The sequence below is a fragment of the Martes martes genome, assembly GCF_963455335.1.
Source record: "Martes martes genome assembly, chromosome: 17".
Taxonomy (NCBI): Eukaryota; Metazoa; Chordata; class Mammalia; order Carnivora; family Mustelidae; genus Martes; species Martes martes.
In genome coordinates, this window is record NC_137905.1 from 41,034,224 (window position 1) to 41,175,914 (window position 141,691).

At 52.6% G+C, this 141,691-nt stretch overlaps 2 protein-coding genes across 2 annotated transcripts; both read left to right on the forward strand.

Annotated features, from left to right (window-relative positions):
* The first annotated feature begins 6,340 nt into the window (after positions 1–6,340).
* CHST8 (carbohydrate sulfotransferase 8) lies at positions 6,341–74,531 on the forward strand. Its single transcript, XM_080828403.1, has 4 exons — positions 6,341–6,924; positions 10,960–11,175; positions 72,387–72,424; positions 72,989–74,531. The coding sequence occupies exons 2-4, from the start codon at positions 11,046–11,048 to the stop codon at positions 74,093–74,095; spliced, it is 1,275 nt and encodes a 424-aa protein (XP_080684529.1). The 5' UTR covers positions 6,341–6,924; positions 10,960–11,045; the 3' UTR covers positions 74,096–74,531.
* A 26,751-nt stretch (positions 74,532–101,282) lies between these two features.
* Positions 101,283–115,896, forward strand: KCTD15 (potassium channel tetramerization domain containing 15). The gene is made up of 7 exons (XM_080828758.1): positions 101,283–101,445; positions 103,136–103,233; positions 104,855–104,947; positions 105,584–105,759; positions 110,315–110,459; positions 112,872–113,177; positions 114,384–115,896. Exons 3-7 carry the CDS (start codon positions 104,882–104,884, stop codon positions 114,540–114,542), a joined length of 852 nt encoding a protein of 283 aa, XP_080684884.1. The 5' UTR covers positions 101,283–101,445; positions 103,136–103,233; positions 104,855–104,881; the 3' UTR covers positions 114,543–115,896.
* The last annotated feature ends 25,795 nt before the right edge of the window (positions 115,897–141,691 follow it).

The following is a 141,691-nucleotide window of genomic DNA, read 5'->3' on the forward strand; positions in this document are numbered from 1 at the left end:
TTCTTTTTGATACAATTATAAATGGGATTGTTTTCTTAATTTCATTTCTGTGAGTTACTTGTAAGTTACTAGTGTATAGAAATGCAACATTTCTGTATCTTGATTTCAAATCCTATAACTGCACTGAATTCCTTTATTAGATCTAATAGTCTTTTGGTGGAATACTTCTCTATATAGTATTGTCTACATATCATTTGCTAATAGTGACATTTGGCTTCTTCCTCACCAACTTGGAAGCTTTCTATTTCTTTTTCTTGTGCCATTGCTATGGCTTGGACTTCCAATACTATGTTGAATAAAAGTGGCGAGAGGAGTCTCTTTGTCTTATTCCTAGTTTTAGAGGAAAAGCTTTTGGCTTTTCATCATTGAGTATGATGTTAACTGTGGGTTTGTCATATATGACCTTTATTATGTTGAGGTATGTTCTCTCTGTACACACTCTGTTTAGAGTTTATCATGAGCGAATGTTGAATTTTGTCAAATGCTTTTTCTGTGTCTACTGAGATGATCATATGACTTTTTCTTTCATTTTGTGTATGTTGTGTATTTGTGTTGATTGTTTTGTGAGTGCTGAACAACTATCCTGCGTCCTTGGAATAAATCTCACTTGATATGCTGAATGATGCTTTTCATGCATTTTCAAATTCAGTTTGCTAATATTTTGTTGAGGAGTTTTGCATCTGTGTTCATCGGGGATATCAGCTGTTATTTTGTTTTTTTGTCATGTCTGTGTCTGGCTTGGGTATCAGGGTAATGTTGTCCTTATAGAATTAATTTGGAAACATTTCTTCCTCTTCTATTTTTGGGAATAGTTTGAGAAGGATAGGTATTACCTCTTCCTTAATTGTTTGGTAAAATTCACCTGTAAAGCCATCTGGTTCTGGACTTTTGCTTGTTGGGAGTTTTTTGATTACTCATTTAATTTCACTACTAGTAATTAGTTCAAATTTCATATTTCTTCCTGATTCAGTTGTGAAAGATTGTATGTGTCTAACAGTCTATCCATCTGTTCTAAGTTGTCCAATTTGTTGACTTTTTTTTTTTTAGTAGTCCCTTATAATCCTTTGTATTTCTGTGCTCTCGGTTGTAACTTTTCTTTTGTTTCTGATTTTATTTAGGTTAGTCCTCTCTTTTTCTTGATGAAAAAGTTAAACATTTATTAATTCTGTCTTTTCAAAGAACCAGCTAATAGTTTCATTGATCTTCTCTATGGTTTGTTTGTTCATTGGTCCCTATTTCACTTATTACTGCTCTGTCTTTATTATTTCTTTCCTTCTACCAACCTTGTGCTTTGTTTGTTCTTTTTCTAGCTCCTTTAGGTGTAAGGTTAGATTGTTTGAGATTCTTCTTTCTTTTTGAGGTAGGTCCATATCATTATAAGCTTCCCTCTTATTATTATTATTATTATTTTTTAGAGATTTCATTTATTTGACAGACAGAGATCACAAGTAGGCAGAGAAGCAGGCAGAGAGAGAGGAAGGGAAGCAGGCTCCCTGCTGAGCAGAGAGCCCAATGCAGGGCTCGATCCCAGGACACTGGGATCATAATCTGAGCTGAACGCAGAGACTTTAACCCACTGAGCCACCCAGACACCCCATAAACTTCCTTCTTAGAACTGCTTTTGGTGTTGTCCCAGAGATTTTGAATCATTCTGTTTTCATTTTCCTTTGGCTCCATGTATTTTTTTGTTTCCTCTTTGATTTCCTCTTTGATCTACCAGTTATTTAGTAATGTGTTGCTTAGCTTCTACACATCTGTGTTTTTTCCAGTTTTTTCTTATAATTGATTTCTAGTTTTACACCATTGTCGTTGGAAAAGATGCTTGATATGATTTCAATCATAAATTTATTGAGACTTGTTTTGTGGGCTAACATATGATCTATCCTGGAAAATGTTTTATGTGCACTTGAAAAGAATGTATATTCTGCTGTTTTTAGATGAAATGTTCTGTATATATCTGTTAAGCCCATCTGGTGTAATGTGTCATTCAAAACTGCTGTTTCCTTATTGATTTTCTGTCTAGATGATCTATCCATTGATGTAAATGGGGTGTTAAAATCCCCTACTATTATTGGAGTACTCTCAATTCCTCTCTTTATGTCTGTTAATATTTGCTTTATATATTTAGATGCTCCTATGTTACGTGCACAGGTATTTACAATTATATCCTCTTGTTAGAGTGATCCTTTTATCATTATACGCTGTCCTTCTTTTTCCTCTTGCTACAATCTTTGTTTTAAAGTCTATTTGGTGTGATTGCTTGCTACCCTTGCTTTTTTTTTTTTTTTTCTTCCACTTGCATGGATTATCTTTTTTTCATCCCCTCAGTTCCAGCCTGTATGTGTCTTAGATCTGAATGAGTCTCTTGTGGGAAGCATATAGTTGGGTTAGTTTTTCTGTATATTTAGTCACCCTGTGTCTTTTGATTGCAACATTTACCCCAGTTACATTTAAAGTAATTATTGAAAGGCATGTATTTGTTGTCATTTGTTAATTATGTTTGTGATTGTTTTTGTAGTTCTCTGTTCATTTCTTCTTCTCTTCCTCTCTTTTCTTGTGTTTAATGTCTTTTAGTGTTATACTTAGGATCCTTTCTCTTTATTTTTTGTGTATCTATTATTGGTTTTTGTGTATCTATTATTGGTTTTGGGTTACTATGAGGTTCATATGTAACATCCTATGTATATAGTAGTTTATATTAAGTTAATGGTCATTTAAGTTTGAACACATTTTAAAAGCACTAAATTTTTACTCCCCCTCCACATTTTATGTATAAGATGTCATATTTTACATCTTTTTACTTTATGTAAAGTAATTTACATTACTTTTTTGACTACTTTTTGTAGATACAATTGATTTTACTGCTTTTATGTTTTAACCTTCATACTAGCTTTATAAGTGATTGATCTACTACCTTTACTATATGTTTGCTTTTATCAGTTAAAGTTTTTTCTGTCATAATTTTCTTACTTCTTGTTATGGGTCTTTTCTTTTACTGGAAGAATTCCCTTTAACATTTCTTATAGTCTAGTTTAGTGGTGATGCACTCCTTTAACTTTTGTCTGGGAAACACTTCATCTTTCTTTCAATTCTGAACATTGCTGGATAGAGTATTCTTGGTTATAGGTTTCTTCTTTTCAGTACTTTGAATTCCTCAGGCTGTTTTCTCCTGGTATGCAAAGTTTCTGCTGAAAAATCAGCGGACAGCCTTATGGGGTTTCCCTTGTATGTAACTGTTTTTCTCTTGCTGCTTTTAAAATTCTCTCTTTATCTTTAGTTTTTACCATTGTAATTATTATGTGTCTTGATGTGGACCCCCTTGGGTTCATCTTATTTGGAGCTCTCTGGGATTTCTGGATCTGGATATCTGTTTCCTTCCCCAGGTTAGGGAAGTTTTCAGTTATTATTTCTTCAAATAAGATTTCTATCTCCTTTTCTCTCTCTTTTCTCCATCTGAGACTCCTGTAATGTGAATGTTATTTTGCTTGATGTTGTCACAGAAGTCCCTTAACTTATTTTCATTTTTTAAAAAAACTTTTTTCTTATTTCAGTCTAGTTGTTTTTTACTACCCTGACTTCCAGGTCATTGATCTGTTCTTTGCATCCTCTAATCTGTTGATTCTTCTGGTGTATTTTTCATTTCACTTATTGTGTTCTTCAGCTCTGGCTGGTTCTTTTTAAATACTTTCTATCTCTTTGTTAAAGTTCTTACTGAGTTCTCCCAGTCTCCTCTCAAGTCTGGTGAGTATCTATAACCATTAATTTGAATTCTTTATCAGATAGATTCCTTATCTGTGTTTTGTTTAGCTTGTGTTCTAGGGTTTTGTCTTGTTCTTGTGATTGAATCATATACCTCTGCCTCCTCACTTTGTTTGACTCTGTGGTTGTTCTATATGTATATATGTGGTGCTCCTCTATATGGGCTGGAAGCACCCTCAAGTTATGACTGGGCTGAGTGCTGAGGGTGCACTGGTGGGTGGAGCCAGTTTTCAGCCTAACTTGTCTGGTGGGCTGGGCTTGGCTCACATGCTTTTGGATAAAAGGGTCATGTGCTGGTTGGTAGGGCTCATTCCCTCACTCCCTGGGTCAGGATTTGTTCTGGAGATGTGCCAGTTCTGACCAGAGCTGCCTGTGGGAGCTGTGTGGGAGCTGATAGTCACTCTGGCAGGGCATCATCCCAGCTGGGCTGCTCATTGTGGGAGCCACTTTGGAGAGGTGCCTGCTAGTAGGTTGGTTTGGTGGTGGGGGGCAGGGGGCGGGGGCCGCTAGTCTTCAGAGGAATTCTGGGGCAGGGCAAGTTAGATGGAGAGTGTCAGAACTGGCTCCCTCAAGCATCTGGCCAAGACAAAAGGCAGACAAGAGAAATAGCACCGGCCAGGACTTCCCATTCCTGGAGAAAATTCTCACAGATCCCTAACCCTCCAACACATACCCTAGAATTAGTCCATAAATCCCCTTCATGTATACCCCTGACGCGTTTTAAACTGCTGCTTCTGTTGCTGGCTCTCGGGCCCAGTGATAGAATGCACTGGCCCTTTAAGACTGGAGAATCAGTTTCCTATAAATCTCCAACTCTTCCAAAGGTAAACCCTGCTGATTTTCAAAGCCAGACATCATGGGGGCTCATCTTCTCTGTGCAGGTCCTCAGGGCCAGGGATGCCTGATGTGGGGCTAATCCTCTTCACTCCTCCATGCCTGTGATGTCCCTCCTGCTTGTGGATTGCCACGCCAGGGGTTTGGTTCCCGACTTTGTCTCTGACCCTCGTACACTTCTCAATATGGCCTTCTCTTGATGTCTTTAGCTCAGGAAGATCTATTTGGCTAGGCTTTAGGTTGTTTTCAGAGTGAGCTGTCACACATGTAGTTGATGCTTCAGTATGTCCCCAGGTGGAGGTGAACTTAGGATCATCCCTCTCCACTATCTTCCCCCACTCTCCTGATTGACTTCGGATCAACACATTAAAACTTCAGTTTCACGTAGGAGTTTCCTAGCATAATCCATTTTATGGCATCTAAATGACTTATATATTTGTACTTATGTATATATATACATATATATATATATATATGAATATATATATATATATGAATAGAGTCCACATTTACCTCCATGAGTGTATTGGTCTTCAAGCCTCATGATTTGAACTCTGCCTTACCAAAATGAGGATACAAAAGAGGCATCCTTGTGGTGAGTGTGTGTTGGGTACATGGGAGCTGCCTGGTTCCATCAGGATCTCTAATGGACCCCACTTCCTCGCCTCCTCTTTTCTCACAGGACTGGGCTCCTCTTTGGACCTAATTCTAACCCAGACCTGATCAAAACAAACCCACAGCTCCCTGGAACAGCATAACCTTTTAGAAATACCAGGTCCGTGGAGTGCCTCTCTGCAGATGGCCCAGACATGCTCACACCACATGCAACACAGGTTAAGTTGATCACCTGCCTTGTGCCAGACACTGTGCTAAGTGCTGGGAATACAAAGATGTGGAGAGGGTGTGACACTGCTCTCGGGGCTCCAAGAGTTTGAGGCAGGTGTGTGAACATTCTCCGCATGGTGAGAGAAGGGCTGTTATCGAGGTAACACATGCTTATGGGATTGGTGGTGCTGAATCTGCATCCCAGATTCTGCCAGGGTGGGACTCGGTTTCTCTACCTGCAGAATTACTATCCCCTAGCCTGCCTCATAAAATGCCCTAAAAATGAAGTCTTGGGCAGAGATGGTATCCACGGTGTGGTCCTTCTCCTGAAAGGAATCAGGACGTCATAGCTTGTGACTCCTTGGCCAGGCTCTCAGAGACCCCTTGCTGCAGCTGTGTTTGTAGGCTTCCCCTCAGCCTCTTTGTGTAAGCAGTGGTGGAAAGTTGGGCTGTAGCCTAGTAGATTCGTGGGGACAAGGCTTTGGGGCTGTTTGAGCCTGATTTATGCCTTGGCCTCTGCCTTAGGGCTCCCTTTCTCCCACCCAGCAGAAAATATGGGGAATTGGAGGGAATCCCTGCCTTGTAATGGAGAGGAGTAGGGGAGGTGAACTGCCTTCCCCAGGAGTGGGGTGCCACCCATGCGGGCTGGGGTGTGCTGAGGCTGGGCTCTGGGCATTTCAGGACCCAGGTCAGCGCCCTCCCCGCATCTAGCAGGGCAGGAGTCCTCTGTCTGAGGCAGCCTCTGTCGGTCTTGCAGCCATTCATCACCCTTGCCGGGCATTGCAACTTTATGCCTACGCATAAAAACTAGAGGGACTCATCCCAGAGTTTGCTGCTGCCGCCGCTGCTGTTAGATTTTAATTAGCTGCAGGATTTTAATGAGCTGAAATCAAGAAGAACCCCCTCTCAGAAGCAAGCAGGAGCCACACACACGGAAGAACTTGTCTGACAAAACAGATGGAGGTGGCGTTCTCGGGGGACTGGGCTGTGTGCTCCGTTTCAGTGAGGAGCAAATGAGTTCCTGAGGCCAGGAGGCTGAGCAGGGAAGGCGGGAGGTCAGCCCCATCGCAGGAGGCTTGTCAGGGGCGGAGCGGAGGTGCAGCCCCCTCTGCCACCGCGGTGGAATGCTTGGTGCCGGATTCAAGGTGACGGCAGTGCCTGGCTCCATTCTCCTCAAGTTGCCATAGCAGCCTCTCTCCCGATGAGCAGCTCCTCCTGGAGCCCTCAGCTGGGAGGGACGTCATTGTTCGCTCCTGCCCGTGCACGGAGGAGACTGACTGGACAGAGAACTTTCTGGGGCCCAGGGTCCACACACCAAGTGGGTGCTCCCAGGAGCACAGGGCCGGACACCTCTGGCTGCCTCCAGTGGGGCACGGGAGCAGGTCCTCACAGCCCGAGGGGGTCCTCTGGGTGACTGGGGGAAAGCATCCAGGCCTTGGAGCAGCCGCAGCCAAGCGTGTCTTTGGAGCCATCCGTCCATCGCCTGCCGGCCTGTCGCCACTGGAGGTGCGTGCGTTTTGGCTGAATTCCCAAGTCCTTGCTTGTGCCCTAAAGTGAATTTTCCCGAGACAAATTTTTAAATCGGATAAATAAGGAAATGGGAGGAATCCTTCGCCCTGACCTGTGTCCCAGGAGGTGTTTGCAAAATTAATTGCATTTTTTTCCCTTACAGTAAAAATTGGTGATGCCATTCAGGCCTCAGGGAGAGCACGCCACTGGGAAAACTAGGGATTGTGAGGACAGGACCTTCTGGAAACTAAGTGGGCTGTTTATTTTTCTTGCCTTACTCCTCCTCACTCTGCCCTCAGTTACTTGAATTTTCTTATTGTCTGTTGGTCCTGGAAGAGAGGCGAGGAGGTGGGGGGGGGGATCTTGTCAGGGGAGCCGAGTGGGATGCTGTGCACTGTAAGGTTATAACAGTCCCAGGTGGGAGTGGAGGACTGTGAGTATGTCTACGGGGCCCTGGGCAGCCTGGCCCTGGCCTGTGACAGATCACGGAGTCCACTCCCCCTACAGCAGCCCAACTCCCAGGAGACAAGCAGCCTTGGACCAGCATCTCCCCATTGCCTTGAAAATAACATGTGACTTTGAAGACAAGGACCCCCTGGGGAACAATAGAGGATCAGATACACACACTCCCTGGAGTGTTGGGTGATCGCCTATCTACCCTCCACCTTTAAAGGAAGGAGGTTCTTATGGGTTCTATGATGTTGGTCCCCTCCTGGGGCAGTGAAGACCCAGCCAGCCTGCAAGCCAGTTACCCAGGAGGGGAGGCATGTTAACCTTTTGATTCCATTTGCACATAGCAGGGAGTTGGCTGATTAGGTGGTCTGCAGTGAGAACTAAACACTGAGAGGAAGGCGTCTGAGGGGAATGCTGGAGTCTAGGGAGGGGTCAGCGAGAGCCACGCCTGCCTCTAACGCCAGCTTCCCTGGGCGTGGAGAACAGAGAGGGTGCTGTATTCTCTTGGACCTCAACAAAAGGGAGGGTCTCTGAGACCAGACACTTGAATGGGTGATGCTCCCGCTGTGGTGAAGGTGTAGGTCTTAGGGCTGGTTTTCTCCCCCTAACCCCCACCCCCCAGATCAGGGGCCAGAGATGTGGTCCTCATCCTGGCTCCCAGGCACGTGGGCTGCTGGAGGCTGGCTCCGTGTTGGGGGTTGGGTTGGGGGTCGGTTCAGAAACAAGCGAGGACAGGTTGCAGCTGCAGAATGGGGGAAGTCTGTATTGGCTTGGACTGTGACAGTGGGACAGTGACTGGGAGTGGGAGGGGACTGGCCGGTCCTTCCAGAACCACTTCAGCCGCGCCAGCTCCTGCAAACAATGCAGTGATGATAGCATGTTCTTCTGAGCCACCCCTGACAACCTTCTTTTTTTTCCATCCAATAGAGCCTTTGCACCTAGATCTGGTGGCACTTTATTAGCTGTTTTACCGGGCAGCAATGGGCCCCAGCCATAAACTGGCCACTCTCTTTCCCTTCCTTCCTTCCTTCCTTCCTTCCTTCCTTCTCTTTCCCTCACCCTAGGTCAGATGGACCTCCTGGCCTCGTGTCTGACCCAGGAAGCCCGTGAGGCAGCAGACAGCGTGCTACCACCCCAGCCCCGCACACCAGGGCTTTGTGGTACTTTCTTTACAGGTTGTGGCCTTGCTGGGGACTGTCGATGGTGTGTGCGTGCATGCTGTGCGTGCATGCTGTGTGTGCATACGTGTGTGTATGTGTGTTAGAGCCCGTGCATCTGATCTGGAAAGGCCTTGAGCTGCCTCCCCTGCTCCCTATCTGAGGGTCTTGTCCCTGCCGAATCCGTGTGTGTGACACTCTTCCCACTCTTCTGACTCCTTTCCGTGGGGGTTAACCAGTGGGGGGATAAGCCAACTGCTTTGGCCCCTTAGGCCCTCTGCCCCCCACCTTCCCCCAGACCTCGAGGCTGGCCCTGCACATAGGGCCTGTCACTGGGAGACTGAAGGACACAGTGTTGAGAGTGACCTTGTCCTTCCGTGGGGCCTGGGACCTGCACCACTGCGTCTGTGTCTTTGCAGGACGTTGAGCCAGGCACTGCCCCCTCACCCCCCACCCCCCACCCCCACCCCCCACCGCCAGGACAGTCCATCCTGGGCAGCCACAGAGGGAGACGCCACAGAGCCCCACAAGGGACTTCAGGGTTTGAGCCTTTGGGGACATGCGGCTGCCTATTTTTACCCACTGTAAGCCCCCTGCAGTGGTGTCCCTGGTGATGGCGGGCGCAGCTGTCTTTCTTTGGGGCGGGGGCCATTGCCAGGAGGTCAGGGCCAATGGCAAATTGAGCCGGCTCGAGAGACAAAACAGCCCTGCTCGGTGCTGCCTCCCAAACATAAAAGCTGGGAGGTCGTGGGAACCACCTGCTCAGCACAGCCCAGAGAGCCCTGCGCTCAGACGTGTTCCCGTGCATAGAGGCCTGGGGCAGGTTAATTAAAGTTAACTGAGTGAAAACATAATTACAGAGACTGCAGAGGGGAGAAACCCAAACCTACAATTTAACACTCAGCCCCAGAGCTTTGCTGAGAACAGTCTAGACCTTGGGAATTTTTGTCTGGGCTGGGGAGGGAAGGACTCCTCTGACTTCCTGCCTCGTGCTCCCCCAGGAGCACGAGTTCACAGAAGGACAGGAGCTGGGGCTTCCTCTCCCAGCGCCTGGGTGCCTGGTCAGGAATGGGTTCCCCGACCACAGTATGGTGCCCAAGGAGACTCTAGGCAGGGAAGTGTCCTTGTGCCAAGCAGCACATCTGGTCTGGGGACCTAGCCACCCACCTGTGATCTCAGAAACTGCCCACCTCGTCTCAGCCTCCCTTAGAGCTGTCCTGTGTCAGGGCGGGGGGAAGCTCCCACAAGGCCTTTGGGTAGAAAGAGGATGGTTTCTCTGCCCGGACTAGTAGGAATGGGTGAAAGCAAGGGGACAGAGCGGCCCTCCTCTAAAAGGGGTGGGGTGGTTCTGAAATCCCTGCCCGTCCAGCATGACCTCCTGTGCAGCTCCCTCTTCAGCACCTGTCCCACTCCACCCATTTCACACCCCACTGCAGGATCTTACCTCCTTCCTATGAGCAAAAGGCCTCGGGCTGCCCCCATCTTGACCCACAGTCTGGCCCAGTTGGAGTCACTCGTTGGTATACGGGGTGTTTGGCATTTCTGGCTCTGCCCTTCAGGAGGAACCAGGGTGAGGGGCAAGTCACCTGGGCACACTCCTGGTTGGCGGTGACGGGTTCCCTTCGGCAGAAACACAAGGGATGTTGTCACCTGCCTCTGAGCCTGGGATCTGTCAAATGTGGAGTCTGGCTGCCTCAGCTCCAGGCCCGAGGGCCTCAAGAATGGGAGTAGCTTGGTCTGGCCAGAGCTTCAGCTCCCCTGACACAGCTGACTAGCCGGTGGGGTCTCTATTCTGCTAGCCCATCCATCTGTCAGGGAGACACAGCCCTGGCTGGTGAGAGTAGCCACCAGGTGGGGGATTCTCTGTTCCTGGCAGCCTCTGGGCCTGGGAGGCTCCTTCCCAAAGCATCCGGCTCTGTAGGGACACTTGTCCCCAACACCCTGCAGAGAGGAGCCAGGGCAGAGAGATTCAAGAGTTTCTCTGTCCAGCAGGCCACTTGTAAGGGACAAGGACCCAAATTGCTGGGCCTGTACCTAGCCCCCCTATAGGGACCTATAGGGACACCAGTTCTTCTGGAAGCTCGGAGAGCCTGGACAATGCAGGGGCTGATACTGGCTGTGGGTCTCTGGGTCCCCACCCTAGGCTCCCCCAGGTAGAGTCCAGAGAGTATCCCCCTGGTTTTTCTGGGGGTGGAAATACAGGAGCCTCTGCTGGGAAGCTGGTGTCCCAGCCACAGGTGGTGACTAGACTTCCCTCAGCCTCCTTGGGCTTGGAAAAGTGGAAGGGACATGCCTGAGTAAGTTCTAAAGGACGGAGGGGTCGGGGATCATGCTTGGTCGCAGGCAGTGACTGGCGCCTCAGCCCTCACGGGATGTCTTGTGTCTCGGTGATGGACCCTCTTTCTCCCCGTCTGCCCCGTAGATCGTGCCCTGATGGATGCATGGTGTGGACGATGAGGGAAGAACGCACCTCCCACACCCGAGAGGTGACCCCGGAGCAAGCCCCGGATGACCCCGCGAGCCGGAACCATGCGGCTGGCCTGCATGTTCTCATCCATCCTGCTGTTCGGAGCTGCAGGCCTCCTCCTCTTCATCAGCCTGCAGGACCCCACGGAGCTCGCCCCTCGGCAGCTGCCAGGTGAGCCCCTGCGCTGGGCCCTGCTGCCCGTGCGCCCCAGCTTTCCTGTCCGAAATGCAGGCCTCCATGGCTGCCCTGGTGCCAAGTCTGTGCCCAGAGCCCCGGCAGGCAGAGGAGGGGGCCTGACCTTCTCCTGACGGACATCAGCCTCTGGCCTCTAGCCTGTGGTCTCTGGCCCATACCCTCCTCTTGAAATGATAGCCAGGCTCTCATCCGCTTGTTGCCTTTGGTGAAGCTGAGGCTTAAGGAGGATTCTGCCATCTCTGGGGGGCCTCTCCCATGTTTTCTGGGATATCAGAGGGTGAATGACTTCTCCTCGAGCTCATGCCCCTCCATGGGACTCTGCTTCTCTGCCAGCCCTGGGACCCCTTGAATCCAGGCCCTTTGGCCTGGGCAGAGGGGGTCAAGGTACCTCCTGCCTTTGTGAGGCTGAGATTGCTCCTGCTGGCGTCCACCTGCTGCCTGTATCCCACGTGGCCTTCATGAGCCATGGAGGGGAGCGCCCTTCCTGACTTGCAGAGATCTGCTGAGGACAGGTGGAAGAGAAAGTGGAAGGGATGGTTCTGGAGCCTCAGGCAGGCAGGATATGGAGAGGGGGAGCTCAGGCAAGGAGCCTCATGCTGAGACCCAGCCCCCACTCATCTCTCAGTGGCAGGCCTGGGACCTTTAGTGGGGAAGTCTGTGAAGATACCCGTGTGCTCCAGGACATGGACAATATGGAAGACGAGTAGAGGCTGTGGGCTTAGGTAGATAAATTCCTGCACCAGTTTGCAGAAGAGCAGGGCCCTGCATAGGGCACCTGGCCCTCAGGGAGGGGGGGCCCAGGCACTCAGGCCTACAGCCTCCTCCCCAGCTCCCCCCTCAGCTCTGGCTGGCTCAGCCATCCTATGCACAGACTGAAGGCCTGTAGGCATCAGATGGAAAGTCAGAAGGAGCACCAGGAGGCTAGAATGAGGCCTGGCAGCTGCTACTAGAGGCCCCAGGCGGGGAGGCAGAGGAGCTCTCTTTCATCAAGAATCAGCAAGAGACAGCCAAGGTGGTGGGACCCCAGGAGACAGCAGGTGAGTCACTGGGACTGACTCATGCCTGGGCCAGGCCCTCAGGGATAGTGGCTCTCAGAAGTGGGTCTAGGTTATCCCCAGCTTCTGGAGAAGCAAGGATATTGCTTGCTTCTGAGCTGGCTCCTCTGTGGGGACTTTACAGCCCCATGTGAACTTTAGAGTGGCTGGCGGCCCTGTGGCAGCAGAACCTCGCCCTGTAGGGTAGGGCTGTCAGGTGGGCTGAGATCAGACCCCCTAGGCGTAGGGTTATCTGTGCTGAACAGGGGCCCTTAAATATCGCTTGGGGTGAATAGTGTATCCTCGGGGTGACCCCTGGACCTGTGGTGCCCGTTTTGGTGTGTGTTGTGTGGTTGTGGTGCACGCACGGGCAGCGGGCCCTTGTGTCCAGGGTCTGCGTTCTGTGGGATGAGCCGGGGAGAGAAGGCCCGAGCCTGTGAATGGCGTCCGTCTGGGCAGGGGTCATGCACTCAGCTGTGGTACACTGCAGGGACAGATGCTATATCCCTGGGTAGAGGTGGGGCCTGGTGGCTCGGACCCGCACCCCGCCATGCCAGTCAGCCGGCAAAGCAGAGCGCTTGCGCTTTGTGACTTCCGGCCCCTCTTACCAACCGGTTTCCCCTGCGCATGCGCCCGTGGATCTTCTCCATTACCCGTGGGGCCAGACCCCGGAGGACCTCTGGGATTTCCAGGGTGGAGTGGCGAGCTCGGGAAGGAGCTCTGAGCCTCCGCAGGGCGTGGGGAATGCCATGAAGCTTCGGCGCGTATTTCTCCCTGCAGTGGGGACGGCGTGGGCCTGGCAGACTGGTGCGAGGAGCACACCTGAGCCTTGAGCCCGGTGGGTGTAATGGTGTAAATGGAGCCGGACAACCTGCGCCACGTGGCCGGGGATGGGCAACCTTGACGGTCTACGTAAATCACATCAAACACAGTCATAAAACTTTAAGTAATGCTTATGTTACTTTCCCTGAGCAAAGTGTTCCTGACACAGGCTGTTTGTGTTGATTTGTTACTATTCATTTATTCTTTCCCTGTACTTCTCACAGCAGCCTAATTGTGATTCGGTACCAAGAAAGCAATATCAAAGTAATTTTCCACAACATTAGTTACAATTTTCTTCTGATCTTTCAAGTGAAACAATCCCATCCTGTTGGCTTCTCTGAGCATATAAACCTTGATTACATTTATCTGTTGGAAACCAGTGCTTACAAAGTGTATGTATCCAGTTGCATGCGTGGGTGGCCCCAGGGCCTGGACAAGCCTTCTCCCTGTGGATTTCTGCTGGTGGGAGGTACAAGTCAGGAGGCTGCCCTGTCATCCAGATTGGGGAAGGCCGTTGGGGATGCCGCCTGGAGAGGAAATACCGCACCGGCTACTCGGGCTTTCACAGTGTCATCAACTTCCCTGGGAATGAGCGGTCTGGGAGCCACTGTTGGTGGCATTGACCAGGGTGGGCGGGGGAGGGTGGGCAGGTGAAGATCCAGAAACAAGCCTGAGAGTGGGAGAAGGAGCTTTCGGTTGCTTGTGCTGCTCAGTTTTCTCTCGGGCAGTCATTAGGTGTTAATAGCATGTGAACTTCTCAGGGACCAGTCAGCAAACCTCACCTGACTCGTGCATCAGTTGCAATCTTACGGGCTTGCCAACTTTTGTAAATTAAGCCATTTTTAAAAAATGTTTGCTATATTTTAAATCAGTAAAACCTTCTGGAATGTGAATAGCTGCTGGTTAACCTATCTCTCACCTAAAATGAGATTTTGGTGTGTCGTGTGTAGCAGAGAATTCACATGTCCAATTATTTTCCAGTCTCCAATATTGCCAGGCCCTGAGGCCTCGGGAAACTCACTCCTTGACCCAGGAGACTAGGCTTGCTCCTTCTTTATGTACAAGATGCAGAGAACAGGCCAGAACCAGGAGTAACACATCCTAGCCTGCTAGCCCTGGGGACACAGAAGACAGACTCCAGACGTGTGGCTGGGCAGACTGAAATTTTATGAGTGGCCTTTCTTTATGAACTTTTTATTATGGAGGGTTTGGAACACACACAGAGTAGATGAGACTGGCTCCGGGTACCAGCAGGCTCTGTTATGGGGCTGCCCACACCCACAGCCACTGGCACCTTCCTCCTTCTGACTTTTGAAGCATATACCAGATAGCATGTCAGTTCAGCCATAAATATTACAATGTATTGCTTTATTTAAGAGGTAAGAATTCTTTAAAAAAAAAGAGAGAGAGAGAGAGATAAGAATTCTTTTTTTTTAAACATCCAACGATTCTTTAATATCACCCAATATCCAATGTTCAAATTTCTAGTTGCATCACAAATACTATCAATACCCTTATTTCCACTTTGTTTTATCCAGGATCCAGATTAAGCCCACACATTGCAGTTGGTGGTCGAGTCTTCTAAGTCTCTTTCAACGTGTAGGAGTCTCTCCTCACCTTTGTTTTTCTCTTGCTCTTTATTAGAGGAAACTGGGTCCTCGGTCCTGCCGAGTTTCTCCCCGTTGGGTTTTTTGTCGATCGTATGTGTTTGGTGTATTTTAACATTGTTTTGTGCTCTTTGTATTTCCTGTAACTTAAGCAAATCTAGCAGCTTGATCAGATATGGGTTTGGGGGATTTTCTTTTCTTTTTTGGAGATTTTACGTATTAGAGAGAAAACGTGCCTGCGTGCATGCATGAGTGGAGTGGAGGGGAAGGCAGAGGGAGAGGGAGAAGCAGACTCCCCGCTGAGCAGAGAGCCCGATGCTGATGCGGGGCTTGATCCCAGGACTCTGGGATCATGACCTGAGCCCAAGGCAGGCAGTTAACGTCGAGCCACCCAGGTGCCCCTCCTCCTTCATTCTTTTAAGTGGGATAGATTTTGTTTTAATGGAGCAAGGTGAGTCGTTGTTAGTGACCCATGCAGCCAAAGTGATGTGGATTGATTGGTTTATTCATTGGCAAATAAAAAACCATGACCTTATGATACAGATTCTGTTGCTAACACACTATAAATAGGTCTTTTTTTCTTTCCTTCTTTCTTTTTTTTTCCCTAGAGTGAGTTTTCTTAAAGCGGGGCCACCCCATGTTTCAGAGATGTAAGCTCTTGGCTTTCCTGAAGCCGTGGAATTGCGAATGGTGGAGCTGGGTTTGGGGATGATGCTGGGATGTCAAGGACGGAGGCAACCACAGTGACAGCAGGGGTTCAGGGCCCCTAGTGCAGACAAAGGGACTGGACAGCCCCTGGGGACCTTGCCAGCAACAATCTGCCCGGGGCATTCCTTCCACAGCACAACGGCATTCAAGGATGAGCGTAATAATCTGCTTTTTACCATGTGCCAGACCCTAGGCCAAGCACTTTGTATATTTTAATACATATAATTCTTTGTGTTTTTGTTTTGTTTTGTTTTTTAAAGATTTATTTATTTATTTGAGAGCCGGAGAGAGAGAGTTAGAGAAGCAGACTCCCTACTGAGCGTGGACCCCCTATATGGGCCTCGATTTTACAACCCTGAGATTGCGACCTGAGCCAAAATCAAGAAGCAGACACGTGACCAGCTGCACCACCGAGGTGCCCCAGTAAATACAATTCTGTGAACAACTGATTATTCCTGTTTATAGACGAAGTGCTGGGCAGCCGCTGGGTGGGCACACAACGGCACTTTCTTGATGTGTTATTCGCTGCATGCTGGGCACTGTGCCCGGTACTTTACAGGTATTTAGTACTCACTGAATGCTTTTAAACCCATGAGTTAAGCACTATTACGCCATCTGACAGATGAGACTATTGAGATCAGAGAGTTAAGAGCCATGCCCAAGACCACACAGCTTTGGGTTTCGGAACTGGGATTTGCCCTTGGGCAGCAGGCTGTTGACATACACCTGCTTCCCTCCTAACAATGGTGAGGCTCCATGTTGCCTCCCCTGGCCCCAGAGCAGAGCCCAGGCAGAGAGAGCCTGGATCAAGATTTGGATTTGGCATGGGAGGAACTCCCAGTGGATCAGGGGCCGGAGTGTGACCTGGGGGTCTAGACTCATGCTGCAGACACAGTCAGTCCTGGGGCCCACAAGCCCTCCCTTAGAGCATCTCAGAGGAGCGAGCCTTCACTATAGGCCGAGGGGAGCTCCTGAGGTGGGGTGGCTGTTAGGAGGCTCACATCTGGAGCTGTGGTCAGGAGCACGCGAGGGAACCAGAGCACAGGGAACCCAGTGGGGAGGTACAGAGCAATGCAGGAGAGAAGGCAGGACCTGGGGAGGCGGAGCCCGGAGAGCGTGGATTTAGAGGGTCGGGCAGAGTCAGCAACACAGAGTGGGACGGCGGTGATGAGGGTGAGTAGGGCTGCTGGCTCTGACAGATTGGGACGGGTCTACCACTCACTGAGGCAGACACACCAGATGGGGAGCGGTTTGGGGGAGGGGGCTGGAGACCACGTGTTCTATTTTAGACAGGTGGCATCTGAGTTGCTGGGCAGAGCTGCTCTGTCAGTCCTCCACCCTGAACTCCAAACTCACAGACTGCAGGAATAAGCAGGAGACCCAGAAAGCCCCTCCCCTTCCCGCCTCTCTGCTCTCAGACCTCACATTCACTTCTTCCGTGTCTTGAGCCTGAGGGCGGAGTCGTGGCTGGAGGAGCCAGGAGGGCTGCCTGGAGAAGGAGAGCTGTGGGTGGCATGTTTGTCTTCTGTAGCGCCCAAGAGGCCAGTGGGTGTAGGCCTACCATGAAAGCAGTGAAGTAGGTTTGGGTGAGATTCCCTTGGAACTTAGGGTCTCTCTGCAGTGTGCATGCCCTCGTGCCTTTTGCCCAGTCTCTCCCAGCTGCAAATCCGCAGAGCCAGAATTTCACTGCCCAGGGGCCCCACCGACTTGAGGGCTCCTGCTTCGGTCCCCTGGAGGCAGGGATGTGTTGGCCGGAGAAAGCGTGGCCCTCAGTCCTGGTCCCATGGTTACCAGGGACACATAGCCCTGCCTGAGCCAGTATTGAGCCCACACTTGGTTCGTGTGTCTTGTTTCTACAGCAACTCTTGGCCCAGGGATGTCCCCTTGGAGCCCTAAGAGCACGGCCAGGCCAGAGTGGGCCGGGTGGGCCGAGGCAGCAGGCGTGACTGCTGAGCGGCGATCCATAGCTCACTTATGTGAGGTTGATGGCGTGAACAGAAGCGTGGTGGCCGACCCTCCTCTTCCCCCCGCTGGCCCCAGGGCAGGGACAGCCCGCCGGCACCGAGGCATGCATGCTCACACTCTTTCTGGGCTAGGGGAGCCAGACTCCCTGCTCCCCCAGCCCCCATTTCTGTGGAGCCATCTGCTTTCCCCAGGCAGGTGGGTTTTATTGGAGTTCTCCTGAGTCTGTTTCCTGAGACCAGTTCCCACCAGCATTGCAGAGCGCCATATATATTTTCCACAAACTTTGCGAGGCTGACACATCCTTGTTGTGACTGTGAATATCAGAAGTGACATGTAATTGCAGTGATCCATCCTGTTAAGTAGCTGGCAATATATCATTGCAGAATCAGCAGGGCTGGGACTCCCAGAACCCGGTGTTTCTGAACAACACACCTGCAAGCGTGTTCACTCTCTCGCCAAACAGTGCCGAGGGCTCCCGAGGGCTGCCTCACCCGCACCTTGCTTTTCTGTGACCACAGCAAAGGAAATTCTACTGGAGGTAAAAGCACCTGCTGAGTTTCCTCCTAGTCTTTGGAGAGCCCTCTCCTCATCACAGAAGGCACCGGGCTCAAAGTCAGGGCCGTGGGGCAGGATCCTCGTAATGGTCTCCTTACAATCATAGCCCTTGGGGGCTTCTTGGCACCCCCCCTTCATCCTTGTAATCTCCAGAGAGGCTCTGAGGGGTTCCTTCTGGGGTCACAGGGTGAGTAGTGAGCTGGGGCCTCCCAGTCATCACTGTGCCGGTGGAAAGAAGGAAACCCGTGGGCTCAGCCATTGCAAGATTAGAAACCCATGTGGCCAGAAGCCCAAGGGCTTGATGGCCGACCCCTCCTTGATGGGGTGGGTGCACGGTGGCAGAGTCTGCGTATTTCAGGGGGCATCACTCACACCGCGTTCTGTGCTCATTCTGGAGTAGTGGTGACTTAGACTCTGGGGTGAAGGCTGCCCCCTGGAAGTGCTGAGGGCAATAGGGATGAAGACGGATCCCCCACGTGCTAGTCAGGCAAAAGGTGCTGGAAAGGGCAGGGCAGTGTCAGAACACATAGCTCTCAAGTGTGGGCACCTGGAGCCCACTGGTTTGGTGGTGGACTCTGGGGTGCTGGCTGGAGTCTTCTTTTGGGGGTGGGGTTCCTGAAGGACCCTCCTGCTGCCCTCGCTGGGAGGTTCTATGGACCCTGTGTCTACAGCGGGAATTTCCCTGCCCTCTCACTGCAAGAGGGCCATTCTCGTGGCACACCTGGCCCACAGCTCCCCAGCATCTGCTTCTCTGATTTGGGCCTCAAACACTCCCCTCATCCCTGCAGAAGACACCCCAGGGGTCTCCAGCCAGAATCTCACTTTCCTATGGTGCGTTAAAATAGGCTAAATGAAAAGTAATGAACATGGAGGAACTAATAACAGGAATCACCTAATTAAATTAGGAAACAGACATCATATCACTGTAATCTGAAAATTGATATTAATAGAAAATGGTCACAGAATTGTTATGCTGAAGGTTCCTGGGCGTGGGGGAGATGAAAAAGGAGAGCAGAACGGAACATTGGGGCACCGGTTCCGTTCCAGTAAGAGCAAGACTTCGGTTTTAAAGGAACTAAAGGGAAATGGTAAGAATAGGAGACGGGGTCACTGCATGGGTCTAACTGAGTCCCGGACGAACGTGGAGACCCTGTAATTAAGCTTCCATGTGCGTGAAACGTGAGAGTTGCGTTCCTTGGCGTTTGGCACCGACCCCAGCACCTTCCCTTTTTTCTCCGCCCTGGGAGTCAAACACGAATGTCCTCAGCTGGGACTCAGAGAGGGTAAGTGGGTGGCCCAAAGTCCCACAGCCAGAGTGGCCCCAGCCAGGATTCGAACCCAGATGGGCCTGACTGCAAAGCCCCTCCTTGGCTCACCCTGCCCCCTTTGCGTGTTGCTACGGGTTGATGTCACAGTCTACATTTCTTGTACATTCTGATGTTTTTCTGCCATTTCCTCAAAGTGCATTTCTTGCCGACACCCAGCAGCAGCCGGACACCCTGACTCCAGCCCCAAGGCTTTTCTGGCGGCTTAGCTAATAAGGCCCACACAAAGTCTCCTTCTGAAATTACAGTCGTGCTGGAAAACTGGGTCTCCTATTGTGTCTGGGCCTGGGCGGGGGCCAAACGGGGCCGCTGGTTCCGATGCCCGTGCTGGCTCATGGAAACCCCGGTTTCGGGTTGTGTGGCCACAGGGACCTACTGTTCCCCCCGGGCCCCTCACCTGGGAGGTGAATCGGGCTCTGTTCACCCATGTTGTGAGTCACGGCTTGGTGGGCCCAGAGCGGGACTCAGGTGTGGTGTGACCCCTATCTCACTCTGCCCATCCTGGAATGAACTGGAGGGAGACCGGGGTTGGGGGAGGCGGCTTGAGATCTGTGTGTGAGATGCCCCAGAATCACATCCGGTCTGGGATGCTGTGACTGCCCCTGCGCCATCATTGAGCCCCAGGAGCACTTAGACTCAGGGGTTACTACCAGAACTGAGCTTCCTCTCCCTCCATGTGGGCCCTACCCCTCCCCAACCCCTGACCCCATTCACCAACCAGGCGTCTTTAGTTGGGGGGGTCATTGACATCAGAGCCAAGGCCTCCACTCAACTCAGGAGATCTGCCGGCAGGAGCGGAAGGGCAGAGAGAGCTCTGGTCCCAAAGTGGCACAGGGCTCTGAGGGGCAGCCCCTCTGCCTGGCTTGCCTTCCCCTCAGCCACATCTGTGCTGCAGCGGGAGAGGGGGAGCTCAGCGCACAGCGTGAATCAGAATGCCATGTTCATTGCCAGTGTGGGGAAGAGTCCAGTAGGCTCCTACAGTGTGCTTATGGAAGGCCCTCTAACCTTTCTGAAAGCCTAAGTAGCTAATGTGGGCAGCAGAGAAATGGTTCTGTGCCAGAAGGGTCCAAGGACAGGCCTGTTGCTATGGTTGCTGTCCTTCTCCGTGGCCACTGGGTGGTTCTTGGTTTTTTAAACCCGGAAAAGGTCATGGTGGTAGTTATGACAACAGCAGCCCTGGAAAGTTGGTTCTGAAGACCGATGCAGGCCCGCAGTGCGGTGAGCCCATGAGGGGTGCCCTGGGGGTGGGCTGAGGCCCGCGTGCCTTGGGTCAGGCCTCGGGGGGTCTCTCACCCCACCCCACCCACTAGCCCCTTCTGTTTATGGTGACCCTTTCTTGTGACTTGAGGGTCAGCGTGTGTCTTCTCCCTCCTGAAATAATTTGTAGGAAGTTAGGAGCTCAGGCAAATGCCATCTAGGCTAGAAGCTTCCCATTACCTATCTGTTGGTGTTCTCATTGTAAAGCTTTTCTGGGATGGGGGGACTCTGCAGTTTTAACTTGAATCATGGGGAAACTCAGTGGACCATTCTCTCATTGAAAACGTTTTCTTGGGGCGCCTGGGTGGCTCAGTGGATTAAGCCTCTGCCTTCGGCTCAGGTCATGATCCCAGAGTCCAGGGATCGAGCCCTGCATCGGGCTCCCTGCTCAGCAGGGAGCCTGCTTCCTCCTCTCTCTCTCTGCCTGCCTCTCTGCCTACTTGTGATCTGTCTGTCAAATAAATAAATAAAATCTTTAAAAAAAAAAAAAAAAGAAAACTCAATAGTCTTTAAAAAAAAAAAAAAAAAAAAAAGAAAACGTTTTCTCTATATGGGAAAAGTAGCCCAGCTACAATGGGTTCCATTGCCCACCCCACGTAGCTGCTGCTTGGGAGCCCCGCACAGACACTGGCCCCTAATGGAGGGGGTAAGAAGTCTTTGGGGGGTTCTTCCCATTCTCACGGCTTGGGGTCCAGACAGGAAGTTGAGGCTGCTTCTCACCCAGCCTTGAGGCCTGGCCCTGGCATGCCCAGCCCTCCTCAGAGGTTCTGAAGACCACCTATAGAGCAGACTAGCCCCCGTTCAAGTTCTCCTTCCCCTCCCCCGAGCTTGGTTGTGCCCAAAGCAGGTCAAGGGTCCAGTCCCTGGCCAAGTGGTTCTTAGCCAAGGTGGTTCCCGACCTAGGTTGGACTGAGGGTGATGGTTTGTGAACCTTTCTCCCCATTTTGGTTGTGTATCCAGATGTGTTTCCTCCTGGGAAGTTGAAGGCCACAGTCATTTGTGAATACATTCGACCTTTGCCCTCAGGGTCTGGCCTGCCCTGGAGGGAGGGAAATGGGGAGGGACAGGGACAGGAGGGACAGGGATGAGGTGGGATGTCAGTGAAAAGTGTGTGGGGTCGCCAGGTCCATCAGAAAATGCATCCAGGGAGGGGAGACCATAAGGGACCGGGTGGGGGAGGGAGGTGGGGAGCAGACAGGCCTGGGCCACTGCTCAGCTCCAGCCAAGAGTTCTGTGCCATGTGGGCCCAGAGTGCCCAGATCCTCCCTTTGATTTATTTTTTTCCAAAGAAGCTAGGAATCTGTAACATATTTCTGTGACTTCTCCTCGTTTTTAAGTGGCAGTCAAATTTTGGAATTTGAGAAGACAGTTTTAGAGTCGGACCACACTTCACACGGGTACCTCCTACCAGTTGGATGGACAGGAAGGAGGGGATCTGTCCCATATCCCAAAGCTCCCTCAGGCCGAGAACTGTCCCCTCCTGCTTTCTCTGTGCAGCCCCCATGCCCCAGGACAGAGAGGTGGTGGGTCTGCCTGATGGGGAGGGGACTTGTGAACTCTTCCCAGCCCTGGTAGGACTTGCCTCAAGCCAGACCCAAAGTGAGTCAAGGCAGAGCCTCTTGAGAAGCTGACAGACCAACAGTGGCCTCCTGGAGTCCTGAGCGGGCCCTTGTCTGGTTCGGGAGGCCCGAAGCCCCACCAGAGAACTGTCATGATTTCAGCATGGGGCCTGGGGGGAGGGGCAGAAAGTGACTAGTCAGCAGAGGCATGGGGGAGGCAAGGGCCAGGAGTCAGGGTCTGGGGAGGCGCACAACAAAAACCTTCCTTCATTCACACACATGATTACTCATACGCAAATATTTGCACCACTAACAGCAGCAAGCTTTGGTTGCTGTGAATAAAGGGTCATTTCTGGACAAACCTTTCTACAAGGGTGGGCCCCTCGCCAAAAGGCTGGGTGTGGCTGTGGGCTCCCTGTGGGGCAGGCTTGGGTGGAAATGGAGATCCTGTTTCCCATAGTGATGGCAAGTTTGGCTACACTGGCCTTCTTTCTTCCCTACCTGGGATACTGTCTGTGGTAGTCACATCTGTCCGGGGTCTTCTGGGCAAGGGACCAAGAGTGGCCCAGCAAGGGATACTGTGCACCCTTCCTTCCCTGCTGTCTTCTTGTCAGGGACGGTGCCACCAGGGCTGTGAGTGGGACCAGAGAGTTCTAGAGAATCCAGACAGCATCCGGGGAGCTGGTACCAGGGAAAGTGGTCTGAGCAATGATGACAGTATGAGTGCTGAGCGCTTGCTGTTTACCAGGACCTTCTCCCTGAAACCTCCTAGCACCAGGTCTCTATTTTTTTTTTTTTTTAAGATTTTATTTATTTATTTAACAGGCAGAGATCACAAGCAGGCAGAGAGGCGGGCAGAGAGAAAGAGGAAGGGAAGCAGGCTCCCTGCTGAGCAGAGAGCCTGGTGTGGGGCTCCATCTCAGGACCCTGGACCATGACCCGAGCCAAAAGCAGAGGCTTTAACCCACTGAGCCACCCAGGCGCCCCACCAGGTCTCTATTTTAACAGACGGAGAAATTAAGGCACAGAGAGGCAGAGTCATCGGTCCAAGGTTACACAGTTGGCAAGTGGCAGTGTCTAAACGAGATCCCAAAGACACAGGGTCTCATTAGTGACTCTGACAGCCACTCGGAGCTGAGACACCGTGTTGGAGGGCCAGCCTGGGGGCCTGTGCCACATGGTCATGCTGGTGTTGGGGCGTGCTTTCTTCCTGTGTGTTGCAGACACATTCTGGTCTGTGCATATGTCTGCTGGTGCAGGGATGGGACCTCTGTGAATGTGTGCACATGTCTGGCTCCCGCCCACAGTGCGTGCCCAAGTGTGTTTGTGCACAATTCTGAGATCCAAGCATGTGTGCTTGGGGCCCATTGCTCACGTGGGAAACACTTTCATGTGGGACAGTTTGGGGCAGGCTACTTTGAGGGCACACTGATGCTCCCTTCTGCCCTGGGCAGATGGGGGATGCACACAGGCAGGGCTCCAGGCTGGGCAGGCCAGCCACAGAAGTGGGTGAGGCATGGCCATTCTAGCAGGAACTCGGCAAAACCAGTTATTGTAACCCTTTTGCCTGACGCGACTGGAGTAGACCAAATAATGAAATTACGTTCATAATATTTCAAGTCGAGTGATCGCTGCTCGAATTAGTTCCTTCCCAGAACCAAGCCAGAAGGAGCGGCAGTAATTAAAGGATTTGTGGGCTTAAACCGAGTCTGTTCATCAGGCGTGTACAATATACGGGGCTGTCAAGAAGGAGTTAGGCCTTGCCCCGTCCCGGGGAGCATGAACAAGCATTAGAAGCCCACAGGCCAGCGGGAGGGAGGTTCTTAATGGCTGGGAGCACTTTTCCACTTTCACTCAGTTATTTCAGAAATATTTACTGAGCCCCAGCCTGGCTGGGCACTGGGATTCTGCAGGGAGCAGGACCACGAGGTCCCTGGGCAGACAGAACTCACCTTGAGTAGGGCGATGGGGAGCTCCTGGTGTCCACCCCGGTTCCTTTCCAAGCTGGCCCTTCCACAGTGTCCCGGGAGTGCTGGGATGCCTGATCCTTGTTCCACGTCAGGGCTTGCAAATTAAGGGACTGAGCTAGGATTCCTGCTGGTGGGAGAAAGAACAGGAAAGGCATTGATGTGGCTCGACCCCCACTCAATCCATACTGTGTCCTAGAGAGAGGGCCGGGGGAGCCAACAGCAGAATCACACCCAGGGCCAGAACACCCCTCCATCCGGCCAGTTTTTGTTTGTATTTCTTCCATTTGCTTCTCTGAGGGGAGCAAATGCATACAGCCCTCCTCGGGGAGCAGAAAATACCAGAATCCCGTGAAAGCGAATACCGACCGTGTGGTCAGCCTCGGCAGTGTGCCCACCTGCCCTGGAAAAAACAGGACCTAAAACTTCTTTAAAACCCAAGAAGGAAAGAGAAATCCCAGGAGCCAGAGAATGAGAGGGATTCAGGAGAAGCCGTGAGCTCCAGGGGATGCCTACCACGGCGCCTGGAGCTAGGGCTTTTTTAAAAAAAATTGGCTTTATTCGCATATAATTCATGTGCCATAACACTCAATCTGTTCGAGTGTACACTTCAGCCATTTTTAATAAATTTACAGAATGTGCAACTATCCCCAAAATCCAGTTTTAGGGTCTTTCCATTGCCCCCTCCCCCCAAATCTCTTATGCCCATTTACGGTCAGCCCCCCCTCCCCGCTGCCCCCCTGCCACCACAGATCTGCTTTCTGTCTCTCTAGATTTGCCTTTTCTGAACTTTTCACATAAATGTAATCCTCCAGTTCATACTCTTTTGCATCTGCCTTCTTTCACTGAGCGCCATGTTTTCGGGATTCACCCATGTTGTGGCATCTATCAGGAGTGCATTCCTGTTTACCCCTGACTAATGTTTCCAAGTCACACAGCACCGTGGTTTAGCTGTTCAGCAGTGGCTGGGCATTTGGATTGTTTGTACTTTTTTTTGGCGATTATGAATAATGCTGCTATGAAACTCTCGTGTCTCTCTGTGAGCACGTCTTCATTTCTCAGGTGGGTGGATAGGAGTAGAATGGCAAGGCTGTATGGTAAATTGGTGTTGAATTTCTGAAGAAACTGCCAGCCTGTTTCCAAAATGGCGCCATTGCCATTCCCACCAGCCACGCACGAGGGCTCCAATTACTTCACATCCTCATCAGCACCGGGTATGATCTGTCTTTTTAATTATAGCCATTCTAGTGGGTGTGAAGTGATACCTCATTGTGGCTTTAATTTGCACTCACTGAAGACTAATGATATGGAGCATATTTTCATGTGCTTATTAGCCAGTCGAATATTGTCTTTAGAGAAACATCTATTCGAATCTTTGCCCATCTTTTAAATTGAGTTATTTGTCTTTTTGTTGAGTTGCTGTTCTTTATTTTGTAGATCCAAGGACTTATTAAATTTGCAAAAAATTTCTCCTATCTGTGGTTTGCCTTTTTATTTTCTTGATGGTGTCTTTTGAAGTGCAAAAGTTTTTAAATTGGGAGTTCATTCCATCAATTTGTTTTCTTTTGGGGATTATGCTGTTGGTGTTGTGTCTAAGAAATCTTTGCTTAACCCCAAGGTCATAAAGACTTTCTTCTGTGATTTCCTCTAAAAGTTTTATAGTTTTAACTCTTACATCTATGTCCGTGATTCGTTTTGAGTTAATTTTCATGTTTTGTGTGAGATAATGTTCTAAGTTCATCTTTTAGCTGTGGTTTATGGTTTGTGCAATTGTCCCAGCACCACTTATTGAAGATCATCTTTTCCCCATTGTACTACCTTGGTGCTTTGGCCAAAAATAAATTGCCCAAATGTAAGGGTTTGTCTCTAGGGTCTCAGTTCTATTCAGTGGAGCCTTATGGCCATCCTGTGCCAGTAATACAATGTCTTGATTGCTGTAACTTTGTAAGTTTTGAAATCAGGAAATATAAAAATATAAGTCTTCTTGTTTCTACTTCTTTTTCAAGATCATTTTGGTTATCCTGGGTCTTTGCAAAGTTTGCATAAATTTTACAATTCATTCATCTCCGCCAACAAAAAGCCTAGTGGGATTTTGATGGCTGTTGCATTGAATCCAACTATCAAGAATATTGAGTCTTCCAGTCCATGAACATGGAATGCCTCTGTATTTATTTAGGTTTCCTTAGTTCTGATTAGCAATATTTTGTAGTTTTCGGTAGACAAGTCTCATCCTTCTTTTTTTAAATTTATTCCTAAGTATTTTATTCTTTTCATCGCCATAGTGAGTGAAATTGTTTTCTTAATTACATTTCTTTTTTTTTTTTAAAGACTTTATTTATTTATTTATTTGAGAGAGAGAGAGAGAGAGAATGAGAGAGAGCATGAGAGAGGTCAGCTGGAGAAGCAGACTCCCTACCGAGCAGGGAGCCCGATGTGGGACTCGATCCCGGGACTCCCGGACCATGACCCGAGCTGAAGGCAGTCGCCTAACCAACTGAGCCACCCAGGTGCCCCCTTAATTACATTTCTAATATGTTAGATATTATTGCTAATATATAGAAATGTTCATTGCTAATATATAGAAATAGATTAGATTTCACTATATTAATCTTATACTCTGCAACATATTAATTATAGTAGTTTAATTGTGTGTGAATTCCCCAGGATTCTTAAGACACAGGGTCATGTTGTCTGCAAATTTTACTTCATCTTCCCATCTGGGTGCCTTTTTTTTTCTTGCCTGTTTGCACTGGCTACAACCTCTAGTACAATAAGAAACAGAAGTGGTGAGAGTAGACTTGCTTGCCGTGTTTCCAATCTTGGGAGAAAAGCTTTCAATTTTCACCATTAAGTATAATGGGAGCTGTAGGATTTTTGTGGACCTTTACCACTTGGAGAAAGTCTTTTTCTACTGCCAGTTTGTTGGAAAAAAATGTTTTTACCATGAATGTCAAGTTTTGTCAAATGCTTGTTCTATATCTGTTGAGATGCTTATGTGGTTTTATCCTTTATTCTGTAAATATGATGTATTACAGTGATACATCAACCTCGTGTTCTTGAGATAAATCCCACAGGCTCATGGTGTATAATCCGTTTTATGTGTTGCCAGATTCAGTTTACTAGGGTTGTGTTGTGGGGTTTTTGAGAAATAGTAGTTTTCTTGCATTGGCTTTGTCTGGCTTTGGTATCAGATTAATGTAGGTCTCAGCATGAGTTAGGAGGTATTTCCTCCCCCTCTTCTGTTTTTCTGGAAGAGTTTGTGAAGGATTGGCATTCTTTCTTCTTTAAATGTTGGGTAGAATTTGCCATTGAAGCCATCTGGAACTGGACTTTTCTTTGTGGGAAAATTTTTAAACTAATTCAATTCTTTTACTATAGGTCTATTCAGATTTTCTACTTCTTAAGTCAGCTTCGTAATTTATGTCTTTTAAAGGCTCTACTCATTTCTTTTTTTTTTTCTAAAGATTTTATTTATTTGACAGACAGAGATCACACGTAGGCAGAGAGGCAGGCAGAGGAGAGAGGAGGAAGCAGGCTCCCCGCTGAGCAGAGAGCCCGATGGATGCTGGGCTCCATCCCAAGATCCTGGGATCATGACCTGAGCCGAAGGCAGAGGCTTTAACCCACTGAGCCACCCAGGGGCCCTGGCTTTACTCATTTCTTTCAAGTTGTTTCATTCATTGGCAAAAAGATGCTGATAGTATTCTCCTGTATTTGTTCACGATGTTCCTTCTTTCCTTCGCTCCTGATTTTAGTGATTTGTGTGTTCTTGTTTTCATTTGCAAGTCAAGCTATAAGTTTATCCATTTTGTTACTCTTTTCAAAGAACCAGCTCTTCATTTCATTGCTTTTGTCTTTTCTATTTCTCTGATCTCTATTCTAATATTCATGATTTCCTTCTTTTGGCGTGCTTTGGGTTTTTTCTTTTTCTGGTTTCTTAAGTTTCTAGTTTCTCAAGTGACTGATTTGAGATCCTTCTTTTTGAAGACATTGCCACTCTAAATTTCCCTCAAACGCCACTTTATCCATAGTCTACTTTAAGGATCTCCTGTCCCAGAGCTGTCTTTAAATATCTGTCTGGTCTGCTGGTCTGTTGCTGCCCCCAAACTCTATCACAACCTCAGAGAGCTGAGATTTTGGAATTATTATTTTCAACAACATTCCTGGGCATGGGAGTATTTGATCTTCCTGGCTTGCCCTACATTGGTAGAACTTCAGTCAACGGGGGAGCTGGATGGGGGCGAAGGAAGCCGACCCAGGCTTACTCTCCTCTTCCTGAGGTTCAGGAGAACTTCTTGACTAAAAGCTTCTTCTTATATTCTATATCTCTGGTCAATTTCCAGAATTCTTAAGTGGTGGGTTTTTTTTTTAAGATTTTATTTATTTATTTGACAGAGATCACAAGTAGGCAGAGAGGCAGGCAGAAAGAGAGAGGAAGGGAAGCAGGCTCCCCGCTAAGCAGAGAGCCCGATGCGAGGCTCGATCCCAGGACCCTGGGATCATGACCTGAGCCGAAGGCAGAGGCTTTAACCCACTGAGCCACCCAGGCGCCCCAGTGGTGGGTTGTTTTTTTTAAATTTCTATTTTTATTTTTTCCTGTTCTGTTATTTCTTTTTTGGGGAAAGAATTTGCCAACCTTCTCTCTCAGTCATTCCAGAACCCTTATGTCCAGGACCGGAGTCATAATGTCTACCCAGACAGGAGATGAGATCTCTGGTCCGACCAAGGTGCTGAGCTGGACTGCAGCCACTTGTAAATAGCACCCTGGGGAGGCATCAGAATCACTGCCTGCTGGCCCAGTTTGCTTGAGACGGTCCCATTTTCCATCCGTGGTCAGGGGTAATTGTTACCAGGGCCGCTCCCACTCTTAGAGGTGGCTTAGTTTCGATGACAAACTGTAGCATAGATGTAATTCCGTAAGAGGAAAATTCAACCAGAGAGAGTGGGAGGCAAGAAATAATGGTAAGATAATACGTTGGCAGTAGGTAGATAAATACTTGTAAGTCTTTAAAAATAATCAGGAGCCCTTGTTTTTGCGGGGGTTTCAGAACCGAGATGATGTGGAAGTTCAGACGGGGGACGGTAATTGGGGTTAAGAAGTCTAAGGGAGTCAAAGTCTGTCAGGTGGGGCCTGGGCCAGGGGCTTGGGGTTACCTGTGACAGGGAGGGGTGTCGGTGCCGGAAACACCGGAACGCCGGGATTGTAATAAACTTTGGACTTTATTTTAAAATATGGCTGACCCCTGGAAGTATAACGTGTATCCCCTGAGCCTCTGCCCTGACCCCTCTCGTGGTAGGTAGCCCCACTCCCAGGCCTGGGTGCTTGTTTAATCACCTTCTGTTTGCCTCACTGGTGACAGAGGGATTCCCAGCCTGTGGTTGTGGGATGGCCAACAATTCAGCATGGGACAGACATGTGTCCCATGTGTCCCATGGGGAGGAGGATGGCCCATGGCGCACAGGGGGAGTAATCGGCGGGGGCAGTCAGAGGCAGGCTAGTAGTTTGGGGTGGGGGAGGGGTGCTACCCGGTTCTCACGGGAAGATGACATTGGCTTTAATTGAAGAATTCTGTGGGCTGGCAGGGCATTTGGCCCCTGTGCTCAGGTAAGTGGAACCAGGCTTGGTCCCCTTGATGAGGACGCTTGTTTGGCTATGGGACCTCACGTGCAAGAGCAGAGAGAGAACTTACACTGGAACTCTCTGAGGGCCTCCCAACTCTACCAGATATCTCAAGGCAGCATGTGACATTGGGCCTCACTTTCCGACCTTACAGGCACGGCGGCAGTCTTCCCCGCAGCCGCCTGAGTGGACACACATCATCCTCAGCGGGAACCAAAAGCTGGAGAGGGGAGGCTCCTTGCCCCAGTCTCGGGACTCCCCCAGTCGCAGCAGCGGTGCTGGGGCCCTGCCCGGCTATTGTCCTGTTCACCCTCGGCCCCTTCGCTCTGCCTGTGTATCCGTCCCTCTCCCTCCCAGCTGTCTGTCTATCTTTGTTTAGAGGGATGTGCTGTAACCTCGGGGCCTAGTTTGTGCCCCCTTCAAAAACAGCATCAGTGGAGACTGGCCAGCCATGTGACCTGAGCCCATCATCAGTTGCCTGTCACAGGTTAGGTTACCTGTCACCATCCCTGCCCCATGCAGGGGATCTGGAGCCTGGCAGTGCTCCCTGCCGTTTCCAGAACCGCAGTGGAGTTCGGCAGACGGGTGAGATAATGTTTCACTGGCTGCTTGTGGCTTCTTCCAGCCCATGGGGCTCTGCGGACCTGCCCCATCTAGTATCTGCTCGCCATCGTGTAGGAATGACAATTGGGCCCCCTTCCTGGCAGGCCCCGGTGCTTGGGAGCCGCCCCGGAGTACAGGTCAGCAGTTAGGCCCCCACCCCGGCTGTCTCTGAGGCACCGTCTCAAACGCCACCACACGTGGAGGGGCAGACATGCAGGCAAAGCAGCTGCTTCCCCTCCCTCCCTGGGGTCTCCGTTCCTTGGGGCATGCAGCGACCCAGCAAAACCCAGACGGTTCAGGTTATTACTGCTGGAGAGACTGGGACTGGGGTTTTGAACCTGCCAGTTATTTTGAGCTGCAGAATCCCCACGGAGCCTACGTGGGGAGTGCAGAGCCTGATGAGGGCATTCAGCTTCCATCTACCTGGAACCGGGAGAGGCAGCTGCTACATATGTGGTGCTAGTCAATCAGGCCGTCAGAGCCTGATGTCTGAGCTGCTCCCTGAACCAAGCAAATCGGAATCTCTGGGAGAGCCCCTCGGGCCACAAGCAAGCATGAAAGCCATTGGATTTGGAAGAGTGTTTCTCCGGCTTCAGTGTAACTACAGATCACTTGGATCCCCTGTGAAGATCCAGATTCTGATTCTATAGATCTGGGTGGGGCTCAGGATCCCTGCATTCATTCATTCATTCATTCATTCATTTTTCTTTCTTTTCCTTTCCTTTTTTTTTTCTTTTCCCTTTCTTTTCTTTCTTCTGTCTTTCTTTCTTAAGATTTATTTATTTGAGAGAGAGAAGAGAACGCGGAGGAGAGGGGCAGAGGGAGCGAGAGAACATCAAGCAGACTCCCCGCTGAGCATGGAACCTGTTGTGGGGCTCAGTCTCACGACGCCTGAGCTGAAATCAATAGTCGGATGCTGGCACCATCCAGGTGCCCCAGGATCCTGCCTTTCTAACAGCAAGGGTTTATGTTTAGGATCATGCTACTTAATGTCTCTGTAGGCCAGTAGACTCAGTAACATTTGGGAGCTTCCTATTAAGAAGCTTCCTGACCCCAGATCTACTCAATTAGAATCTGCATCTTAACAAGATTCCTGGTGGTTTGAATGCACTTGAAGGCTGAGAAATGCTAGTCGAGGAGACTTTAATGGCCCAGCAAGCCTGAGAGAGAGAGAAGATGCTTTCTGCTTCTTTGGGGATCACAAGCAAACATGTCTTAGTCACTAGGTGACAGAGCCTGGACTCGGGTCCTTTCAGCTACTGGCAGCTCTTTTTTCCTTAAGGAGCAGGACACAGCTGAGTGTGGCTCTCCCTTTGCCTTCCCCAACCCCCTGCTCCTGCCCCCCTCCTTCCCTATCCCAGCCTGGTGTGGGATCCTGACACCGGGCTTGCCCACGCCTCTGGAATTGGCCTCTGAACTTGACTCAGCTTCCCAAAGCAGTCCAGCCCATAGGGAGGACTGTGCAGCCTCCTAACCACACAGCACTCTCTCCAACACAGCTTACCTCCACCCCTGCCTGCCCTGGCAGACACCTGACCCCAACATCAAGGCCACTGTCACCTTTTCCCATACACCCACTTCTCTCTAGATGACTCATTCAGGATGCTTCTCTGTTCTTGTATCTTCCCATCTGCCATCTGAGCTGCACCCCCCCTTATCCAGCCAATAAGGAGCCCCAGCCTTGCCCACTCACCCTGGGGCTGCTGTTTGTTCAAGGCCACGGGTGTGTTGTCAGTGGCCTGAAGCTCCTAATCCACCATCTGGCTGTCATCCCCTGCCTTGTCCCCTTTCAGGTCTGAGCCCCTACAAAAGCTCAGACCCAGGCCCCTGTTCCCAGGGTTGGATAACATGGGGATCTTGGCTGCAGCTTCTTCTGGAACTGGGGTCAGGAAAGGGAAGCATACCCAGAGGGTTGGTTTCTGAACTGATAGGGACAGACCTTAAGGGAGCACTGGTAGGTCTGCGGTTTAGGAAACAGAATACAGTACTTCCTGGGACTGTCAGCTCCGCATCCCAGCATGCTAATGCTTGCCTTGGCAATTCAACAAGTTCAGTGTCAGCATCCGTGCCTGCTCAAGCAGGAGGTGAGGGGATCCCTGGAGGTGTGCTGATCTTCAGAGGGCAGACAACTTGGCACGCAGGATGACTTTTACCTTCTTGCTCTATTAACTGGCCTCAGTTGTCCCCCAGCTACCTGCACGATCACAGGATCATGTCCAGCCAGCCGCCTGTGCATCCAGCCATCCATCCATCTATCCAGCAAGCAGGTGTTGAGTGCCTGCTGTGTGGCTGGCCTCACGCTGGCTTCCCGGCCCTCCAGGTCCAACAGGAATGCCTCTGTGGGTCCAGAAGTAGCCGGGTAAGCATGGAGGTCCGGAGATCCATAGGGATTTTTTTTGCCAGCACCTATGTGAGTCCATTTAGAAGACACTCTCAACCCATGTACCCCGCAGGCCTGCCTACCACCTTCTGCCAGACCCTTCTTATGTACACGCAATCTGCATAAACACAGTCGCACCCCGCGTACTGTGATCCATTTTCCAGCACCTACTGCGACATGGTTGACCGCTTTCCACACTGATCCATGTACGTGGTTTTTACCCCTGCTCAGAGGCAGCGCCATGGAACTAAACCATTGTGAAGATGTAGCATAGGTTTGTTCAACCCGCTCTCTACTGGTCTGTGCTTTACGCTGTGCTGTTTGCAGTTTGGGGCGGGTTCCCGAATCATTTCTATTTCCTCCGGAGTCATCTTTTTCTGGTTGCTTCTCTTTGTCTCTCTGGTGTTGGAGGCTGTCCTCACATGTTTGGTGGCTCACATGCCTGGTGGCCCTCCGTTTACAGGTGAGAGTGGGGCACCCAGCACGTGACTGGTGTGGAGTGGGGGACAGGGCTTTCCTTCGTGGTGTGGGGTGAAGAGTCAGCCCTCTCGCTGGAGAGTTTCAAGGGGGAATGCATTAGTTCACTAGGACTGCTGCAAACTACCCTAGACTTGGGGGTGGGGCACTCAAACAAGGAAACGTTTATTCTGTCGGTCCTGGAAGCCAGAAATCCAAGATGAAGCTATTGACAGGACTGCTTTCTTCCAAGGCCTCTCTCCTTTGCTCATAGATGGCGTCTTCTCCCCATGTCTCTACCTGGCCTGTCCCTCCCTGTGTCTGAACTTCTCTTTCTGGGAGGACACCAGTCCTCTTGGATTAGGACCCACCCCAGTGACTTCATCTTGACCTTCAGCTCTGTGTCCCCTTCCCCGCATGGAATCTGTCACCACCCTCCATCCACTTCCTAATTTCCAAAAATGTGTTGGAATCTGTGCCACCCCCTTTCCAGCTCTTGTTGTTCCCATGGCCTTCTGTTTTATTCTTTCGCTGTCATACACTGGGATCTTAGGAGGAAGATGAGACACATGTACATCTTCCGTCCGCTGTGTCTCCCCGAAGCCTCCTGGCTTCTCCCCCAAGAAGAGGGATGAGCCCCAGCCTGCCAGGGAGGGTTCTGAAGCAGGATCTGGCGGGGAGGGGCTGCAGCAGCCTGGGGCTTGCCCTTTGAATCCTGAATCGCTGTTGCTGCTCAGAGAGGGAAGAAGTTTCCCTGGGAGGCTTGGGTTGCCAGGGCCTGGCACCTGCTTTGCCCGCCAGCCTCCTCTCCCCCTGTGATGTCATAGGTGTGCCACTCTCGATCCAGAGACAAGGTGGGTGTCTGACACCTCCAAAATAATGCATGTTTTCCAAACTTGTTGCTGAAGCTGCTAAAATGTTTTTTTAAAACCATTTACACTTCCCTTGATAAAAGGCAAATACCTTCTGTCAGCCGGGCGTGGGTCGGGTGGGGGCGCCTGAGACTGGAGAAGCCAGATCAGAGCAGCCCTGGGCCTCGGGGCTCCCCAGGACATAAGAGGGTCTCGGGGGAGACCCAGGCCTTGGGGGTGGGGTGGGCCCTGTGTCTGGGGGGGGAGGGGGAGATCCAGGACGCACAGAAGGGCCAAGCAGCTGTCACAAGGTAATTTGCGTTGACAATGATGATTTGTGTTTGGCTTAGTGAAATTGTCCCTTCCAAGGCCTCTCTGTGTCCTTGAAGGGAGTGGCTTTGTATCTGAGGAGATGCCCCCCCCCTTTCTGGCTTCTGTTTTGGAAGGTCTGAGCTCACTGAGGAGTTGTTCTAGGGAAAAGGGACGGAGGGGATATCTTTGAAAGATACGAGATAGATACAAGATAAGATACGAGATAGATCCAGTGACCGAAGTGGAGGGCAATGGGATTCGCCGGAGGCTAGGAAGAGATGGGCGTTTGGGGGGGGGGTCCCCTGGGTCATGAGCGATAGGCCCAGGGAGGTGGCAGGATTGAGGGGCACACCTGGGGAGACTGGACAAGACTGCAGGGTTAAACCATCCTCTTGCTTGCAGTGGCCAAGAACGAGCAAAGCAGAGGGCCTCGCTGGAGGCTCCAGACCCTCTAGGACTGGGAGGGGAGTTTCTGGGGACCCCACAGAGGGGGAAGGGCTGCACATGGCTGAGCCTGACCCTCCCCTTTGCCAGATGGGGCCTGCAGCGATTTCTTTTAAGTTACAAGAAATAAAAGAACTTGTGCAGTGGGATCCAAACCATTCACAACAGGCCTGGGCTTTCCGTGGTGCGCGCCCTTCTCTTTCTACCCAGGGAGGCCTGCGTACACTGTGCCCAGGTCCCTGGTGCGGCTGTGTGCTCGCGTGTGGCAGCTGTCAGGTGACTGTAGGGAGACTTAGGGCCACAAGGGCCACTTCCCGTCGCGAGAGCTTCAGCACTGTCTGCTTTCTCTGGGGGCATCATCTGGGAGCAGGGCGATCCTACTGTCTGCCTCAGTGGCTCACTCCTGCAGAGGCTGGGAACTTAGCCCTCTGAGCCAGGCCTTCCCGACTCAAGAACCCAGTCGGAGGAGTGAGAAGAGCCAGAGGTTCCCGGTACGCTGGGGAGTGGCAGGGACGGACTCTCTGGGCCCTGTGGTGTGCTCACATCACACACACACACACACACACACACACACAACCATCCCACTAGTACCTGTTCACCAACCCAAATCACACCCAGCTAAAGCTCCTCTGTCGAGCCTGGCATGTGCTCCCTGAAGAGGGGGCGCCCTTTCCCCACCTTTACCCTCTGCGGCCCCCACGGCGTTCAAAGCACTCAGGCTGGTCAGAGCTTGGCACCTTCTCCAGCCCAAAGCCGTGAGGAGGCAGGAAGCAGGGAGCAGCAAAGGAGAGTGGTGTAGGAACTTCCCAGGGCAGGACCCTAGTCCTGAATCCCCCGCAGGGTCCAGCCTGGCCTGGGAGCTGGGGCCACCGGTGGGGGAGCCCCCATCAAGGATGACCATACCCATCACTGCTGAAAGCAGAGGCGGCCAGCCCTGGGCTCTGGCCCAGCCCGGACACAGGGAGGAATGGTGCATGGAGGCAAGCAGGCCTAAGCCAGGGCAGCCAAAGCGAGGTCTGACCGGATGCTCTCTGCCCATCCTGGGCCTGTACCTGTGGCCATCCCCAGGCTCAAGGCCATTTGTCCCAGAGATGCCTGGTCTGTGGCAGCAGGAAGCCCAAAGCCCTCATCTCCACAAGTGAAACCCCTGTGGGAAGCAATGGGGCCTGGCAAGCAGGCTGGTGGTCTCTGGGGACCTTCCTTGGGATCTCCACGGCCACTCCTTGGAAACCCAGTTCTAAAGTCCCTGGAGCCAGTGTTGGTGTTAGAGGTGTGCACTTGCCTTGCCACCAGCAGAGGGTGCCCTGAACCAGCTCACGATGTTCTAGTCTGCCCTCAGACCTCGGAGACAGGGCATCCCCAGGACAGGACTGAGGTCCAGTCCTGTCTCTGTCCACCTACGGCCAACTTCCCACCTCCCATCACCATAACGGATGCAGGACCCGCACATGCTCAGTGCTTAATAAATGTCTGTTGGGTGGCTGCGGGGTTCAACAGATGGACGGACAGATAGATGAAAAAGAAAGGAGGAGAGGGAGGAAAGAAATGGATGGATGGATGGATGGCCGGACAGATGGGCAGGTGAGTGGATGGTTGGGGTAGGTAGGTGGATAGATGGTTGCCTGGGTGGTTGGACAGATGGACAGAGTATGGATGGATGGGTGAGTAGATGGACAGGTGGACAGATGGTTGGGTGGATGGACGAACAGGAAGGTGATGGATGGACAGACAGCTGGACAGACAGTTGGATGGGTAAATGCACCATCAGAAGGCACTAAAAGGTCAGTTCCGGCTTATTGATGGACTGAAGCCATAGCCCCAGCTACAGATGAAGGTCTTTTAAGGAACAGAAGAAGTTTAACAACATCTCTAGGACAAGGGCCCAGGTGTTGATTTGTTCTTGCAGGCTCTGTGCCCAGTGGTCCTGTGGTCTTGGCATCAGTATTCCCTCCGTCCCTCCCATGCCCTGGTTACTCCCCTTCCCCTCTCCAGCCCGGACTGGGCAGTCACGGCTGGAGACGCAAACATGGGATGAGGGAGCTGAGATGAGGAAGCACCCTGCCTGAGTGTAACTGCGGGCCCAGCAGGGGCTGTGGGCATGGACCAGCCTGGCAGGCCCCCCCCCCCGCCCCCTGTACAGACTTGGCCCTTCCCTCCCCTGCTTCCTGTGGTCTTTAGCCAGGGTGCTGGTACGAGTACACTAAGTGGATCAATAGCATGTCAGCCCTTTGCCAAGAGCAGGCTGCATCTATCAAGGGCTGAGTGACAGCTAATCATTTTCCACCTGGTGTTCACCCTTGCAGAGACCTGCGGGCTCTGCCACGGGCCTGCTGGAGACCAGGAGGCTGACAGACCCTGCCCTGCTCCCCCTGCAGGCTGCAGGCACCCTCCCGGGCCACATTCCCACTCCCCGCATGCCCCTCCCACCTGCATGAGGGTACGGCTTAGTGGGAATGTGTGCACACCCAGGGCTCAGGAGCACACGTGTGCCTGGGAGTGTGAGCATACCTGGAGGGTGCGTGGCTGGCCTCTGGGGCATGCCTGAGGGCTCATCTAGCAGTGCATGCATATGCCTGTATGGGTTTGACTGTGTGCACATCCGTGCAGATCCCTGAGGGTCCGTGTGAGCACGTGCATGCACAGGCATGTAGGAACTCACGTCTCCGTGAGTGTGTGGCTTTGTCTGCATAAAGGAGTGTGCTCGTTGCCCATGTTTGTCGTCAGGGTGCTGCTGTACATGCCAGAGACCACAAGCCCCTGGGTACTTCCGAGTCCTCTCTCCGGGAGGGGAGTACTAGCATGATGCCCCACGCTGAGCCATCTTGCCGTCACCCCCACCCTAGCTGGTGCCTGGAAGGGAGGAATGGTGGCTGGATCCCCGTGCTCCCTCTCTGTCCCTTTCCTGCTAGAGAAAGCAGGTGCCGGAGGGAGGAGGGGAGCCTGAAGGGAGGAGGGTCCTAGGTTGACAAGAACATTTCTTTCTTTCTTTTTTTTTAAATTTCTAAAGTATCTTTATTCTTTTTTTGAATGACTTAAATTCAGTTAATTAGCATATAGAGTATTATTCGTTTCAGAAGTAGAGTTCAGTGAGTCAACAGTTGTGTATGACACCAGTGCTCATGACATCACGTGCCCTCCTTACTGTCCATCACCCAGTTACCCCATCCCACCACCCACCTCCCCTCCAGCATCCCTCAGTTTGTTCCCTATGATTAAGAGTCTCTTATGGTTTGTGTCCCTCTCTGATTTTGTTTTGCTTTATTTTTCCTTCCCTTCCCTTATGCGTCTCTGTTTTGTTTCTTAAATTCCACATATGAGTGAAATCATAAGGTAATTGTCTTTCTCTGGCTGAGTTATTTTGCTTAGCATAATACCCTCTAGTTCCATCAGTGTCATTGCAAATGGCAAGATTTCTGGCTTTTGATGGCTGAATAATATTCCATTGTGCATACACACACACACACACACACACACACACACACACACACACACACCGCATTTTCTTTATCCATTCATCTGACAGGAGCATTTCAATTGAAAGTGATAGCATCAGGTAGGGCTGTATTCAGGTGTCGTCTTGGTGTCCGAAGAACTCAGCTTCTCCACTCCTCCCCTCTGCTTTGCCCTATGTGCTTCACTGCCAGGCATCCTCGCCCCTAGGGGTGGGGCCATCGCATCTCCACACTTCCACGGCCTCCCTCAGTTTCATCTCCTGATGCTCCTTGAGCCAATTCCTATGGCTGGGGGATGGACTCGACTGCGGGATCACACGCCCCTCCTGGTGTGTACCACAGGGTCTGAGAGCAGGGGAGGGGAAGGTGGGTGCAGTGGGACAGGAATGGGAAATGGGCGGGTGGAAGCTGTGTAGGGGTTCTTTTCTCTCTGCCTGAGGTCTCACGTCTGAGGCGTGAACAGTTGCATCCAAAAGGGCCCTGGTGTGGTCAGCACCCCCTGGGGGCTCACAGCAGCTACTACACAGGCCCCTGGCTGGGGCCAGCTGTTCCCACTTCAGGCTTTCAAAGAACACCCCACCCATCCCCCCTACCCCCACCGCCCCCAGCCTCAGACTACGTGCCCCTGACCAGGCTCCACCCTTGGTTTCCAGCCACGCAGGCCCTGAGCGGGCTCTTGCCTCATGTGCCCCACAACATGGCTAGGCCCCACTTGTCTGTCTACCATTGCCCCACCTTCCCGACAGACCCCAGCCAGCAGGAGCATCTGCCTTGGGTGTGGGGCCTCAACCCCTAGAGGGGAGGGTGCTGGGCCAGGCCTCGAGCCCTGGGGTCTTACAATGGGGGAGGGACTCCCCTTCCCCGGCGGTAGCTGAGGACACCCATGGCTCCTCTGGGTCACTGCCACAGGAGCCACGAGCAGCCGTTCTGCAAAGTGTGGCTGCAGGCTTGCTCTCAGCAGGCAGGCAGCTCTTCCAAGTCTCCATGAATAATTGAAAACACCTTAAGTGTGCACCCGCAGCCTGGAGGACGCCCCCTCCCCCGTTGCGTTTAGGAGCAAGCTCAGACAATAGCAATAGCACTGGACTCGGGGGGACACCAGGCCCAGGCCTGGCCCTCCTGGGCCTGCCGCCTGCCCCAGCCCTCTCTTCTTCCCCACCTCCCCACCCTCAGAGCCCCCAGGGCAGGAGAGGGTCGGCTGGGAGGGCTTGCTGCAGATGGCAGGCATGGTAAGCCCCCCCCCCCCCCACCACCACCAAGGGCTCAGGAGACAGGTGCACCGAGATGGTGGGGGTGGGGGTAGGACCAAGGAGGAAGGGCTCCAAGGGGACTGACTCGGGGCCACCCCCAGATAGCCCCCTCTCTGAACAGCTGCTCCAGGGAGCCCAGAGGGAGGCACCACACCTGGGCAGACCCCAGGTAGGGGCCAGGCTAGAGCATAGCCAGCCTGCTGCTGTCCCAAAGCATATCCCTGGAGGAGGGACTTGCAGGGGATGGGTAGAGGGGGCAGGTAGGTAGTGATTGCCCTGAGCTCCAGGGAGCTGTGTGTGTGTGCATGTGTGTGTGCGTGCACACACTGAGGGGGGCAGATATCATGAGGGCCATGAGTGTGTGTGTGCAAGCGTGTGGCATTGTGTGGGTGCTGCAGGGGCTGTGCGGCTGGGCGTGGGGTTGAAGGAACACACCTGGGCCTCTGTGTCTGTAGCTTTGCACATCTGATGTCTGCTCAGGACAGAGAGGTCCCAGAAGGGCCTCTGCCTTGAGCCCCAGGCTGGACACCTCCCCACCCAGCTCCAGGGCATCCTGTCCCAGAGCCCTCTCTCCACTGCTGCTGTCGGGGTCTCTTCTCAGACCCTCCCTCTGAGAGCTGAGCCTGACGTCCTAATCCCTCCAACCTAGAGTTCCTGGTAATGACATTTCTGAAATGTGAAAATTAGAAACCAGCTGCCGCATTGCTCTGGGCCCTGGGCCAGCCCGGCTTCCTGCTGGGCCCCGCGTGGGGTCTCAGAGGCCACATACGGCCCTTCTTGCGGCTGTTCTGCTCACACAGAGGAACCTCCTTTCTCGTCAGCTCAAAGGGGTGACTCTACTTCCTGTGTTCCCATGCCACGAGAGCAGGAGACAGGATTTCCCCGCAGCTCTGCCCGTCCTCACCTGGGACTCGGGGTCTGCGTGGGGGGTGTGCAGAGGGAAGGGGTGGCAGTGCGAGGGGAGCCAGGAGAACCAGACTCAGCGGTCAGCTGCAGCTCACTCCCCACCTCGGGCCCTGCCATTCCCTGTCCCCTTCTGTCCCATCTTCCAGGAATGGTAGATCCTTTGGAGGGACTCAGGCTAGAGTGGCTGGGGCTCCGGCCTGGTTTTGTCCCCATGAGCCCACAGAGAAGCTGCCACAGTGGGTAGGAGTATCATTGCTTACTGTGGTGGCAGATGTCCTGCACTTTCTCTTCCCCTTCGGACCTGGAGAGGGTGGTCAGCCGGGCATGAGGCCAGCTCTGCCATGAGGCCTTTGTGGACTGGGCAGAGGGCCCTGAGACCACTGATCTCTTGAGATGACTGTGCTGCCCACTGGGAGCAGAAGACGGGGCATTGGGGAGGGCAAGGGATGAAACCAGTTGCTCTCTAGACCGCACAGAACCCGCCACTCTGGGTCGGGACTTTGAGCCCCTTGAATGTGAGGCGTGGGCCTGGAGGTGGGGGTGGGGCGCAGACCGGAAACAGGACATAGCTGGATCCAATTCCCTGAAGCAGAGAGGGCCACCAGCTAGGTGCCTCTCGATGACAGTGCCGAGCGCCTGATCGGGTCTGACTTTGCTTCTTGATCCCGACAGCTGCAAAGGAGGGAGATCCCCTGGTAAGGGCAACGTGGTGGAGGGCTGTGAGCAGAGGCCGGGGGGAGGAAAATGTGACAGAGGGCCTGGCCTTTAGGCTCCCCCAGCTGCCCAGCCTCGGGGCCGCTGCTCCCGCCCTACTCCGGCCCTCCAGCCTGTCCGCGATCCCTGATCGCTCCTGACCTGACGTCCCCCTTCCAGCCCAAGCCGAAATGATGAACATTGTCCAGAATCACCTGGGGACCATGTGTCCGGCTCCCCAGAGGTATCCCGAGATTCCCCCCACCCACCTCCCCGCCGGGGAAAAACCTAGTATCTGGAGCATTGCCCCCCCCGGGAAGCCCCTCCATCTGTAGAGCTTGCAGTGGACAACTTTGTGCTAACCAAGGAGGCAGAACCAGTTCCCCCAGTGGCTCTCAGCGCCATTCAAGGGGTCCCTGCCCTGTGGGAGCTGGGGACTGGTTGGGGGGTACTGCGTTTGTGTATGCATTACATGTGTGTGGGTTTCTACAAGCCTGGGGGCATATGCATCCACGCCCATGTGTGTCTGTGCACGTGTGTGTGCCCCTGAGTCTCAGGGTGGGCCACAGGGGGCCCCAGAGTCTGTGGCCACGCAGGCTCTGGCTCGCAGCCGGAGGAGCAGTACCAGGAGAGCTGGGGCCTGTGCACTTGTCGCGGCTGGCTTCTTTATTAATCCCTTTTATGAGCAGACCCGGGAGTTTGTGTTGTGAATCTGGCCATTTGCTTCTGTCCCCCCTCCCCTGCCCCACGCACCCCGGGAGGAGGAGCACATGTTAAATATTTGTGGTTTTGCTGCGTTAGGTTTTCAAGTTCAGCAGTAATTACCGTGACCAGGTGCCAAGTGAATCTGCTCCCTCGGGAAGCCTCCCGCCATGGCAGGGCTGGTGGCTGGGTTCCAGGCCAGCCTCGTGCCTTTCGCACAAACCTGCGCACCTTCCCTTCGGGACCTCACTGCCTCACTGAGCCCCGAACCCAGCCAGGCGATGCCACCTGTGGGCGCGGTGCAGATGGATGCTCATGGTGGGTGCCTCGCCTGAGCGCCGATGTGGGGATGCTGTGAGCAGAGCCTGGGGGCCGAGTGAGCACCTTTGCCCCACCCCCCGCCGCCCCAGCACGGTTTCCAGCCACACTCATCCTGGCACAGTGAGCAGAACTGCTTTTATTTTCAGAAGGGATTTTAATTGTTCAGCTCCGGAACCCCCCCAGCCCGCCTCTCGCAGGACTACTTAGCCTTTCTTTCAGGGGTAGATTCGGTCCAACCCACGATTTCTTGGACAACTTCAGGGTAATTAAGACAGTGCCTGGCGCAAGCCTGGGTGAGCGGTGGTGGCCACGTCTCCCGCCTGGTTGTCTGGGGCAGAGATGGTGCCCTCAGGTTTTCTGGGTAACAGCTGCTTGGGCCTTGGCTTTTCCTGGGACGACACGTCACACCCCTCAACAGTGGATGTTCTTCAGGGTACTCAGACCCAGAAAGTTGAGGGGGAGGGGTGCCAGGTGAAGGAGAGGGGCAAGTTCAGGCCAAAGCTCCCATCTTCGTACCTCCAGGACCTCATGCAGTCCCAGGAGGGAGCTCCTAGCCCAGCCCTGATACAGCCATTTGAGCGGCCTCCCAGATGCTCTTCTGGCCATCCCTGGGCTGGCTGTAGGCCTCCAGAGGTGCACCTGCCCTCAGTGGGCTCACAGCCTGCTGGGGGAGAGGTGTGGGAGAGCCCAGAGCAGGGAATGGAGGGAGGAAAGGAGGGAGGCAGACCCCATCCTGACAGCTCCCTGAATGGCTGTGAGCTGGGGGCGAGAGGTGTTGGGACCCCCTGGGAGAGAATGTGCCAGGAGGCAGGCTTGCCCCTTTAAGGGAGCCTTGGGACTCTGGGCAGAAGCCCACACACCACAGGGTATTGGGCGCACCAGTTCAACTTCTGGGCTCATCTGCACTGGACCACATCTGTGTCCTTTGGGAGGGGCTGGGAACAGACAAGAAGGCATCTCACCAGATGCCAGCAGAGCATTCTGGCACGGGGTTTGCTGCAGGAGTGGGAGGGAAGGGAGGTGGGCCCGCTGCTGTGCTGTTCCAGGATGCCCTGCCTTTTGGCCATCCCTGGAGTTACAGGGTCCAGGGGCACTTGGAGGGAAAACCAGCGGAAGCCCAAGGAGAAGCAGGCTTCCATTGAGGGTCCGGGGCAGCAGTCCCATCCGAAGCTTCAGCCAAGGGCGGACCCGTTTTTAAGCTCAGCCCCATTGCTGCTGGCAGGTTCCGTCCTATCTGCCTTGGCCTGAGAACTCCCTCAGTTTCTTGCGATGCGAGCCTCTCCCAGGAACAGCTCATAACATGGGAGGTGGCTTCTTTCGGAGTGAGTAAGCAGGAGAGGGCAAACCAAAGAGAAGGCTGGGCGTCTTTGTAACTCGCCCTCCAAAGTGACATGCTGTCCTGTGAGTTGTGGCCGGCCCGCGCTTACAGAGGGTAGGTAACAAGGGCAGCTCACCCGGCAAGGAGCTGGGAGGCGGCCCCCCAGGTGGACTGTGACTGAGGGGCTTTCGTGGGGGAAATTGCGTGTTCTGATTTAGGTTGCAAAAGGACCCCTCCGGCTGCTCTGTGGAGAAAGTTGAAGCCGGGGGACCACTCGGGGGAAAGCCTACTTCACTGGGAGCTTCCCTATGGGCAAGCTGGGTGTAGGGCTCATAGTAGAGCCTTCCTCCGAGAGTTAAATAAGATAATACAGGACCATGCTTGGCATGGGCCTGGTGGCCATGTAGGCTTTTCTCTTTGGACATAGCCATTGCCTCCTCTAGGGTCTGGCGTTGGCCATGGCCCCCTTCAGTTCACTGGGGGTGTCTTTCTGTGTCTACGTGAGTGTGAACAGTGATTGGAGACCAGGTTCGGGTTCCTTCTGGGGAACTCCAGGCCCCGTGAATGAGGGTACAGCCAGGTTCCCCAGTTTGCGACATTTCCACCCGAAGCAGCTCACCCCTCAGGGAGACAGGAGGGCCAGCCCAGCACCTCCACTCGATGGACAGAGACTGGGACACAGGCATAGGGTGTCCCTTATCCACCTGCAGGGACAGCCTCCCCTTTAGCCCGGCCTGGTCTGCCGTCGCACTGAGCACTGAGCACGTTAGCGTGAGTTCAGCTGAGAGCTGAGTGTGTCCTGTTGTGATGCGGCCTCTTTGCTGAGCAGGTCTGAAACACAGCCCCTCAGACTCCCGAGTGCCCTTTAGGGATGAGGTCAAGCACACTTGGGAAGCTCCCGCTTGAGGTGTGCACTTACGATCTGTTTCTCCCCGAGCTGGGCTGTTACTGACTGCATCGCGGTTCTGATGCTGAGGCCCAGCGGCCTCGTCACCCCCCACAGGTGCACACTGCAGACCCCAGCCACCCGTGGGGTCTCCAGGCCACCCGCTCTGCTCACTAGCGGGCCGCAAATTGGGGGGTTCTCATGACCCCTTCTATTTGGGTAATTCACTGGAATGACTCAGACCCAGGGTGCGCTCTATTCACAAGAACAGCCTTATTATAAAGGATACACAGGGCCAGGTCCCAGAGGGTCCTCAACACAGAGTTTCCAGGCCCTTCCCCCACACGGAGCCGAAGCACATCGCTCTCCTAGCACCTCAGCGTGCCCATGTCAGGGGAGCCTCGCTGTCTGGGGTTTCTCTGGAGGTTTCAGTGGGTAGGCATGATTGACGAATTATTGGCCACATAATGGAACTCAGTCTCCAGCCCCTCACCCGTCCTCGGTCAGGTGCTGAAAGTTCCAACCCTCTAATCAAGCGGTTGACCTTTCTGGTAACCAGCCCCCATCCCGAAGCTGTCTGGGGCCCCACCACCAGTCACCTCATTAGCATAACGAAGACACCTGTCACTCAAGAAATGCCAAGGGTTTGGAAGCTCCGGAGCTGGGAGTCTGGAGACCAGGACGGGTTCTACTCCTTGTTAGGCCCCAGCCCGGTCCCGGGTGAACGGGTCGCAGTGAAATGCAACTTTCAGGCCGGCTTCGGATCTAATTCTATCCCCGCCGGGTTTTTCCTTCTTCCGTCAGACCCGCTTTTAATATATGCTCTCGTTTCTTGTCTGCCGAGATGGAGTAGAATAGATAATGATCAGTGGTTCCAGCTTCAGCTTCAAAAGCGCGTGTGACCTAAGAGCAGAGACTTCCGGTGCCTGTCACCTAACGGAACGGAGCACCGTGCAGCGGGGGGGGCCCCCCGCTCCGCCACCGCAGCCCGAGCCAGACCCTTCGGCCGCTGAGCTAGTGCTTCTTCCAGGTCAAGGTTCCTTTCTCTGCGAGCAGATGGTGGCGGGACCCGCTTCGCATGACGCAGGCGTAGAGATGAAGGGCCTGGATGGTGGCTAGCTAGGCCAGACCCCCGGGCTCCCTACTACCAAGAGAATGTCTTTCCGTTGTCATCCCAAGTGCAGGAACTCCATGAGTGGACAGGAAGCAGGAGGAAGAGCGCCAGTCTGGCTCAGAGCCCAGGCGAGGGAGGCACTAGCGGTGGAGTCTGTTGGGGGTGGGGACTCACCTTCCTGCTCCCAGAGCTGCCCCTAGCTGGGCCTCACCTGCCCCTCCTGCCATGCACGGAGCACCACCCTGGGAGCAGGGACTCATCCCCTGTGTGGGGGGTGGGCAGTTGGGGGAAGACCCTGCTGGGTGAGTTGGAGCTGAGGTCCACTTCAGGGTCATGAATATTCTGAATATTCCACAGTGGGTTCCTGAAACATCTCCGCCCCCGCCCCCCAGCATCAAGCCCAGCAGGGGGTGAGCGGGGTCCCTGGGCCCCGGGGTCCTCCATGCAATGTCCCCAGCAAGGCCAGAGACCATAGCAAATGTCAGGCCCGGAAGTGCCCGGCTCCAGGGAGAAGGCGGCATCCTTTAAAAGCATGAGCTTGCTGGCAGGGAGCTGCGCTAGGCCTGGCTTTGGATCAGAAAATGCCAGCTGTTGGCAGAAACCGAGACAATCCCTGGAAACAGGCTGGCTGAGGAAAGATGGAAGAGAGGGTGGAGATAGCTCCAGACCCCCTCCCCTGCTGGCACACAGCCTCCCACGGCAGAGGCTGCCTTGCTTCTCAGCGGGGAGCGTGGGGCACGTCCAGACGAGGCTTAAAACGCCTCAGACACAGGGGAAGCAATTGAGCTGGAGAAGAGAACTCACAGATTGATGGGAAAAGGCATCAGATGTGCCCCCGGCAGCAGGAGAGCTGGAATGTGAGAAGAGGGGACTGTGCCTGCCTCCAGCCAAGCACTTCCCCTTCTGACTCCGCAGCCCATGGGCAGCCAGAGGGCTGGTTCTAGTGCATTCTCTCCCTCCCCACCCATCCTGCGCTGGAGCATGGGGTGCACACATACACACGCAGACACTTGGCTTTCCGCAGCGGCCATCGAAAATCCACCAGAAGGATCACTCACACCTATAAATGGAATCGAGGGTCCTCTGCACCTGTTTCTATGAGGGTAGTGTTTTCTCAGGTCCCATCCCTCCACCTACAAAGAGGATGGCTCTCTACCGAGGGGCCACAGGTGGTCTCAGCCCAACAAAGCCAAGAACTTGTGACCCTGGAAGACACTGGGGGTGTGCTCGGATTGTGGGCCTGGCTCTCTGTGGGCTGGGGGTTCTCTGGCCTCACTCCCCCCATCGGGACCCTTAGCTGGGGACAGCCTCGGAGGCCGTTTCTGGAATCCTTGCGTGAGCTCATTCTCCCTTGAGTTGGGGGGGTCTGGCAGCACCCCAGGCTCTGCCCTCGGGCTACGTGATTTACTTGCTTTGTTCTTGTCCCCATCAGTGAGGGACAGAGAAGGAGGCTGGAGGACCCACTAGAGAGAGCTTCAAAGTCAAGGTGTGTTTTGGAAGTTGGCAATGAAGAATTAGCCGGGAACTAGGTACCGACTGGGGTCCTGTGTGCCTTCCCCAGTGTCCTCTGGGATGCCCCTCCTGGTCTTTCCCACTCTGCCCACCTTTCTTCACAATGTGCTCATGGATGGAGTTGGGGGAGGCCGTGTTAGGATCACAGGGGGCTCTCCCAGACCCTGCCAATCAGAATGGAAGGCTGGGGTGGGGTGGCGATCTCCCTTCCCCCAGCCCTGCCTGTGATTGGCACCTGGCTGCTTCTATGAGCTGGTACCGCCATCTTCAGAGAGCGAGACCTCCCTTTTAGAGAGAAGGCCCCCTGAGGGCCCTTCTGGGGTGCTGTTGGGTGTCTTCTTGAGCTCAGACTGGATGCATAGGCCAGTGCTTCTCAGACCAACTGGGATGACCACTATCCTGGCAGACGAATGTATGGAGGCAACTGTGGGGACATCAGGTGCTGCAGGGGGTCCCATGTCCTTGGGGCTGTGAGAATGTCCTGTCCAGACTCCCTTCCTGTGCTTTTTTTTTTTTTTTTGAGATTTAATTTATTCATTAGGGAGAGACAGAGAGAGCACGAGCAGGGGGAGAGGGAGAGGGAAAAGCAGGCTCCCCACTGAGCTGGGAGCCCACTGACGCAGGGCTCAATCCCAGGACCTGGAGATCATGACCTGAGCGGAAAGCCAACACTCAGCCAATTGGGCCACCCAGGCACCCCTCCCTTCCTATGTTTTAAGAGATGGGCTAGCTCCAGCAGACACACTGGCCACCACCCCGTGCCCCCAACCCCGTTCCATAGAAGTGGTGTGTGGGTCTGTGGCCGTGCAGGATACAGCCCATAGCCCAGTCCCCAACACACATGGAAGAAAGGATATGTGCTGTGTCGTTGTCATTCCACACCCAAAAGCAGGACCGGTGGGTCATGCGTTCAGTGCTGTCCCCAGCAGTAGGGATTGGCAGGGGTAGGATTCGCTGTGGGCATGATTAGAGCCGAGACGAATGGAGGAGACAGTTCGCCTCCCCATGCTGTCAGGCATCACAGTCAGCTTTTCAGAACCCAGGAAGAAGCCTTAGGACAGAACTCTGGAGAGCAAATTGTCCCCAGGCAGTACCTGAGCTGGTCACACTCTCTGAAGTATGACCGCCCTCCCAGGATGGATGCCTCAGCCGACTCTTCCGTTGGGCTCCCCCTGGGCCTTCTCGGGTTTGCTCTCTGCAGACTGTCCCCTCACCTTGATCCTGGGCTTCCCGCTCTCCCTGGGACTGCCTGTTAATGTGGCCTCTGTCTTTGAGAGCCATGCACCTGGCCCTGGATTGTGACTCAGTGCTTATTTCCAAGTCCTGGGGAATTTTCTCATGTCATCTTCAGCAACAAGTGGTTGCAGTTTTCATTATCATAAGACCAAAAAAAAAAAAAAAAGCTGAGAAAATAGATATGTGCCTTCTACCCTACGCTGGGAACATCTTGACATTTAAATCCAATTACCCTTTTCTCATTCTTGATGAGGATATGACATGCAGCTAGAGAACATTCTGCTAGATAAATATATCATATTGTCTGACTGCTCAAAGCTTCCCAGGGCTGATCTGGGGACCCTGTGCCCCCCACCATTGCCAGTCACCATCAGCCTGGAGGAGAGGTTAAGGTCACGGACCTGCCAAGTAAAAGTCCCGGGCCCTAGTAATGGTTGAAAAATTTGGGCAGCATTTGACCTCTACCCTTCCCCAAACCATTAACTGGGAAAACGGGACAACTACAGAAGCAGGAGGACTCTGACCAGCCTTTGCAAAGACCCTGTGGTCATCCTGAGCTCGCCATCCCTGGGCTTTCAGCAGAACGCCACAAACCAGTTAGTTGGTGAGATTAATGAAACACATTCCCATATTCCTTCAGAACTCCAGTGATCTTGGAAGCAAAGAGTAATTGACTCCAGATGAATTAGGAAGCCAGCAAGGAAGCCTGGTACTCCTATTCTGATGTAAATACTGGTTCTCTTTGACATCCAGAGAGATGGAAGGCAAGTTCCTTACCAAGTGCACGGAGCTGTCCTTGGCTGGAGAGACAGCCGGAAGAGAGGAAATTGCCAGGATTAATTAAGGCCACAAGAATCCTGCTTCCTATGCCTTCCAGAAGGGCTCTCTGGTACGGGCTGTGTCTGAGGAGATCAGGCAAAGCTCTCCACCCCAACCCTGCCTGGCTTCAGAAAACCTTAAAGTTACAGGGTTTGCCTTGACACTCCTCGCTCCGTTTTCATCTGTGTGTGTGTGTGAGAGAGAGAATGGAGAGAGAGGGAGCACTAGAGCCCAAGGCAAATGTAAGTTCATGGAGATTTAGAGTCTCATTTCAGCTTAGTTCCAAACACCCGATCTCTTCCCCAGCCTCGACCATTAGCCGCCTGAGCTAACTCTTCTCTCCACGCCCAGAAGGTGGAGGATCATCAAACAGAAAAGTGACCCCACCTGACTTCAGCCATCCCCCAGAAGTCACAGAAGCAGAAAATCTTCCCTCCCTCCTCTTCCATCAGGGCTGGGGGACCAGCTCTTTCTTCCGCAGAGGATCAGATCGTCCTCAGAAACCTCACACAGTGTCTGTAGCTGCTCATCCCAAATTAACACTGTTGTTTTAGCCCGTGTGCTCAGCACTGGTTATTCAATAGAAATTAAGTCATTCATTTACTTTTTGCTGCAGATCACAGTGTGAGACTCGAGTGGTACTTCTGTTTGTGAGTGCACGGGTGTGACACCGTGCACCTGCTTGTGTGCTAAATGGAACTCAAAACTCACTCCATTAGCCCTAAAGCACCATTCCCAGGAGTTTGCGTGTGTTTATGGATTTTTACAAAAGCCTATTTTTGTCTCTTTTCATATTCCCTGAATGCTTAGGGAAGAGTCGAAAATGAGATCGCTCTTCTCTGACATCCACGCTCTGGGCATCTCTCAGAAAGAGAAGGTCAAAGGATCTGATAAGGTCTTGGCTGATGGACAAGGTGCTGTAGAGAGCCAGACGTGTCCTCATCCTGGCAAGTGGCATCTCATGCTCAAGGCTTTGGTCTGGTGCAGTCTGGTTAGAGGAGGCCAACTCTCAGAAGCAGGGGTGCATATGTGGACCCTGTCATTTTCTTAATAAGTCCTTACATGTTGCCTTTAAAAAGCAAGTATGTGTTCTGTGTTTTCTAAATCAATTCGCAATAGATGCTTGTAACTTGTCCCGAATTAGATGCCAATAGGAGGCTGTGCTAGAACCTTCCGGCAAATGGAGAAACTCAAATTGACTCATAGGAGCAAATCCCACACAGCTCCCTCCAAGAGTGCCTCATAGTGGGTGGTGGAGTTCCTTGGTGGATATCCCCAATCCCTGAGGGCGAGGGGACCCCCTCCAGTGACCCCCAGGGACCTTTCTCAAGTCTGTTGGTATAGTTGCAGAACTGTCTCACAGAAACCATGTGCCATATCAAGTTGAAAGTCTGGGTACCTGCCAGGCTGAGAAGACTCAGGTTTCCCTGTGGGCTTTCAGCCTGTGTGGCCATGTGCCTTGGGACATTAAGTCTGGGACAAACATAAGCTGCTAGACCCGGTCAGCTCAGAGAATTAGTGGAACAGCCTTCCCAGGAAGCAGAGAATCACACTGAAACTGATCAAGACTTGTTGTTTAAGACACACTATTAAACTCCTACCCCAGCCAAAGGTCCAGACCAGTGAATCTTGACATTTTGGGGCCTCCCTCTTTCTTCTCCCCACCCTTTCTCTTACTTACACACACACACACACACACACAAACACACACACACAATGTTCACCATTTGAAAAGATTCAAGGACCCTTAAAGGCCATTACATGTTTACCATCTTGGATAGTGGACTTCTCTAGAGATAAATTATTTCCTTTGGTATCAGCTCCCAGACCGATACCTTGTACATGTACAGATCTTGGCTTCTGAGCTTAGATTTGGACCTTTAGGAACTGTCTGTGGTGTTAAAACTTGCTGGTGGCCATGCTGATGGCCAGGACCTCACATAGGTTATCCAGGAGAATAGAGCCTAGGGCTGAATACATGGCAAGTAACATTAGGTGCTGTCCATTGTCCTGAAAGTGGCCTCCCTTCTTCCAGTTGGCTGAGCTGCCACCACAGGGTCCCATTCTTAGAGATGTCTCTGGTGCCGGGTCTCAGTTTCATTTTGATCACCTCTTTGATAATTGCTCTGTTTCTTAGTCCACCTTAGATCCCAGCCCGAATCTGGCCTTTTGCTTCCATCATGCTTCTCAGTCTGACATGATCCTGACAGATCCAAATCCGCTCTGCCTGTCACCTCAGGGCTGCCGGCCCCTGAACAAGGGTTGGCCTCTGACCACAAAGCTATATCTCCGTTTCAGCCTGTTGCCTGTTGGGCTCATTGGGAAAGCAGGCTCTGAGACAGGGATTTGTGTGCAGGAAGTTTATTGGGACGATATTATAATAGAGGAGAGTTAAATTAGCTTTGGAGCAAACTATGGACGTCTACTCTTGTCCATTCCAAGTCACCATGAACTGTTTCTGCCACTCCTTTTTGACAGGGATGGAAAAGAACCTATTTATTGGACCAGTGGTTGTCTACCTGATATCATATAAATCTTCTCTAGCTAAAATACCCCACCTGACACAGTGGTTACAATTAGGACTACAGCTTGATAGAGTTCATGGTCATCTGTCATCCTCCAGAACCCATTCATCTTTTGTAGGGACAAGACTGGTGAATTTCATGGACGTTTGTTGGTATGACTAGTCCTGAGCTCAGTTCTTTAAAGATAACACTAATCTCTGCCATTTTTCCAGTATTATTACCCTTGTTCAATATGTTGGTTCAGGTGATATGGTAACTTTTAAATGTCTCCACTAGGCATTCCTTATTATGATAATTCTTGTCCCAGGGGTCAAGGACATGGCAGTTTTGCCAACTATATACCCAGAGACTGGGGAAAATGGATCCCCTGGGGTGGAGGAGTCTTTGAACCCAACTTGAGCCAGATTTGGGCAACTTATTACCTGGTCTTTGTTTGTCCTCTCCAGGAGGCTACAGTGACTCTAAAGATTGCCAAGGATCAAACCCCCGTGTATAAATGTCAACTCAGACAAAAATCTGACATATTTGGTGTTTCCTTCCACCACAATGTACATTTAACCAAATAAATGACTCCAGGTCACTTGGGGAAGGACCAGGGAAAGTTTACTATACACTTGCCATGATGTGATAGAGTTCTACCTCTTGGGGAACTAACCTGTCCATCAGTCATTGACTTCTGCATCTGAAAGCTGGCCAAGGGATTATGCCCTGTTATTAGGACAGCTGGCCTTAGCCTCCTGATTTTCCATCCCTGATTTCTTTTAGTTTTATGTATCGGTGCATACCTTGTTGGCCGCCCATCTTTCCTGCCCTTAGGGATGTCACATTCCAGTAACCATCCTCATAGCTTGCTCCTGGTCAGCTTCTCTTGGCTGCCGCACTGACAGTACTGCTCACTGAGATTCATTTGTGATGGCTGAGTACTGCCCTATGGCTTCTGTTGTTTCAAGATCCTATGGTTCCCCATTGGTATCTGGAAATCCAGGTCTATAATGGCATCTCCCCCACTCAGCCCTGTCCTACAGAGGAGAACCATGTCTGAGCTTCTCATTGATGCTGGTGCCCTTTCTACCAATGAATTCCCTACTGCTTTAGACAAGGGGGATACCCTCCAGGCCCTCCCACAAAACATAGTCATGTGGTCGGTCCTCCAGTCTTTCATCGATCACTCTGGCATGATCACCTCTGAGAGCACTTTGATCTCTTCCTCCAGTGTCTGCCACAACAACTCTGTCATTTCTGCTTCATTTGGTGTGGGCCATGGCCGCCTTGGTGTTTCTGAGAGCATCCTAGCAGCATGTTAGCATCATCATCTGGGGTCCTTGCCATACTGTTCAATCCTATATCCCAGGAGAATGCTCTCATATAAATTATTCCTCCTTACCCAGCTTTATATTCTGGTGTCTTATGTAAGATCCTCAGAATCAAGTTGGGTGTGTACTTCTGGATCCCATGAGGACCTGGTTCCTGGTTCCTTTATCTCTTTCTGAGTAGGGTCACATTCCTCTTCAAGCGCAACAATCCAGATGTCCCCATCCCATTTCTCAGGGTCCTATTCCTTCTTCATCAGGTGCCTGACACTGCCAGAAATTTACCTTCTCTGCGGCTCTGCTACTTTTACCACTAGGACCTGGAACTGTCCCCCTGGAGCAAAAGACGTGAGTTTCTTGATAGGCTGCAAAGGAGGCGATAGCCATTTGTCCCTAAATTGCTTTTTGCCCCATATTTCTCAACCTTTTGATACATTTTGGTACACCCCAGGGCACTTCCTTCCCTATGCCATCCTAGTTCACCCCCAGTACAAAATTTAACAGTTGCATTACTGCATCTTGCCAAGGGCTTTCTGCACTCCACCTACAGCCAGTTCTGGGGTCCTCATTGGTGGCTGGTTGCCAGGCGATTCGAGTCTAATGTTTCATCTTAGCATCTGCTTTCTCGGACCACTGGCACCAACTGTCACATTCCTGGGGATTAGACTTAGAGGAGGTGCAAGGGAGTGTGTGGTACGGGTGGGAAAAGGTCCTACAGGATTGGCACCCATGGGGAAGGGAAGGAAGCATAATCAGGCAGCCGGGAGAAGTCAGACTGTGACTGAGCCAGCCACTCCTGCCCAGAGGTCTGGAGCTGGGTTGTCCTGAATCGATGTAAGAGGTCTGAGACGGTTTACTCCGCATCAGCCCATTGCGGGTTACGGGCAGTCTCCAGGAAGAAGATGTAGCCTTCACTGAGGGGACCTTCCGTAGCCCAGAGTTGATCTCTGCCCAGAAACTGGGCTGTGAGCCGTGTCACTGTGCTTCCACGGTGGTCACAACACCCCTTCATCCCCCAAATTTCATCTGATTGCAGCCTTCACCTCTGGGTCCCAGCCCCCACTCACCCCATCTCCTCAGCCCCATACGACAAGGATTACCCAGGATTGCCTGAGGCTTAGTTTGGGGGGGGGGGGCAGGGGACAGTTTTTCCAAATTGCTTTGCTTACTCCAGGATCATTGAAAGTTAACCATAGCTGATGCTATTGAATTCAGTCCTTTTTTTCAGTTTGATAAAAGCTTTTTCCTTCCAGGTATTGCCATTTGGTTTTTGAGATATAAGCGTGATCTCTGCAAAACTGAAATAGCATATTTTTTTTCCCACATAGCACTTTAGAGTTCTAAAATATGTTCACACAATTTTTTAGCGATTTAATTGAGGTATAATGTATATACAGGAGAACACATTCATGGTGAGCTTTGACAAATGTATACCATCGCCCCAGTCGAGATCTACAACATTTCCCTCACCCCAGAACATTCTCTCATGCCCCTGCTCTCATCCCCCACCCCTTTGTCCCCGTCCCCCAGGCAACCACGATCTTATTCTGTCCCTAAAGATTAGTTTCGCCTATTGTGGAATTTGATAAGTGAGACCCTACAGTATGTACACTGTGGTTTCTTTTTGTTCAGAGTGTTTGTCAGCCTCAGCCCCATTGTCATGTGTATTGGTGGCTTGTTTCTTTTTTGTGGACAGGAGCATTCCGTTGTATGGAAATGCCATCCTTGGTTTATCTGTTCTCCATGGGTGGGCACGTTCTTAGAGTTTCTTGTCCCAGCACACCTGGACACGGGCAGTGCTGTCCTTAGTGAAGTGCAGGCATAAAGGGGGACCCGTGCACAGCCGTGCAGCCAGGCGAGGCTGAGGCCAACAGCTACCCCACCCACCAGCATCACTTAACAAAAGAACCCTGGGAAACAACGATCCGGCCAGATCACTGGTGCATTTCATAATTTCTTCCAAGCCATGTATTCTTTTCTAGAAGATGCTCGAGGCATTTTCTTTGGATGCTACTTGAGGTAGCATCCTGCCAAACAGTATTAATTCTCCTTTTTTAATTCAGGGTAATCGCAATTGAGGGGCAGAATGGCAGAGCAATCGTTTTTGGCACGTGCATGTCAAACGGACAATATATCATGACATCAGACATTTTGAGAAAATTGCTTTTCCTCCCTGAATGCCAAATCATAAATAATTTCAGGTTGGGAAGAGCTCTGGTAAGTATGTGCTTGACTCCAGGGAGTGGCCTGTAAATTGTGTGAGTCCCAGAATAAAAAAATGAGCGGACAGATTTGTGGGGTCACTTGGAGTGTGGACCTTGGTATGAGTCCTTGTAGGAGCTGCGGCGGGTGCCCCGCCCGGACCTGTTTCAAGGGGTGGCCCCCTTCCGCCCCGCCCCACTCCGCCCCCTTCCGCCCCCTTCCGCCCCGCCCCCTCCGCCCACTTCCGCCCCGCCCCCGCAGCCGTGCCGGCAGCTGCGGGTTCACAGCTGCGACCTTCTTCAGAGGCTTGACCTCCAGTGACGGGCAGGCGCCTCTGAAAGGCGATGCCTTCCTCCTGGAGGTGGTCTACCACCAAACACATGGTGGCACACGTGCTTTGGACGCAAGGGACAAAGTCCTAATTGGTCGCATTCGCTCCTTCCTCTGGTGTAAATACTTCCGCGGTAGCCAATTGTAAGCTATGTTGCAAAGATAGATGATAAATTGCTTAGGGGTATAGGCACGTGCAGATAATAGTATTTCAAAAGACAAGAGAATGATTGGGGGCGCCTGGGTGGCTCAGTTGGTTAAGCGTCTGCCTTCAGCTCAGGTCGTAACCGCGGGGTCTTGGGATCAAGTCTCACATTGGGCTCCCTGCTCAGCGGGGAGCCTTCTCCCTCTCCCTCTGCCCCTCCACCTGCTTGTGCTCACTCGCACATGCTCTCTCTCTGTCTCCCTCAAATAAATAAAATCTTTAAAAAAAAAAAAAAAAGGCAAGAGAGCAATTAACAGAGAATTCTCTCTGGTGGCTATCCCCGGTCGGGGTGGGAGGGGACGTCTGGGAGGAGCACCGAGGGAGCCCGTGACATGGATAAAGGTCTGTTTCTCAAACCGGGTGATGAATACCTGAGCGTTTCTGTTCTTATTCTCTGTCCTTTATGTGTCTCTTTTATGTGTATACTTTGTACTTCTTCATATGGGCATTTTACACATTATGTATCTTCTTTTGCATGAATGAAATGTTTCATGACAAAAACAATTCTAAGGAAAGCTTTGAACTCGATGTCACCTGCGCATACGGGGCACGGCTTTTTGGTGGAGGCTGCAGAAGCAGAGCGAAGACTGTTCACAGTCCTAAGGAGTTCTGGGGTGGGGGAGAAGTGTGGTCGCCGGATGGAGGTTGTCTGCTCAGATGGGCAGCAGGAGGGAGTGAATGCGGGGCGTGGGGAGACTGTCCTGTGTGGCATCCCCGCCCACCAAAAGCACAGGGGAGAGCTGTCCTCAGACCTGACGCCAAGCCTCCCCTCTGCTCCCCCCAAAGCAATTCTTTGCCCCTTCAGCAAAACCTTCCTTCCTCGAGTTTCCGCTTCTGCTTGCAGTCTGGGCGCGGCTGCCAGCTGGGGAGGTGGAGCTAGAGCGTGGGCCGCCCTCCTCCTGCCTGGTCACCCAGAGGCTCTTAACTGCGTGAATACCACCGGAGGGAGGGTTCTGCCTACACCTTCTCCATGCCTGTGGGCCCTGTGGTTCACACTGTCCTGTTGTCTAGGAGACTCAGTGGTCTTTGGGTACAAAGCCCCTGGCTGCTCATTGTAGAGATGGTGAGACCAGGGCTGCAGACAGATCTTGGGGGGGGGGGCTGGTGCCAGGAGGGAGGAGGGACCCCAGCTCAGGCGACAGCACCCCGGACTAAAGGCAGAGAGCAAGGAGAGTCTAAAGAAAGAAGTCGGGCTGGAAAGCTCACATCCCACAGGTACGCACAGATGCCTGAGGGCATCAGAGAAGTTCCAGAAGCCATCTCTGATAAGTCCTGGACTGAGGCTGGAGGGAGAGCGGCTGGGAGAGTCCCACCCCGAGGGGAGCATACGTGGGGGAGGAGGGTTGCTGAGCCCTGAGGAGAGAAGGAGGCAAAGGCAGGCCCTGTCCCGTGCTCGGCGGGTCCCTGTGGGATCCCCACCTTGCCGCCGCCGCCAGCGAAGAAAGCACCATGAGAAAGCGGCAGGTGGAGAAGAGAACAGACCCCGGGGCCAAGGACAACTGGGTTCAAATTCTGGTTTATCCACCGACCAGTGTGTACCCTTGGGTGGCTTAACCTGTGTGTATCTCGGTTTCTTCATGTGCCTAGTTGGGTCAAAATGGCCCTGACCCCATGGGTCTCTGTAAGGGCCCAGGGCTGCAGGCTCTTTGCAGCTCGTAGGGACTTGGAATCCATGTCCTCGCCGAGGAAGACGGCTGGGTCGGTGTGAGGGGCAAGCCAGGCGGGGCTCTGCTCACCCCGTCCCTGGGCAGCCCCTCTGTCGACAAGCCAGCCCACCCACATCTTGCCTTGGAGGCACTGCGGGGGGGGGGGCTGTGGGTGGGTGCATCGCCCCGAAGCCCCAGGCTGCAGGGGCAGGACACCCAGCCTTCTAGTCCAGGTTCAGACTCCCGGAAACGGGAGTGTGGCCCTTTGTAGAGGGTACGGGCCGGTGGCTCACAGAAGGGTCAAGGGCATCGCAGCCATCAGGCGAGGGGCCGCGGCAGGCCCTTTGGGTCTCTGAGAGGCTCTTGACCTCCATCTGTTTACCAGCTGCCTCGCCGAAGTCCTGTGGGGCCTGAGGGCCTCTGTGAAGCCTGGAGCGGGGGCAAGTGGGGGCCCCAGGCCCCAGGTTCCCTGATGGGACTGAGCGACCACAGAGCTGAGAGACAGGCCATGGGGTGAGGCCTGGAAGGACCCAGACTCCGTGTCAGGGTGCACTGCCTCAGGCCTGCCTGAGATGTGGGACTGCTCCCTGAGGAGAGGCAGAGAGGTCTGGAACCTGAGAGAGAAGGGCCCAAGAAGGGAGTGTCTGAGGGGGATGGTGGCACTTAGGAGACCGTCTTGGAGTCGGTGAGTGGGGTTCCAGGGGTTAGGGAAGGTTGGGAGAATGCATTCTTGAACAGGGGCCTGTCAGGTGTGCAGGGAGGGTCACAGCTAAATTCAGTTTTCCCAGCCGTCTGCAAAATTAGACGCCCTCACCAGGGGCACTGGTCCCCAGCAAAGGCATGAATGGGGACAGACCCTTTCTCCTCAGGGTCTCTTGGTCATTCCCTTCTGGGGTTATCTGGGCCTGAGGGCCCGTCCCCGAGGAGAAGCCCTAGTCAGCATCTCCCTGTGTCCTGGGCCATTCCTCTCTCCATGCCCCCTGCCCCCAGCCCCCAGGCCTCCTGCTGGGCCAGCCAGGCCCCAGAGGCTCCCCGAAGAGATCGCCACAGCCCCACTGCACCAGCAGCCAGGCTCCGGAAGGCCCACCTTCTCAGTCTCCCTGTCAGGAATTCGGAACTATTGATTCTCTTAATTGGTTGCTCTTAGGAGACCAAAGGGGGGGAAAAAAACAGCCAAAGCAAAACCAAACATGCTTTGTAGTTTTCCACAAGTCTGGGCACCAAAGCCTCACGGTTCTCCCATGAGACCCCGGACGCCGGGCGCCCACCCACCCAGGGAGAGTAGAGGTGGCAGTGGGCGCCCGCCCAAGCCCCTCGAACCAAGCCTCCTTTCCAGGACAGCACCTGTCCCTGTAGCCTTCTAGCCATGCCAGGGAGAGCCTGAGGATTTCATTATGAGCTCAGATTATTATCAAGTACAAGGGGGAGTGATGGGGACGTTATAAGCTCTCCTTTTAATAATGAATCCCATTTCCTCTTGCATTTGGTTTTCTTGCAACAGATGCTGTTGCAGAAAATGGAACAAAATGGAAAAGATAAAAAGGCGAGTAATTAACTGGGCCCAAAAGCCTTCCCAGCAGATGTCAGGGACGGCGGGGCAGGGTGCCCAAGGCCCACCCACCGCACCCTCGCCTGGCACGGCTGCCCGGCGGCTGCTTTGGGGACCCATATGTTCAGATGATTCTCGGCTTGGCTTGGTGTTGGGGAAGCATGGAGCCACCCCCCTGCTGTTCGGTAACTGATGACCATTTTTCTCCAATTATACTGAAATTGAAGGATCCTCAGACTTAGACACCCAAGTAAAATAATTAGTGCTTAAAATGTTAATTGTGCTCAGATGTGCCTTTGCCGGTGGAAGCTGTCTGCAAGGAAGCACGCAGAATGGAACCCTGTGCAGAGAGAGCTCTGCCTCTGCACCCCTGCTTGCCCCCCACCCCCACCCAACGGGCTGGCTTCCGAGGGAACCCCAAGACCAAGAACCCGGTGCCTGTTCTCACAGGTGATGGCTGTGTGAGGCGTGTTGTGACCGCCTCCCAGGCCAGCCCAGGGGTCCCCAGGCACTAATGGTTAGAACAAGGACACATGGGGTCACACGTCTGGCCCGGGCCCCTGCTCTGCCACCCTCCCAGCCAGCAGTGTGGATGAAGGCAAGACAGCCAACCTCTCTGAGACTCAGTGCCCCCACGTGAATGGGGTAGGCACACCAGCCCCCTCCTCCAGGGCCCGGTGGGTTGGGGGTCAGGACAGAGTCATCCTGTTGTGGGCATTCGGGGTCCCATTCTGGGCAGCCTGCTGTATCCCAAGTGGAAAGGATAATCGGGGTCACCCATGCCCACCACCATCCCACCGCCTTGCTCACTGACTGGGGGAGAAACCTCTCGCTGCCCCGTGGAGAGGAATTCACTCTCCCAGCTGGTGACTTGGCCCACGTGTGCGCCCAGGTCCGTTCTCTGCAGAGATGATATGCCTAAGAGGCTTAGGCTCCTTTATGCCTCGTGTCCCAAGGAAATACACTCAGATAGTCCGCGTTCCGGATCCGCCACATAATAAGATTCCTTTATCTCTTGTTGTCATGGGAAGTATATATTAACTGATTAATATTAATGTGTTGGCCGATTAATATTAATATCAGAACCGATTCCTACTTCACAAGGCAGTGATGTTGATGAGCCCGGCAGAGCCCGACAGCTGTCGGGTGTTGGCAGTTTCCCCGGGGAGACGGCGGAAGTCGATGCTGACCCTCTCCGCCGTGCCTCGTTATGGACACCGTCATTAGCGGTGTCTGTCAGCGCTGGCGTGAAAGTGTGTTTGGACTCCGATTGTGGCAATTAAAATCCTTGCCATCGAAGATAGCATATTTTATCATTTAAATAGCATTTTACATTCTCCTAACATATTTTCCCAGTAACATTGTTAAATTAGGTGATAAAAGGTTATTTCTTGCTTCTGAAGTTGAAATACGTTACCATTATTCCTTATCTGCCTGGTATTAGAAAGGTTTCAGTATTATACGTTCTAAAGGTTTCATTATCAAAATTTGCCAGACTTTAGAGGATAAACAACATTTTTTTTTTTTTTGCCCTTGTTTTAATCAAAGATGGATGGAGCTCTCTTTGTCTTCTGACACTGGAGATCGCTTCCAGTATTTGGTGGAAAGGGAAAGGGTACTCCCAGGGCTCAAGGGGGTCACTAGGGACCCTGGCTTACCTTCAGTTTGCAGCTGTCACCTGTGCCAGATCCAGGAAAACCAAAGACAGTCAGGAAAGCCTGAGTGTCTTGTCCCTCTTGCCTACAGGGAGGGAAGAGCCAGATGCACCTTTAGCTGATGGGGCTGGACTGGAGCCTGTCTGCGGCACATGGCTTCCCCATCCATCTCTCCTCCAGCCACCCACCTCTCCAGCCCTAGTGCTTGCCTGGCCTGAATCTCAAGTCCTTTCCTCTGGACCTCAAACTATCCATCCACCATCCACCTGTCACCCACTCATCATCCATCCATCCATCCATCCACCCACACACCAGCCCAGCTGCCGTCAGTGTGGGTGGCCCCCCCCAGGCCATCTCCCCATCACATCTGACACAGAAGCCCCCCCCATCCCTGATTCCTCCCATATACCTCCTAGTTAAATGTGCCATGAACAGGGGCTGGGGCCATATGCCTGGTAATGGCTCACTTTCGCCCCATGCCCAGCATCCCCAAGTCACCCTATATCATGATTTCTTAGAGGCCAAGTGTCTCCGATGTGGCATTTTCAGCCATGGGCTCTTGTGCAAACATATCTCTGCCTGAGAGGGAGAAGACATGGGAGAGTAGCTGTGTTGTCCTGGGACGAATCGACCTTCCCTGAAACTTGACCCCAGGCCCACCTCCTCCCATCATCTTTCCCAGAGCTTGGATGCCAGGGGCAAGATTAATTTCACCAAGGAGGAAGCTCACACTTTTTTCTTTTCTTTTTTTTTCTTAAGCTCACACTTCTTAACAGACTTCTGGCCAGAACAGAACTGTAGCTGGGTTGGTGGAAATGTTCCTCTTGTACCGTGACAGTCCCCCAAATGTGTCCCCTCCCACCCACCATGCCGTCTCCAGCCTCTGTCCTGCCTCATGGGGTCAGCCGGTCCCAGATGCTGGGGGCATGGGTGGCAGTGTCTTTGACAGAGTACTTGAGCCAAGGGCGGGCGCTGGAGAAACAGAGCTGCCTGTTTCTTCCTGAACCTTGACGTTGGTGGCAGTGTTCCTCTGAGCTCCTCTCGGCAGGGCAAGGTCTCGGTGGAAATCTGATCCTCGGAGTGAGAAATGCCAGCCCAGGGGCATCTGTCTGGAGCCAGGTGGGTCCTCATTCACCTGCAGAGCTCAGCCCCGCAGACCTGGCCCTTCCAGGTCTCTCCCCACCCAGGACAGGGCTGCAGACTGAAAAATGGCCTCAGCGTATTCCAGAAGCTGTCCTGAGCCCAGAGGAAAGGGGTAATCCTCGGGAGGATTCCTTGCCCTGACTTCGTGCTCCTAGTTAGGGGTACAGCCAGGCAGACAGTGGTTGAGAGCTGGAAATAACGTTCCCAGGAAGTCCGCCCCCCATGCGCGGTCCCCAGCATCCAGGACTTCCCAAATCCTTGCCATCTCCAATCACAAATTCTCGCAAAAGCCTCAGGCATTCAAGCCTGCTGCACCGTGTTCACGCTGCCCACCGCCCACACCCCCATGTGTCCTGTGCCCTCCCTGCCCCACACGGGCCATTACACAGCACCCCTCGCTCTGCAGCCACCTCCCCAACAAACAGAAAACAAGCTCGTTGCCGTTGTAAGCATCCCTGGCGTGATTTATGGCCGTCATCACAATATTTTGTTTGGAGCTGTGAACCTCCAGACATAAATCAAGTCATTAGAAGGAATGACGTTTAATCCTGCAGAAGATGCCTCGGTGGGCTGAGCAGCCCTTGCCCGGCAAGCGAATCATTCATTCTAGAGAGGACGGCCCCATACACACCTCCACGGCCAGCTCCTCATCTGCACCTCACACGGGCATGGCAAGCCGGAGGCACACGCCGGGCTGCTTTTGTTTCTTGGAACAGCATATTCACGACCGCAAAGAGATGCCCCAAACACATGCCCGGGAATCCAGACGAGAGTCTTAATTTTGCAGGAGAAGCACGCAGCCGGGTGGGGCCGTCTTTGTGCTTGTGACGGCTCGCGTCATCGTCCTGAGAGCTGCCGCTGGTGGGACTTCAAAGGAAGCAGGGAACAGCTCAGAACTGTCTTAAGCTCTCTGGCGCAGAGACCCCCGCCACCTTGGAGCATCCATTACAGAGGACCATATTTTATATGCGAGACCGGAGGGTCTAATTTCCAGAAGACACCTGCTGAGCTTGAAGGGGGAGGTTCAGGGACCTCAGACAGTGCCTTCCAGGAACGGTGCACCCCACCCCGTCCTGGCAAACAGCATTGGGCTCCCAGCAGGAAGATGGTGCCTCTCATAGTTAAGGAGGCATCCCCAAAATGCTGGGGAGGGGAGGAGACCGAGGGTCTCGTCTGAGGGATCGCCTTAAAGACTTTGGCAAATTCTCAGCGCACATGACAATTGTGAAAATTCTGGATGACATTTCCAGGGTTTAGTTCTACTTAATATTCCTGTGCTCAGAGCTAACAAGGGTGTTGTTACGCGGTGTTATGTCGGCTGTGTGTGTTTCAAGGATGCTGGGAGTCGCAGGGCTGGGATGCACGGCTTGTGTCTGGACAGTGTTGGCCCACGCTATGCTGTCTCCAGCGGAGAGCTCCTCACCGCAAGCCTTACCCAAGTCTTGTGCCTCTGGGTCCACGTGGCCCAATTCAGGGCTGGGTCTTGTCCTCTGTTGGCCTCTCTGTCCCCCCGGACCACCCTCTGACAGCATGTGGGGGCACAGACATTTTCTTGCCCTCCGCCTTCCACCCTGACTCACTGAGCCCCACAGCCCTCCCTCCCTTTCTCCTCTTGTGCTGCCTGAACTCAGGTGCCCTATCCTTCACCTGCAATACGTTGTAAGAACCCTCTCCAGTTTTGCCCTTTCTTTGGGACCTCCCCTTTTCTTGGCCATTCCCCACTTGCCCCCAGAAGGATCTCTGCATACACAAGGCCCCTCTGCCCGGGGGCCTGGATGCACAAATCTGAGAGTATTTGCAAGCATGTGTGATGCTTGGGGGTGCTGTGGTCAGTGTGGCCATCTGCTGTCCAGAACCCAGGGCACCAGGCTGGGCAGAGCCAAGGGCTGGCCAGCCAGAAGGGAGAGGAGGTGGGTGTTGGCTAGATGTCCAGGGACGGTGGTGTCCCCACAGTCGGCAGCCACCAATGCCAAGACGAATGCTGTGCCCCAGGCCTTACCCCTCAGGGAAGCCGGCCAGATGCTTCCTGAAGTGCTGCTGGCCCAGTCCTTGGCAGGACCTAACTTGACGTTCAAGGGGGCGGGGAGTCCCCTCTCCTCTCCGATGCGGACTGCAGCTACCTGGACCCGTGGCAGGGCCCCCCTCCCATTGCACGGTACTCCAAGCACCTCCGGGCTTCCCCTTGCAATCTGCGAGTCGCTAGAGGCTCTGTTCTGCTCAGAGCACGCGGGATGCTCCCTGAAATGCCGTTGCCGTTTAGAGGTCTGTATGGCACAGGAGGAGAGCCTGTGGCTGCAGCTCTGGTGTACGGAGCTTGCATCAGGCTGGGGGTGCGGAGGGCTTGCTGCCCAGTCTCAGGGCCCCTCTGGATACAATCCGTGGACAGTGGTGACCACCCGTACGCAGCCTCTGGGGACTCTTCCGAGAATTGGTGTCTCTATACCTGAGCCCCGGGGCAGCTCCCTTGCAGCCCTACTTCTAGGACCCTGACTCCCCCATGGGGGCTGGAGGGCTCCCTGCGGACGGAGCGGCTCTGGCCGCAGGAACGGAGCTGCTGGGGAGTGGGGTGCTTCAAGGAAGCATCGGCTAGAACAGATTCACTTTTGTGGCTCTCAGAGTATCGAAAGCAGCAGCTGTGACAGGTCTGGCTGCCACAGGGCAGCTCGGTAATTGATGCTGCAGCCGGAAAGACACATCCTGAAGCCAGCTAGAGCCCAACGGATCATTATCTTGGGCCTGGGCCACAGCAGTCAGGAGGCTGCCCCTGTGGGCAGGGAGGGGCTCCCTGTGGGCTCTGGACAAAGGCAGACTCAGGCAGATTCTGCTGGGCCTGCAGCCGAAGCTGTTGGGGATGGGCTGCCGTAGGCCTGCTTCCCTCCGCTGAGAAGGGCCGGTCCTCCCCCCTCAGCAGGCCCTGGACAGCCACGGGCTATGGACCATGCTTCTGCACACACATACATCTGCCCTAGCTCATCCCCTCCTCCCCATCCTCCATCTGACCTCTGAATGTCTACACTCAGAGACCCAATGAACAACATCTCAGACTCAATGAGGATCAGCTCCCCTTTCTAGGAAATGGCACCAGCGTCCCAATGCTCACGCTGGAAACCCAAATCTCCCTTATTCTGCTCCCAGTCAGTCCCCAAGTGGTGTGGACCCAGTGGCGTGCAGGAACTAGCCGTTACCAGCCCACGAGGACCCAACCCCATTTCCCATCAGTAGCTTGAAATCTGCTGGGAGGATGTGTTTACACCGCAGGAATCAGCCAACACTGCAAATGAGCCCCTCCCCACCATCCCGAGAGCCAATGTTAACATCCAGCAGCGCACCACCCCATTTATTCTTTCTGAAATTGTCTTCCCATCTTCCTCCGCATTCCCCCATCAGCCCCTGGGTCTGGGCCTCAGACATCTCCTCCCCGGATGGTGGCAACCACTGCTGACCCACCAGCCTTTCTGTTTCCATCTTCAGCTCTCCGTCTCAGAATGGTCCTTAAATTCAAAATCGCTCCCAGCTCCAAAAAGCCTTTGTAGACTTTCTTCGGGCCTTAGGAGATAAGATCGGGTGTCTTTGCCAGGCCCAGAGGACCCCTAGCTTGCCGTCCCCGCCACCCTCAGTGGTCCCATCATTTCTAGACACCTTCAGCCTCTATGTCCCTTCATCCCCTAAGGCCACCAAGTTCTGCCAGGAATGCCCTCATTACCCTCAGGTGCCAACTAACGGTCCCTACCTTAAGGAGACCTCCCCTGGTGCCCTGGGCTTGCTGACGTCCCTACCCCACGTGGACTGTCGCTCACCCCATTGCTGCCATTTCCCTGCTAGACCGTAAGCTCCATGAGGGCAGAGACCCCGACGGTCCCATTCATTGCCAAGACACTGTCACCAGCGTGTAAGCCACTGCCGGCCACACACACAGGTGCTCCATCTGTGGAGCGAAAGGACAAATGGCGTTGGCCAGTGCCACTGAGTTCTGCCTCCTGGTCTTGCTGCCAACACATTGCAGGGGCGGCAGGGATGGCCGCCAGGGGGCACTGTGCCTTCACTGGCCAGTGTCGCAGACTTGGTTCTTTGTCATCTGCAGCAGTGTTCCTGGGCTCCTGGTAATCCTTCCAGCCTCACGTGTGTTGAAAGAACACATGAAGGAAGGAGAGGCATGACCTGTTCTAAGCCACATGCCATGAGCTCTCAGAAGCTGGATACAGATGTGTACGTACACCTCCCCACCCCGAGCCCACCATGTCCCGTGGCAGGACGCAGGCACAGAGAAGCTGGGTATGCGTGGTGTACCATGTCGGTTCCATGTGACCTGCACACTTGGAGGTACAGTGCAGTGCAGTGCAGGGCAGGACCCCCCCCCCCCCGGCCCAGAACATGGTAGGAATCACGCCCAGGCTCTGACAGGAGAGCTTTGGAGCAGGAGCTGGGGACCCCTCCCTTGTGTCTAGGCAGGCATGCTGCGGAGGTGGGGGGGGTAGCGCAGGGACAGCTCACCCCCCAAGTGATGGACAGATGGGGGGTGTGGAGCAGCAGGACGGCTGCTGGGTTTGCAGACTGGCTCACCGGCTGGCTGGTTGACTGACAGGCAGCTCCAGCGCTCCACACTGACAGCTGCAAGGGAATTCACAGCCAAGGCTGAGCTGACAGGGAACTACCCAGTTGAATCGTGGATCCTAATCACGGAGGCGAGGGAATGGAATCGCTAAACAAAACAAGTGGTGGTCAGAGCAGTCAGGAGCCCATCAGGCCGAGATGGGAAGATTCCCTCTTGCCTCCTCCGTAGACAGGCCCCAGAGTCCCCACACTGGTGCTGGAGCTGGACTTGGAAAAATGGGCTCGGAAAAACTCAGCTGCTACAAAGGTGACCTGGTGATGGGAACACCAGGAGCCCACAGTTTCCCTCCCATGAGCTCTTCTTTGCCAAGCACTGTGCACGTTTATGGACCTGCAAGATGGGCATTTTTATCCCATTTTACGGATGAGGGAACTAAGGTTCACTGAAGTCAAGGGATTTGTCCAAGGTCACACAGCTGTGCTCTTGCTCTCGTTTCTTTTAAAATATGCGATCCCTTGTTAAAAGCTATTACTCGGAGTCTCCAGGTGAAGGGAGGGCAAGCCCTTGCTCCGGTCTGGCCCAAAGGTCAGGGGTTACTGTGTCATCCCACCATGAGTTTGGTTGTGTCCGAGCCTACCCACAGAGGCTGAGGCAGGAGGAGAGGGGCCTGTGGCTTGCCCAGCTACCTCCTGCCTCTGCCCGAGGCCCACACTCTGGCCACAGAGCTGCCGGGAACCCTGTCTCCCTGCCCTGGGCCTGGGACAGCAGAGGTGGGCACCGCTGGGACTGAGGCTGGTCTCCAGGCCATATAAGAGCCCGAGCAGAGAATTTAATGAGTTGGATTTTCCTGTGATCACAAGTGAGAATTTAAGACCCTTCGGTGAGGCTCCTTCCGTCTGAATTATGTGCCTGGAGTCCAGGCTGCCCGCTAATTGCTGAGTGTGTTTAAACTTCAGTTTTGCATCTCATCTGCATAAATTAACAACCTGCCCAGAGGAAGGGAGCAGCTCACAACGAGGCATCAGAGGCCGATGTGGAGGTAGGGGGTGCCCCTCAAAAGGGCAGAGCCTGAGCTGCTGGTGGGAGTAGAGCCAGAGCTGGTGTGGCCACATGGAGGCCACAGGCCCCGTCCTAGTGCCCCACAGATGGCAATGGGAGGCAGCCAGTTGGGTTCGTCGTAGATCTGACCTCACCGCCTGGGTGGGAGTAGACAGACCCCTCAGCCCGGGCAACTCCTTCCACAACTTGCATGAGCTGATTCCTTAAAACAAATTCACCCCTCCCCCTGTACATGGATCCTAGTCGTGGAGAACTAATTGAGCCCCTCCTTCAGAGCCCTTCCATGCTTCCTGTGGAGTGGGGCCTGGCTGTTCCCTCAGGGCTCCCTCCCCTGACTGCAGCGAGCAGTGCACCCTCCTGGCTGCCTTTCTCCTGCCCGCATCCAAGCTTCCCACCTTGCGGCCCCCCAGCATTGTGCGAGGACCCGTATGCCACCCCGCCGTGCGGGCTGCCCCCTGGGACATCTGAGGTTCAGGAGCTGCTGCTTTCTAAGGAGGCAGTGACACAGCAGAGCAGGGCAAGTCTGCTCACCAGACGCACCTGCCAGGGAATCTGGGCCGGGACCCAAGTCGGACTCTGTATCTCACACATGCTGGACACCAAGATGCAGTGGGGGCCTTGTTTCCAGTGTCCTCCCTGGCTCAGGCCAGCCTGAAAGCCCTGGAAGTTTCCTGGCCTGATGGACAGCATAAGAGGACATGTGGTGAGACAGCCCAGACGGTTGGGGACACACGGGCTCAGCCACCAGAAGATCCAAAACGTGGAAAAGGAGCCAAGGAAAGGCGGTTGGGGGTAGCTCTGGAGATCAGGGACCACGGGTTGAAACTCTGCACAGAGCAGGGACTGTGGACTCACACCCATGCCCCGTGGCCCATGCTGGCCCCTTCTGTTCTCTCCCACCTCTTTTTCTTTGCAGGTCCGACTCCTTCAGGACAGCCCTGCCTGCCCCCAGCCTGCGGTGTTCAGAGCAGCAGGACCCTCTCACCACGATCAGGGCCTGGGGCTGGGATTGGAGCAGTTGGAGTAACAGTCACACTCCTCAAACATGGTCAACCAAGGGCTCACGTGGCACCTTCCCGCCCTTTCTGGGAACTTGGGTCCTGTTTCGGCCCATGTCAGTGTCGTTGGTCTACACAGCCTGACCTTCAGTGGGTCCTGGACAGTAGAGATTGGGGTTTTTGGATTAAACCCAGCAGGTCTCTCCTGTGACTTGGGAGAGGAGTAGGCATCATCCCCTCCCCAACAGCCCATGTGCTGCAAAGCCTGCTTGGTAACTCTGCCCCAGACCCAGGCTGCACAGCCTAATTATAAGAAACTGGCCACACAGGGGCGCCTGGGAGGCTGTCGTTTGAACATCCAACTCTTTATTTTGGCTCAGGTCATGATGATCTCAGGGTCCTGGGATGGAGCCCCGAGTTAGGTTCCATGCTTAGTCTGCTTCCTCTTCTCCCTCTGCCCCTCCCCTCTGCTTGTACTCTCACTCTCTCAAATGAATAGATAAAAATCTCAAAAAGAAAAAAAAAGGTGATATGTCAGTTTTCCATCTTTATAAGGAAGGAAGGGAGGGAGGGAAAAGAAAAGAGAAACTGGCCACATACACCATCATCAGCCTTTGCCTCCCCTTGGCGGGTAACCAGTAAGCTTTTCAGCCCAACAGTCTGAAGAAAACCCCGAGCCAGAGAAGAGTTCACAGTGTGGAGCCCACTTGGCAGTCCCAAGAAGTCATGCTTTGTTTATTCTCACCAGCGCTCACTGCTATCATACAGCATGTGTTTCAACCACTCTGCAAATATCATCTGTCCAGAAAGAGAAAGCGGTTGTCTTTTTCTTACCGTGCAGGGGAAGGAGCTCTCTCACAGATTGTTAATGTGATGTTGAAAGGAGAAGACAGTAGCTCAGACCTTGAACGTGGAGCATGGACATGACTGACCTTGGGATTCCCCTGTCGCAGGGTCGGGGTGAGGGAGACAACGGAGGCATGTGGTGGCATGGGTGCCATCGGATGGAAAAGGAGGCTGGGACTTGTGGTTTATGTTGTTAAGCGAGCCCACTGTTTCTGTCTAGATTGCATGTTTATTCGAGGGCTTGGGAGGGGCTGGTGGTGGTTATATTGAAGCCAAGTTCTCCCTGCCCCCATGGTACTTTCGTGGGTGCAGCTGAGGCAGCGTCCTTAACTGCCCTCCACCACCCCCCCGCCCGCCGCTGTCCCCCGCCCGCTCCGCAGCACGCCATGGAGCTGTCCAGAGTACTGAAGTGCAGTCCATTGTAGGACACCCAGACCCGGTCCTCAAGACACCCAAGGCTGCTCACCTTCACTTGCTCAGAACTAGGTGTGGTCTTTGCTTTGGCTTTTATCCAAGCTGTGCATGGAAGATTACCTTCCTCCACAGAAAAAGTACGGACAGGGGCGCCTGGGTGGCTCAGTGGGTTAAGCCGCTGCCTTCGGCTCGGGTCATGATCTCAGGGTCCTGGGATCGAGTCCCGCATCGGGCTCTCTGCTCAGCAGGGAGCTTGCTTCCCTCTCTCTCTGCCTGCCTCTCTGTCTACTTGTGGTCTCTGTCTGTCAAATAAATAAATAAAAAATCTTTAAAAAAAAAAAAAAAGAAAGAAAAAAGAAAAAGTACGGACAGTGGGCCCCTGGCAAGGAGGGGAGCCTGTTACATTTCCTTCATTAACTCCTGTCTTTATTCCAAAATGCCATACGGGATAGGGTCAGTCTTTGCCAAATGAATGATAATAAGTTTAAAGGTGGAGAACGTACAGCTTGTGGCAAATTCGGCCTCTGCCTAAGGCCTGTTGTTGGGTTTTCCACAAGACAATTTTTTTCTTTTCAAAGGGCGCAATTGCAGCCAGCTTGGCTTTATTGGGTAAAAGTGGCCATGAGGTCAGAGATGCCCCCAAGCCCGGGTTCGGTCTAGGAGGGATGTTTTCTCCAGCCTTCAAGTGGGCCAACCTGGAAAACCCCTTGGGGCTCAGCATCCTTCTGCACAGGCTGCACAGGTAAAATGGGACAGGCCCCACGGCCCACCACCCTCCAGGCTGTGAGGACAGTCCCGGCGGGAGGTCACAGCTGTAGGGCCTGACATCTCCATAAATACATCCTCCTCCAGCTCCACCGGCTGGCAGGGTGCCTTCTGTGAGTGGCTCCTGAGTCCCACTCTTGGCCAAATCTGGCATGACTCATTTGCTCCCGAAAAGGAATGTAAATAAGTGCCACCGTACCTTGACAAGTTGACAGGATTGACAAGCAGAGTAAATTCCTGTATCTGAGACTCTGAGGAGGAGAGGTGGTTTAGCAGAGGCAGCTGCCGTCACCAGAAGAAAATAATTAAGGAAACCCAGCAGCGTGGAGGAGACCTGAGTGTGCAGCCCGTTCCTTCTGCTGAAGGGATCACTGGCTGCAGGAGGAAACCCTCATGAGCCAGAAAGAAATGGACTCAAGAAGCCCATGCAGGGGTGAGGCAGGGCAGGGGAGGGGTGGTCAGCAGGAGGGAAGTAGGCTCTGGGCTCAGAGGGGGACCCTGATGAGGTGCTCAATTCTAAGAGACTCTTGTCTTGGAACCAAGTACCCACTGCTTGCACCCAGTATCCAGAGGGGTGCAGCTGGTTCTACATGGAGCTTCCCTTCAGCCTCCGCAGAAGAGTCTGGAAGCCTTGTTTCAGAGTTGCTCCATATGTACACACATATTGCCCGTAAGCTTGGGAATGCCCAGGAAGATATGTACACTCTGTCCTCTGCCACACCCCTGTTCCCAATCTAAAGGGATCCAAGAACACTATTGCAACAGAAGAAAGAGGCAACGGGCCCAAGTTCCACCTTTTTGGAACTTTTGGAACTCGGAGAAGTTCCCAGGAGGCTTAGGGAATGTAGGCTTTCCATCCCAGGGGTGACCTTGCATCACTTTTGGAACTCGGAGAAGTTCCCAGGAGGCTTAGGGAATGTAGGCTTTCCATCCCAGGGGTGACCTTGCATCACCTCGTGGCTGGTGAGTGAAGGAGATGTAGAGGCACATCCTCAGACTGACTAGCATGAGGCCAGGGTCACAGCGATGGCAGAACCTGTAAAACAAGCTTGTGGAGAACTTGGTGGAGCTCCCTGGGTCAGGGACTGGATGTTCTCTCACCAGCTGGGTTCTGGCCACTGGACCTATGCCAAGTACACAGAGACAGGAGACATGCTGGGCCGCCAGAACATCTCACACACATAGCCCAGGAACAGGCAGAACTCGGTCAGGTGTGCTGTGTCATGCCAGCTGGAAGTTCAAGCCTTCTCCTTAAAGGGTAAAGCGGGTGCTAATTGTGACTGTGGCTTTTGACAAAGCCTCAGAGTAGAAGCAGCCACGTACATGGCACAAGAGCAGGGAGAGCCCCTGGTGCCTCAGTGGCCAGGCAGGGATGGGGGAGGGAGGCCAAGACTCCTAAATAGGCTCCCCCAAAGGAAATCGTCTTGTTTTCTTAGGACTTCCCCCAAAACAAAGTATGAAGCAGAATTCTTCCCTCCCAGTGAGGGTTCACGTCCCCAGAGCTTGTTATCCTGGGTGACTTCAGCCCCAACCTAGCTAAAGGGCCCCCTTTGGGGAAGAGGGAACGTTGTGGAGTGTGGTCAGCAATGCACCGATCTGTGTCCTCTCCCCTCCAGTGACAAGTGCTTGCCGGACAGTCACTCTGTGCCTGGGCTCTGCTCAGCCCTTTGCAGGAGACCAGGGTGAGCAGGAGATGGCCAGCTCACGCCAGAGTCCCATGGCCAGCTGAGCTGGCCAAAATCTCAAAGTAGGTGCTTAGGTTAGGGGAATTCCCAGAGCAAGTGGGGAGGCCCCAGTCCAAGGGAAGGCATGTGTTCCACTCCCAGGCCTGTGTGTGCAAAGGCATGGGTGTTATTGTGTCATATTCCGAGTACAGAAAGCTCACATTGACTAGAGCAAGGGCTGGGCCAACGGAGCATAGAGAGAGGAGGGACAGAGCTTTCAGAGGGTCCTTTCCCCGTGACTTAATGACAGTGAGGTTGCGTGGGGGCGAGGGGCAGTGCTGTAGGTTTCCTGGCTATCCATTGAGCAAGTGGCCAGCTTTCGAGACCTTCCCGGTCACATCGGAAGGTGAGACACTGAGAAGCGTCATCAGCTGGGAGCCAGTGGGGATCCATCTCGCTGCACCCCCATTTTCCATATGGGTAGGGGGGGTGGAGGGGCACTCACACTGAGCCATGTCCCCCTGAGCTACTTTGTCATGGAGCCCACGCCAAGCGCCCTCCAGCCTGGGGGCCCAACTGTCAAGGGCCTGTGAGCAGGTCCTTGGGAGCCACGTGTTACTTCTGCTAATACTGTCCTCTCTGCTTTTCAGGAATAAAGTTCAGCATCAGGCCACAGCAGCCCTACAACGTGAGTTCTGAGAGTCGGATAAATCTGAGCATTGACAGCCTGGGGCGAGTTGGGGGGGTGGCGGGTGGGCAGGGAAGAAAATCCAGAGCTCATGTCAAATCCATTCTTGGAAAGAAAAACGTGCCCGGTCCTTCCCAGGAGCCTTGGGAACAAAGCCCAGGGCTTTGGACCCATGAATTTCCCCTTCCTGTTAGCTGGCGGCTTTGGACTTGTGCTAATAGGGGCAGTAAATCTGAGCCAGCCTCCCCCGGCCACCAGCTCCCTGCACTGTTGGCCTCGCCGGGCCCTGAGAGGTTCCTGGGAGGCCTGCGCCATCTCGTGGCTGAAAAGACACTTGCATCTCTGCCTCAAGACGGTGGCCAGCCAGGGGTGGGGCCTTCAGGGACTGGACGTGGGCTCCGCCAGAGGGGTCTCATTCGTCGGACTCAGCTGGTCTCCTCCCTCACCCAGGCCACAGAGGGGGCAGGGACCCCAACCATAGAGAGGGTCTGACCTGTGTGATGCTCAGTGTCCTGCTGATAAATGGCCTGTCCACCCCGATAACCATTTCTCTTCTTGCCCCAGGACGTCCCACCAGGCAGTTCCCAGGATGGTGACTCGAAGGCACCGACGGAGAAGGTCCCCGGAGACTTGTCCAGCCGGGCCCCAAGGGACTTCCACCTGCGGGTGCCAGACCCGCCTCAAGCCCACCTAAACGCGGGGGCCCGGCCCCGGCCCCGGCAGCGCCGCAGGCGGCTGCTTATCAAGAAAATGCCCCCTGCGGCAGCCGTCCCGGCCAACGGCTCAGTGGGCGCGTTCGCGCGGCCGGCACCCTGGGCCCCCGACGGCCACTGGGTCACCCTGCACCGCAGCCAGCAGGAGCGCAAGCGGGTGATGCGGGAGGCGTGTGCTAAGTATCGGGCCAGCAGCAGCCGCCGGGCAGTCACCCCCCGCCACGTGTCCCGCATCTTCGTGGAGGACCGCCACCGCGTGCTGTACTGCGAGGTGCCCAAGGCGGGCTGCTCCAACTGGAAGAGGGTGCTCATGGTGCTGGCGGGGCTGGCCTCGTCCACCGCCGACATCCCGCACAACACTGTCCACTACGGCGGCGCCCTCAAGCGGCTGGACACCTTCGATCGCCAGGGCATCCTTCACCGCCTCAGCACCTACACCAAGATGCTCTTCGTCCGCGAGCCCTTCGAGAGGCTGGTCTCCGCCTTCCGCGACAAGTTCGAGCACCCCAATAGCTACTACCACCCCGTGTTCGGCAAGGCCATCCTGGCCCGGTACCGGGCCAACGCGTCCCGGGAGGCGCTGCGGACGGGCTCTGGCGTGCGCTTCCCTGAGTTCGTCCAGTACCTGCTGGACGTGCACCGGCCCGTGGGCATGGACATCCACTGGGACCATGTCAGCCGGCTGTGCAGCCCCTGTCTCATCGACTATGACTTCGTGGGCAAGTTCGAGAGCATGGAGGACGACGCCAACTTCTTCCTGAGCCTCATCCGGGCGCCGCGGAACCTGACCTTCCCCCGGTTCAAAGACCGGCACTCGCAGGAGGCCCGGACCACGGCGCAGATCGCCCGCCAGTACTTCACCCAGCTCTCGGCCCTGCAGCGGCAGCGCACCTACGACTTCTACTACATGGACTACCTGGTTTTCAACTACTCCAAGCCCTTTGCGGACCTGTACTGACGCGCAGGGCCGGCGGGCCACGGGCAGCCCTGCCCCACGCGCCCGCGCGTGCTCCCGCACCTGTCCGCGCTCCGGAGACCGGAGCAGCCGCGACTGCTCAGTGCCGCTGGCCCTACGTGGGGGACAGAGGCCCGGGCCTTGGAGGGGAGCCTCTGGCCCGTGTCCCATCCCCACTTCCTCACTCCTCCGCTGAGGAAGATGCCCGGGGGTTGAGCAGGACCCCAGGAGTCCCAGCTGCATACACCCAGCTCAGCAAAGAGTCAGGATGGCCGGGGAAGTCTGAGGCCCGGAAGACGAGGGCCCCAGCGGTGAGGGATTTCCTGCGGTCCCTTAGCCATTGCCTTGAACCAAACCACACGGTTTGCAGCTTTTCTATGAGCCAGGGGGGAGGTTCCCTCGGAAAGAGATTCCAAATAAAGCACATGGTTTCCAGAGTAGAGGTGTCTACACTTGATATTGGTATGGGAACACAGGGCCCCTTCCCCAGGCTGTGCGGGCTCTTTCTCCCTCCCCAGGGGCCTGAGCCAGGCCTCTGCAGGTCCTGCTGTGGGAAAGGAGGTGGGAAGAGTAGAGGATCTGAGGCTCCTATTCAGGGCACCTGGGGCCTCTGGTCTCAGTTCGGGCCCATTTATCCTGAAAGGAGACGCTTGACCTGTCCCCAAGGAGGCCCACTGGGGTCTCTTCTTGTTAGTCACTTTGTGGACGCCCTCTGGGGACCTGCCAGGGCTCCCTGGGCAAGCTGCCATGTAGGGATCTGTGGGGTCCAGCACGGGGCTCTCCATGGGTATGGCACTTACGGGCGGGGAGGGATGCTCTCCCTTTCTCTCAGCATGGCTTTATCTTGAAGCTGTTGTCTGCAGACCCCTTGACCCTGGCCTTGACCCCTGGCTCTCTTCACCTGACCAGACCCCCTTAAAGCTTTCAAGACTACCCACCCTTGGGGGAGGAAGAAGAGAAGCCCACAGGGGGAGCTTTTCCAACAGTGTACTTTCCACACACAGTAATGGCTCTGAAATTGCCCAAAGCCAGGGTGATTCTCGAAAGGTCCCAGAGAAAATGTGTTGGAGCTTTGAGGGTGGCTGTGGCCGTGACTATGTCAGGTCCCGTTTGTAATAGAAAATCTGCCTGTTTCTAAAGGTCGGTCTGTCTGCTATCAGGCCTCCTCTCTCTGTCAGCCCGTCTGCTGCACAGCCTTCTGTATCTTTCCAAGGGTGTCTCCGTGGATCTCGCCAGGAGATGGGGGTCAGTCTGTTCCCACATGTTGGGGGAGATGCCGCTGGGGCCTGGGAGGAGACCCTGCTGGTCCCACGGTGGCCGTGCTGCTGGCTCCCAGCCAGCCCCGTGCTGGCCCGTGTGGCTCCGCCCCCTTTCTGCCTCCACCATGGGCTCCGGAAGCTTAACAAAGGTGGGACAAGGAACTGAGGCTGCCTCCCCCTGCTTGGGGTCACGTATGTCCAGGAACCCCGAGCAGGGTCCCCCTTCCCCAGGTTCCAGCTGGTGTGGCCCGGCCATCTGGGAGGAGGAGCTCAGAGGGGCAGGAAGGAGGCTGTAGTCAGGGCCCCAGGGGCTCCCGGGTATGGAGGCAGCAAGACAGGTGCCTGGAGGCTCCAAGGCCGGGTCAGCGTGAGAGGAAGCAGGGAAGGGCCCCGGCACAGCTGCGCCTGGGCTGCAGGGCTCGCAGAGTGCGAGGGAAGTCTCCACACACAACTAGCGTCTCTGGGCAGGTCGGCATCTGGTGAAGCCTGAGGCTGGGTGTCACCATGTCATCCCATCAGCCAGGGGGACACCTGGAAGCCCAGCTAGGCCAGCTGCTGCTTGGAGATAATTCGGATTGCCATGGGACCATCCTCTTGCTGTGCACGTATACGTGTGTGTGTGTGTGTGTGTGTGTGTGTGTGTGTGTTGCATGTGTGAGAGAGAATGAGAGAGAGGAATGTGTGTGTTGAGGTACCGGGAAGAAACATCTTAACTCATGTCACCCCTCAGAGACAGCTCAGCCTGAGCTGGGCAGATGGACACACCTAACACGTCCATCGAAGAGGGGCTTTCCTGGGGCACCTGAGTGGTTCAGAGAGTTAAGCCTGGACCCTTTGGTTTCAGCTCAGGTCATGATCTCAGGGTCACAGGATCGAGCCCTGTCTAGGTCCAGCACTCAGTGGGGAAGTCTGCTGGAGGAGTCTTTCCCTCTGCCCCTCCCCCAAGTGGCATCCCCCTCTCTCCCTTTCTCTCTCTCACAAATAAATTAATCTTAAAAAAATAAATAAATAATAAAAATAAATCAATTAAAAAATAAAATAAAGAATAAAATATAAATAAATAAGTAAATAAATAAATCAATGAAGGGGCTTTCCTTCTGGGAATGGAGAATGGAGACACAGAATCCAGGCAATGATCATGATGGCCGCTTGGTGGTGCCCAGCATGCTGTCCAACTGCCCTCAGGAGGCCCAGCCCTGAGTCCTCACCCTGAATCCACCGAGGGGATGCTGAACCCAGCTCCAGCCCCCAAACCCGACTCCAGCCTCATAGAGCCGTGGACTCAACTGCTGACACAGGAACGTGTGTGGGTGTGAGTGTGTCTGTGTGGGTGTTTGGGTGGGTGGCCTGGGGGGCAGTGTGAGCATGTGTGTGTGTGTGTGTGTGTGTGTGTGGTTGGTGTCTGTCTCCTGGGGGTCGGTGTCCGGGATGATGGTGGTATGGACCGTCTGTGAGCCTGGGTTTGTGTCAGGTGGGGGAGGGTACCATGGATGGTCCTCCCTCTTCTCTGGGATCATCTTGTTCTGTTCCCTGCCTGGCCCATCTCTGCCCCCTTTTCATCTGCTCCCCATTTTGTGGCTATAGTCTGGAGAGGGCCCCAGGCTCCTCCCATGGGTCAAGCAGGCCCAGGAAGTTGGGGAAATAACTCCCTAACCCCCAGCGCCCTTCTCCAGCTGCATCACCTTCCCAGATGTCAGCCTTGCTCTCTGAGTGGTGAAGAGCATAGACATCCCCCAAACCTGGAGTCCCCACGGGGGCCTGTGAGCCCCAGAAGCCCTGGAGTGCCTGGCGGAGGTGAGATGTCAAGTCCAGCCAGGTGGTCTCAGGTGGCCAAACCCTCCTTCTGCCCTCATTCCACCAGCTGCTCACAAAGGGGCCCAGGACAGACGTGGTCAGGCTGTAGGCAGAGAGACAGGCTTCCAGCACCCACTTCCCCTCCCAGGCAAGGCCCATTTGCCAACTTCAGCCTCCAGGTCCAGCCCATTGGTGGGGTTGGGAGCCCCAGGAGAACCCCCGAGACCAGGAGGTGATCTGCCCTCACTCCCTTCCCCATCTCCTCCTCGGCCTTTCCTCTCTGGGGAGCAGCCATGGCTGATGAAGGGGATTGCCTCCTGGTGTCTCCCCACCACCCCACCCAGTGCTGGGCACCAGGGGCTCAGGAAAGGACTAGTTGAACAGGGTGGAAATCATGCTGTCCCCGTCTCTGGGGACCCATGCTGATGGTCCAGTCATGCTGGATGAAGAATGAGCAGGCACCCTGAGATAGCCTCAGCGGCTGGTCCGGGAGAGGATAGCCTGTGTTCCCCTCGCTGCTCTGCTGTGGGCTGGGGGCTTGAAGGGAGAGGCACGGGGAGGGGAGGAGAGCACGGGGGAGCCCTGAGCTCCTATCCATCCTGTCGGCCTGGCCTGCCCTGGAGGTGAGGCTGGTGCTGTGCCCTGACTTCCTGCTGCCCAGAAGGACCTTTCGCCACCAGAGTCTCGGCTATGAGGCGACAGCAGACGGTATCCAGGAATCTGGCTGGGCTGGGACCACTCAGGAACAGATGCTCCTGTCCCCTCTCTCACCTCTGCACCTACCTCCTGAAGGGGAGGGGGAGAGAATAGGCTGAGGGCTGCTCCCCAAAGCACATGAAACCCAGGGCAGGTGGCAAGGGTCAGGAGTCAGAAGTCAGATGCGAGTCATTCCAAACTGTGGGGCCTAGGGTCTACCACGCTGCACTGGCCTCCCCCGCGACTGCCTGATAGACCTCCCAGCAGCCATGACCGTGTGTGTCTAGCCCTACTTTATAAGTGAGGAAACTGAAGCACAGAGAGGTTGTCTGAGCTGCACAGCGACAGCACCTGGAGCTGGGATCCCGCCCCGGCAGTGGGGCTGGGACCCCTCCCTCTGGTGCCGCCTCCACCCCGCCCCCTCCATGTCTGCGTGGTGCTGGGCGGACGCTGGACGGGCGCCGGACTCCGCCGGCAAGGGCGGCACTCGGCCACCAGGGGGCGCCAAGTCCTCGCTCTTGAGCAGCCGGGGTCGTGAGGTTGCAGCGAGACTCCGACGCTGCAGCTCCAAGAGAGTTGAGGGGATCCCCCAGCCCCACCGGAGACTGGGTCCCCAGCCTGCCACCCACCCCCCACAGTCAGCCGGTCTTCCGCCCTTTCTCCCTCCATGGAGTCCTGGGGCTCCTGCCTTTTCAGATACCTCTGGGCAGATGCAGAATTCACTCCCAATATACCAGCTCCAGGGGCCCCACCAGCCATAACCCCAGGCAGGAAAACAGGCCCCGTCCCCACTCCTCCACCTCCTCACATGGGCCTAATGGGACAGGACCGTCCCAGGATTCTCTCCAAAGTGCAAACACAGGGAGGACACAGAGCCGGGAAGGGCCACGTGTCCATCACTCCTGCTGGCTCCAGTCCTGGTTTGGGTGGCAGGCTTAGACCTGGGGGGGTGGATCCTGACCTGCCTGACCTTGAACACTGCTCAGTCTCCTTGTCCTGGCAAACCCCAAGCCAGCCAAACCCCCATTCCCCACCCCCTCCGCGGCAGGAGGAAATGATCACGAACCCCATGGGGCCATAAATGACCTGCTGTGTCACTCCCCATGAGGGTGACCTCAGGCCTCAGGCCTTCTATGACCTCAACACGCCTATACGTGCCACACTCACGCAGACATGCTCTCCTACACAGACCCACACAGACCCATCCTCACGAATACACACGCAGACACGGAGACACAGATGCAAACACACATGTAGATACACACACGTGCTTGTGCATGCGCATCTACAGGCAACTACAGACCCAGCTGCACACGGACACAGACACACACAGAAAGGCGCACAGCTAATGGTGGGCCGCTCGCTGGAACGAGATCCACAGGAAGGACCAGAAAGGTCTTGGCTGTCTTCCGACATATTTATTTCCGTTCTTTTTTTAAGATTTTATTCATCTGTTTGAGAGAGAGCACGTGCACACAAACAGGGGGAGCTGCGGGGGAGAGGGAAAAGCAGACTCCCCGCTGAGCAGGGAGCCTGACAGGGGACTCGATCTGAGGACCCTGAGTTTATGACTTGAGCTGAAGATGGACACTTAAATGACTGAGCCACCCAGGCGCCCCTCTGCCCCTTCTGTCCATCTCTCCTCCCTGCCCTTTCAGAGCCAGCCCTCCATGCACTCTGGGAACCCCAAGCTCTTTGTCTCCCCCACAGAGACCGCTCACACGCCCACCCCTCCTTCCCTGGGTCACTGGGCTTCCCTGTCAACACCTCATCTTTGAAAACAAAAAGCCATAGTCCCGTATCCCCTCTAGCTCTTGGCCTGTTCCTCTTCTTGCCCCTGGCCCCCACTGGCCTTTGACCCTTGAGCCTGCTGCCTTCCAGTCCCACCCCCCACGGAAACAGCTTGCTTCCGTGTCTTCAACTACCCCACCTTCTGAATTGCACAGACACTGTCTGCACACTCCCTAGATGAGCTCAGCGGTCTCACACCCTCATGATCCTCACCCCGCAGACACCTTCCGCCAGCAGCCTAGCCCTCACCTCTGTCAGCAGGGGTGAGGGCATGTCCATGGGAGCCTTGAGTTTCTCCCCTACAGGCCTCCCCTGCCGCAGGCTTCCCATTTGGATTCTCCATCCCTGGATCGGCCCGGACTGCCCCCACCCCCACCCCAGTGCTGAGACCGTGTGTTCCCCTCCCTCTCCAGCACCTTCTTCTTAACCAGAGCCACTAACATCTCCTGCCTGGGCCTTCTGAAGCAAAAAGTAACAGTCGTGGTATTCACTGGCTTACCAGGGACGGGTATTTAATCCGCACCACAAACCTGGAAGACAGATACTCTCATTGCCTCTTCATTTTCCCAGCTGAGGAAACAGACACAGAGAGGGTAAGTAATTTCCCCAAGCTCACACAGCTATTAAGAGGATGTCACGGGACTCAAACCCTGGCAGTTTGGCCCTGGGGTCCACCAGCTTGCCATCCTGCTTTTTGTGGGGCATAGAGTTCAGAGCTGGGCTCCCCTAGACATATGCGGTGGCTGGAGGAAAGGGGACAGGGAGATGGTGGCCCAAGGGATCTAGAGCGGGCACGGAAGGGCTACTGGGCACAGGGAGAGTGGGGGTGGGGAATCTATAAGCTTGGAGACAATGCATCTTCCTGTGGCAACGAGGGCAGGCTGTGGCCAGGGGTGGGGGTCTGTGGCTGGCCAGGATGGGCAGAGGGAAAGGTCACCACACAGAGATGACCTCAGTTCCCAAGCTTGTAGACAAGTCACGTCCCAGAGACATACCCGCTTCACTCTCCGCGGGGGGTCTGAAGACACCATCATCCTCCACCCATGTTGGCTCACAACCTGGTCAGGTCATGCCTGTCACCTGGGACAGCCAGTGGGGGCCTGAGGGTGGGAGTCAGCCTGTCTGCCTGGGGTGGTAGTGGTTACCAGGGCCACAAGCCAGGCCTCTCCATGGGGTGTAGAGGCTGGGAGCCCAGGGTGATGGGAGGAACCCCAAGTGGCTGATGCCTGGAACCCACTCGCAAGGAGACCCCAGTGCACCAAGGGCAACTCCAACAGACCCAGGAAAGGGGACGCGGTGTGGTGGCACGGGGGGGGGGGGGGGGGGTTGGGGGAGGGGGAGGAGCAGGGCGGGCAAATACAGGCCGGGAGGGGAAGCCACATTCTTACTCTGCAAGCCCATGCGCTGAATTTTACTTTTCCTTTTATTTATTTCTTCTTCTTAAACCCTGTTTCTTTCCCTGAGGCACCTAATCTATTATTTAACATTGGATTGTACGATTGAAACTCCCAGGCAAATTGAAAATTATTTGTGTTTGAGGTTTCAGGCATGAGGCTGAGGCAACCATATCTGGGAGATCCTGGGAACTGGGGTGAAGAAGAAGAACCCGCAGCCCTGAGTTCTAGGGCTGCAGGGTGGGGGGTGAGGAGCAGGGGGTCCGCAGGCCCGCAGGCCCAGCCCGGCGTCGCTCAGCCCCTGCACGCCCAGAGCCCACAGCTCAGGGGTCATTAATCTCCACGCGGCATTTCACTTGGGAAACGCTGTCGACACCTCCCACTGGCCAAAGTGCTCGTAGGCCAAGCAGGTGCAATCAGTCACCCCAGCCCCGTGCCCACCCCGGGGGAAAGGCCTCGGTCACAAGAGAATTAATGACACGGGGACAAAGACTCGCCATCATTTCTCAGGGGTTGCGCTTTCCCAGAACTGGCGGCCAGGGCTGTGGGTCTAACGGGGTCCCCAGAGGTGAACCGAGGTGGGAGGTAACTGGCGGGTGGGGCTCAGGGTGGGGCTTTGGAAGGGGAGAAAGGTGATCCCGTTTGCAGAGCAGGGAAGACGAATCGCGAGGCCAGGAGGCCGTCAGCAGGCGCCCATTCCACCTGTTCTGTGCGGTCACGTGTCAGGTCTGCGCTAGGCATTGTGGGAGCGCGGTGATGCGGCGCATGCGCTCCCAGCCCAGAACCGGGGCCCAGCGTCAGGGACGACAGTGAGGCTCAGGGATTCCCCAGCATGGCCCTTGGTCACTCAAACAGGAACACTGGGAGGGAAAAGGGTCACTAAGGACTCTCCTAGACCAGCCCGCTGCCGGGCCCTCTCACAAGCCCTAGATGCTTCCAGGACTCAGTCACGCAGACCCCTTTGTGCAGCAGTGCCCACCTCCCACGCTACCCCGTGATGTCCACAAACACCTGTTCGGCACCGGGACTGAGCGCAAGATGCACTTACCCGTTTCACCTGCTGTCCTCCCACCTGTGACCCAGAGCCAGGCCTGTGTACCCAGCCTGGCCCGCACAAGGGTCAACAAGGGGCTTCTGCTATTATGCTTATATTTAGAATGAGTATCATTTTGCAACCCAGAGAGGATGCAACGCCTTTTCAGAGGCGTCTGGAATATATACAGAAGCTTATCACAGATCTCTCTCTCTCTCTCTCTCTCTCTCACACACACACACACACACACACACACACACACACACACACATCTCCGTTTTCAAGGAAGGAATGTAAGAGCCGCATGTTTAGACAACGATGACAAGAATTGGAACTTGTAACAGCTGGACCCTTTTGGTAGCAAGTATAACAAATCAGGAGGACCCACTTCAGATAAAGGAGGCCCTTAGGAGGGCTCCAGTAACGTGGGGACACACACAGCTGGACCACAGGGCCTCGGAACCTGGGACCTTGAGTGCCACATAGGCTTTTGCTCTCGGGCACGCCACCACTCCCTCTATGGGATGTTTCGTGCTTCTCTGTCCCATTGGGGATCCACTTCCTCTGCTCTTTCTATGCCCATGGCAAACACCCAGGCAGAGAGCGCGCCGTGGGCCCTGCTACCCAGGGGGGACCTGACCACTTCATTCCCAACCCCAGGAGACTGGTGGGCCCAGCAGAAATCTGTCCTGCAGAAACTTCCAGCAAGGGCACAAGCCTGTGCGTGGAAAATGTTCCCTGAAGCAAGACGTGAAGTATCAAAGGATTGTAGACAGCTTCAATATCCATGAACAGGGAAATGGTAGACAAAGTGTGATCTGCTCGTGCTGCCAAATAGTGTCCCCCCGTTTGATTAAGAAAACAGTCGTCCCTTGCATTCATTTATTCCACAGATACCTTCTGAGTACCTCCTCTGTGAGGCCCACTGTGCTCAATGGAGCAGTAATAAACCCCAGCTGTGTCTACTGGGGGCGGGGTGGGGGGTTGACTCTAATGAAGTAGTAGTACCTACAGCTGTAGCAACATAACCTTCAAAGAGCTATGAAGACAACCCAGAGAAATCAGGGAAGCCTTCCCGGAGGAAGTGGTTATAGAGCCAGGATCAGGACAAGTGGGAGAGGATGGGAAGATTATGTGCAAATGTCCTGTGGCAAAAGATTCCATGGCCAAGCAAGGGACAGAAGGGGGTTGCTGGGGCTGGAACAGAGGGGCTGTGGTAGATGCCATGATGTGCACCCCAGGTCTCCTTCAGGAAAGAGAGACTTCCAGTCACCGGAGTGCTGCTAGCAGACAGGCCACCAGCGCCAAGCCTCTTAAGGGCCAGCCCTGGCTAAAAACAACTGTCTGCCAAAGGTCACGTCATACCCAATGACAAATCAGCGTGGAAGGAGAAAGGCCCAGTGTCCCCACCCAACAATTCTGAAGGATCATCCAATTTCAAAGCTCGGCATGCACAGATAGAATAATGACCCCCCAAAGATGTCCAGGTGTTAATTCCCAGAACGTGTGAATGTGTCGGCTTACATATCTAAAGTAATTTTCCCTCTATAATGAAGGATCAGAGCATGTGGAGATGATCCGTGATTACCCAAGCAGGCACAGTGTAATCTCAAGGGTCCTTATGAAAGGGAGGCAGAAGGGTCGGAGTCAGGGAGGAGACTGGACAACAGAAGCTGAGGTGGGAGTGATGAAAACCATCACTCCAAGAGCCATGAGCAAAGAATTCAAGAGGCCTTTAGAAACCAGGAAGGGCAAAGAAACACATTCTTCCCAGAGCCTCCAGAAGGAAGACAGCCCCGCTGACCCGTTTTAGACTTCTCGACTCCAGAAGTGTAAGAGAATAATTATGTAATAAATATGTACTGTTTTAAGCCACTAAGTTTGTGGCAAAGTGTTAAGAGCAGTCCTGGGGGACTAACACAGCATCAGAGTCCAACTTCTCCCTCTGCCTTAGCCTGCTTTCCTCCCCTCCACTCCATGTATGTTGAACCCTCCCTAATAAGCCTCTTGCATGCTAATGAGATCTGCTTCCCCAGGGAAACCACCCCCCCCAACCCATCGCCCCCAGCAGTGAGTGCCCCGTGGTCTGAGAAAGCAGATGCTGGGTGGGATTTCAGAGCCGATTCAACCATCTTGCCTGTGTGGCAACAGGACCCGGTAGGGCTTTGTAAGAGCATAAAGTGACCAGGCAATTGTCAACACTTTCACCATTGGCCAATTGGGATCTTTTACCCCTGGGAGGGAATGCAGTGGTACTCGAGAAATTTCAGGGGAAAGTGAAATCAGTGGCGTTAGATGGCTGCTGTTAAGTTTGACCAACACTTTGAGAAAAGGTAGGGCTCAGAGCAGTTAAGAGCTGAGTGTGAGAGCCAGAAGTCCCCTGGAGAACATGAGGGGATCCTTGGTCTCCTGTAGCGAGAGGGTGGAGAAAGCTGAGGACCTCAGAGCAGCCAAGTTCCATGACCTTGACCTACACCAAGGTCATGCTCTGGTTGGGCCAGACTGTCGCTCTGACATTTCAGATGGGGCATCTGAGCGGAGGCACCCCCAAAATCTTAAATCCCAAGATTCCCTTGAATGCTCTGGGCCTGCAGAAGGTGGTCCAGTTTTCCCTACTAAGGGCTAAAGTTCCCCTATTCTTTGAAGAAATGCAGAGGTCTCTACTCTGCAAGACAGTGTGCCGCCCCTCCAGGATCTCCCCCACCTCCCCTTCCGGCCACTAGACTTGTAGTCAGGGGTCAAGTCACAACATAACTGGGCCAGAGGAGTGTTGTGTTTGAGAAGGAAGGAAAGGAACTCTAGCCCAAAGGAGCTCCGGGACCTGTGGCCTGCAGGCACTGGCAGGTGCCAGCGAGCCCGGGTGGGACAGGATTCTGAAGGGGCTCCATCCAAGATCACATGGCAGGGAAGGGTGAGGGGCAGGGGGAAGCATATAGATTAGAATAGGGTGGATTAACTTATCAATATAGAATTCAGTATCCTAGAAAGAGCTACAAAAGATGGGGCAGAATGCTCCTGAGACGGGTTCTTGAAGTGTGAACAAGGGAATGCCCGGTCGTACTCTTAGAAATGCCCAGACTTCCACGTTAGATGGTAGAAAAGGGTATGAACGGGCTCTGCGACGTGGGTATGCTGGAGTGAGTGTAAGGGCGGAAGAACAGTAGAGGACCATGCTCAGTGGGAGGCCCCAGCAGAGACAGAGCTTGGGAATGTGCTGGTTAGAGGAGCACCAGTGTCACTGAGGGCAGATGACAGCTGGCCCCCAGAGGCCAGAGCTGCTGACAGGAGAGGCACTCAGCAGCGATGAGGCCAGGGCACCCAACCACAGAGGTCGAGTGTAATCTTTCCCCATCAGAAGCAAGGCGGCGAGTGGTCAGGTCAGTGTGGCAGCTCGCGTGGCCTGGCTCATAGAGAGGCAAAGAACCGGTCCACAGGACAAGGTGTTCCCCGGGGGCAAAATGGATGAGTAGCCAGCAGCAGAGCTACTCGATGGGTACAATTAAAGAAATCAGGAATGGATAATCAGGAGCCTGAAGGTAATCCTCCCAATTAAAAAAAAAAAAAAGTCATGATTTTTCGCCCAGTTTCTGGATGTAAGCCAGCTTTCAGGCCAGGAACCCAGTGACTAAAGGAGGGTCAAGCCCCCAGGATGAGCCCATGACACCAGAGCAAGTATATCTAGTAATTATCATCCTAGTTCTTCCCCCAAAAGGTACACTGGAGAAATAGGGTACCCAAGCAAACCGAGGACCATTGGACGGGGTCTGACGATATTGATATGCTGAGATCTGATATATCCTGGTGGCCTTCCATTAGAGTGGGGCCTTATAGGGCTGGATGATCAGTGGAACGCTGGCCCCCGTCTGGCTTACAGTGGACCCAGCCAATCCATAGACTCACCCAGGGGTCATGTCCCTACTCCCCAAATGTGTTAGAGGAATAGACTTAGTAGTTGTCACAACTCCCTTGTTGACTCTTTGGCCTGTAGGGTCAGGGCTTTTTGTAGTGGGGCAGGCCAAAAGGAAGTCCCTGAAACCACCCTCTGCCCCCTTCCAAGGTAGTAAACAAAACTGCATTGCATCCGGGGGCGGGGCAGAGAGGCAGCAGATATCGGAGTTGCCCTTTAAAACCTAAAGGAAGGCTCCAAGGGTAGTGGTCTTCAATACAGCTTCGTTGAACTGACCAGTTTGGACCCTGCAAAAACAAGATAGATCCTAGAATATAGACCACAAGCTATTGCAAGCCCAAACAGGTAGTGGTCAAAATTACAGCTGCTGTGCCGAACGTGGTATCCTTGTTAGTGCAAACTGTCATGACCTCGGTACATGGTCTTTGGCCATTGATCTGGTAAATGCATTATTTTCCATCGCCATCGGAAGAGAGGATCGAAACCAGCTTGCCTTCAGTTGGAATGGATAAGAGTATTCATTGACAGTCTTGCCCCAGCAATAGAACTCCCCAGCCCTCTGCTCCAAAACAGGCCCAAAAGATCTGGATTGGCTGGACATCTTACAGAATAGCTCACTGGTCTGCCGTATCAATAACCTCATGCCAATCAGAATGAATGGGCAAGAAGTGGCAAGTATATTGTGGTCTTAGGAAGACCCATGCACTCCGGCGGGTTGGAGGATAGCCCCATTAAGTTTCAGGGGCCTCTCGTATCAGTAAAAATTGGGGGATCTGCTGTGCTCTGGGGCATTCCAGGACAACCAACGTAAAGGACACATAGTGGCATCTTGGGCCTCCAACCTCAAAGAAGGAAGCACAATACTTGGTAGGTCTCTTTGGGTTCTGAAAGCAGAGTTCCCATGTAGGAAAACCCCAAACCACCTATCAGAAGAAATTAAATAGTGTCCGCTTTAAGATAATCCAGACCAGGAAAGGGCTTTGCAGCAGGTCCAAGCTGTAGTATGAGAGGGGCTAGCTTGGGCTCTATGACCCAGAAGACCCTGTGATATCGGAGTGTCGGTATTAGAAAAAGATGCCATGGGGCGCCTGGGTGGCTCAGTGGGTTAAAGCCTCTGCCTTCAGCTCAGCTCATGATCCTGGAGTCCTGGGATCGAGCCCCCTGTCAGGCTCTCTGCTCAGCAGGGAGCCTGCTTCCTCCTCTCTCCCTCTGCCTGCCTCTCTGCCTACTTGTGATCTCTGTCTGTCAAATAAATAAATAAAATCTTAAAAAAAAAAAAAAGAAAGAAAGAAAAAAGGAAAAAGACGTCATGTAGAGCTTTTGGCAAACCCCAAAGAGGGATTAGAATGCAGAGCCTTAAGGTTTTGTCACAGGCCATGTCATGTGGAAAATTGCAAATCTTTTGAAAAGCACCTCCTGGCATGCTAGGTATGGGCTTTGGTAGAGACAGACGGCCTGAATGGCCATGGGACACTGTGGAAACGCAGCTGTGGCCACCTAGCTCAGTCCGTGCAGGCTGCTATAACCAAATACCATAAACTAGATAGTTTATAAACAGAAAAATACATATTTCTCACAGTTCTGGAGGCTGGGAAGTCTAGATCTTGAACTAGACTTCCTAGATCAAGATCATGGTGCCAGCAAGGTTGATGAGGGCCCTCTTTGTGGTTCAGAGCTGACACCCTCTCCCTGTGTCTCTGCATGATGGAAGGGGCTAGATCCCTCCTGAGCATCTTTTATAAAGCACTGGTCTCTTTCATGGGGCTTCATCCTTACAACTTACAGGTTTCCTCAAGGCCTCAACCCCAGATCTGGCTGATCTTAGGGGTTGGGACTTCCATATATGAAGTTTGGGGGGTTGGGGGACACAAACAACAGAACATATCACTGCCCGTCATAAACTGAGTTCTGTCAGACCCACCAAGTCACAAGGTCACGTGGACCCAGCAGCAGCCATCATAAGACAGAAGTGATGCCTCTAGGACCAAGTGAGGACAGGACAAGAGGCCACACAAGACACGTGAGCATACAACCCAGGTTCTCTGGTTGTTCACCCCTATTGCACCATCACCTCTCTTTGTCTCACACCTATAGCCACATTGTGGGGAACGGGATTGGCTCATGAAAGAAGGAATAGTCAGAGCTTGGTTCAAAGGGGGGTTGGCTTGGTGTGTGGAAGCAAGTAAAAAAAAAAACAAAAAACAAAAAAAAACGTGTAAGGTCTACATGGCAGCCCCACTCAGGGGTGGCCTTGAGACATGGCGGGTGAAGTGAAATTCCCCCCAGTGGGTAGAGCTCTGAGCAATGCACTGGGTTGTCCACTTTGGTAGAAAGAGAAGGACTCGCGGGCCCAGAAGGAAACCAATTAGAAGGAAAGACAGGGCTGGGAGGCAGTCACGGGGATGGGACTTGGATCAAAGCGTGAGCTTTGCTCTCTCACGTGTGGACATTCGTTGGAGAGCATCCGTCATGGAAAGGGCACCAAACAAATAAGCCAACAGAATGACTTAGCCAAGGGACATTAACCAGCGTTGGTCATTGACCTCTTCTCTACGGGCACAAAGAGTACAGAAAAGGAGTAGTCTTGGTGGCAGGGATGGAGGCTACAGAAGGTCTAACACACGGACGACCACTCACAAAGCTGATTGAGCTGTAGCTGCCAAGTGCAGCCTTCTAGAACCCAACACTAAGTCCCAAACCTGCCACCATTCCTTGAGGACACCAACTGGTCACCTCATGGCAGGTTGCCCACAGTGGATCCCTTTCATTCCTGGAAGGAGCAGCAATTCGTTTTGTTAGGAATGAACACAATATTCTGGGTACAGGCTTATTTTTCCTACCCACAGGGCCTGAGCCAGGCTACCCTCCAAGGACTTACAGATGCACCAGCACAGGACCCCACAAAACATGTCAGCAAAGGAGGTGAGAAGGTGGGCCCACAACTATGGGATAGGTCATATCACTCATGACAGCACCCGGAATGTGCCAATCAGATAGAGGAATGTGCCAAATCAGATGGGCCATTTTACAAAGATGTAGTCCCCCTCTTGAGAGCAAAGCATATACAATAAATCAACAATAGTTTGACATGGGTCTACCCCTGTGGTATGCAGAATAATGACCATTTCCCCCAAAGATGTCCATGTCCTAATTCCAAGAGCCTGTATGTCTGTTCCCTTATACGGCAAAAGGAATTTTGCAGACATGATTAAGTTGACCTTGAGATGAGGTGAGTATCCTGCATTATCTAGGTGGGCCCAACATCCTCATAAATGAAACAGGGAGGCAGAAGAGTGTCCGAGTGATCCAGGGTGAGAAAGACTTGACCAGCCATTGCCGGCTTAGAAGATAGAAGGGAGCCATGAGACAAGGAAAGCAACCAGACTCCAGGATCTGGAAAAGGCGAGGAAATGGATTCTCCCCGAGAGCTTCCAGAAGAAATGCAGACCAGCCTAGACCTTGATTTTTAGCTCAGTGGGAACCATTTCTGACATCTGACATCCTAAACTGTACATAAGACGACAAATTTATGTTGTTCTAAACTCACCAAGTTCCTCGTAATTTGTTACAATAGCAATCCGAAACTAGTAAACTAAATTGAAGGCAGGATGAGTTTGGAAGCCAAGAGCAGAAGTAAGGGGGTCCCGTTTGCTCCTGGTCACCTATGTGGGGAATTTGGGCCACCCATTCCCACTACCCTGGGTTCTAAGGGTTTAGAGATTCCAATGAGGAATGCTTCTGCCAATGAACACGGGAAGAATTTCATGAGCTCTTGAAGCTGTGGACGCTGTCTGGGCACTTTAAGGTCCTTGGGCCAAGGGACCAGCGAGCAAGAAGAGTCCCCATCTTGGCAGGGGTTAAGGACCCTGGTCAACAGAAAGAGGTAGTTGTGAGATACACACACGCACAGGGGGTAGGAAGAAACATATTTGGTGTCTGGTTAATTCATCTGTTTGGGTGCCTCTTGGTACCTTCCCCAATTTTGACAGTAAGTAGAGAAGCACAACAACTCTGGCCTGAGCTCATGTTGGCCAGGGTCTCAGACCCCTCAGGCATGAAGATCTGGTTATTCCACCAGATAAGCCACTGAGGCCAGGACGGTCATGAGCTGAGAGTGAAATTCAGAATAGATAACCAAGGTAAGAGAGAGCGAGTATCAGCTGTTTCCTCAGACCCACTGCAGCAATGGGGGGTTGTCGTTAATCCCACTAAACTTCCTCTTCTCTCCCTGAGGGAGAGGCATGTCAGCATCCTGGGGGGGTCTACCCCCTGAACATCCATGAAGAAGTAGAGGCTGATCATACAGTGATGGACTGTGTTGGACGCTGTGGTCCACCACCCGGGGCCCTCATCAGTAATGAAGGGCCTCTCTCCCCATCTTTGGGGGCTGTCATCTGCAGAGAGCCTCCAGCCATCAGCTCCCTTCAGAGATGGCCTGGGTGGAGAGTGCCGCCTTGCTCAAGGTAACACCCCCATCCAATATGGTGACACAGACATTCGCTCCAAATGAGCGAATTGTGTGCTCCTTGTGAGGTCAAACACGGCCACTGTTGAGACTGTGTGAGAGCTCAGCTTCTCCCTCTGCCCACTCCTCCCTTGCTCTCTCTTTCACAAACATCAGTGTGAAGCCGGGAGGACCGCCGCTGTGGACATCCAGATGAGAGGCGATGGTAGCTGGACTGAGGCGGCAACGGAGGAACGTGTGTGGGTCCGGGGGAGTGACTGGACAGAGCGTGGTGATGGGCTGGAAGTGAGCGATGAACAAGAGGATAAGGAAGGCGGCGGATCCCGCAGGGCTCCTGGCTTCCAGGGTGAGATGGGGACACTGAGGAAGTGGCCAGGCCTGGAGGGGGCAAGATCAGGAGCTGGAGTCAGGACATGCTGAGTCTGAGGAACCTGTGAGACATCCCGGGGAGGCAAGGGGGGGGGGCGGCGGACCGGCAGGTGTAAATCTGAGGGTATTTGACGCTGTGGAGCTGAATGCAATTATGCGGGGAGGAAGCGTGAGAAGAGAAGGAGGCCTGGGAAGGGCCAGGTAGAGGAGAATGAGCCAGCAAACCAAACTGAGAAGCAGTGGCCTGAGTTGGAGGACGGGGAATGGGTGTGAGTGCTGCTCTGTAGATGTCAAGTGCCCCAGGGGGGGCGGGCAAGGTCATGCGGCAGACACTACTGCCCCTAGAGTCCCCATGACCTAGAAAGACCACAGTCTATTTCTCCCTTACTGTACAGGTCCTGCGTGGGTCAGCAGGGACTCAGCTCATCATGGTCAGTCGGGCATCAGGTTGAAGGAGGCTCCGTCCCTAAACCAGCCTCCACCATCTCCCAGGCAGGGAAGGGAAGGCATGCTGCCTCCTTACATCTGTGTCGCTCATAAAAGCTGGCAAAGTGAGTTTCATGGCTCTGCCTAACTTCAGAGGAGGCAGGGAAGGACAGAGCCACCCTGGAGTCCACAGAGGGAGAGAGCAGGGAGCTGTTGGTCCCACTACCATCCAACACAGTGAGGAGTGGTGGTTGAACCAGATGCCGCTGAGGCGGGGAAACTGAATGAGGGGATGTAGGTCCTTGGTGACCTGAGAAAGAGGGGACTTTGGAGACTCGAAGGGACTAAAGGGTGGAAAGTGACTGGGATTGGTCGAGGAAGGACTGGAGGTGTGGAGGACATAAGAAGCGCCAACCACCCTTTCCATCATGTCAGCAGGGATGAGTGGAGGGAGGCAGGGAAGGGGCTGGAAGGGGAAACCTGGAACAGTTAGAGTCCTGTTCGTTTGTTTCATGGAACGTAACTTGAACATGTGTTAAGGCTGATGGAAAGGATCCCTTGCAAGGGGGAGGTTAACTATGCAAGAGGAAGACAGGATGCGCTGGCGCAGGGGTAAGAGGACATACGGTCTCTATGTGCCGATGCATCTGAGACCCTTGGATTTTCTGCCCAAACAGCCCTGAGCTTCCTGCCGGCACCTGCCTGGGGGTCTTCCTTAGGTCCGTTGTCCTGAGGGTGGACAGCATCCACCCGTGTGTGTACTCCCAGGTACATGGGGTGGCCAAGGGGTGGCCATTTGTGGGGTGTAAGCATACAGTATGGATGAAGCCCCCCGATTGTCCGGGGCAGAGCCAAGTGAGGTGAGGGGAGCAGTGGGCCCGGGCCAGCTCTTCCCAGCAGCTACCTTCCAGCACAGGACTCCAGAGAATCCAAGAACTCCAGACTGAACCCATTATGCAGGTCATTATGCAAGTGTATTTGCACATACCATTGACCTTTGAACAATACAGGAGGGAGGAGTGCTAATGACCTCCCCCACTCACAGTTAAAAACCCACGTATCACTCTGCCCTGCAAATAACCTACTGTTCACCAGGAGTCTTACCAATGACGTAAATAATTAATACATATCATGCATGTTATCTGTACTAATATACTGTATTCTTACAATAAAGTCAGCTGATAAAAAAGGAAAATACTAAGAATATCATAAGGAAGACAAAACACATTTACTATACTGTAAAAAATCCGCTGTTGGGGTGCCTGGGTGGCTCAGTGGGTTAAGCCTCTGCCTTCAGCTCAGGTCATGATCTCAGGTCCTGGGGTCGAGCCCTGCATCGGGCTCTCTGCTCAGAGGGAAGCCTGCTCCCCCCTCTCTCTCTGCCTGCCTCTCTGCCTACTTGTGATCCGCCCCCCCCCCATGTCAGATAAATAAATAAATAATCTTAAAAAAAAATCTGCTGTCAGTGGATGTGTGCAATTCAAACCCATGTTGTTCAAGTCATTTCAGGGTCAACTCTATAGGCATTCCCACACAAATTAGATTGGGAGCGTGCACACACACAGACACATACAAGGGTACAGTTTGTATCGGTCAGCTTCTGCTGTGTGACAAAGAAACACAGAAGTCTCAGTGGTGTACAACAAAAGGAATTTATTTCTCATGCAACTGTGGTGGCTCGGGCAGCCCCATCCCACGTGGCTCATTCTGGGGCTCAGCCTGGAGGATCAGCATTTCTTCTTACCGCAATGGCGGGAGCTCAAGAGGCAAGCTCAGCCACGGGAGTCTATTTCAAGTCTCTGCTCATGCCACATCAGCTAACATCCCTTTGGTGAAGCCCAGTATCAGAGAGCGGAAAAGTACGTTCTGCCAAGCCTGACACCGTAGCAAGTCTATAGATGTCTGAAGCTACTACAGGGCAGGAAAAAATTGGAATCAATAATTTAACCTATCACATACCAAAATGAGGTTCCCTAGGAGGAGAATGAAGTTGCTGGAGGGAGGGGGGGGTGTAATTTGTAATTAATTCTAAATACTGAAAGAATAGATGTTTTCGTTTTGTTTGTTTGTTTGTTTTTTACAACTTACATGTGTTCCCATATTCCTGGTATAATAAAGCAAAAATAAGAAGACCTCAATTCTCTCCAATTCCAAGCAAAATCCTAATATGAAATTTTTACTAGCTGGTTCACCTGGAAGACTGCCTAGCCGTCTTTAAACAGCAAATTCTGTTTTAGATCCCAACCTCAAACTATAAGCAAAAGTTAATTATGAAAGGATAAGGGACCTAAATGTAAAAAAAGACGTGTAAGGGGCGCCTGGGTGGCTCAGCAGGTTAAAGCCTCTGCCTTCAGCTCAGGTCATGATCCCAGGGTCCTGGGATGGAGCCCCTCATCGGGCTCTCTGCTCAGCGGGGAGCCTGCTTCCCCCTCTCTCTCTGCCTGCCTCTCTGCCTACTTGTGATCTCTGTCTGTCAAATAAATAAATTAAAAAAAAAAAAGACGAGTAAAAACATCATAGGGAGATCATATTGTGAAATATACCAAGATGGCTTTTCTTTTTGCAGCTCCTTGGGTGACCTTCCAGCTTTTCAGCCAGAGGCTTGCATCACCGCTAGGCTCTAAGCGAGGAGGATGGAGGAAGGGAGAGGAGAAGGGGGGCGGGGAGGAGAAAGGGAGGGAAGGAGGGAGGGTTGAGAGGGAGGAAAGGGAGGAAGGAGCTGGGGAGAGGGAGGAGGGGGGAGAAGATGGGAAGGGGGAAGAGAGGAAAGGAGAAAGGACAGGAAGGAGGGGAAAGGTGGGAGGGAGGAGGGAAAGAGTGGGCGTCATCCACACAAACACCTGGCAGGCAATGCCCTTGTCCAAAAGCAGCCTGGTGGGAGGTGGGAAGTGGGAGGCGGAGAGTATCTCCTTCCCTCCGACAACCATCGACATTGAGGTGGTCAGAAACTACTGTTTTCAGCAAATGCATCAAAGACCCAATTCCAGCAGGAGAGGCCCCTTGGGGCCCTTGGCTTATAAGACACAGAAGAGCGGGCTGAGGGAGGGGGTGGGGAAGGAGGCGGAGGCCCCGTGTGGATCAAAGTAGTGACAAGGAGGGCACCCACCACACCCAGTAATGTGACAAAAGTGAGTGGCAAAAACAAAATGCAAGAAGACACACATGTTGGATATCATTTGTATAAAAGTTTAAAACCAACACAAATGGTATCATTGTTTATAAGTACATTCATATGTGGCAAAAAGTATAAAAATGTGCTCAGGAATGTTGCAACTTCTGGGTGGCAATTAGAAGAGGGGAGAAGGGAGGGATTTCAACTGGTCTGTATCATTTCCTTTGATTTTTAAAAGGGGAATCTGAAGCAAATATTCAAAATGTTAACATTTATTGTGTCTGGGTAGTGGCTATAGGGGTGTCTCTTAAATTTTCTCTATTTTGAAATACACAGCATGGGAAAGAGAGGCTATGGATTAGCATGAATAGTTTGATGCCCTAGTTTGAAAACTATATACCCATGGGTACATTTGCATGTGTGTGCTCACGTCTCTGTGCCTGTGGTTCTACGGGACTCTGTATCTGTGCACATTAAGTGTGTGTGTGTGGCCCTTTGTGTGCGCCACTGTGTGTGAGCGCAAGTGTGTCTGTATATCTATGTGCCTGTGTTTCTGTGATCTCATGGGTCCGTGCAGTTGTGTCTGCGGTTGTGTTTGTGTCTTTGAGTGTGCATATCTGTGTGAGTCTGTGCGACTGTGTGTGCCTGTGTGTGTTTGTGCCATTTTTGTGTTACATATGGGAGAAAGACTGGCTGGATGAACACGAAACACCAAGTCATTGACACATTCCTCTCTGGGAAAAGGAAATAGGATTTTCGTTTCCCCTTCATACATTTTTCCTGTGTGTGTGTGGGGGGGGGGTACGCATGCACACACGTGCAGTTTTTTTAATGATAATGTATTCTTTATTAAAATTTCAAAATACTTTGAAAAAAGCAGTGAAGACTTTCACAGCTTGAAAAATGGAAAGAATTTACCAGCGGATCACTGATGCCCTCCAGGGTTCCTCTTTGCTCCCTGGGCCCCAACCTGGTGGGGTGGATTCCATCTCTCCCTGAGGGCCCCCGAGGACAGAAGAGCCTGAAGACACTTCCTAGCTCCACCCCAGGGGCATGGCCCAAAGCGAGATGAAATTTCTCTGAAGTCCTGTGTCTTATCTTCACATGTTGGGCAATATCTACATTCTCCACTTCAATGTATACATGTTTATCTTAATTATACAATCACGAGGTTTTAACCCCTGAATCTTGGGGTCCAGGAGCCATTCAAGGGGACTCCCTCTGGCTCACCTTCCCCAGGTCATGTGCACCCCCTGTGTGTGCGTGCCTAGCCAGCTACAACTGGAGTCAAGGTAAAGGGTGTAACCGCGGTCTGCGCTCCAGACCGGAGGCTCTTGGAAAGACAGGGGGAAGAAGAAACGAACCATCGTCATTTCAAGAGCACTGACAATGGGCTGGGCCGAGTTCTTGCTCTCTTGAGGATACTGAGACTCAGAGAGGTTAAGCCCAAGGTCACCCAGTTGGACTCAGCCTTCCAAGTTCATGCGGTGCACAGACTGTCTCCCTACAGGACAGGCCCGAGGAGAAGGAACCAACTGTGACAAGGAAGAGGGTGGGTGTACAGAGCTTTGCCCGGAGGGAGGAGCACCGGGGCAGAGTCTCTGTTCTCCTCACTGTCTCCGCTCTGTTTTACCCTTGGACCCGGGCAAGTGCTGCTATAGGGCCCTTTGTGTTGTGAGCCCAAGGCCACTTCGGTGGCCTCTTGGAGCCATACTGGCAGCCACACAAAGTCATTTAGGGGCAAGACTTGTAATTTAAGGGTGTTCTCTCAGGATTACAAACTACACTTACATGGATTGAGCAACCTGGAGAAGCCTGGAGAGGGTCTCACTGGCCCCCACAACAGTAGCAGCTTTCTAGAAACCTTTTCCGTGTGTGGCGCAGGGAGAGTGGTCCTGGAGCTGCTTTGCTGCTTCTTCCCAACATTGGTGCCAGGCCTGTGTGGAGATCCATTGCCCTACAGAGCCGCCAGCGCAGCTCAGGGAGCGGGGACAGCCTCACCCCCATGTCCTAATGGCCCACTGGGAGTAGGGACTTTACTAATGCAGCTGGCCTCAGGCCACCTGCTCTGCCAGGCCACCTCCCTGTTTGGGTCTGATGTCTCCTGGGACCCAAGGAGGACCCGGAGTGGCATGGCCGTTTCCAGATCCCCTGAAAGTGCAATCTGGGTTTGGGGCCTCTCTTCACTCTTCAGCTTCTACCTTCCCTCCAGCTCAGCGTTCGGTGGGCATCAAGTCCACTCTCTCCCCCTTCCCCCTGGACTGTGCCTAGGGTCCACCTTCCTCCCCAGGATTCGGGGCAGCAGCGCTGGCCCCACAGGACAAGGGCTAAACCTGATTGGTCCAAGCTAATCCCCTTGTCATGGGACTGGCTTGTAAGTCAGCCAATGGGATCATTTCCCTGCTCTCCATGCGTGCCCAAGCAGGTGCCAAGCCTGGAGCTACAGGAACCTTGAGACCAGAGAGGAACGGGTGTGCAGACAGTATGGAGGACCGCAGAGGAGAGTGGAGGGAGCCTGGGTCCTTGAATTCACTGCTAAGCCACTCAGAGTCCAGTTGCCATTATGTGAAAGAACCCGTTTTCCCCAGCTCGAAGGTTTGGTTATTTGCACTCATGTTCACATAGACAAATCTGGTAAAAACACGGAAACTTCCCTTGGAAAAAAGGCTCAGAGTGTTGAGCAACTTGGAGGGGGGGAGGGAGGGTCTCCTGGTCCCCCAAGAATGCCTAGTCAGGAGATCTCGCTACTTGCCTCGTTACTGTCCCCATTTCCGACCTGCCCCCGCCCCCCCGCCCCCGCACCCATGCTGGCTCTGAGGGAAAGCAGGGTGGTTCGGGGATGAGCAGATCACTAGGACTACTGCAGAAAGCAGAAAGGATGAGGTGGTCTATAGCACCCGGAGGCTGTCCCTGCTCTCTGTCCCACCAGAAACTGTAAGTGCCCCTGAGCATAGTGCTGGGGACTGGCCAGAGTTCCGTGAGAGCTGGGTGGTCCCATTTTATTCACTTCAAGGACAGGTAGGGGGGCAATCCCACCCCACCCCACCCTGCCACACACATACCCTCAACCACCACCCTAGGACAGGTTTGGACCACTGCTCTCCAGGGAGTGGGTCCCCAGATGACAGTCATACATTTCATCTGTCCAGGGTCTCTGAGGTCCTAACCTGCAGGGATTTCTGGGGTGGAGGCCACGTGGATGTGAGACTGATCTGTGAGCCAGGCGGGTTCCATCCTATTCTGGTCAGGGGCCAGCCATCTCTGAGCCTCCACGTGGGCACAGACCTAGGAGGGCCAGGCTTTCAGCCCAGGGGGCCAGGGGCTGGGGTAGGTGACTCCCGGGGGGGGGGGGTGGGAGGGGGGAGCGGGCAGCTGCTGTATCTCAGCCTTTTCATTTGCTGTCTGTCTGATCACAGCTTTCCTGAGCAGGCTGAGTTAATCTAGCCAACTCTGGGATCTCATTTCGAGCTCATTTTTACTTTCCTTACTGAGGTCCTCATTGCTAACCATTGTCGGCAAACGGCAATGACAGGAACATCTGGAGACAGGTCTTGTCTGTAGCACCTGGATGCAGGGTCCGGCGCCCGCACCGTGAGCACCTGCACAGGGGCCCCAGAGCAAACACAGGTTCGCGCCTGTTTTTTAAGATATGAACCGTAATAGCTTAAGCTCTAGTCCAATCTACTGATAAAGCCAGTTACATTTCTGGTTAGACTCACATCCAGTTTTGTTCCTCGGACCACAGCAACGAAACAAGATGTGTTTCACAAGATGTTTCAATGTTTTCAGTCCTAATTATACATCTTCAATTAAAAAAAAAAAGCCTCACCATTTTATGATATAGCACAGATCATTAAATGCCTATCACAACCCATGTCCAAGTCTTTCAATGCAAAAGATGGTTGACATTTAACCGGGAACTTTTAAAACACTTGAGAATAAATTATGACCCAAACTTACTCTTCTTAATGACACATATAAAGTTCAGCTCTTTCATAAAAGGATTCGGGAATACAAAAACAAAGTTCCCAGCAATATTAAGGAAATAAAGGTCCTGCAAAATGGTCAGTTCTTGTTTCGATTAAGTTGTGCCTTTTTAATATAGTTGGTTTAAAGTGAAACCCTTAAAAAAACATGTAGGAATTTAAAATAAAGTGGAACATCCTATTTTCAGGGTCACCAGCACCACAGTGAGATTTTGTCTCTTAAACAATGACACTTAGTATCTCTGTAGTTCCATGAATACTTTTGAAGTGTCATATTAAAACCAATCTCATGGCCTTGAGGCAAAGAGAAGCAATTAGTCTTGGAGTTGTGAATAAATAAAAATCCATTTATACACCCGTCCTTGACATGTACCTTGCAAATCTTAGAAACTTCATCTAGTGGGAAAAGAAATGTTAAATCATGAATACCAATACTAATCACATCACCATGTGGCTTCCTAAAACAGTTTGGTTTATACCAATCTTTTAAGTATGAATTTATATGTATATATTCATCCATGTTGAACACAAAACAAAGCCATCCTCGCTCGCACCTAGGGGAGGGTGGGAGAGGAGCAAGGGATGCTAGGGGCCCCAAGGGCCATGACAAGTAGGTTTCCAGTGGGTCTGCTCCTCAAACAGGAGCCTGGTGCATTTTTCCTCCTGCTCCCCTTTCCCTCAAACACTCAAAGGCCTGTAAATGGGGTAGGCTCGGTCCCCGAACTTTGGGGTAGGTATCCACACCCTGCTCCATTTGGGGTCCCAGCCCTGTATTTAAGGGAGGACTCCGGAGGTCAAAGTATTTGGAAACTTGCTTCGCTTCTAAATTGGGCGCATTTCTTCTGTGCTGCGTGGGGTGAATGTGGATGGGGGCTTTGCTTTTTCCTAGCCCCTCACAGCGCCGGGAGTCACTGGGGCAGTCGGTCATCTAGCAGAGCAGACCTCCCAGTCCTGGGCTGGCCTGGCCACAGTGTAGAGAGCGGAGAGCCGCGCTGTCAGGTCAGAGCTCGGAGCCAGAAGCCCGGAGGCGCCAGGGCGTTGGGGAGCCGAGTGGGCAGCCTGTGGGCCGCGCTGGAGCTGCTGCACAGATCCCTGACCTACTTCCAGGCCCCCTTTCTGTTCTAGGAGCAGCTAAAAATCCATAAATTAAGGAAATTAACTGATGGGGCCTGCGGCATCTTTGTAAGCTATTTAAATCTATAAATTTACAACATCTTCTGCATATATCAAGTAATTGAACTAACTGCAGGGATGTAACTTTAATGAGAAAATTTCCCCCTTCTCCTGTAGTTCGAGCTCTAAAATAAATAAATAAATAAAGCCTTCCCTTAGGAGGAAAGTTTCTGCTTATTCCCGCGTGGAGAAGTTACAGAAGCGCTGTCCAGTCGCTCTTTCCACGCGCGAGGTGCCCTAACGAAGGCAAGCAGGCCCTGACTTGGTCCTTCTGCCACCAGCGCCCCTCACCACCAAATCCTCCCGCCCCACCCCCGCCCAGCCCCGGGCCCGCCCCGAGCGCCCCCCACCCCGCGTGATCGAAGCCGCTAGAGGGCGTCTAGGTCCGGCTGGAGCTCCGGGTGGGGGCTCCCGCGCCGCTCCCGGCGGGAGCGCACCCACCCTCCAGCCGGAGTCGGCCTCTGGCCCGGGCGTCCCCGGAGCCGGATGGGGGCGCAGTGCAGGCCAGGCGCACTGGAGACTCCGCGCTCCGTTTCCTAGGAGTCGGGAAATGGAGTTGGGGAGGGGGTGGAGCGGGCGGGGCGCACGGGAAAGAGGAGAAAGAGGAAGCGGGGCGAGGTGGGGGAGGAGGTAGGAGAGGAGGAGGAAGGGGCAGCCGACCCGGGGACCTGGAAGGGACGCCCCGGGCCCTGGTGTCGGCGCCCGGGGGAGTCTTAGCCGCAGACGTCTCTACCGCGCCGCGCGCGGAAAGGAAATGGCGCGTCTGGCCGCGGGCGAGTGCCGGCCGGGTGCCCCCCGCGCGCCCCTCCCCTGCGGTGGCCGACCGCGTGTCCGCAGACGTCACGGGCGGCGCTGCTCCCCGGCAGAGGGGCAGTCGGGGCCGAGACCCGGGGAGGGAGGCCGTGGAGGGGGAGGGGCGCCCTGGCCCCCGGCTCCGCTCCAGCCCCGGCCGACTCGCAGCCCAGTTTCTTCCCAAGTCCCGCCCCTACCCCCGGGCGCCGCGGCGGCGGCTGCTCTCCTCTTTGTAACCGAAGAGTCAAGAAATGTGAGAAACGTGCCCTGTGTTACTTATTTGGGAGCCGAAAATTTATGCCCAGCTGAAAGCGCCTGGGGAAATATTACATCAGATGAAATGACAATGATTAAAATCAGCTTCTCCCCCGCCCCCTCCCGAGCCCGGAGGAGGCCCGGGCGCCGCGTGGCCGGCCGGCGGGGGGCGGGGGGCTGGGCGGCGGAGGGCGCGGGGGCCCGGGCGCACCGCTCCCGGGAGGGTCCTGGCGGAGGCCCCGGCGGGAAGGCGCGGGCTCCGGGAGAGGCGGGTGGGGATCGCCCGGCGAAAGGAGGGGAAACAGCGCATTTTTGTCGCCGAGCGCGGCAGGCGCGGGCGCGCGGAGCTAATTGCGACTCTAATCCTCTGCCCCGCGGCGCAGCCGAGCCCCGAGCCAGGAGTCGCCGCGCGCTCCCGCTCGCGCTCGCCGCGCTGGGTAATTTGGAGCCGGATCGCTGCCCTTTGCGTCCGGGCTCGGCCGCGACGGGGCGCGGGCTACAGACTGGGGTGGGGGGCTGATTTTCTCGCCAGCAGTCAGGGAAGGCCGCTGGAGAGAGAGGAGGGAGGAGAGGAGGTGGGAGCGGCGGGAGGGCAGCCGGAGAGCGGCACGAAGAGGAGGTGGCGGCGGCGGCGGCGGCCGCGAGGAGGGGAGGAGGCGAGGGGAGGGCGGGGAGGGGAGGCCCCGGCGCGCCGCGCCGCGAGGGGCCGCGCGAAGCGGGGGCCGGGGCGGGAGGGGTGGGTGGGGGGAGGGTTGGGGGCGAGAGAGAAAGTAACTCCAGGACGAGACCGGAGCGACCCGCGCAGCGAGCATAGGCGGCGAGGCTGTGCCCGGCGCCCGAGACCGGCGGCTGCGGGGGGCGGGGGCTGCGCCCGAGCCGGATCCGCCGCTCCGGCTCCGAGGTAAGCCCCGCGCGGGCGGCCACCGCTCGGCGCCGCGCACCCCTGTCCCCAAAGTGGCGGCGATACCGAGAAAGTCGCTCGCCTGGGGTTCGGACCTGGGTGGGGGCGGCTGCTTTGTCCCGGTGCCGGGCGGCGGGGGCTGGCGGCGCGGGGGCACCCAGCACAAAGGCCTGGCGCGGGAGGGGGGGATTGCCCACGTGGGCTGGCCCTGGCCCCGGGTGGACCCTCCCCACGCGGGCGGGCGCCGAGCTTCCGGCCGTGCGGGGCGGGAGGTGGGGGGGATGGATGTTGCAGGTCCCGGCCCTCGGGCCTCAGTGCAGGGCCGAGCGTCCTGCGGGGCCAGCGAGTTTCCGGGGTCAGAAACGAGCTCATGCAGCTGGGGCTTCGGGGCGCACAGGGCCCGGCTTGGCGCCCAAATCAGAAAAAGTCTCTAACGGGACAGATGTGCGTCCTCTAACACCCACCCCGCGAGTGCGAGACGGGGCGGGAGGGGCCGGCGAGCTGGTGGTGGTCCCAGGTGCGCGGGGTTCGGGGTCCGAGCGCGGGCCGCACGGAGACGCGGGGGCCGCCTTCGGCTCGGGCTGCCTGCGGGTACTCCCTGACCTGGACGGGCGCACGGGGCACACACTCGCAAACGCCCCTCTCCCGTAGCCGAAACGCCTTCCCGTCCTCCCGCGCCCCCCACCTCGAGTGCAGAAAGATAAGCTTCAAGTTTTCACTCCGTGTCTCAAATGTGCATGAAGGAATTTAACTGCACGAGTGAATAACAGCATTAGTTTCAATTAATTTTTTTTAAATCCCGGCAACAATAAACTTTGAGAACAAAAGCGCTTTTACGTCCTTAATTAGGCGAGCTTCCCATCTGTGGTCTCTAAGTGTCTGCCTCTTGATTTAACTTTGTCCTCCGCCCCGCCCCCGCCGCACAGCCCCTCCCCGCCCTGCCGGGCACTTCGGGTTCCATGGCCACCCCCGCCCCGCGGCGCCGGCGGCCTTGGCCCAGCCGGCTCTGGACGCCCCGAAGTTAACTCGGGCCGGCGGGCTCTGCGGCGGGGCTGGCGCGCACCAGGTGGCACGCCCGCCCCCCTCCGGACACCCCCACCCCCACCCCCACCCCCGACAATTCTGCAGGCCCCTGGCACTCTTGCCTGCGGCTGGCGCCCAGGGCTCAGAGCTGAAGGGAGCTCGCGAGGCGCCTTCTGTTTACCTTTTATGGTTAAAATAACAGCTTAGCAAAGAAGCGACTTCACGAAGAAGCGATTTAGTGAAATCGTCTCAAGCTGCCGCAGCTCAGCCAGTTTAATCACCCCCAGAGAGCTGAACAACTGCGAGCACAATGGGACACAAAATCATTTTGTGTGTAAATGAGCGTGGCATTCTGCTCGCTTCCCTCTGCTCCGGCGGGCGGGGCTCGGCGGCGGCGGCGGCGGAGGCAGCGGCGGGCTCGGGACCCGGGGCTCCCACCGCAGCTCCGAGAAGCGGGTCAATACCTAGCCAGTTTGGCATCCCGCAGGCCCCGGAGCACACGCCACACCGCGGAGGCCCCTGCAACAGGCGGTCTGGGCGAGCCTCTGGAGGGCCCCCGGCGCGCTGGGGCTGGGTCGTGGGGTCGTGGGGTCGTGGGTTTGCTGGTGGTGTTGAGGGACTGAACTTGTGTCTCTTACTGCACCCACTTTTGTGCTTCTGACCGCAGCAGTGGTGTCGGGGAAAGGTCGTTGTCCAGCACAGATGCGTTTGCCCGAGGCAGCAAGAGAGGTTCTGGTCGAGGCGTAAAGCCTGGGGCTTCCAATGGTGAGTTTCTGGTTTGCCGTGAACATCAGGTTGTGCTTGTGATGGAGAAGAGGCTTGGGTGAGAAGAGGCTTGGGTGAGAACAGGACTGAAGAGCTTTTGTAAGGGGTAGTTGGTGTTAAATGTCACTTTGAGTCATGTTCCTGGTAGTTGGGAAAACATTGCGCAGTCCGCTTTGATAGAATTTCCATCGGAATTCCTTCCAGCGGTTTATCCCCAGTGTGGCTTTCCTTCTGACTCCTCCCCCAGCAGAGCCTCCCAGGGCAGGATAACCCATCCTGAGGTCTGTTTTGGTCTCTCAGAACTTCCTTGAGATAAGTACCTGCTTTTCTTTTCGGAGCTGGCCAGAAGTAAGGAATGCCACAATAGCAGACCCTGAGTGGCCCCCAAGTGAGAGTCTAAATTAGACCTCGCTGTCTAGTACCAACCCCCACCCCCACCCCAGTTTCGCATCAGGGAACCTGCCAGGACACCCAGGGCAGAACAGATCCTGGGAGAGGAACCTTACTTAAATTGACAGGATTGATGATGCTCATTGGACCTTGGTCCAGGTTTTAAAATTGGAGGTTGGATTTCAAGACACAAGTCAAGGTTAGGATTTCAAGACAGATTAGCCCAGGTTAGGCTTGTGGGGGCATCAGTGTGTGTGAGGTCAGTGGGTAGGTGTGGGTGTTCACTGTGCTCCCCCCCCCAGGAGACAGCCTCAAGTCCACGCAAGGGACTGCGTAGACCGGTACCCCTCCTACAGTGTCCGAGGGTGGCTTCTAGCGACTGAGGGGCAGTCTTATTTCAGGTGGTCGTGGCATAGAGGAAGATCGCCAAGTGACTGGGGAGGAGCAGGAGACAGGGTCCATTTGCTGAGCCGCTGTCTGTTTCCTTCTGGTCATTTTCTCTAATGCCTTGGGGGGGGGGTGTGATCCCGAGGGGGTCTGGAATACATTAGGCACAGACAAGACTGTTCTGTGGGTCTGGGGAGCAACTGCAGAGGTGCGGGCTAGGCAAACAAAGGCAAGTTTCCTCTCTCAGGCGCCCTAGGGAAGAGGTGGCTTCCTGCGTGACTTTCGCTCTCCCCCTGGCTTCTGCCAAGGGAGGCTGCCCTGGGTCCGGCCATTCACAAACTGCATCTTAACCACGGTGGAGATGGTGTTCAGAGAGGTCCCGGGCTCCCCAGCTCCTGGAGGGTGGGGGATCCTCCCTGAGCTGTGGTCCACGGGGCTCTCTGCTGATGCAAGAGGAGACACGCTTGGTAACGTGGCTCTGAACCAAAATACCAGGAAAATCAGATTTGTTCTGAGACATTGTGGGGCAATAATGGTGAGCATATGCTTCAGCGCTGTCATTAACCGAATTAGCAGACATGGAGCTGCCCAGAAAACACGTGTGTGAGTGTGTGCACATGTGCATGTGTGTGCGTGTGTGTGTGTGTGTGTGTGTAAGCTGCTCTGGCTTTGGAGTGTGGGGACAGGGTAGTGGCGGGTGGAATCTGGAGAGGGCTGTGTGGTGTGGGGCTCCCCGGGAGCACAGGCAGAAAAGATGAGTCGGAGCATCTCTGACTCTGGGAACCTGGGCAGCCACGACTACTGAGGAGTAAAAGCCCTGTGGTTTTGTCGGTGCTCCCCACAGATACTCTGGGCAGCGATGGAAGCCTAGATGCCTCACCGCAAGGAGCGGCCGAGCGGGTCCTCGCTTCACGCCCACGGCAGCGCCGGCACTGCGGTGAGAGCCAGCAGGGTGGGCTGGGGCAGCGGCCGGTGGCCCCCTCTCTACCGTTTTCCCTAGCGTCTGCCTGCTCACCGGCCACCCGTCCTCTTGGCCGCCACCTTCCAGAGATGGCTGTTGACTGGCTGTACGATTATGTATTTTTTGAAACCAAAATGCTCTTAATTTGATGTGAAATTTACTACATGTATAAAAACCCAACGCCTTAGGTGCTGAGGAAGTCACTAATTTAGAGGTGTCTCGTTACTGAGACAAACTTGCAAAAACCCCTGAATCCCAATTCACAAATTGGTGATTCGTTTGTCAGGGGATATTTCACATCTAACACATAAGCCCGCGACCTTTAATTAGAATTTTGCAGTTTGTTTTATGCCCCTGGAGGCTGACACCTTGAAAAATTTTTTTTCTTGATTTCTTATTGCTAATAAGCATCTTTCCTTTTTTCCCTCTGGTACTTTGAAGAAAATGATGCAAATACACTTAATTACAGTGGTGGCCGTAATTTGTCAGCTGAATATGTGATCAGGCACAGGCAGAAGTGATCTGATTAGATCTGTGATCACATTGGCAGAAAAGGGAGTGCACGGCTCCGTGGTGGAGACACTCTTGTTCTTGCCTTGTCCCCATCTCCAGGAGGGAGGAAGCATGTCCCGGTTATCTCTTACCCGGTCGCCCGTGTCTCCCCTGGCCGCCCAGGGCATCCCACTGCCCGCCCAGCTCACCAAGTCCAACGCGCCTGTGCACATCGACGTGGGCGGCCACATGTACACCAGCAGCCTGGCCACGCTCACCAAGTACCCCGACTCCAGGTAAGCACCAAGTGCGCCGTGGCTCCTGGCAGTATCGGCCGCCTGCTGCCAGTGGAGTCTTTCCCCTCCACCAGCCAACAGGTGGGCTCCCCAGGGCCCACCAGCTCTCCCAGACCCAGGGTGCTAGCGTTTGGGAGGCCCAGGCTGCCTCTTGAAAGATGCTTTATACAGGGACTTGGGACCCTGTGTGTGTGGCATCGCAAGTGCCAGGTAGAGCTCCTGACCCACTGGCAGAAGCTCCTGCGAGACCCTGAGAGGTAGCAGCTGGCTCCCTTGGGCCAGGTGGAGGGGTGGGGAGCAGCTAGGAGCTCCACGATGTTCAGGCGCCTCCAGGGCTGTGGGCCAGCAGGAGCCTCATACCCCCATCAGCGCACCAAGTATCTCTGACCTGGAGCCTCCCAACAGGGCCCCTTGCGCACTCCGCCCAGCTCCCTGGAGCTCCTGGCTCCTGGGCCCGCTGGTGGGAGGCACTAGGCACTGCAGGCTCCCCAGCTCCTGCTGCCGGGGCATGACCCTCCCAGGGGCAGCCCTGGTTTCCTGTCGGCATGGCAGCAGGGCTGACCGGAGCTGGGATGGGTCTCCGTGCATCTCCTGGGGGTGACGCCGTGTGCTGCTCGCAGAGCCCACACCGGCTTGCTCCTGGCACAGGGAGGCCGCCGCCACGGAGGGCAGAGCAGCGGGAGGGCTGAGGCTGTAGGGTATTGCCCTTGTTTTATACATTAAAAAAAAAAAAAACCAAAAAAAAAAACCAAGAGGAGTTAATTAATCCCCCAGACACCGAGGGATCATTTCTGGGAAGGTTTCTCATCGGTCTGCCTTGTCACCAGTGCTGTGGCTCAGCGCAGAGACCTCTGGGCACCTGGCCTCTGGAGCAGGGCGGGGCTGGAACTCTCCATGGGGGCAGGAAGGCTCCCTCGAGGGGTCTGAGGTGGAGATAGCGTCCAGTTGGGAATCTGGGGAGTCCAGGGTACAGGTGGCAGTTGGGCTCATTCCCTCGGCCCAACAGTGGCCAGGCCTGGGGCGCCTGTGAACTTGGGGCCTGGCAGGGGCAGCGGCCACGAGGCCACACCGGCAGTGCTGGCCCGCGCGCTCTCTTGCGGAGCTCTGTCTAGGATGGGAGATGGATTCTGCTTATTTAATTTCAATTTTGCCTTCTGCGGCATTCCCGAGTTGTTCGAGATAGATCATCCCTTAATCGGTTGACGACGTTTGTGAGTGAAATTCATAAAACCCTTGCCCACAACCTCTCTGAAGAGTGTTTCTTGAAATCAGACACTTGCCTTTCTAGAGTAATCACAGCTCAGGCCTGAGGGGAATGGCTGCCTCCTTCTTGTCTTCAGGCTCCTGCCTGGGATCAGCAGGGGCAGGGGGCAGCCCTCCCCCTCCCCATACCCACAGCAGAGCTCCTCCTTGCCCAGCATCCTGCTCTGCAGAGGGGGCAGGCCCTCTCACTGAGGGGGGCCGAGGCCCTCTGTGATCCCATGATCTGGCGTGTGGGACCCTCAGACCGCAGGATGTGCCCAGAGGGGGTGGCGATCTGCATTCTTTCCCCAGGGCTGGGGCTCAGAGATGAATCTGTCATTCTTGCCTGGATGGCTTCTGGCTCAGGGGAGAGCTGCTCCCTGGGCCTGAAGCTTTGGCCTAGAGGCCAAGGAGTAGCGTGACCCGTAGGACAGTCAGGGGACAATGGGTCAGGCCACTGCGGGTCAGGCCAGGCCTGGGAAGCGGGTTGGACAGCTGTGCTGGCAAGAACCCCTCAGATGTCTTGTTCTTCTTTAAGTGAATCATTAAAATTAAAAAAGAGGTTTTCACCAAATCTGGAAACCAAGATCAGTCCCTCACCCAGTGGCACTGATGTGTGAGTCAGCAAGAGAGGGAGCAGTGAGAGAGCTAAGGTCACCCCAGGGAGCTTCTGGATGTCAGGCAAGTCCCACCCGCGCGGTGCCGTGAGACTGGGGGCCTGGTGCCCCTCAGCCGTGGGTCCCCGAGCCCACAGGACTATGCCTGGGCTCCTCAGGGGGGCTCCCTGAACGGGGAGCAGGCGCAGCCACTGGCCGGCCCAGGCGTTGCCATTATCCCGCAGCCAGAAAAAGCAAAGCACGGCTGCCCAGGGCTGCTGCCTTCACAGTCCCAAGCTGGGTCCATGCTGGCTCTGGGAAGCAGCCAATTAAGCCAGGAGCTCCAGAACTTCCACTTAAAACCTTCCACTGAAACAGGCAGGGAATTGGAGCCAAAGCTTTTAAAAAAAAAAGACTTCTGTCAGGTGGGGTCAGAACTGGCCAGATTATTCCATGAAGGACCTCTGATGTTGGCAGCCCCAAACCCTGCAGCCTCTCTCAGAGAGTGACCCAGGGAAGGAGCTGGCTCTTAAGACCCTGACAGTGGTTTGGGGGGGTGGGGGTGGGGGAGGGGGCTTCTTTTGTGGCAGTTGTCCTAACCTGCTCTCAACCTACTCACATCCTTGGTAGCCTCAGACCTCAAGGGCCTGAAAGGCCTTTGTCCTTCGAAGAGACCCTGACAGTAAGATCTAGAACCAGTCTTAAAGTAAGGCAGACTGAGAACCTTCTAGTCTTGGACCAATAAGGTAATCTAGAACCCAGCCAGACCTGGAATGTGGGGTGGCCAGGGTCACCCGAGAGATCTGCGGCTTAGGTAGGCCTAGAACAGCGCTTGCCACACAGGATGTTTGAACTCAGCGAGGAAGAGTGGCGAAGGTTCCACAGGGAGGCTGAGGCTTTGGACTCGCTGGCTTGCTTATGGCTGTGGTTCGTGCTTCTTCCTGATAGTGCCACATGTGGGCCCTCTCCTGCCTGGCAACGACTGCCCATGGGACTGGGGCACTGGATGGCCCCCATTCTGACATCTCCATGCCCACGCTCTGCTGAGGCCAGGTCCTGGGGGCTTCGGCAGCTAGAACAGGCCTTGGAGCCCACGACGCTTTCCAGCAGGGTCTGGGTGACCGCAGCTCTGGTTGCACAGACCCGGGCTTCTTTACACCTCATCCAAGGCTCTGAGCTGCTCACGTCTATCCGTGAGGCAGCCTTGCCCTCTACACGCCCCTCACTGGGACTGGGGCTCGGCCACGTTCCCAGACGGAGACTAGGTGAGTGCGTGGCCGCTGCACATGGGGGCCGGCCCTCAAATGTGGACAGGCTTTGGGACAGCCCGGCTTTGGGAATTCTCACCCCTCAGCTTCTGCCCAGCCCGTATGCCCTGGTGCACAATGGCAGGGCGGGGTAGGGCCTTAGGAGCCCTTGGAGCTTGGAACGCACAGAGGACCAGGCTGTTGGTGGAGAGGCCGGCTTCCCTGGAGGGTCCTCACCAGGGTAACCCATGAGTCAGGAGGCTCTGGCACTGGCTGTGCATCCCGGGCTAGAAGACCTCAGTCCCAGACCTGGGCCGCCATGCTCCCGGGCTGTGCACGCCACACTGTCGCCGCAGCAGGGTTTTGCTGGTGGGTGGCCATACCTGTTGGAGGGTGTTTGGAGGGGCCGCCCCTGAGGGGACCCTGCCAACCCCACCCCCCAAGGAGGGGCTCCTAACTGTCCATAGCCAGGCCTGGGTCAGATGGGCCCGGCTGCCCTGGGCATTAGAGAGGCCCCAGCCCTCCTCTGTGGAGCAGACAGGGGCCAGCAGGGTCTCCCTCAAGCTTCCCGCAGGTCCTGGGTTTCCATCAGAACCCCTGCCCTTCAGAGGACAGGCTGCTGGCATGGGACCTGTCTCTTCTGCCAGGGTGCGTGCCTGTTTCCTCACCTGCGCACACAGGCGTGTGGGTACACACCGAGCGCATGTGTGCATATAGATCGTGGTGCATGTGTATGTGTTTACACTGCATCTTGTGTGCAGGCACTCTGGTGAGCGTATGCTGTGGCACGCATGCTGTCCCCCCCATCCACGCCTGCCTCTCTTCCTCCCCTAGGGGCCCCCTGAGTGAGCGTGTGTGCGTGGTTTGTCTGTGAGTCCGCCAAGCGTACAGACCGGTGTCTCAGGGTCGTGGGTGTTGGGCTGGTGTGGCCTCTGCCTGGGTGTGTCTGGGGCTGCCTGGGACTCATGTGTTGCAAGGGAGGGGACCATGTGATCCCGGGCCCGGTGCCCAAGTGCGTTCCATCTGAGGCTCATTCACGTGAGTCGGGTGCAGTGGGTATGCGGGACCCAAGACCGCCTTGCCCAGCCTACGTGTGCTCACTGGGCGTGGGGCTGTGGGCCGGGGTATCTGATGGCCAGTACGAGTTTTCTGGGTGGGTCTGCCTGGCAAGGGTCCGTGCGCGTGGGGCAAGGAGGCTGCTGTGTCTGGGTCTCACGCTAGTTTTCCAGGCCTGGAACGTGTTGGTGGGCAGGTGCGAGTGGTCAGATGTGTCTCTCTCTGGCTGGGGCTTGTGGGGGTGGGCCGGGTACGGAACATGTGCTGGGGTCCTGCCCAGCTGTGGCCCCAGTGGACGTCTGTCGTGCCTGGCATGGCCCTGGAGTTCCACATGGCGGCCCCCTCACCCCTGCAGGTGGCCTGGCCCGGTGACCTGGCCCCGGCTTCAGACGCCCCACTCTCCCTCTCTCCTAGAATAAGCCGCCTCTTCAATGGCACCGAGCCCATCGTCCTGGACAGTCTGAAGCAACACTATTTCATCGACAGGGATGGGGAGATTTTCCGCTATGTCCTGAGCTTCCTGCGGACGTCCAAACTGCTGCTCCCGGATGACTTCAAGGTGAGTCTGCGGCCGCCTGCGCCCGGTGCTGCCTCTATGGGGCCATTACACAGGGGACACTGGGACTTCATGAATGGGCCCGCAGTCGTCATGGCAACGATAAAAAGTTAACCGATGAAGCCGAGGGCTACATCAGTTTTTCTAAACTAATTTTGTTTTCTCACATTTTTAGCTTATTTATCAGGGTGTAACAATGATTAAGCAGCAGCACTTACCCCGTTTTGTTTGTCGCCTTGAAGGACGGTTGTGGGCCCAAGTTGGAGCTTCCCACAACTGTTCCTCATTGGCAGCGGGCAGGGGAAACCCTGATCCAAACCAAAGGCCTCGTAAACAAAAGGTTACCCCCAGGTCCTGGGGCAAGCCTGTCTAGGGTAGCCGACCTGGTTCCGAGAGGCCTGCCTCCGCGTTGGGCTGCTCCACGGTGTCGGGGATCCCAGAGAAAGGGAGCTCACGCCTGGCTCGAGCCAGCAGATGTCCTTCCTTCCTTCCTGCACCCAGAGGCCCAGTGGCCCTGGGGCTGTTTTGTCCTCCATCCAACTGATACTGGGTGCCAACCACCAAAGTCAGGCCAGAGATACCAGGAAATATGGTGCAGACATGGGTCCTGTCCCCATAGCGCCTACAACCTAGTGGGAAGATAGGTGTTGAACAAAATGCATGAATTCCCTGGGGGGCAAATGTTCCATAGAAGTAGAGAGTGTAGTGAAGGAGAACCGTGGAGAACCCGGCCCCAGGGGGTTTGGAGGGAAGGATGCTTCTCTGGGTGAGGGAGGAATGGGGTCAAACAAGTGTGAGGGCCTTGATGAGGGGGCAGGGTGGCCAGAAGCTTGGTACCTTCCAGAACCAGAGAGAACATGTCAGCCTGGGGCTCTGTATGAACAGGGGCAGGGAAAGGAGGCTGCCCTTTGAGGCGGGACCTTGGTGACCAGCTCTGGCGTTTGGTATTTTACCCGGAATGCAATGGAAGGGTTGTGAGCAGGGAATGACCATCAGGTTTGCAAGTGAGGAGGACAGCCCTGGCTGCTGTATGGGGAAGGATGCTGTGAGGGTGAGGCAGGGAGCAGGAGGCCAAGGGAGGTTTCCTGAAGGCCTTGGTCCAGGTGGGAGGCAGCGAAGATAGAACAAAATGCAGATTAGATTTCTGTTTAGGAATTGGCCACAGAAGGCCGTGACATGGATCCGTCGGGGGTAAGGGGACTCTCGAGGCTGCCTCCTGGCCTTTGGCTTGGGTCCCGAGAGGTTGCGTGGAGGCCCCGGGGTGGGACGAGCTGGAGGGAGTTGCATGAAGTGATGGCGGGGCATCGGGCGGAGAGGTTCTGGGCTTTAAGGGAAAATGTGTGCAGGTATCATTCAAAAAATTCAGGAGTGGATGAGAGTAGACGCCAGGGAGGGAGCCCTGAGGAACCCCAGCAGAGGGACAGGACGGGTCCCTGGCAGGCAAGACAGGCCTGGGTCGGGGCTAGTACTTGGCCTTCCCTCCCAGTAGCTGCAGAGGCTGGGGCCAGCAGGGGGAAGGGACTGAGGGCCTGTGGGGTGGCCCTGCTCTAGGGCTTGGGCCTCCTTGCCTCTCCCCCAGGGGTCCTCAGGCTCACCCACTAGCCTTGAGCTCAGCCCCAGTGAGTGGCCCAAGTCCTGGGTCCTAAGCTGCTAAGGGCCAGGGCAAACATGGGTGTGCGTGTGTTTGAGGGACAGGTGGTGTGAGCATGCCAGCCCGGGAGTGGGCTGTGTGGAGGGGGGCTTCCTGCTCCCAGACGCCTCCTCAGCCTGCCTGTTAGGGCAGGATAGGCCCGGCCTCGCAGATTTCGTCTTCCCTCAGACCTCACCTCCTTCTCTGAGCTGGGTGTTTATGTCTACTTTATAGACAGGGAAACTGAGGCTCTGAGAAGGTCAGTAACTGAGATCAGAGGTCTCAGGGCTGGTAGATAGTGTGCCAGAAATCCGCCCCAGGCAGCTCTGCTTTGCCTCCCTGGGGGCTGTGACCCCTCCCCCCACACCTCCCCACCCCCCACCGCAGGTAAGGCTGCTGCTGTGCTGTGCCAGGCCCAGCCTCTCCTCTCCGGGATTCTAAGAAAGCAGCAGGTCCCCAGGCATAGCCCCCTTGGTCTTTGCAGAGGCTGCTCTCTGCTCCAGGGACTTGAGGCCAGATGGAGGAGTGTTACCCGGCAAAGGGCCCACGCCAGCTGCTGCCTTTTGGGTTAAGGCTAGACTCCTGAGGCTTGTCCGCGTTCACCTGAGCCTCATTCTCCCCATCCGTACAATGGGCACAACCATCCCAGTGTGCACTGAGTGTGGGGTAGCAGCTCCACAGAAGTGCATATAGGGCAGGGCCCGTGGGGGGCGGGGCTGGAGGGGGCGGGGCTGGAGCCGGAAAGAGCAGCCCCCACCCGCTGCCCTCCGATCTGCGGCCCACAGGACTTCAGCCTGCTGTACGAGGAGGCCCGGTATTACCAGCTGCAGCCCATGGTGCGGGAGCTGGAGCGCTGGCAGCAGGAGCAGGAGCAGCGGCGCCGCAGCCGCGCCTGTGACTGCCTGGTGGTGCGGGTCACGCCAGACTTGGGGGAGCGCATCGCGCTTAGCGGCGAGAAGGCCCTCATCGAGGAGGTCTTCCCTGAGACGGGGGACGTCATGTGCAACTCTGTCAACGCCGGCTGGAACCAGGACCCCACGCACGTCATCCGCTTCCCGCTCAACGGCTACTGCCGGCTCAACTCCGTGCAGGTGAGGGCTGCGCCCGCCCCGCCCGCCTTCCCCCTCCTTCACCGCCGTGGCCCTCTGGCAGGCAGGCGACGGGGATAGGTGGAGGGAGGCGCCGTCCCTGAAACGGTGAAGCCCTCCGTGCCATCTTACAGAAAAGGCAACAATGTGTCGATGCATAATTTATGTCCCGCTCATAATTAAATGATGGCGCCTGGGGGATGGACTTAAAAAAATTGATCTGGGCTTTTTTTTTTTTTTTCCAAAAGGATGTTCTATAAAAATGGCCCAGAGTATTTTCAACAAAGTGTGCTTCATTTGACACCCAGAGTCTGCCTTGCGATTCAGATTAAACCCGGGCCATGGGAGGGGGGACAGGTCAGAGGCTGAGCGAAGTGGCCTGGAAATGCTGACCCACAGCACCCCCCCATAACCAGCTGAAGGCCAGCAGAGCTGGCTTTCCTCAGATGGGTCTCGGGGTTGGGGAACCCCAGATGGATGGGGCCTATTCTACACCGGCTCTTCCAGACCCAAGAGCATGCTCCTAATTTAGGCTTAGGGCAGAGTGGACACTGGGTGGGGGGAAAGTCTGCCTCCCCCTCCCCGCACACATTCCACAGGCTGTCAGAACTTGCTACTCGTGGGACACAGGTGTCAGACACAGTGACATGACACCCCCAACCCCCACACCTCACAGAGGCACAAACCCACGTGGACAGGGAGGCCTATAGAGACTCAGACACCAAGAGCACTCCTCCCCCTCCCCACCCCGAGTTCCCTTGAGCTGATGAGCCCCCGGGCCCCAAACCATCTGGGACTCACAGCTCAGGGAAGCAGGTGGCTGCCCAGAGGCTGGGGGCAGGGTCTCTGTTATTGAGTCAGGCCTCAGTGAGGTGGGGGAGGGGGGCAGGGACCACATGTCCACAGAGAGAGGGTTAGGCCCTGGACAAGAGAGAAGGGGCCCCAAGTCTCTCTTGGACCCCCTAAGAGGGGCAGGTTGCGGTAGCCTTTCCCAGGTTTGGTCACGCAGAGGGACCCTGGGTCTGGCTGCTCCACTCCCTCCTGTGGTTGCTCGGCAAGTGGTTCTAGAAGCAGGGCGGTCTCCGACCCGAAATTGCAACGCAACAGGAGGCCTAGCTCGCCCTGGGTGATGCCCACCTGCTGGCAAGGCCGAGCCAGGCTGGCTCTCTTGCCGCAGGGCCCTGCTGACCCTTCTTTCTTCCCGGGCAGGTGCTGGAGAGGCTGTTCCAGAGGGGTTTCAGTGTGGCTGCGTCCTGCGGGGGTGGCGTGGACTCCTCCCAGTTCAGCGAGTACGTGCTCTGCCGGGAGGAGCGGCGGCCGCAGCCCACCCCCACGGCAGTCCGGATAAAGCAGGAGCCCCTGGACTAGGCCCTGCCTCGGTGCCCGCCTGAGGCCGTCTGGCCCTGGGGACACCCCCAGGGACCTGGAAACAATGCTGGGGAGTGCTGCCTCTGCCTGCTCAGCTGCGGGGCATGAGACTGAGGGCAGGGCTGGAGGGTCCAGAACCAGCCCGGGGGGCCCCAGGTATCATGGCCACAGAACGTGGGCTGCTGGAGGCCCGCGCACCGAAGGACGGTTGATGGGACCCAGAGATGCTGCCGTGGGAACAGTGCTCTGGGTGCTCGGGTTCCCCAGCCCCTTGTGGCCTTCTCCAAGGTGGGGTCAGCAGAGGCTTCCGGGCCGACGCCAGAGGAGCCACTCATCCTTCTCCACGCGTGGCAACTCCTTTGGGTCTCCTTGCGTCACAGATGGCTTATTTTTCTACAGTATTTAAGATGGAAGGAACTAACTGCACAAGCCAGAGAGGCCGGCAAGGACCAACGCTTCTTCATCTGGTGCTCAGTTCGTAGCTGGACGGACAGCGCGCCCCGAGCCGGCGGCAGAGGAGCTCCTGGGCGATGGGGCCCGGGTGCCTGCAGAGCGGGGCTTGGAGACTTCTGGTCCCTGCTCCAAAGACAGACGCAAGAACGGCAATGCCTTCGGAACTGATGCAGGGCCCCCGGGGGGGCAGGGCTGCTGGGACGAGGGCTGTGTGGGGGTTGGAGGGGGTGGAAGCCTCCAGAACCATCTGAGACCCTCCCCCTTTGCTGCCACCCAGGGTGCAGGCCACACTTGGTGAGTCACCTGACCTACTAATGCCCCAAGGGCTTCCAGTCCTGTCTGTCCTCCCACCTGGGCTTCTGCAGAAGTCTCTCTCCATCCAGACCAGCCACGGGGCCACACTGCATCCTTACCTCAGGAATGGGCCCCATGGTGAAGGGGCCCGTGTGTCAGCAGCATCCTCTGGGTCCCCAGCTCAGGAAGAGCCGTCCCCAGCTCCGATTTTCCCACACTAATATGCACACTGAATTGGAAGCAAGCTGTTACACTAGCCTGCCCATGAGACTGGGACACAAGGCATACCTGGGGCTCTGGGCTCCAGATTCCAACAAGGACCAGCCCCAAGGGGTCCTCCCAGACCCACTCCCTCCCAGATGACAGGTGCAAAGATGGACACCCCCCACCCCCTGGCCTGGTCCCCCTTCCCCACGTGCTGGCTCCACCGGGGTGGGGAAGTCTTGGAGGGGCACCCAGCTGGCCCCCTGCTGTGTACGATGCCTGTAGACTTGTATATGACTCCTTTAATATTGTAAAGATGCCGATGTACAATTGTGTGTGTGTGTGTAAACACATTACGTTCCCAGTTCATGCCATAAATGATGCTCTAAAGTCAATGACTCACACGCAGGCGTTGTCTCCTCCCCCCCACCCCCACCAATGGGAAGAACCTGCGGACCCCCCACTCCAGTGCAGCCCTAGCTGGGTGGGGGGAGGGGCAGGGTCCTGAGCTGCCGTTATTTATTGCATTTGGGTGTTTCCTCTCCGCTGTGCCTGTCCCCTCTGGGCAGCACAGATTCGGAATTCTGATTCACAGCCCCGAACCAGATGCGATGGGGTGGGGGGTGGGGGGGGGCAGACAGAAAATGTCCTGGGGGCTTTTGAACCCAGTCTTAAATGTTTGAGATTTTTCCCTCCCTGGCCTGGGTTGAGGTCGGCGTCCTCTTAGTGCCCCACAAAGCAGTAGAAGGTGGCTCATGCCACCTTCTACTCACAAGCTCACAAGAAGTGGCTCAGGCCGGCCCGGGGGTCCTCGCAGCCCCCAGCATGAGAACCGCAGGCCGCCAGGGCAGGAACAAGGCCTCAGCATGTGTCTTTCCAGGGGTAGGCCTCCCGTTTTAATGAGTCTTTCTGCGTTTTTCCTCAAAGCCTTTATGCTTTAACCCACGAGGACCCTTTTCACATGCCTGGTGAGGGGCACCAGCTTCCACCTGCCCAAAGGAGCAGGGGACACAGGACATGGGAGCACAGGACAGCCTCATCCCGGCGGAGGCCACAAAGCAGATGCCCTCCACTGTACGATCTAATTTGCCGGACAGACTTGCTAGCCTTCTCTGCTTAGCAACGGGTCTACCATCCACACATCCGCATTTTGGCATCTGAGGCTCACGTCTGAGAGCAGGAGAAAGTGTTGCGTTTACTAGAAAGGAAGTCTTGTGACTACAGCTCAGTGCTGCTGCGTGCGTTTTTAGATTTTTCTGGTCGGACACCCAGGATGGTTACCGGTGGCTGGAGACTCCCTCACATTTTCAAGCCAACTCTCTTTTTGAACAGACCACTGTGCTGGAAAAACAACAAAGAAAAGAGTTAATTACCTTCACTGACTGTCACCCCTATGTCTTTACTAATTAAGTAAAATCAGGAAGTCCATTTCACGTAAATTGGGAGATGTCTCTGTCTATAGAGATACCCTATGCTCCCATAGTAATGCTAGAATTCTTATAGAGGCCCCATAAACAGCACAAATCAGTGATTCCTTCAAAATGTTTTTCTGCTTCTGGAATGACTACATTACAAGTAAGCTTTTGATCCAATCCCAGCAGCATAAATGTTTCTTTGGTTCTTCATGAGCCTCAAAACTGATAATTTATGATAAGCAAAACTGGAGAGGGAGCTCTGCCAACCTTGCCCAACCTCTCCCAGGTCAGGGGAGAACCGGACAAGCCACAGCACATGGCTTCTGCCAGTCCTGCTCACATGGGGCTCGAAGCCAGGTTCCAACACTAAGCATCTTTGAAAAAGGTTTTTGGTTTTTGTTTTTTTTTGTTTTTGTTTTTGTTTTTTTTTAAGCTACCACTTGACTGTGTTCCTTAGAATAAATAAAGGCTATTTTATAAATTACACACGCAGTTCTAGTGTTTTGTTTCTAATCTACGCATGGAGGCAGCCACAAGAAGGTACTCTGGTCTAGATGATTCTGAAATCACCGCTCCTCACACCTGGGACTTGGCTTGGCCAATGAATCGGATCCTGAGCTGCCCAAGTCCCAAATCCTAGACCTGATCGGAGGAGCTCCCGGACGACCTAGCATGCACCATGCTGGTAGTCCTGAGAACAGGGGCAGTTTCACAGGCCCCAACCCCCCAGCCCTGATCCCTGTGTTCAGGGTGCAGTGGCCCTTTTGCACTATCTTGATTGTGTGTGTATGTGTGTGTGTGTGTGTGTGTACCAAACCAGTACATTTGGGAAATGGGCAGAGAAGCACAGATATGAGCAGTGAGGACAGGCTCTCCGTTGAGCCCCTGACCAAAGGAAGACTAACTAGGCTGAGCTCAGGAGAGCCTAATGAACATAGGGTTGGGGAACTGCCCTTTTTCCCATCCAGGAGGCAGATCTGTGTTTGCTAGAAGGATGGACTATCCATGAGGATCGCCCCAGTCCACTGGGCCCTGTCCTCCCTCTTGACTCTCCAGAGACAGGAAAACAGCTATCGTGACCCTGGAGGACACTAAGACACAAGAGATTGGAGCTTCTCCTAAGTAGGTGACAAGGGGGGGACATACAAAAATGGGAGAAGCCAGAGGATCTGCGGTTCAACCCAATGGGCAAGCTGGACAGTGAGAGGGACAACTATTGGCCAGACAGGGCAGCTGCTGGCCTCGAGCCTGACACCTGAGCTAACGTGGGCTGTTGTAGAAACTAATGTTTCAACAGTGTGATGGCCATCACTTCCACTGGCTTTAAGGAGAGTGGGCCACAAACTCAAGATAGCTACATAATACTGGTCTTGGCTCAGATGTGATGAGGACATGGCGGACCCACGTCCTCTTTGCTTACCCATCCCCATCCAAAGGAGGTAGCTCCATGTGGAGAGAAGCTCTGCCCTGCCTAGAGACTGGGACCCATGAGGTAGGCCTTTCTGGACCAAGAGAAAGAAAAAGGTATTAATGGCAGCAAGGGGCAGCCTCTTGCCAGGAGCAACTAGCGCCCACAAGGTTCTAAAATGATCCTAGTGAAACCCAACCCCAGTGAGGTTGGTCAGAAAAGGAAGGCTAATGAGGGACTCTCCCTAGACCTCATAGCCCCGGCTTCAGTCCCTGCCCTCAAGGCCCTGTAAGTCCAAAGGCATTTCTGGTGAGCTATCAGTGCAAGGGAGACTCCAGCCCCTGGCAGCCCCTCCAACCCCATCCCCACCCCACCCCCAGCTGATCTTACTGGGAACACTGAATGATCTCTCTCGTCCCCCAAGCCCCAGAGCCAGACAACCCAAGTACTACCGGAGCCACAGTGTGTTCTTCAAACCTCAGGGCTGCGGGCAGAGCGGGGAGCACAGCTGGGGATGTGCAGGGAGGTGTGGCTGCCTGTCAGGAGCTGTTTATTCACAAGGAACAGAGGCCACCTGTGTTTCTAGTCTGACCCTCCTACCCCCAGTGGAAGGATGTCCTGGACAGTATTTGTGCTATTTTAGGGTCACATAACTTCAACTTGAAGAGTAGGCTGATGAGGTTGCTGAGGCTTCGGACATCAGCTAGCAAAAGGGTCCCTGTTAACTGCAAAGATCCTTACCTTCCCAGTCACCTGAGGGGTGCCATTGGCGGAGGGCCAGCATCCGCCGGCCACTGGGGTTGCTTGGGGACAAGACAACCCATGAGACTGAGGGAGGACATTTGTTTTTCCACAAGGATTGTTTGCCTGAGGCTCCGTGAAGTTATCTGGAAGAGAAATTTCCATATTATAGTTTTCCAGGTTATCACGACATCAAACACAGATGACCCCCAAATTCCTTGATTTGCACATAGAGCGAACGACTCCTATGCCAGCACCTCTGTGGCCAGCAAGCCTTCTCTGAAATTCTAATGAGAGACCCAGAAACAGAGGCAGGCACACTCCCAGAGAAAACACAAAGGAGAGAGGGCTGGAGGTCAGCTGCACTTGGATTTTTGTCCTTATTTCCACTACATCGAACAGCCGGTCCTGACAGCCGTCTCTGGGCCTGGTGGTCACGCTGGACAATGCTCTTCCTCGCCCCGGAGCCATGGCTCGGGGACGATAACAGCTGGGTCATGCAGGGCCTGACTCCCAGGACCTCCTCACACAGACATCACAGACCCAGACGGTCTTAAAGGGCAGGGGCGGGGCCAGGGAGGGGCCGGGAAGCCCAAGCCAAGCGCCTGGGAGGATGCCGCCCTGCCCCTCGTCCCCCACCGCCCCCCCCTGCCCCCGGGGGAACAGAGGTCCCCCGCGTCCCTGGCTGGACAGCCGGAGGTGCGCCACCTGCCAACTGCTCGAGCTGCTCCCGGCCAAGCCTGCTGCTCGCAGCCTGTGTCTACAATGTCACCAGAGCTTCCTCCTCTGTGTTCTGGACCAGATCCAGGGCTCCCGCGGAAGCTGCGGTTCGGGCGCGGAGTCACCCCGGCATGGCGGGGCGGGGCAGCTGCTCCCACTCCGGACGCGGGCCACGCCCTCTTGGACGCGAACACACCCCCATTTCCCGGGGCCCACGGAGACACGCCTCGCCCTGCAGCCAAACAGCAGGAAGGCAGATTTGTACGAGTATATACAAGGTCCTGGAATTCTCGCCCGGTTGCCACACAGTCGACGGAGCATAATTGGGGGAGGTTGTGCAACTGCCCGAGAAGCCAGGGCGCTCCAGGTTCTCATCACAGGTGTCCATGAGTCTTGGGACAGGGCCAGATGCCAACGTAGCCACCTTTGGGGGGCACTGATGGCCTTGCTTCGGCAGGTTCTGCCTAGAGTTGGGAAGCCTAGGTCTCTAGGAGCGGGGCCAATGGGAGTGTGAGTTGGAGACCTGGGACCATGCCTGCAGCAACCCCCCTCCCGGAGCTGCAGCAGCAGTGGTAGCAGCAGCCCCGTCTGGCAGGCCAGCGAGCACAGCGTTGCCCCTGAGGCCCCCAGGTAGGACCCACACCTGCCCCCTGGTAGGGGAGGGCGGATCCCAGGGGAGGCTCCACCCAACTCAGGCTGAGACTGACAACCCCTTCCCCACCCCATGGGTCCTGTGCCCAGCAGCTGGCCAGCATTCTCCATCTCTAGAAACCCCATGGGTGGGTCCTTGCCCCGGGGCCCAGTGAGTCACTTCCCCGAGCCCCTGAGGCCTTCGTTGAAGGTGCCTCCCTCTGTAGCAAAGCCTTCTTTGTTCTCTGGCTGGCTTCACTTCACAACCCTCTTCTCCCCTCTCCCTTGCAGGCTCAGGTCCTGCCTGCTCTAGGTGCACGGGCTGTAAGCCACACAGAGGTAGGCCAATGGATGCCACCTGGGAAGTGGGGTGGCCGTGCAGAGATTAGGAGCTTGCTTTCTGGATTCCTGCGTCCCTGCCCCCTCCGAGCTCCGGGTCTCTGCCTCACTGCCCCAGAGGCTGGAGCAGCCCCTACTTCCCTGCCTAGGTGGTGCAGCCTGGATGTGTGCCAGGAGGGAGGGTGGGTGGGAGGTGCTCACTCTGGTTGGCACCAAGGGGAGCTGCTGAACTGGCCTCTGACATTTCCCTTGCGTCAGGAAGAGGCTTCCTTGGCTCAGACCATTGCAGTATCATTGCTCCCTTGGTTCTCTTGGTTCTCCCTTTCCTTGGCCTACCCGGGGTCCCTTGCCCTGGTGGAGGAGTCCAGGAAGGGAATTCAGCAGAGTGCCTTGGGACACAGCTTCTAGTCGGCCTCCTCTCCCTTCTCCACCTTCCAGCCCCAGCCAGGCAGACCACATCGTGGGCTCACTGGCCCGGGTTGGTGTCCAGCTGCTGGGAGAGCTGAGCCACCCTGCACTGAAGGCGGCTGTCCACGGCACATCTTGTCTGTGTGTGAGCACCAGCCTTGCAGCCGACTGGAGCTCTGGTTTGGGATAAGTAGAAGACCAATTTCAGGAAAAAAAAAGAACAAAAACAAAAAACCTGTATGCACCAAGATTCTCAAATTTTGTTTATGATAGTAAAAGGAAAAAAAAAAAAGAGCACTGGGGAGAAACCCCAGTGTCAGAGGAACGATAAAGTCCCTTATGGAACGTCACTTGATGAAATGGATTTATCCTTCCACAAATACATATTGTCTACAGTCTGCCAGACACTCGTAGGACCTCTGATCAAGAAGAGGGGCTACAGGAGACCAGGCTCCTTGCCACATGCAGCAAACTCACCAAATCCATAAACCACACCCATGACGAAGGAGCAATCCATAGTGTTACTTGCACAGAAAAAGAAAGGGGTGGGGTCCCTCAGCTACCAAGGACCAGAAAAGCAGCCCCAGCCTGTGCTCTTGCCAGTAAAAACAATGGCTAGTGCATTCGCTTTGTATTGCCACTGCGATATCAAAGCCATTATCAAAGCCTTGAGCGTAGTGGCTTCAAACAACACACACGTATCCTCATACAGTCCTGGAGATCAAAAGTCTGAAATGGGTCTTGCCAGGCTAAAACCAAGGTGTCAGCAGAGCTGCATTCCTTTCTGGCGACTCTAGGAGAGAATGTGTCTTCTTGCCTTTTCCACCCTCTAGAGGCTGCCACATTCTTTGACTCACGGCCCCTTCCTCCATCTTCAAAGTCAGATCAAATCTTTTTGATCCTGACTCTTTTGGACTCATGATTACATTGGGCCCACCCAGATAATCTGGGATAATCTCCCTATTTTAAGGTCAACCTATTAACCTGAATTCCATTTGCAACCGTAATTCCCTCTTGCCATGGAAACTGACATACCCACAGATTCCCAGGATCAGGATGCAGACACATCTGGGGCTTTAGCCTGTCGACCACAGCTAGGTAGCAACTTTAGCCAGTCAAAACCTACTTATTGAACACAAGGATGTGCCAGGTTCTGCTGGGGAGACAGCAGTGAATGAGGAAGACAAAAATCCCTGACCTGGAGTTTACACTCCAGGGGAGGGAGACAGACAATAAGCAAAATAAATAAGCCAATGTGTCATAAGTAAGATGGTGCTAACTGCTAAGAGGAAAGAAAAAGTGGGAAAGGGGACAGGCAGTGTCTGTATATTGCTATTTTGGTCCGTGTGCTGGACATCTGTAATTTGCTCCTTTCCCTGCCCTTCACCTTGCAGCTGGTATCTGTGAACAACATGAACCACCAGCTTCCTGTTGGGCATGGCTGGTGGGAAACTCCTTCAGGAGCCCAGAAGGATGCAAGTGAGGTCAGATCCCTCAGCCCTCCTCCAAAGGCCTCAGTCCCTATTAGGAAGCTTTTCCCACAGAGCCCACCCAGTTCCAAGAACACCTTCCCTTCCTTGTTCCTTCCGACCTAACGATGGTAACTATGGCTGCCTTTACTAGCCCCAGGGAGGGGGGTTCACTACCGCTTCTAGTTCCCCTATACCCTGTCAAAACCTTTGTAAATCGTACTTTATTAAACTCTCCTCAGATAGTCCTAACTGGAGGCTGCCATCTGTTTTCCTAGGAAGGATCTGTTGAGCTGGTAATATTTAGATAAAGCCCCAAAGGAGATGAGGTGGGAGACAGGCAGATACCTCGTGGGAGAGCATTTGGGGCAAGGTAGCCGTAAGTGCAAAGGCCCTGTGGTAAAAGCATGAGTGATGTGTTTGGGAAACAGCAAGGAGGCGTGTATGGTTGGAGTGGGTGAGAGAGCACAGAACGGCAGGTGTGAGGTCACTGGGATACCTGGGATAGGACAGAAGTCAGATCATGTCAGGTCTTTGAAGAAGGTGCTGGGAGTGCTTTACCTATATCCCCTCAGCACTCCGCATGGATGTACATGGACTCTACTGCCCCTGCAGCTCTCTGCCTGAGGGCCATTGCTGGCCACAGGTCTACAGTAGACCCTAGTGCAGGGAGAAGGCCAGGGAGTTAATGATCCTGGGAGTGGTCCCCAACCTATGTGGTTTGGTGAATAAACACCCAGGTGCCTTGCCTCTTGGGTTTGACAGTGGTGAGGCATGCTTTAGGCAGACTCTCAGAAATCCCCAGGACGGTTAAGCTCCTGTTCCCACAGCAGTAATTCCCTTATTAGCACACTCTCTATTGGCTTCCTTCCTTTTCCTTGTCTTGCTTCCCTGTTTATCTCCCCATGCTCCCAGAAATCATCTCTCAAGTGAACTACTTAGATTCAAGCCCTTGCCTCAGCATTGGCTTCTAGAAGATTCCAATGTGAGATATGCTGTGAGCCATTATCTGGACTTGGGCCTCTAGAAGAACAAGGTGAGCAGCCCCTGCAGATTAGGGGGCAGGGGGTGACATGGGAGCAGGAGAGAAGCAGGGAGACCAGCTAGATGCTGCTGCGATAGTTCAGAGGAGTGATGAGGGTGGCTTGGAGCAGGGAAGAAGCCATGCAGGTGGTCAGGAGTGGGTAGATTCTAGATATTCTTTGAAGAGCCAATGGCATTGGCTGCCTGGTGACCTGTGGGGTACGAGGAACAGTAAGATGTCTAGGGGGATCTCAAGGTTTTTGGCCTGAGCACAGGAAGGATGGAGTTGTCTTTTATTGGGGATGAGGAAGATTGTTTGGTGGAGAGCAAAACAAGGAAGGCAGGGAGCTCAGTTTTCGATACGCTGAGCTGAGATGCCTGCCAGACACGTGAGCCCAGGCAGGCTGCTGGGCAGGGACATACGTAGGGAGCAGAGGGAGGAGCCCGGGTTGCAGGTTGAAGTTCAGAGTCATCTAGATATATAACCAGATGAGGTCTCCAAGGGAAGGAGGGTGGAAAAGAAAGGGCTGAGACTCCAGGACTGAGTCCCAGGCCCTGAATATCCAGAAGTCAGAAGAGAGAAGAGGGGACCAGCAGAGGAGTCCAGAAGGAGCAGCCAGCCATGGGGGAGATGGGCCAGGAGGCTGAGTGTGGTAGAAGGGATCAGCCTGCCAGGTGCCGCTGATGAGGCAGGCAAGGGGAAGCCTGGGGCAGCTGGACCCAGCAGCATCGAGCTCACAACAACTTTAATCCCTGCTCTAGCAGGTAGAATGAGGAGGCAAGAACCTAAAGGGAGATTATGCAAGAGAGAACAGGAGAAAGAGGAGAAAAGTCAAAACAAACATGGATGACTCTCGAGGGAAGAGTCATCAAGTGTTTTAAATTAATTTTGTTTCATTTTGAAATCAGCCCCAATCTGCAAATACCATCCCAATAATGTATCCCATATAATCATTCCAAATAATGCAAACTATTTTTCTGACGAAGCATTTCATAGTAGCCTTGCTGGCACGATGCTCCGTCTCCCCCAAATACTTCAGCCTGTGTTTTCCACAAACGAGGACCTTCTCCTAGGTGGCCATCTACAGTCACCAACACCAGGAAAGTACATCAATATTCCTCTGACTCATTCAGGTTTTACGCATTGTTCCGGTAGCACACTTACTAGCAAGGCGTCCGGTTCAGGGTCATGTGTGTGCTTTGCATTCATGTCTCTTTCTTTCCTCTGTCTGGAAAAGTTCTGCCTTTCCTTGTTTTTTACATCCTTAACATTTTTGATGATTACAAGCCAGTTATTTTGTAGAGTGTCCCTCAGTTTGAGCTTGTCTGTTTTTTTGTTTTTTTGTTTTCAGGGTGAGAGCAGGTTATGTGACCGAGCAATCTGACTCTTGAAATACACCCCCAGCGAACTGGAAAACAGATGACGAAGCAAATACTTTTCTGTACTATTCACAATAGCCAATAGGTGGAAAGAACCCAAATATCTATCAATGGGTGAGAAGACAAACAGTGATACAGTCACACGATGGAATATTATTCAGCCCCAAAGAGGAAAGGGTACCGATACAGGCTATGGCATCATTGAACTTCACAAGCAATATGTAGAGGAAAAGATGGCAGACACAGAAGACCACACGCTGTACGATCCCATTTATAGGAAATGTCTGGAATCAGTGAATCCATAAAGAAAGACAGCAGGTTAGTGGTTATGGGGGAGGGAGGGTGGGTAATGGGGAATAATAATGAGTATGGGGGCTTTATTTTGGAGTAAGGAAAATATTTTGGAACCACACAGAGGTGGTGGTTGTACAACATTGTGAATGCACTGAGTGGCCTGGGAGTGCTTGCTTTAAAATGGTTATACTTATGCTATATAAAGTTCACCTTAAATTAAAAAAAATTCAGATCATGGGTCTTTGGCAGGAATATGCAAGGAGGGTATTTCTGTTCTTCTCATGATGTCCGTTCAGGTGACATATGCTTTCTATTTGTCCCATTACCAACGGTGCTTACTTCGGCCACTAGATTAAGGGGGTGTCTACTAGGCTTCTCCTCCATAAGAGTCACTCCTTTTCTCTTTGCCATTAATAGCACTTGTCAGGTAGCTACTTTGAAACTCGATATTGCCTGTCACTTCTAGAATTTTCCATCTGCTCATTTATCTGTGTAGGTCAGTGACTTCCTGGCCATTCATTTCTATTCTATTCAAGGGGTTATAATCTGTTACATTCGTTACTTATTTTGATGTTCTAGCTCCAGATCTCACCAGTGGGAGCTCCTTTATGTTGGTTTCGGACATTCTTTGGACATGTCCGTCATTTTTTGAGTACTTCTTGCTGACTGGCACAACAGGCTCATCCTGTATTTTCCTTGCTTCAGTCCTGCAGTCAATCCTTCTGGCAAAGAAAATTAGTTCATTTTAATGGAGAATGGTATTTAGAAACCAAGATACACCGCTAGGCGTACTCATGGCTATCGGGGTGATGGTTTTCCCAGACCTTCCCAGTGGCCAAAGCTAGGGAATATATGTATGCGTGTACACATGTATACTCATGCTTTTGTGCACATTATTTCTCTCTATACAGAAAATCGTGAGTTCTTACCGATACTTCCAACTCCCACCCAACACCACATGTCTTGGTCTAGTGTTCTGTTCATATCTGAAACTCTCTTTTCTAGCAGTGAGAAACATCACTCCTATAGCCTTAAAGTATCCAGTCCCTGCCCTCCCCACAAATCCTCAGAAGCCTTCCTCATCCAGCTTGGGCTGTGACACATGTGCGAGGTCACACCCCTGCACAGATGCTTCCTTCATCCAGCGTGGGTTCACACCCAACCCCTCCCTGCACTGAGCTACTCTCCTGTGCAGACGTCCTTCTCACCTCTCAGGGTGCAAGCTCTTTGGACCACCGCTGTTTCCTCCCTTGCTCAGCTCCACCTACTAAATTTTAGCCTGAAGTGTTCAGGAACGAAAGAGAGAACTCCGATAAAACATCAAGCATAAAAAGCAGACGAACAGACCTTATCCATTCTATATTTACAGCTTTACATTTTGCATGGAAAAAAGACTGTAGAAATTATACAAAAATTATAATTGGCACGGCTGTGGCTTGAAATTATGAAGGCTTTTTCCCCCCCTTTTCCAGACTTCCCAAATTATCTGTAATATGGTTATGTTACTTTTCAATTAAAACATTTCAAGGAAAACATCATTTAAATTGCACTTTCTAAATCATCACAAGCTGCATATAGCATGCATGCTAATGGTCCAAGAAGATGCCCACGATTTTAATAGAAGATCTGGAGAAGAGCTGTTTTATATTAAAACGAACTGAGATCAGAATATAAAGTTCTCCTGAATTTTAAAAAGAAGACCTGAGTTCCAATTTGGGGGGAGGGGAATGATACCTTTCCCTTCTTCTCCCTGTGTTGTAAGTTTCAAGATCTTGTACTGCCTTGACATCAGGAGGACCTCAAATGGTCTAACTGTAAGTTTCCTCCTTGCCCTGCTCCTATAAAGTTCCTCAGCCAGATAACCCTCCTTATCCAAGTGATCCCACAGAGTTCCTGTTCATCTCTGATGTCGGTGCTCTACCAGCTCATGGAACTCTTCAAACAAGCTGATCACAACCTCCTGCAGGAACCAGGGGGTACCTCGCTCTGTTGATACTCTAGAGCCCGCCTCCCACAGCCCCTGCTTGTTCATTCTGCTCCCAAGTGCAGCTCCCATGTGTCCCTGTGTGGCATGTGGTGTCCTCCAGGCTATGAGTATATGTGACTATTAAAATGCTATTGATCTCACTTGCCCGGTCTCAGCGGTTGTGTATTCAACCATCCCCACAACCCTAGGGCCGGAAGCCCTCCCTCACCAAAGGGGTAAAGAAGAGGAGATCCAAACACTGCCCTCTAATTACAACTAAATATCCTCTGGAAGTTACTGGAACAGACAATGATTAGAAGACTCTTGAAGCTGGAAAGCAGAAGGTGGACTAGTCAGGGACCTCAGGACTTGAGGAACAAGGATGTAGTCAGTTCCCCAACAACTGGGCGCTGAAGATTCTTACAACCCAGAACCACCAAGAGGCATAAAAAACCAAAAACAACCAGGAAAGCTGCTTTCACGGGACAAAGGACAAGAAAAGGAAAAGCCCAAGAGAGACCTAATGGGGAGCCCCAGTGGCTGATCCGCGACAGAAGCGCTGGTGGGAGGTCCAACCCACTTGCAGCAATCGAAAATCAGTGTAGAGGTTGGTCCACCTGCAGAAGCAGCCTCAGCTGAGCCCTGGGTCTGCTTACCCTCCAGTGAAAGACCCAGGCCCAGCAGCTTCTGTCCCCGATCCCCAAGTCTCCAGCTGAAGAGAGTGGCCCTACACCACCAGGTAGCCCTGGAAACAACCTCAACAGATGACACCAAGAGAGACTGAGCAGTAGCCCTAGCAGTTCTAGAAGAATTAATCTAGAAGAATCACGATGGAAGATTTCTGATAACCAAATCACCATAAATATACATATGGGAACCTGCATACTAAATCTAGTCAGAGTGACTGCCCCCTAAAATAGATTTAAATAGGTCAAGAGTGTCATAACATACAACTGAAAATCACTCATCTTTCCAAAGAATCACAATTTGAGTAAGAAAATACAACTGACGGGGCGCCTGGGTGGCTCAGTGGGTTAAAGCCTCTGCCTTCGGCTCAGGTCATGATCCCAGGGTCCTGGGATTGAGCCCCGCATAGGGCTCTCTGCTCAGCAGGGAGCCTGCTTCCTCCTCTCTCTCTGCCTGCCTCTCTGCCTACTTGTGATCTCTGTCTGTCAAATAAATAAATAAAATCTTTAAAAAAAAAGAAAAGAAAAGAAAATACAACTGACTCCAATACCTAGATGAATCAATGTTGGAATTACCTAACAAGAATTTTATTTTATTGGGACGCCTGGGTGGCTCAGTTGGTTAAGCCACTGCCTTCAGCTCAGGTCATGATTCCAGGGTCCTGGGATCAAGTCCCGCATCGGGTTCCTTGCTCGGCAGGGAGCCTGCTTCTCTCGTTGCCTCTGCCTGCGTCTCTGCCTGCTTGTGTGTACTCTCTCTCTCTCTCTGGCAAATAAATAAAATCTTAAAAAAAATTTTTAAAAAAAAGAATTTTATTTTATTTTATTTTATTTTTAAGATTTTATTTATTTATTTGACAGAAAGACACAGTGAGAGAGGGAACACAAGCAGGGGGAGTGAGAGAGGGAGAAGCAGGCTTCCTGCTGAGCAGGGAGCCTGATGCGGGGCTCGATCCCAAGACACTGAGATCATGACCTGAGCCAAAGGCAAATGCCCAATGACCGAGCCACCCAGGCACCCCTTTTATCTCATTTTATTTTATTTTAAAAATTTTATTTACCCAACAAGAATTTTAAAGCATTATCATAAAAATGCTTCAAGAAACATTTGCAAATTCTCTTGAAACAAAGGGAAAAAAAATTCTTAGCAAAAAGTAGCAGTAACTGAAGAGAACGAAATGGAAATTACAAAACTGGAATATACAACTGAAAAGAAAAACCCACTAGATGAACTCCATAGTAGAATGGAGATGACAGAGGATAGAAACAATAAGCTTGAAGACAGATCAATAGAATTTACTCAGTCAAAACAACAGACAGAAAACAGACTGAAAAAGATAACGGCAGAGCCTCAGAGTTCTGTGGGACAATAACTAAAGATGTAACATTCATACAATTAGAATCCCAGAAAAGAAGAGAAAGGGTGTGGTACTGAAAAAATATTTGAAGAAATACTATAAGAATAAAAATTAAAAAAAAAATAGGGGCACCTGGATGGCTTGGGCTGTTGAGTGTCTGCCTTCAGTTCGGGTCCTGATCCTGGGGTCCCAGGATGGAACCCTTCCTCGGGCACCCTGCTCAGTGGGGAGTCTGCTTCTCCCTCTGACCTTCCCCCCTGCTTGTGGTCTCTCATGTCTGTGCTCTCTCTCTCTTTCTCAAATGAATCAATAAAAAACCCTTAATAAATAATAAACCAACCCTGCACCAACACGGAACATAATCAAACTTCCAAAACTAAAGACAAAGAAAAAACGCTGGAAAGAAATGACACATTACCTGTCAAGGAACATCAACTAGAACGAGAATTTTTTTTTTTCATCTGAAACCATGGGGGCCAAAAGTAAGTGGCATAATATTTTTCAAGTACTGAAAGAAAAGAACTGTCAACTGCAAATCCCTATGTCCAGTAAAGCTATCCTTCAGAAATGAAGAAGAAGAAAGTCATTCTTAGTTAAGGAAGCTTAGAGAACTTGTTGCTTGCAGATGTATCCTTGGAAGAAGCTCTCCAACCAGAAAAAAGATGATAATAGAAGAAGGCTGAGACATTCAGAAAAGAAAGAAAAAGAATGGAATGGGTAAAAATTAAAGGTAAATACAATAAACTCTTCATTGCCTCATGAGTTTCTTTAATCATATTTTGTGGTTAAAGAACAAGTTATAATACTATCTGATGTGGTGATGTTCAATATAGAGAGGAAATGCTTAACGTCATTATGTTTAAAAAGCCAGGATAGTAAAACAGATGGTCAAAAATCGACACCAGTAGACTGATATGTTATGTATATACATAGTAATACCTACAGCAGCCACAAAGGAAACTATACAAAGCAATATACTCAAAAAATCATAAAGAAATCAAAATGAAACTAAAAATGTTCAAATAGCCCACAGGAAGGTAAGAACAAAGAAACAGAAGGATGAGAATCAGAGGCAACAAACAGAAAACAAAGCATAAAATGACAGACTTAAGCTCTAACATATCAATAAATACTTTAAAAATAAATGTTCTAAATTCACAAATTAAAAGACAGAGATTGACAGAGTATGTGAAAACACAGACACACACACAACCACAATCCAAGGATATGCTGTCTATAAGAAACTGACTTCAAACATAATGACAGGGAGGTTAAAAATAAAAGGGTGAAAAATAGATATCATCCGAACACTAATTTTTTTTTATATTGGCGATGGTTTTTGGATTTAACACCAAAAGCAAGGCAACAAAACCAAAAATAAGCAAGTGGGAATGCATCAAACTAAGAACTTCTGCACACCAAAAGAAACCACCCAACAAAAATGAAAGTGTAACCTATGGGATTGGAAGAAAATATTTGCAAATTATATATCCGATAAGGAATTAATGTCCACAATACATATAGAGCTCATATAACTCAAAAACAAACCAAAAAGAAAACCCCACAAACAATCCAATTAAAAAATGGACAGAGGATCTGAATACACATTTTCTAAAGAACACATATGACATACAAATGGCCAAGAAGTATGTGAAAAGGTCCTCAGCATGACTAATTGTCAGGGAAATGCAAATCAAAATCAATGTTAGTATATGTGCTGCCGAAGCGAGCACTGCAAATCAAAATCAAAATGAGATTATCACCTCACACCTGTTAGAATGGCTATCATCAAAAAGATAAGAGAAAACAAATGCTGGCGAGGGTATGAAGAAAAGAGAATCCTGTACAATTCTCCTGTTGGTAGGATTGTAAACTGGTATAGCCACTATGGAAAACAGTTTGGAGGATCCTCAAACAACTAAAAATAGAGCTACCAGGGCACCTGGGTGGCTCAGTGAGTTAAGCGTCTGCCTTTGGCTCAGGTTATGGTCTCAGGGTCCTGGGATCGAGCCCCGCATCAGGCTCTCTGCTCAGCGGGGAGCCTGCTTCCCCCTCTCTCTGCCTGCCTCTCTGCCTACTTGTGACCTCTCTCTCTCTCTGTTAAATAAATAAATAAAATCTTTAAAAAAAAATAAAAATAGAACTACCATATGATCCAGAAATTCTGCTTCTGAGTCTTTATCTGCAGAAAACAAAAACACAAACTCAAAAAGATATAGGCACCCCATGTTCATTGCAGCATTGTTTACACTAGCCAGGACATGGAAGAAATCTAAGTGTATACTGATGGATAGATGGATAAAGAAAATATGGTGTGGCTATCTGATGGAATATTATTCTGCCATAAAAAAGAATGAAATCTTGTCATTTGTGACAACATGGATGGCACCCCTGAGGGCATTATGCTAAACAAAATAAGTCAGACAGAGAAACACAAATACAATATGATCTCACTTACATATGGAATCTAAAGCAAGCAAAGAAACACATCAAACTCCTAGATACAAAGAACAGATTGGTGACTGTCAGAGGCATGAGGTGGGGGTGGAGGCAATGGGTGAAGGTGGTCCTTCTAGGTATAAATGTCTACTTATAAAATAAATTAGTCCTGAGGATGTAATGTAGAGCATGGTGATTATAGTTAGTAATACTATATTGTGTGTTTGAAAGTTGTTAAAAGAGTAGATATTAAAAATTCTCATCATAAAAAATAATTTGTGACTATGTGTGGTGATGGATGTTCATTAGACTTTCTGGGGGAACATTTTGCACTATATATGAATATCAAGTTATTATGTTATACATCTGAAATGAATATAATATTAAATGTTAATTATATCTCAATAAAAATCAAGTGATGGGGGGCACCTGGGTGGCTCAGTGGGTTAAGCCTCTGCCTTCAGCTCAGGTCATGGTCTCAGGGTCCTGGGATCGAGCCCCGCATCGGGCTCTCTGCTCAGGAGGGAGCCTGCTTCCCCCTCTCCCTCTGCCTGCCTCTCTGCCTACTTGTGATCTCTCTCTCTCTCTCTCTGTCAAATAAATAAATAAAATTTTTAAAAAAATAAATAAAGCGATGGAAGAGACATACCATGCAAACATTAACTTAAAAAAAACCATGAGTAGCTATATTAATACTAGATAAAGTAGACTTCAGAGCAAATAAAGTTACTAAGCACAAAGAGGGACATTACTTAATCCACCAGGAAGATCTAGCTATCCTTAATGTATGTGCATCAAACAACAGAGCCTGAAAATATATGAGGCAAAAACTGACAGATCTAAAAGAAGAAACAGACAAATTCACAATTACAGCTGGGGACTTTAACACCCAACTCTTTGCAAATAATTGACAGCCTAGACAGAAAATCAGCAAAGATAACTATGAACCAGCAGGATTTAAATGCCGTGTATAGAACATTCCACCCAACAACAGCAGAACAGTTATTTGTAAGTACCCATGAAGCATTTACCAAGATAGATATCTTGGGCCATAAAACAAACCTTAACAAATTTAAAAGAATTGAAATCATACGGAGTATGTTCTCTGACCATAATGGAACCAACCCAGCAACCAATAACAGAAAGTCCAATAAGAAAATCTCCAAACATTTTGAAATTAAACAACATACTCCTGAATAATCCATGGGCCAAAAGGGAACTCCCCAAAGAAATTTAAAATATACATATAACTGAGTGAAAATGAAAACACAACATTTCAAAATTTGTGAGAGCCAGCCAAAGAAATGATAAGAAGAAAAATTATAGCACTAAATGCTTACATTTAAAAATAGAAGATGTCTTAAACCAACCAGCTAAGCTCCCATCTCAGGAACCTAGAAAAAAAATTAAAATTAGACAAGTTGGAATGGCAGAAATAAGACATTCTCTATTTGCAGATGACGTGTTGCTGGTGAGTAAAATCCCAGAGAATCTACCAAAAAACAAAACAAAACAAAACACCATAAACTTTTAGAACTAATAAAAGAGTTCACTAAGTTTTCAGGTGATAAGATCAACACATAAAAATCAATTGCATTTCTGTATACTAGCAGTGAACAAGTGGAAACCAAAATTTAAAAATGAAATGCCATTTAAAATTGCTCCAAAAAATAAATACTCAGATATCAATCTAGCAAAATGTAAAATGAAAATTTTAAAATGCTCACAAGAGAAATCAAAAGATATAAATATGTGGAGAGATGTACTATGTTCATTGATTGGAAGACTCATCCCAGTAAAATGTTTAGTCTCCCTAAAATGATGTATAAGTTTAATGCAACTCCTATTAAATTCTCAGCAAGGTTTTTTTAAGACATACACAAAATGATTTGAAAATTTATATGGGAAGACACAGGCCCTAGCTTGGCCAAAACTATTGGAAAAAGATTACAGTGGGAGGAAATGTTCTCCTTGATGTTAAGGTTCACTACATAACTACAGTAATTAAGATAGTGTAACTATTGGCAGAGGGATAGACAAATAGCAGAACAGAGTAGAAAACACAAAATTGGACACACACAAATAAGCCCAACTCATATTTGACATAGGAGAAAAAGCAATTCATTGGAGGCTTTGTCTTTTCAATAAATAGTGTTGGAGCAATTGGATGTTCATGGAAAGAGAGAAAAAAATGGAGGGAGAGAAAATATTAAATAAACCTTGACTTAAATTGCATTCCTTATACAAACATTAACTCAAAATGGATCATGGACTTAAATGTAAACTGTAAACTTACAAAACATTTAGAAAAAACACAGGAAGAAATGTTTAGGACCCCAGACAAAGCAAAAAGTTCTTAGAATGAAATTAAAAGCATGATCCATAAAATTTGATAAAATTGACCTCATCAAAATTAAAATGAAAAACCTTTGCTCTACATAAAACTCAGGATGGAAAAGGCAAACTACAGACTGCAAGAAAATATTTGCAAATTACTACTCTGAACAAAGGACTACTACCTAGAATATATAAAGAACTCCCAAAACTCAACAGTTAAAAAAAAACTCAAAACAATACAATTAAAAATGGAAGAAAACCTTATATAGACATTTCGCTGAAAAGGACATACAGATGGCAAATAAGCACATGAAAGAAAAATCAGGGGGCGCCTGGGTGGCTCAATGGGTTAAAGCCTCTGTCTTCCGCTTAGGTCATGATTTCAGGGTCCTGGGATTGAGCCCCACATCAGGCTCTCTGCTCAGTGGGGAGCCTGCTTCCCCCGCCCGTGCCTGCCTCTCTGCCTACTTGTGATCTCTCTCTCTCTTTCTGTCAAATAAATAAATAAATAAAAATCTTTAAAAAAAATCAGCACTGGATGATCTATGGAATTATTGAATCACTCTAACTACTATAACACTATGTTAACTGTACTGGAATTAAAATGAAAACTTAAAAAAATGCTCAACACAATGCACTGTTAGAGAAATGCCAATTTAAAACACACTGAGATATTACTACATACCCATACTGTATGAATTGCTAAAATAAAAATGCTGGTGTGTATGTCGCAAAACTGAATGACTCCTACAATGGCTGGTGGGAAAATATGAAATGGTCAGCCACTCTGAAAAGTAGTTTGACGATTCCTTTTTAAAACTAGCAGTGAGGGGCGCCTGGGTGGCTCAGTGGGCTAAAGCCTCTGCCTTCGGCTCAGGTCATGATCCCAGGGTGGGATCGAGTTCCGCATCGGGCTCTCTGCTTGGCGGGGAGTCTGCTTCTCCCTCTCTCTCTGCCTGGTGCTCTGCCTACTTGTGATCTCTATCGAATAAATAAATAAAATCTTAAAAAAAACCCAAACAACTAGCAGTGGACTTGCCATACAACCCAACAATTGCCCTCCTGGGCATTTATCCCAGAGAAATGAAAATTTATTTTTATGAAGAAATTCATACCTAAGTGTTCATAAAACCTTTGTTCATAAGAGCCCCCCCCCCAGGTACCTGCCCACATGTCCTTCAGTGAGTAAATAGTTAAACAATAGATACATCCATCTCGCGAAATATTACTCAGCAATGAAAAAGAATGCTCTGTTGAAACACACAACAACTTGGATGAAACTGAGGAAATGACCTTAGTGGGGGAGAAGTTAATCTCCAAAGGATGGTACTGCATGATCTCACTTATATAACATTTTTATACAATAACATAATTATAGAGACCAAAAATAGATTAGTGGCTGCCAGAAGGGATGAAGGGAATGGGGAAGAAGAGTGGGAATGTCTATCAAGGGGTAGTTCCAGTGATGATGATAGATGATGTTCACACAGAGCTATTCATGCGATAAAATGGCCTACACACACACACACACACACACACACACACACACACACACACACACACAAAGTGCATTTATAACTGGTGAAATCTGAACAACTCTGTGTGTGGTACCAGCATCAGTTTCCCAGTGTTCCATTAAATAAAGTCATGGAAGATCCCACCTGTAGGGGAACTCAGGGAAGCATACGCAGGCCTGCCCTATGCATTCTCTTGCAACTTCCTGTGACTCTGTAATTATTTCAAAATAAACATTTCTTAAAAAAAAAAAAAAAAGGCTTTGGGCCCATTCTGCATAGCCTGAGCCTTCTCCTCAGACTTGGGGAGGCTTGTCTCCCTGCTCTGTCTCCTGATCCGGGAGGAGCTCTCTGTTTCATCCATGCTCCTGGCAAAGCCCCAGGGAGGGAGTTTGTCATGAACAAACTCACATGACTCCAATGATGCAAACATGGAAAGAACAGCAAACGGGAGTCTGTCCCCTTGGCATTTCCAGTAAAGGCCCGCAAGTGCCAGGAGCACAGAGCTGAGGGGCTGGGGGTGCAGAGGGTTCATCATCCATTTTCCTAGAGGGCGGGTGAAGGAGGGGTTGCGTCAGGCACCAGGTGAGGCCGAAGATCCAAAACAATCAGGGTGGGCAATGAGGGTGTCTGTCCCCACAGACACCCATTTTCGGGTTCTAGCCGTGGGCAACGTCCCCAGAGGGGCGTTCTTCTGGCTTCCAGTCCCCATCGCCTGAACCTAGGGGCTCATGCCCAGGCTGTGGGGGGCCAGGGGGCAGCCTTTTTGGCATTCTCTCCATCTTCTCTCTTCCCCATCATGGCACACACCACCTTCTTTCTCTTCTTCCAGTTACAAAACAAGATCTCCAGCACACACGTAGCAGTAAATGCAAGCAGGCACGGAGGAAATGAGAGTAGGGGATCTGAGCGGACCTTCCACGGGGGGCTCAGCACACGGGACCTCCTGAATTGTAAAATTGTAAAATTGTAAAATTGTAAAAAAAAATTGTAAAACACCCGCATCTCATTCCTTGGCACCCATTGAGGGCCTGTCTCTGGCCCCAGGCAGGGACAGGGAGCATATCCTCACCTTCTCCGCTCACAGTGACTGTTTCAGAGATGGAAATGCTACCCAGGCGACTGCAGAAGGAATTCAACTATGTGCATGGGAGATCTGCTTCTGCTGGAACTGCTGGCAACTTCCTCGCCTCTGGAAAAGCCTACAAAGGAAACAGATGCCCAGGAGAGAGAGCTGAGGGCTGGGGGAGGAGTCTGAGACCTGATGAGGGTCTCCCCTCCTGCCTCTAGCCATGTCTGAAGCAGCCCGCCCCACTGCCCCTGGGCTTTTCAGTTATTTGAGCAAACATATTTCCTGTTCTGTCTTAAGGCAGTGTGAACTGGGGAACTGGGTTTATTTTTTTGCCTTGCAACATAGAGTCCTGACTGATAAAAGGATTATCTGCACTAGTATTGTCATGGGCCCCGTTTAGCCAGCCAAACATGATGTAAATGTGGATTTCCAGGAACACATCCACTGCCTAACATGATAGGGGAAACTCCCCATCACTATGAGAAACTAGGAGATGGTGTGAGACCAGCCCTCAGTTTTCCGCAAAGGGAAATCTTATTTGAGGAGTGGAGAGGGAGCAGAACTGAGTAGGACAATGTTAATGATACCTTCTCAGAATTTCAGAGACTAAAGATGAGGGCAAGTTTGAGGCAGTCATTAAAACTTCTAAGAAATATATTCAGACTTTGGAATCTCCAGTTCAGGATTTAGGATCCCCCCCACCCCCAGTGGTCCAAGGGAGATAGGTAAGAAACAGAAAAAAATGGTAAAGATCTAACTAATATTCATAATTTTGAGGGATGATTTCGCCTAAAAAGGAAGCAAGAAGTTGTGGAAATAGAACACTCTGGAGACAGAAATATTCTTGGAAATGAAAAATAGATTTTTTTTTTCTATGAATCAATGAGAAGAGAACAGGCAAGTTTGAAAAAGAACATAATTATAAGCCAATCTTATTCATGAACATATACATAAAAATACTGACAAAATGTTTTAAACTGAGTGAAGCAGTGTGAAATCCTTCATAACCAAGAGAGGTTTAACCCAATAACATATGGAAGGTTTATCATTAGAAAAATATTGATGCGGGATGCCTGGCTGTCTCAGTCAGTTAAGTTAAGTCAGTTAAGCTCAGGTCATGATCTCAGGGTCCTGGGATCGAGTCCTGTCCACATCGGTCTCCTTGCTCAGCAGGGAGCCTGCTTCTCTGTCTGCCTGCCACTCCCCCTGCTTGTGCTCTCTCTCTGACAAATAAATGAATAAAATTTTAAAAAAGAAAAATGTTGGGGCACCTGGGTGGCTCAGTTGGCTAAGTGACTGCCTTTGGCTCAGGTCATGATCCTGCAGTCCTGGGATGGAGTACCACATCAGGCTCCCTGCTTGGCAGGGAGTCTGCTTCTCTCTCTGACCTCTCTCCTCTCATGCTCTCTCTCTCTCTCTCTCTCTCCCCCCACATAAATAAATAAAATCTTTTAAAAAATTGATGCAATTAACTAAAAATAGATTAAAGAAAAAAAGAAATGCATGGTCACCTCAACAGATGCAGAGAAAGCATTTGATAAAAGTCTATATGCACTTATTATTATAAAAATCAGGATAAAAGAACGACAGCAAAAACCTACAGCAAACATTATACCTAATGGTCACATCCCAGGAATTTTTCCTTTAAAGTCAGAAATGTGGGCACCTGGGTGCCTCAGTTGGTTGAGCATCTGGCTTTGGCTCAGGTCATGATCCCAGGGTCTTGGGATTGAGACCCATGTCCAGCTCTCTGCTCAGTGGGGAGTCTGCATCTCTCTCTCCTTCCCCCTGCTCATTTTTTCTCTCTCTCTAATAAATAAATAAAGTATTAGAAAATAAAATCAGAAACATGATGAGGGTGCTTATTATCTCTGATCCTTTTTCACCCTGCACTACCAGTTCTAGCCACCTCAGTAAGAAAAGAGAAAAGAAGTAAAAGGACTGGAGACATTATAATTATCTACATGGGGATAAAAGCTGGAAACAAGTAGAACTAATGAGAGAGTTTAGCAAACTTGCTGTAAACCTATTTGATATACAAAGATGGCATGCCTTGATGCCAGCAACACACCATTAGGAAAAGCAACTTTTAAAAATCCCATTCACAACCACAACAAAACCCTCAAAGTACATAGGGATAAAATCAACCAAACACAGGGGCGCCTGGGTGGCTCAGCGGGTTAAGCCTCTGCCTTCGGCTCAGGTCATGATCCCGGGGTCCTGGGATCAAGCCCAGCATTGGGCTCTCTGCTCGGCAGGGAGCCTGCTTCCTCCTCTCTCTCTGCCTGCCTCTCTGGTTACTCGTGATCTCTGTCTCTCAAATAAATAAATAAATAAATTCTTTGAAAAAAAGAAAATCAACCAAACACATGCAGGGTATTATGGAGAAAATTTTTACAGAAGGACATAATAAAATACTTAAAAAAATGGAAAGATATATGCAGTGTTCACTGATGAAAAGATGGCATTGTGAAAACACTGAGTTTTCCCATATAACCATATAAACACAATGTATTTCCAATTAAAATGCCAACATTTTTAGTGTGCAATTTGGAACACTGATCTTAGAAGTTACATGGAAAAGCAAAAGGTAACAAATAGACAAAAAAATTATAAACAACAAAAACAACAGAGAACTAGGGCTTGCCCTACCAGAAATCAAGGCTTATTACATAGTTATGGTAATTCAATCAATAAGGTACTAGCACAAGGTAATAAAGAAGAACCAAAGGAGAAAAATTGAATGAACCGATGAATGTAAATATAAAAACTTGGCATATGACATAAGTGACTTTAAAATGAGTGGGGAAAAGGAACCATTCAGTAAGTGTTATTGGGACTACTGGTTACATATACGGAAAAAAATAAAATCACCTCCCCCTGCCATTTCATATAAAAATAAATTCCAGAAGGACTGAAGTCCTAAGTGTAAAAAGCAAAATGTAAAATCTTTTCAAAAGACGATATAGGTGAATGTCTGCTTCTGGTCATTATACATCATAAATAATGAGAAAACTGGACAAAATATATAAATCCACTGTTTTCTGACATTGAACAACAAGCAGTGAAGGTCTGTATTGTCTGAGAGAAAGGAAACAAATGAAGTGGGGTCTTATGATCACTTTGGCTTTCTGTTTGGAGGCACCCTCTGGACTCTGCCACAGGGGAAAGAATTCAAACAGAGCATGGCACTCCTATTCAATCGAGAAGACAGAGCCAGAGAGGCTAAGGGGGACTGGAGTTTGCAGTTCACAACACAGGAGAGGAAGGAGATTTGCACAGAAAAATCTCTAGAAATACGCATGGGCATCCTCTGCAGTCTTTGGTTGCAACTAACTGATGCATAGAGTGAGACTCAAAGAGGCTGGACAAGGAAAAACTAATAGGAAAAGAACAACTACCAGGAAGCATTACGTGGAATAATTCCATACAGAGAGCAATAAGTGGAACAATTCTCTCCCAGAGAGCTCGGAGAAGTTGGCATTCTAAGAGGCAGAATGAAGAGAATTTATTGAACACTGAGGCCATTCTGTAGATACCCCAGAAGGAACACAGTGTGATATTAAAGCTAAACTAGCCTGAGCATAAAGACTCCTACAGACCCACCCTAACAAACTGTAAACACGTGCTTCAAATGATTCACAGGTTACTTAGTTGGCTGGCAAAACAAAACTTAACTCTCTTTAAAAGAAGACAACAAAATCCAGTCACTAAATGATGTCTAGCATCCCAAAAAAAAAAAAAATTACTAGGCATGGGAAAATGTGATCTACAACCATGAGAGGAATGAGTCAATACAACAGAAACAACAAAGACGATAAATCTATTAGATAGAACAATTTAAAGAGTTATTTTTTAGAAGTCAAGAGTTTGATGAGAATATAATGAGACTATGGAATATATAAAAGGAAGAACCAAATACAACTTCTGAAAATGAAAAATACGCATTTTAAATGATTTCGTTAGATGAGATTAATATCAGAATAGACACCAAAGACAATAAAAATAGGCAAACATGAAGATATAGGATTTGAATTCATAGAATAGCAGCAAAGCAAAGCAGAAAGAAAAAAGCCTTAAAAAAAAAATGAACAGAGGGGTGCCTGGGTGGCTCAGTTGTTAAGTGTCTGCCTTCAGTTCAGGTCATGATCCCAGAGTCCTGGGATCGAGCCCCGCCTCTGGCTCTCTGCTCAGCAGGGAGCCTGCTTCCTCCTCCCTCTGCCTGCCTCTCTGCCTACTTGTGATCTCTGTCAAATAAATAAATAAAATCTTTTAAAATTTAAAAAAAAAATGAACAGACTCTTAGAGACCTGTGGAACAATATCAAGCAGTCTAACACATCTATACATGCAAACAAATAAGGAAGAGGAGGAGGAACTTTTTTGGGGGAAATAATGGTCCCCCAAATCCCAGATTTGATGAAAAGTGTCCATCCCCACATAGAAGAATCTCAAAAAGCCCAAACAGAATAAGCATATATAAATCATAATTCAATAGTTGAAACAAGTGATGCAGTAACTATTTATTTGTTTGTTTGTTTGTTTGTTTAAAGGCACAATAGAACATTACATATAGAGATTACAAAGATAGTAGTTAATGCTGACTTCTGGTCAGAAACAATGTGATCAAGAAGAAAATGCATTAACATCCTTGAAGGCTGAAATAAAGAAATGTCAATTTCTAATTCTACATCCAACAAGGTAATCTTCAAAACTGTTTGTCTGAATCTGTCTTTATTTTGCTTTAATTTTGGAGGTTACCTTGCTGGATATAGAATTACACATTGATCTTTTTTTCTCTCAGCATTTCAGAGAATATGTCACTAGCAGACCTTCATCTCAAGAAATGGTAAAAGAAATTCTACAGCTGGACGAATATGACACTAAATGGGAATCTGACCAATACAAAGGGGGGAAGAGAGGCAGAAAAGATAAGTTGGTTGATAAATATACACCCTCCTTTTTCTCGTTTTTTAAAAAATTTCTTTAAAAGATATTTG

Excerpts from the sequence above, each read along its gene's own strand:
- CHST8 (XM_080828403.1), top strand. The coding sequence starts at position 11,046 with ATGACCCCGCGAGCCGGAACCATGCGGCTGGCCTGCATGTTCTCATCC. Across the intron at positions 11,176-72,386 it reads CGCCCCTCGGCAGCTGCCAG|GAATAAAGTTCAGCATCAGG; the intron begins GTGAGCCCCTGC and ends TCTGCTTTTCAG. Across the intron at positions 72,425-72,988 it reads GGCCACAGCAGCCCTACAAC|GACGTCCCACCAGGCAGTTC; the intron begins GTGAGTTCTGAG and ends TTCTTGCCCCAG.
- KCTD15 (XM_080828758.1), top strand. The coding sequence starts at position 104,882 with ATGCCTCACCGCAAGGAGCGGCCGAGCGGGTCCTCGCTTCACGCCCAC. Across the intron at positions 104,948-105,583 it reads ACGGCAGCGCCGGCACTGCG|GAGGGAGGAAGCATGTCCCG; the intron begins GTGAGAGCCAGC and ends CCCCATCTCCAG. Across the intron at positions 113,178-114,383 it reads GCCGGCTCAACTCCGTGCAG|GTGCTGGAGAGGCTGTTCCA; the intron begins GTGAGGGCTGCG and ends CTTCCCGGGCAG.